The sequence below is a fragment of the Ranitomeya imitator genome, chromosome 6 (assembly GCF_032444005.1).
Source record: "Ranitomeya imitator isolate aRanImi1 chromosome 6, aRanImi1.pri, whole genome shotgun sequence".
NCBI lineage: Eukaryota > Metazoa > Chordata > Amphibia > Anura > Dendrobatidae > Ranitomeya > Ranitomeya imitator.
Window position 1 is genome coordinate 41,926,380 of NC_091287.1, and position 144,179 is coordinate 42,070,558.

The 144,179-nt window shown below is 44.8% G+C and overlaps 1 protein-coding gene across 1 annotated transcript; it reads right to left on the reverse strand.

The window, feature by feature from the left end:
* Positions 1–6,124: 6,124 nt before the first annotated feature.
* DNAJC1 (DnaJ heat shock protein family (Hsp40) member C1) lies at positions 6,125–108,566 on the reverse strand. Its single transcript, XM_069729549.1, has 12 exons — positions 108,300–108,566; positions 73,231–73,332; positions 72,968–73,014; positions 59,134–59,299; positions 54,969–55,066; positions 49,471–49,564; positions 44,853–44,943; positions 42,026–42,198; positions 22,193–22,312; positions 12,586–12,634; positions 10,829–11,262; positions 6,125–6,354 (listed from the first exon to the last, which is right to left on the reverse strand). The coding sequence occupies exons 1-12, from the start codon at positions 108,453–108,455 to the stop codon at positions 6,286–6,288; spliced, it is 1,599 nt and encodes a 532-aa protein (XP_069585650.1). The 5' UTR covers positions 108,456–108,566; the 3' UTR covers positions 6,125–6,285.
* Between the last annotated feature and the right edge of the window lie 35,613 nt (positions 108,567–144,179).

A 144,179-nucleotide genomic window follows, 5' to 3' on the forward strand; every position in this document is an offset into this window, starting at 1 on the left:
TCCTTGGGGGGTCTAGTTTCTAAAATGGGGTCACTTGTGGGGGGTTTCTACTGTTTAGGCACACCAGGGGCTCTGCAAACGCAACGTGACACCCGCAGACCATTCCATCAAAGTCTGCATTTCAAAAGTCACTACTTCCCTTCTGAGCCCCGACGTGTGCCCAAACAGTGGTTTACCCCCACATATGGGGTATCAGCGTACTCAGGAGAAACTGGACAACAACTTTTGGGGTCCAATTTCTCCTGTAACCCTTGGGAAAATAAAAAATTCTGGGCTAAATAATTATTTTTGAGGAAAGAAAACGTATTTATTATTTTCACGGCTCTGCATTATAAACTTCTATGAAGCACTTGGGGGTTCAAAGTGCTCACCACACATCTAGATAAGTTCCTTTCAGGGTCTAGTTTCCAAAATGGGGTCACTTGTGGGGGGTTTCTACTGTTTAGGCACATCAGGGGCTCTGCAAACGCAACGTGACGCCCGCAGAGCATTCCATCAAAGTCTGCATTTCAAAACGTCACTACTTCAATTCCGAGCCCCGGCATGTGCCCAAACAGTGATTTACCCCCACATATGGGGTATCACCGTACTCAGGAGAAACTGGACAACAACTTTTGGGGTCAAATTTCTCCTGTTACCCTTGGGAAAATAAAAAATTGCAGGCTAAAAGATCATTTTTGAGAAAATAATTTTTTTTTTTATTTTCATGGCTCTGCGTTATAAACTTCTGTGAAGCACTTGGGGGTTCAAAGTCCTCACCACACATCTAGATTAGTTCCTTTGGGGGTCTAGTTTCTAAAATGGTGTCATTTCTGGGGGATCTCCAATGTTTAGGCACACAGGGGCTCTCCAAACGTGACATGGTGTCCGCTAATGATTGGAGCTAATTTTCCATTTAAAAAGCCAAATGGCGTGCCATCCCTTCCGAGCCCTGCCGTGCGCCCAAACAGTGGTTTACCCCCACATATGGGGTATCGGCGTACTCAGGACAAACTGGACAACAATATTTGGGGTCCAATTTCTCCTATTATCCTTGGCAAAATAGGAAATTCCAGGCTAAAAAATCATTTTTGAGGAAAGAAAAATTATTTTTTATTTTCATGGCTCTGCGTTATAAACTTCTGTGAAGCACCTGGGGGTTTAAAGTGCTCAATATGCATCTAGATAAGTTCCTTGGGGGGTCTAGTTTCCAAAATGGGGTCACTTGTGGGGGAGCTCCAATGTTTAGGCACACAGGGGCTCTCCAAACGCGACATGGTGTCCGCTAACAATTGGAGCTAATTTTCCATTCAAAAAGTCAAATGGCGCGCCTTCTCTTCCGAGCCCTGCCGAGTGCCCAAACAGTGGTTTACCCCCACATATGAGGTATCGGCGTACTCGGGAGAAATTGCCCAACAAATTTTATGATCCATTTTATCCTACTGCCCATGTGAAAATGAAAAAATTGAGGCGAAAAGAATTTTTTTGTGAAAAAAAATTACTTTTTCATTTTTACAGATCAATTTGTGAAGCACCTGAGGGTTTAAAGTGCTCACTAGGCATCCAAATTAGTTCCTTGGGGGGTCTAGTTTCCAAAATGGGGTCACTTGTGGGGGAGCGCCAATGTTTAGGCACACAGGAGCTATCCAAACGCGACATGGTGTCCGCTAACGATGGAAATAATTTTTCATTCAAAAAGTCAAATGGCGCTCCTTCCCTTCCGAGCCTTACCATGTGCCCAAACAGTGGTTTACCTCCACATGTGAGGTATTGGTGTACTCAGGAGAAATTGCCCAACACATTTTAGGATCCATTTTATCCTGTTGCCCATGTGAAAATGAAAAAATTGAGGCTAAAAGAATTTTTTTGCGAAAAAAAAGTACTTTTTCATTTTTACGGATCAATTTGTGAAGCACCTGGGGGTTCAAAGTGCTCACTATGCATCTAGATAAGTTCCTTGGGGCGTCTAGTTTCCAAAATGGGGTCACTTGTGGGGGAGCTCCAATTTTTAGGCACACGGGGGCTCTCTAAACGTGACATGGTGTCCGCTAAAGAGTGGAGCCAATTTTTGATTCAAAAAGTCAAATGGCGCTCCTTCCCTTCCAAGCCCTGCCGTGCGCCAAAACAGTGGTTTACCCCCACATATGAGGTATCAGCGTACTCAGGACAAATTGGACAACAACTTTCGTGGTTCAGTTTCTCCTTTTACCATTGGGAAAATAAAAAAATTGTTGCTAAAAGATAATTTTTGTGACTAAAAAGTTAAATGTTCATTTTTTCCTTCCATGTTGCTTCTGCTTCTGTGAAGCACCTGAAGGGTTAATAAACTTCTGGAATGTGGTTTTGAGTACCTTGAGGGGTGCAGTTTTTAGAATGGTGTCACTTTTGGGTATTTTCAGCCATATAGACCCCTCAAACTGACTTCAAATGTGAGGTGGTCCCTAAAAAAATGGTTTTGTAAATTTCGTTGTAAAAATGACAAATCGCTGGTCGAATTTTAACCCTTATAACTTCCTAACAAAAAAAAATTTTGTTTCCAAAATTGTGTTGATGTAAAGTAAACATGTGGGAAATGTTATTTATTAACTATTTTGTGTCACATATCTCTCTGGTTTAACAGAATAAAAATTCAAAATGTGAAAATTGCGAAATTTTCAAAATTTTCGCCAAATTTCCGTGTTTATCACAAATAAATGCAGAATTTATTGACCTAAATTTACCACTAACATGAAGCCCAATATGTCACGAAAAAACAATCTCAGAACCGCTAGGATCCGTTGAAGCGTTCCTGAGTTATTACCTCATAAAGGGACACTGGTCAGAATTGCAAAAAACGGCAAGGTCTTTAAGGTCAAAATAGGCTGGGTCTTGAAGGGGTTAAAGTAATCTCTAGAAAAAAAAGCCCCAAATAGAAGTCTAATCTTGATAATGAGGAGAGGGTAGAAATAAAACAATTAGAAAAGCTTCCAGATGTAACAATAATACCGGCAGACAAGGGTGCAAACCTTGTCATTTGGCCAAACAAACTATGAGAGTCAGGCCCAAAAAATATTGCATGACAGGACATGTTATAAAAAGATGACCTTTAACCCTAAATAATTGTTATGCCTATGAGCTTATATCCACTTGGATTGATTTGACTATGAATATATAGACTTGCACTTGTCACTTTTGTTATTCCTGCTTGAATTTTTTAACATTGTTTTAATTGTTCAAATAAACATTGGTTATTTAAAAATTATCATTTGGTGGAATGGATCCTCTTTCCCTAAATTAAATTATTTGGGGAGGTGCAGATACTGTATGTTTTAGGGGACATATTCTCTAATTACATTGAACTAGTAGACTGTTTATCAATTTGTTGTATTTTATGTATAGAAGAGGACCAATGTACAATAAGTGCTGACAAAGACGGTTTAGTATTTGTGTGTTTCACACCCAATGATGAGGCAGGCGATGGTAAGTGGGGATCACTTGAAGGCCATGTTCACACGTTCAGTATTTGGTCATTGGTATTTGTAAGTAACAAGCAGTAATGGAACAAACATCGGAAAAGTATAATAGAAACACGTCACCTCTTCTGTATTTCTCACTCACTCTAGGTTTTGGCTTAGTAATCCCGAGGAGGAATACGGATGTAAAATACTGACCAAATACTGAACTTGTGAACGTGGCCTACAGAGGATTCTGTCAAGTTTTTCGCATTGAATATCTGATAACACATACTTGGACTGAACAAAAAGTTATCAGATATTCTTCACTTGAGGCATGTACTACTACTCCCTGTTTGAGGGTTACTTTCGCTGTGGATATTTAGGTACTGAAGGTCTTGCTCGGGAAAGGTTTCAATGGTGAGAATAGTGGGAACTCTTCGCCTGCATCTCACAAATCACTGGATGGAAAAAGACTCCTAGATTTTATAATAAAAGTGCACCATCAGGTTGTCTCCCAAATACTGGCCAACACACTGTCCCCGAGTGATGTCCATATACACGTGTGCTCCATCCTCCACTATTATCTCACAAGCCTGACAATATTTTACACCTTCCAACTCCACAGATCACAATCTACCAATGACAACGATTAAATGGAGGGGCAGAAATCCTTATGTTCCGCCATGTCTCTTCTCCAGAACATCGGTGCACACATCTGACTTTGTTCAGCTGCGTCTTTGAGGTTATTCCATCACACGTTTAGCAAGCTTATTTTTGTAACACTGATTTTTTTCCCTGTGTTAACCATTTATTTGCTAGTACACCATTGAGGTAGAACAAGAATTACTAATTAATCGTAAATAGACTTGGTGCTATTCATTTTGACGGGTGACATCACCTGACTACATCTCGGAGACATCACCCGTGCACTTGTAGCCTGCAGCGTCTCTAGTTTCTCAGTTTGCCTGGAAGCTATCAGCTATAATGGTTACAAATGTGGGCAGGAATGAGGATTTTTTTTTCACTGGGTTTGGACGTGTAACCATCTGCAAATTGGGGACATAGAGACACAAATGGCCGGAGCATAAACAGCATCTCTCCGGCACAAGATCAACTGTGACACCAGAATGACAGTCGTTCTCCGCGAGCCCTCACTGCTACAAGAACGAGACCCGGCTCAGATTCATTTTTACTCATTTAATCTGATCTTTATTACACACTGCTAATGTACCGGTATGTGGCACATGTAAGGGTACAAACCACAGCACGAGAACAGCACAAACACTCCTGTGCAGAACAATAAGGGACAATTTCTACAGTCACTGCATCCATCAGGAAACGCTCCTAGGTGCAAACATGTCCACAGACCCGTGTGGATGCCGTCGGCACGCTGAGCTCAGAGGTGACATGTACACCTGTATGGCATATAGAACACACTAAAGGTGGACATCAGGAGTATTTCCATACTTAAGGAGTAAGTACACTTAGTTTTTATAAACCAACATTACAAAAAGATGAGAAACTTTGTAATATACGAAAAATGCAGTTTGCCAACTTATCAGCCCCTTCTCTCCCTGCACTGATCAATTGCTCTAAAAAACTGCGCAAATCTGTGTACGCTTCTGTTTTTTGGTCAATGATGAAATTACACCTGCTGCTTATAGAAGTCTATGGAGAATTGGGAATCTGGAGAAAGGAACGGCAACGCACATAAAGAGGCTTCTAATGACTGGAGCCTGCAGCGGGCAAAACTGCAAATGCAGGATACCGTATATTGGCCAGAGTTGGGAAACCATTCTATGAACAACATGTGCAGGGAATACCACATATACATCGTGCATTCAATTTTTTTTGGAACACAAAGGTCTTTTTGCGGTAATGTTGTAGCCCGATGAGGTGCAGAATTTTTAAAGGGAACCTGTCATCAGATTCATGCTGCGGTATTTCAGAGTAAACATACGGCAGCGGGCGTCTGTGTGCCTCGGGTAACTAGGTCCATGGCAGCTTCTCTCCTCCTCGGTCCAGTTGAATGGCAGGCCTCACCCTGTACACACACATTGGGAGAGACCTGTCAGTCAAAGAGACCAGGGCGGGAAGAAGCCGGACAGGGACCTGCCTTGGACTAGTCATCCAGGCTGCAGCATTTCAGGACAGGGGCTCGTACAGACAAGTGTATTATCCGGGCGTTTGCTGTCCTTGTTAACAGCGCACGAACAACACTGACCAATCTCACGCAATAAGGTCATTCTCATGACTGATTATTTAAAGGGTAGAGTTGACCGTGTGAAAAAAAAAAAATCACAGCAAGCACTCTTCTCTTCCAAGTCAACCATTCAAATTATGGGTGTACAAACAAAAAACATATATCTCACACAGAACATCCATATTGCACCCGATTTTTATGGCTACATTGCCATTATTAATGTAGGGAACAGTATTTGATCATGTTCTTTTTTAAAATGTTGTTGTAGAAAAACAGATGTCACGTGGAAGTAAAATACGGCTGAAAATAGGACGATTTTTCATGCACCAGTCTGTCCCCGGGATAAAATATACCTGGTTATAATCAGGCAGCCGATGATAAATTCACGCTGTCTGTGGTTTGGGCAGCATGAGGCTGATGACAGCTTCCCTTTAATGTTCGTTTGGTGCAAAAAGACAAAACATTTAGTAACTCGCAAAAGAATAAAACAGTAAATCACAGTAAACCGTTTATGATACAAAAATATGTTTTACTCATCTGCAGATAAACACGGCATTTATTTTAAAATCCATATATTTAATCTAAGGCACGTGAACGTGAAAAAGAATACTGAGATCCAAGTAACCGCGTGTCCATCCGTCCTCTCCATGCCTCCTCCATTGTCCTGACTCAGCTTTTTGCCTGTTTCTTCTTTTGTATCAGCTCGACCAGCATCTTATACCGACATATACAGTCCTCCTGCAGGGAAAGAAGACATATCCATTACCGCCCGCACTAACCACCAGCAAAGCGATCGGAAGAAACAGGAGCAGCAACACTTCACGTTCTAGGTGGAGACGTCACCAGCACAGTCGGTATCTGCAGATCCTGGACACTAAATCTAGAGTTACGGAGTACGGCCGAATGCGCTCTGGATACAGCACAGTTTTCTGAAGTGGAAAGTTACTCCTCCTAATACAGGACTTTATCAAGATTTGCAGTGTCCCAGACTCCTCAGCACTGACAAAGGCAGATTGTAGGACTCAAAGGGAAAGAAGACAGAAAAATGATATGACTTAACGAAAAGTGTGATTGCACTAAAAGGGTCAGAGGAGTGAGGGCATCTGCACACTTAGGTGATTCGACCGCTAATAAAGTGCAGAAGAAAGAAAAAAAAAAAAACACCGACTGTGCCATAAAAAACACCGACTATACCATAAAAAAACACTGACGTATACCATAAAAAAACACGTATACCATAAAAAACACCGACTATACCATAAAAAAACAGACTATACCATAAAAAAACACCGACTATACCATAAAAAAACACACTGACTTATACCATACAAAAACACTGACTATACCATACAAAAACACTGATTATGCCATATATTGTATATATCACAATCACATTTTTCATCTGTATATTTTTTGATAAAAACAGGAAGAGATCCTATCAAGTCGCTCCCAAACATGCCAAATTGGCTTTTCCGCAGATCTCCAATTTCAGGAAGAACAAGATCTCCATCCACCATGTTGAAAATCTGGAGCATATTAGGAAGTCAAATTGAATAGACCAGCTTCTTCTTAATGTTTTCAAGTCCAGAAACTTGCAATCAAAACATATCGTAGTCTCCCTGAAAGCCGGTTTGATAGAAGCGTAGTATTTCATGGGCCATATACGGGCCGCAACGCTTAGACGGGCACTAGGTCTTCCATAGCGGAACACACATCCTCATTTGCATTTATGAGGCTGAGATCGGGTCGGGAGACCCGCGGCCAGACCGGGCTCTGAGGTCTGTATACGGCCCATGAAAATATGCATGTGCGAACTCTGCCTAAAGGCTATGATCATACACTGTAAAACGCAGCTAAGACAGTATTGCGCTTAGTTACCCGATGTTTACCCTGGTTACCGGCATCGTTGGTCGCTGGAGAGCGGTCTGTGTGACAGTTCTCCAGCGACCAAACAGCGACGCTGCAGCGATCCGGATCGTTGTCGGTATCGCTGCAGCGTCGCTTAATGTGAAGGGGCCTTTACCCACTAGACCCATGGCACCTTCCCTCTAGACAGCCATCACTGGTTGAGAACCAAGGGTGTAGAGTTTCCAGAATATAACTCCTGGTCCTTACGGCACAAGGAATTACAGATTCAGAATCATTATGAAGGTTATTCCAACCACGGACATCTATGGAGTATTCGTAACCTACATAATGAGTGGTATCTCGGACACTGGCATGGCTGTAGACTTTAGAGGGGTTGTCTTACAACAGACAACAACCCTTTGGTCCGATTGTCTAGAGTTTGGCTCCTGAGATACTTGACATTCGGTTGATTTTGCTGGGATACGTCTCTGTACGCTCATTGCCTTTGCAGCAGCTACATAGTGGAAAGGCCAAGGAAAGTCAGCGAGCGTTCCTCCTGAGGGACTCCCTCCAAGTCCTAATAAGGCACATGGACTCCGGACGTCCTCATCAGTCCCTTATGTAGGCGGAGAGCGGTCCACATATTTCTTCATTTTTTTTTTTTTTTCAAGATAATGATATGGCCGAGGGTGCTCCATCCAGTTCATGGAGGCCTAGAATGAACATGAAAGAGGTCTGTAATTTGGATACTTGTCCTTCTTGACAATGGGGCAGATGTTGGAGCCTGTGTTCGATAAGCGCACGTACCTTCCATTGTGGTGCGGGGAGCGTGCTAGTAACCATGGCCACGGTGATTATAGGGAACGGGGGAAGGAGAAGAAAGCAGGATGAGAAATGAGAAATTCTCAAAACTGCTTACAAAGAGCAAATATGGACGCCTGTCAAGTAGGACCAAGCACTTGAGGAGTGGACTCCAAGCCTGAATCAAACGTAAAGAGAAAACACATTGCGCCCTACACTCTACTGGAGATCAAAGCCTCCGCCTTGTGCGCTAATGGCTTTCATGGTGGCCCTCAGTTGGTCACCGAAACCTTTGTATTTTATATTGAATGAGACCTGTGAGTAGTATCAGTCCGGAGACGCTCCTTCAGGAGGAACGTGACATTGTTAGGTGGAAAATCCAGAAAATGTGTCCGTCACTACCTGGGGAACTAAATATCACCTGGATATGGCGACACCGCTCGGGTGTCAGCATCTCCTGTGCAACCTTTAACACCATGACGGCTACTTCTCTGCTGGACGAGACAAATAATAATGAGAAGATTCACTAGATGAAGCGATATAAAGGCTTTATCTGATGCGGCCAACGTCATCGTCAGGAGATGAGAGGAGCCGATGACACTGCGTCATCACATACCTGCCGATTGTGCACGCATCCCATTGAGCATCCTGTGCCGGCACCAATCAGTAGATCTCGGTTGGTATACGCAGACCCGACATCACCTTCCCATGAGGAGGTGAACGGCGTCGGGCAAACCATCAGGCTATGTTCACATGCAGCATTTTTTGGCTGGGCTTTTTTTTTACGCAAAATTTAAAAAAAAAAAAAAGCTGTTTTTTAAAGTAGCAGCAAAAGCTATGAGATTTCCGAAATCTCCTGCACACTTGTTTCTGTAACGCGACTACATGTGAAAACTGCACCGTTTTTTAAATCTGCACAATTAATAAAACGAATGAAATATGTACTATAAACAAAGCCCGAACGTAATCCGAACCCAAAAATACTGCAAAAAAACAAGACCGCAACACAGCAAACAGGTAAAAAAAAAAAAACACGCATATTGAAAGCAGCGATTATTTTGCCAAGAGAGCAGGTTTTAGCTGTAGAATAAAGGGCAGGAAAAAAGGCTGAGTGTGAACATAGCCTAAAAGAGTAACCATCTTAGTTTTTGCCCATAAAATAAAAACTACTATGAGCGAAAATGAGCAGCTTTATAAATCAATCTTAGTAGAGACATCTGCTCCTGAACTGATCGATAGGACAGTGGGTGGTCAAAATTCTATGAAGAAATGTAACTGGTGGTCTTTGGGTAAATTCACAAGTGGCAGTGGAAGTGAAAACTAAAACCAGTTCCATTCATGTAAACGGGGTTGGAAAAATCATGGACTTCTGCAATTTCCAATCACACGAGTCGGACCAGCTGCACGGTTTTCTGCACCATATTACCATAAACCGTGGCTTTCCAAAGTACTGCCCCTCCCGATGTTTTTTCTATTTTGCCACATTACAACCTGTGTTTATATTTTTTTTTAAATCTGATAGTCTAAGCTGGTGAAGTGAGAAAAATATAGGGCAAGGAAGGCATTAATCAGGGAGGGAGCACAGAGACCAAAGGTAACCCTGAAGGATCTGCAGAGTTCCCAAGCAGAGACTGGAGTATCTGTCCATACGGCCACAATAAGCCGTACACTCCATAGAGTGGGCAGAAAAAGCCTTTACTTACACACAAAAATTGTAAGGCTTGTTTTGAGTTTGCCAAAAGACACGTGGGAGACTCCACAAATGTATGGAGGAAGGTGCTGTGGTAAGATGAGACCAAAATTTAACTTTTTAGCTGCCAAGGTAAGCACTATAAACCAATACAGCTCATCACCTCAAGAACACCATCCCCACAGTGAAACGTGGTGGTGGCAGCATCATGCTGTGGGAATGTTTTTCATCAGTAGGGATAGGGAAAATGAATGGTGCAAAACACAGGGATATTCTTGAGAACAACCTGTTTCAGCCAGTCGGTGGTTTAAGGGAAAACATGTAAATGTTTTGGAGTAGCCTAGTCAAAGCCCAGATCTTAATCCAATTGAGAATGTGTGTTGAGAATGTGTGGTCAGACTTGAAGTTAGATGGTTTCCTCTGGTGAACAGCAAACGTGAAGGAGCTGGATCAGTTTTCCTTGAGGAATGGGCAAATATCCCAATGGCAAAATGTGGAAAGCTCTGAGACTTATCCAATGCGACTTGGAGCTGTAATTGCCACCAAAGGAGGCTCTACAAAGCGCAGACTTTAGGAGGGTGAATAGTTATACACACACTGAAGTTTTTAGAAATTTTGTCCTTTTTGTTGTTTGCTTCACAATAAAATGAAAAGCAAATGTTCCCCGGAACTGAAGCAGCAACACTATTTAACCAGTCAAGGCACAAAAGACAGAAATGGATCATCATATGTGAATTACCAGGAAAAAGTTACACTGTCAACCATAGCAAACAATCGCCGTTTTGTAATTCTTTTTTTTTCCCATATAGATTCTATAGAGGATTTCACCCAGTTTTCAGTGTGGGGCAATGTATAGCTACAGGTCCTGTTTACCTTGGATTTCCCCGGGACGCACTTGGCGATTTTATCCCATCGTTCCGCCGTGCCCTTTGGATACTGCTGCAGCGCCAGTTCCAGGAGCTTCTGTTGGGTTTGAGTCCATATCTCTTCTAATACTCGACTTCGCTCCTTTTTTCTGCCTTCGTCGTCGCTGTCCCCCATTATTTCGGCCTCCTGCTCTGTATCAAAGTCTCTCTGCCGCCTGCTCCTGACCCTTTCCTCTGCCTCCTCTTTGGCAGAGAGGGCAGGCTCTATTGTTTTCGTAGTCTTCCTTTTGCGGGCTCGTGCTGCTGTCGCGGGGGCCTCACCCTGACAAGCAGAGACATCCTCATAATCAGGATCATCTTCCTCCCGCTGAGTGATTAGGCTGTCCGGTAAAGCCACACTCATCTTCGCTGTGCATTTTAAATCAGATAACCTAACGGTGCCTAAAAGAGACGGAAAAAATCTGTATTATCTGCAAAGGTTTTATCACATCACAGACGTCAATATTTCCGACGATGTAAAGAATTTTTAGATTGTCAATACGCGTAAAATAAACCTCGGCCAATTTCTGATCACTTTTGTTGTACAAAAACGAAGTTAAAGGGAATCTAACTGCAAGTTTCTGCTATGTAATCTGACAGCAGTATGACGTAGGGACAGAGACCCTGATTCCAGCAACCAGTCACTAAGTTCACCGAGGGCAGCAGTTGTGATATAATATCTCTCTCCATAATTATAATATATAATCACTGTTTTCTCTGCTGCAGATTGCTGAGCCCTGTATAACTTCACCCACATAACGGATTGACAACTTTTTCTGTGTACACTGCGCATAGGCAGAAAGCTGCTTATCAGTGGTGGGATCAGGGTTGGACCAAGAAGCACGAGACACCTAATCCTGTAATAATAATCTCCTGCTGATAAAACACTGATTTTATTTAAATAGCAACACAGCCCAGTAAGTGACACTTCACTATAATCAGGGTCTCTGCCCCTACATCATGCTGGTCTCACATCACATAACAAAAACCTGCTAACATATTCTCTTTAAATCGATCAACTGTGACTATAGCCTGGTAATAATTAGGTCCGTCTGCAAATTTCTGGCCATGGTGGATCAAAAATATAAGTCTGTGTCATCATTAGCCACATTGCACAAGCCCAATATTTTTTTTTACTCCCTAATCTGCTATTTTGGTCTGCATATGTCGCTTGTAGAATCCTTCACATGATCGATTGCGGTGATCGCACACAATTGATTGGCCCAATTATTCTGACTGATGAAAACATGGCTGACGTACCGTAACATTATTATTATCCCATTTCTGCAAAATATTTTAGAAACTCTCAAAACCAGAAGCAAATGACAAAAAAAAAACCAAGAAGTTATTCCAGCACTTCTGTCGTTGGCGAATAGAATATTTCCAGATTACAGGCATCACATGATAACTCTCTGGACAAACACCATTATGTCCCATAATGAACCATCCTGCACTTTAACCTGTTCATCACCGTTTCCAGTCGGTGGATGTTCAGTAAAAGCTTTTTTTGCAAATAAAAGGATAATTAAACTTAATAATTCTTGTTACAAAGAGACCAATACCCGGACGTGGTCATATAAAAACAGAATCTTGGCTCGCTTGTCACTTTGGTGTTTGTATCTCATCATTTAACCCCCCAGACTGTGGATTTAATGGAAAGCATTTTAAGTCCCCCAATATCTTCCATAAAGAGCCCGATACCTTCTTGGTGCCGCTGATACGCACCTGGAGCGTGGGAGACAAAATCCTTTGCCTGTTTTGCCTTTGTTGTTACCTATAAAAGTAAATAAAGTTGATTTTATTACAGTAATAACACATTATGGGATCTTGCGCAGCACGGTGGCTCAGTGGTTAGCACCATATGGTGGCCCTGGGGTTGGCACGGTATGGTGGCTCAGTGGTTAGCACGGTGCGGTGGCCCAGGGGATAGCATTGTATGTGCTCAGTGGTTAGCACTGTATGGTGGCTCAGTGGTTAGCCCTGTATGGTGGCTCAGTGGTTAGCACTGTACGGTGGCTCAGTGATTAGCACTGTATGGTGGCTCAGTGGTTAGCACTGTATGGTGGCTCAGTGGTTAGCACCGTATGGTGGCTCAGTGGTTAGCACCGTATGGTGGCTCAGTGGTTAGCACCGTATGGTGGCTCAGTGGTTAGCATCGTATGGTGGCCCAGGGGTTGGCACGGTATGGTAGCCCAGGGGTTGGCACAGTAGTGTGGCTCAGTGGTTAGCACTGTATGGTGGCTCAATGGTTAGCACTATTGCTTTGCAGCGCTGGGGACCTGGGTTCAAATCCCCCCAATGACTGCATCTGCAAGGAGTTGGTATGTTCTCCCCGTGTCTGCAGGGGTTTCCTCCGGGTTCCTATCGTTAGCCCTGGATTGGGGTACATCACAGCTCCCTAGGACTTTGATTCGCCGTTATCCAGCCGCTGCCCCTTTAGAAGAAGTGTTGGGGGTGACCTCCGTCTCAGTAGTCACAGTAGTGCTGGCAGCGCGCCAAGCCCATTGTCGTGAAGGACGGGCAGATGTGAAAACCCAGGGTCAGCGGATTCTTGTGAAGACAAATAACTGTGTAAAGCAGCTCATGCCATGCTTCCACCAGCAGGCAGGAAAAAATAATAATGCATGTCAACGGCAACTCATAGAATTAATAGGGGGTAGGAGTGAAATCCTCCCTCTTGACGGATAGCCTTACCGTACTGAGTGCACGCGGGCAGCCCTAAAACAAAAGTTCGCCTCCATCTGCAGCGAGGCCGCGGGTGAGAAGAAGTGTCACTTACTGCTGCTTTCATTTCATTGCTCAGTTTGGTAAAGAGAATGGCCGCAAAAGATATATTCAGTCTGTGAGGCCATCGGAGAGGGAGGACCCCGGCCTCCATCACAGACAGACATAAAATAAAGGGGCGCAGGGCAACAATCACCCCTCGTTTTGCCCCAACATGATTAGCACCAGAAAAGATGACGCTTTGATGCTGTGCAGCGCATGGACCTATCAATCTAAAGTATCAGGGAAACATGGCTGCTTTCTGCCATAAATAGCGCCACATCTGCCCACGGGTTGTGTCCGGTATTGCAGCTGAACTTCACTGAAGTGCATGGGGCTGAGATATGACCCGTCAACAGGGACAGAAGTGTTCCTGCGATAAAGCAGCCATGTTTTTCTAATCCTGAACAATCCCCTTTAAGTGCTGGTCGCAATTACAGACATGGACTATTGCAATATTCCTGTACATAATAAAAAATCACCTATAAAATGTTCTCAGTCCAAATTCTTACACCTGGAAGCCCCTCAGCAGCAGAAAACTCCCTGACCGATCACTGATCATCCTGGACGACTTCTGGTGGCACCGACATCGCCAATGTCGGCTTGTAACATAAGCTAAAGACAATCACGGGGGTCTGACCCTACAGCCCACCCTTATATGTACCACCACTCACGGGAACAGTCACATACACAGACACCAGGTTACGTATCAGCCGGAAGGTTTCTTCTAGAACTCAGGAGCACTTGGCTGAAGGAGCAGTCCTGTGTACGGGGCAGTCCGACGAGGTGGCTGCCGACCAAATGATCAATCAGCCGACAGCCATCTAATGGGTATGGTGGGCTTAATTCATAGAAATCTCTGATGTTTTTATGCCCGAGTCCAGTGGGTGGTCCTACTAGTGATTGAAAGCCATCTCTGCATGTAGTCATACAGGAAAGACTGTCAATCACCGAGTAGGACCGCCCACTGGACTCCTACACATCCGAACACCAGATATTGCAATGAATAAAATGCAACAATTACTGAAACGTTACTGACCAGCTCCTCATGCTCTACAGCCTCCTATCTCCAGATCAGATATGCTCAACATGATGGGTTCCCTTTAATTCACTCACTAAATCCTGGTCACATATTGCATTAAAAAAAAAAACAGGAGCACAGAAACCAGGGGCAATATTTCTATAGAAAAGGGTAACCTCAAATTTCTGGACCCCAAGCAAAAATGTGCCATTTCTACCACTGGTGCTTTCCAAAACCCCTAGTGCCTGCAGCCCTGATAGTCACACCTCACATACAGCTCTGGCAAAAATTTAGAGACCGCTGCAAAATGTTCAGTTTGTCTGATTTTTCTCTTTATAGGTATATTTTTGAGTAAAATGTAAATTGTTCTTTTATTCTATAAACTTCTGACAACATGTGTCCGAATTTTCAAGCAATAAACTTAATTTTTTTCTGACAAAGAAAAATGGTCAAAATTAAAAAAAAAACAAAAAACAGTGCTTTCAGATCTCAAATAATGCAAAGAAAACAAGTTCTTAATCATTTAGAAACAACAATACTGATGTTTTAACTCAGGAAGAGTTCAGAAATCAATATTTTGTGGAATAACCATGATTTTTAATCACAGCTTTCATGCCTCTTGGCATGCTTTCCACCAGTCTTTCACACTGCTCCTGGTGCAAAAAAGTAAGCCGTTCTTCTTTGTGTGATGGCTTGTGACTGTCCATCATTTTCGGTGGGTTCAGGTCTGGAGATTGGGCTGCCCATGACGGGGTTTGTATGTGGTGTGGTGAGCTGTGTATATACCATGTTGTGCTTGATAATATGGTCCCAGTGCAGATTACTGAGATCCTAAATCTGGGTTTCTTCAACTTGGCTCTGGCAAAACACACAAACCATGAAGGTGCGAAGAAGGTGTGGACGTCACATCTCCCCGGATCCCCCTCCTATGTCCCCGGAATACAACATGCAGCCATTGTCTCCACCGGCTGCAGAGGAAAGTGGGGTAACAGACGTCATAACTAATGTAGAAAGCGTCTCGGAGGAGAAACACGATGCAAATGTCACATTTCCATCTAATGTGAACGCTTTGGCCGTCGCAGGGTTTAGTGTTGCTTAAATTAACTTCTACGATTTCTCTTTGGAGACAAGAGGCCCAATTTATCTGAGCACTTCTGCTCACATGGCCCGGCTGGCCGGTAATTAAGAAAGTCGTCTTAAATCTATCCACCTGTCTGTTGTTTTCCTGCCTACCTGAGCCCTTTTCCAGGTAGCAGGCAAATCCCCTATCAGTCTGCTATCGCAACCTGAATGCAGGAGATTAGTAACCACAGAGGACGGCAGAATCGGTTTACATCCTCTCGGCGAGGGAGGCGGACTACTTCACAAGTAGGAAACCCGAGAATTTGTGGCCTTTAATTTAAAAAACCTGCAGCTAATAATCACATTATGGCCTGTTTTGCATGCCAGACAGTTTGTGTTTCCTGTTATTTTTACAATTTAAGTGGCCTTTGTGGTTACAAAAAAATCATCTGGTGAAAGCTGTAAATTAACACTGTAAACATTTTACCCGTGCTAAGAGTGTGTGTGGCCACTGTACGGGGTGTAATGCGTCACATATTGTGCCTTCCATCAGCTCCGCGCTGCAAATGGGAGACTGAAGGGGGACGAGAATTTATAGTACATAACATGGCCAAGATCTAAGGTCCCAATCTGCGCAGGTCCGACTGCTCCGTGACGTACCGCCCACCGACTGCCCCATGACGTACCGCCCACCGACTGCCCCGTGACGTGCCGCCCACCCACTGCCCCTTGACGTGCCGCCTACCCACTGCCCTGTGACGTGCCGCCCACCCACTGCCCCGTGACGTGCCGCCTACCCACTGCCCTGTGACGTGCCGCCCACCCACTGCCCCGTGACGTGCCGCCCACCCACTGCCCCGTGACGTGCCGCCCACCCACTGCCCCTTGACGTGCCGCCCACCCACTGCCCTGTGACGTGCCGCCCACCCACTGCCCCGTGACGTGCCGCCTACCCACTGCCCCTTGACGTGCCGCCTACCCACTGCCCCGTGACGTGCCGCCCACCCACTGCCCTGTGACGTGCTGCCCACCCACTGCTCCGTGACGTGCCGCCCACCCACTGCTCTGCGTGTGATGGCTGCTCTATAATACCGATGGCCTAACCTTAGATTAAGCAATTCATGTATAATGTCTCTTACAATCGGAATAATTAAGAAGTCGAGGCACCACGGCAATCTGAGTTTTTACCTTATTGTGCCCATTAGATAGGTTTGCTGATTTATTGATATGAGCATCTCTTGTCTAGTACCAAAACTAGGACCATTTAAATTAGGACCAGAGAAAGCCTGCGAGTCCTGATCCCCCACCCACTCAGAGAAAGCCTGCGAGTCCTGCTCCCCCACCAATTCAGAGAAAGCCTGCAAGTCCTGATCCCCCACCCACTCAGAGAAAGCCTGCAAGTCCTGCTCCCTCACCCACTCAGAGAAAGCCTGGGAGTCCTGATCCCCCACCCACTCAGAGAAAGCCTGCGAGTCCTGCTCCCCCACCAATTCAGAGAAAGCCTGCGAGTCCTGCTCCCCCACCCACTCAGAGAAAGCCTGCAAGTCCTGCTCCCCCACCCACTCAGAGAAAGCCTGCAAGTCCTGATCCCCCACCCACTCAGAGAAAGCCTGCAAGTCCTGATCCCCCACCCACTCAGAGAAAGCCTGCGAGTCCTGCTCCCCCACCCATTCAGAGAAAGCCTGCGAGTCCTGATCCCCCACCCACTCAGAGAAAGCCTGCAAGTCCTGCTCCCTCACCCACTCAGAGAAAGCCTGGGAGTCCTGCTCCCCCACCAATTCAGAGAAAGCCTGCGAGTCCTGCTCCCCCACCCACTCAGAGAAAGCCTGCAAGTCCTGATCCCCCACCCACTCAGAGAAAGCCTGCAAGTCCTGCTCCCTCACCCACTCAGAGAAAGCCTGGGAGTCCTGCTCCCCCACCCATTCAGAGAAAGCCTGCGAGTCCTGCTCCCTCACCCACTCAGAGAAAGCCTGGGAGTCCTGCTCCCCCACCAATTCAGAGAAAGCCTGCGAGTCCTGCTCCCCCACCCACTCAGAGAAAGCCTGCAAGTCCTGATCCCCCACCCACTCAGAGAAAGCCTGCGAGTCCTGCTCCCCCACCCATTCAGAGAAAGCCTGGGAGTCCTGCTCCCCCACCCATTCAGAGAAAGCATGCGAGTCCTGCTCCCCCACCCATTCAGAGAAAGCCTGCGAGTCCTGCTCCCTCACCCACTCAGAGAAAGCCTGGGAGTCCTGCTCCCCCACCCATTCAGAGAAAGCCTGCGAGTCCTGCTCCCTCACCCACTCATAGACAAAGCCTGCGAGTCCTGCTCCCTCACCCACTCATAGACAAAGCCTGCAAGTCCTGATCCCTCACCCACTCATAGACAAAGCCTGCGAGTCCTGCTCCCTCACCCACTCAGAGAAAGCCTGGGAGTCCTGCTCCCCCACCCATTCAGAGAAAGCCTGCGAGTCCTGCTCCCCCACCCACTCAGAGAAAGCCTGCGAGTCCTGCTCCCTCACCCACTCATAGACAAAGCCTGCGAGTCCTGCTCCCTCACCCACTCAGACAAAGCCTGCGAGTCCTGCTCCCTCACCCACTCATAGACAAAGCCTGCGAGTCCTGCTCCCTCACCCACTCATAGACAAAGCCTGCGAGTCCTGCTCCCTCACCCACTCAGAGAAAGCATGTGGAGCGTGGACTCGTAGAAGCGCCGGTGTTGGCGTGAAACGGCTGTTGTCCTCTCCCCGCTCACCTCTTTTGATTTATGTCTCCCCCGTGCCGTGAAGACGGTTTCACTATTGCTTGAATAAAAGGAAAAGTCTGCTTCACAGGATTGGTGAGTGTTGCCACGTCTTTCTTGATCTTCTACCACTCATAGAGAAAGCCTGTGAGTCCTGCTCCCCCACCCACTCAGAGAAAGCCTGTGAGTCCTGCTCCCCCACCCACTCAGAGAAAGCCTGTGAGTCCTGCTCCCCCACCCACTCAGAGAAAGCCTGTGAGTCCTGCTCCCCCACCCACTCAGAGAAAGCCTGTGAGTCCTGCTCCCCCAACCACTCAGAGAAAGCCTGTGAGTCCTGCTCCCCCACCCACTCAGAGAAAGCCTGTGAGTCCTGCTCCCCCACCCACTCAGAGAAAGCCTGTGAGTCCTGCTCCCCCACCCACTCATAGAGAAAGCCTGTGAGTCCTGCTCCTCCAGCCACTCAGAGAAAGCCTGTGAGTCCTGCTCCCCCACCCACTCATAGAGAAAGCCTGTGAGTCCTGCTCCTCCAGCCACTCAGAGAAAGCCTGTGAGTCCTGCTCCCCCACCCACTCATAGAGAAAGCCTGTGAGTCCTGCTCCTCCACCCACTCAGAGAAAGCCTGTGAGTCCTGCTCCTCCACCCACTCAGAGAAAGCCTGTGAGTCCTGCTCCCCCACCCACTCAGAGAAAGCCTGTGAGTCCTGCTCCCCCACCCACTCATAGAGAAAGCCTGTGAGTCCTGCTCCTCCACCCACTCAGAGAAAGCCTGTGAGTCCTGCTCCTCCACCCACTCAGAGAAAGCCTGTGAGTCTTGCTCGCTCACCCACTCAGAAAAAGCCTGCAAGTCCTGCTCTGTGCACCCACTTTTTCTAAAGCCTGCGAGTCCTGCTCCCCAAAACCACACACCAAGAAATTCTGCGAGTTCTAGTCCTGCACCCATAAAAGATAATACCAGCAAGGTGTCTCAGAGGCCAGCCAGGGCTCAAATCGCTCTGAGGACATCTGCAAGGAGTCTGTATGTTCTCTCCATGTTTGCCTGGGTTTCCTCCCACACTCCACAGACCTCCTGATAAGGAATATAGATTGTGAGTCCCTATGGGCCCAGTAACGATGATGTCTGTACAGTGCTGTGGTATATGCTGGTGCTATAGAATCTTAATGTCCTGTTGGAATAATATAAGATGACAGAACTCACCTGCACCAAAGTCAGAAATGAAAAAAAAATTGTATTCCCCCCATTGTGCGCTCATGGAGCGTTTAAGGCAGCGAGCTCAGAGTGATTTGTGTAGAGACACTGGACGAAAAATAAACTGGTTGGATTATGCTCAGAAAAGGCAGTGGGTAGTGAGCCCGGGGCGACAGCCGAGCGCGGAAAATGGGTCAGGGAACAGATGTGAATTAGCTGATGGGCAGAGCGGGGCTACAGGTAACCAGGTCAGAGGAACTACCGATACAGCAAACGCAATCTGCACGATTCTCAGAATTTTGGCCAACAATTAACTCTTTCCGAAAATAAAACTGTATGAAATTATTGTTTGTCTGTATGAAGTGACAATAAATGATATGACCGGTGCACACAGACGACCGGCAGGTCAGCAAAGTGGAGGATGACTTATTGGTAGGATGAAACATCGGATCTTGAGGTTCAGAGAGAGAGATGGACAAACCAAGTCAATGCTAGCTCTACTGTCCATTCTGGAAAAAACAATGGAGAATATGGAGAAAATAAAAATATCTACAGTGGGGTCGGCCGGGTGCTGCGCACTTCAAGATCTGTGCTGTTAGCAGACTGAACACAATATAACACCCTCACACCAGCCGTACTCCACAGATACTGCTCCATGTGTTACCCAGGATCACTGCACTATATCTACAGCTGTCAATCACTGTGCATGGGAGCGGGAAGCAGGACTCACAAGCTCTATGTATGGGCAGAGGGAGCAAGCAAAGCAGGACTCACAGGCTTTCACCATTATTGGGCACAGGAGGCAGGACTCACAGGCTTATTCTATTACTGGGCACAAACAGCAGGACTCACAGGCTTATTCCATCAGTGGGCACATAAAGTAGTATTCACAGGCATATACTATTAGTGGGCACAGAAAGCAGGACTCACAGGCACTATGTATGAGCAGATGGAGGAGGACACTCAAGCAAAGCAGGACTGAGACTTTCACTATTAGTGGGCACAGAAAGCAGGACTCACAGTCTTATTCTACTACTGGGCACAAACAGCAGTATTCACATGCTTATTCTATTAGTGGGCACAGAAAGCAGGACTCACAGGCTCTGTGTATGAGCAGATGGAACAGGACACTCAAGCAAAGCAGGACTCACAGGCATTCACTATTAGTAGGCACAGAAAGCAGGACTCACAGGCTTATTCTACTACTGGGTACAAACAGCAGGACTCACAGGCTTATTCTTTTAGTGAGAACAGAAGGCAGGACTCACAGGCTATTACCATTAGTAGGCACAGAAAGCAGGACTCACAAGCTGTATGTATGGGCAGAGGGAGCAGGACTCACAAGCAAAGCAGGACTCACAGGCTTTCACTATTAGTGGACACAGAAAGCAGGACTCACAGGCTCTGTGTATGAGCAGATGGAACAGGACACTCAAGCAAAGCAGGACTCACAGGCATTCACTATTACTAGGCACAGAAAGCAGGACTCACAGGCTTATTCTACTACTGGGTACAAACAGCAGGACTCACAGGCTTATTCTTTTAGTGAGAACAGAAAGCAGGACTCACAGGCTATTACCATTAGTAGGCACAGAAAGCAGACTCACAAGCTGTATGTATGGGCAGAGGGAGCAGGACTCACAAGCAAAGCAGGACTCACAGACTTTCACTATTAGTGGGCACAGAAAGCAGGACTCACAGGCTCTATGTATATGCAGAGGGCACAGGACTCACATGAAAAGAGGTACTTGCAGGTTTGTGGTCAATGGATAGGGGAAACAAGACACTTAGACTTGCTCCATTGGTGGGCATGGGAACCTGGACTCAAGTTTTCTCGATTAGTTGTCCCAGAAGGCAGGACTCACAGGCTTTCTGTATTAGTGGGCACAGAAGCAGGACTCACAGGCTCTCAATATATGAGCAGACAAAGCAAGACTCACAAGCATAGCAGAATTTGCAGACTTTTGAGTGGGTAATGGAGGCAGGATTTACAAGCTTTTTTATTTGCTCGTTGGTAAATTAGGACTCACACATGATCGAAGTGAAATATTAGTGGTTTTCTAGGTAGACAATTTTTCCCATTATTTGGCGAATATTTCCTTCTATGATAGCGGATTACATGTCATGACTGCGATGTAAAATCAACAGGGACCAAATTAAGTCCCATCGTCGTTAAGACCAATAGAGCAAACCTGCATCTGCAGTTCCAGTAAGGGGCAGAGTTCACCATATGCTTTACTGAAAATTAAAGCGACATTGACGGAACCCTGGCGGTCCCTGAAGGGGTCACTCGGAGCAGTATAGATGGCACTGTTTTCCTGTGATCCGGTTACAGTAGCCTAACCCTGCAGCAGTGCAGTCCCCGGTACAGCTGATCAGTTACAGCTGTTAATGGTGGAGCGGGGGGACGCGCACACATCTGCTTCTCCCTGCAGTTAATGGTTCACTTCCAGGACCTAAAAGGCTCGTGGTCACTTTAAAAAGACAGTGTCGGGCTTCACTCCCGGCTGGTGGGTCGGCCGCCTCTGCCTGTCTGGTTGGGTTTGTCACTTGTGAGACATAAACTGAAATCAACTCACATCTGTCACCGATCGACCCAATTCGTGTGCAATCTTCTCCCATCGGCCAGGGGTCCCCCCTGGGAATTTGGCCATGCTTCTCGTCAGCAGGCTCAGATCATCTTCGGACCATTCAGGGGACTGCAAGAGAGACATTGTAGTACAGTTATTAACAGAAGGTCTGGTGTAGAAACATAGTAATGGTGGACAGACACACAGGGCACATATGATCAATATATAGCAGATATCTAGTATTTGTCAGCACCGAGTGCTCATCCCCCGGGTCAGGCAGTGGTGATCTCGGATTGCCAAGCTAGAGGCAGGACCGACATGGGCCCCAGCGTGGAAGGGCCCACATACATCTGAGCCACCTGTGCAAGTACTGATGTAACAGAGCTGACGTTTCAGGTAAAGGAGTTGTCCCATCAGTTACCTCCTCTTTTAATCCCCTTCATGACCGGAGGCATTCTCATTTTTCGCTCCCCTTCTTCCCAGAGCCATAACTTTTTTTTTTTTCGGTGAATATGGCCATGTGAGGGCTTGTTGTTTTGCGGGACGAGTTGTACTTTTGAATGACACCACTGATTTTAACATATCGTGTACTGGAAAATGAGAAAAAAAATTCCAAGCACGGTGAAATTGCAAAAAAAAAAAAAGTGCAATTCCACAATTCCTTTTTGTTTGGCTTTTTTTGTTTTGTTTACTATGCTCAGTAAATGCTAAAACTGACCGGCCATTATGATTCTCCAGGTCATTACGAATTTATAGAACCCAACTTTGTCTAGGTACTTTTTTTTTTTTTTACATAAGTTGTGAATAAAAATTCCAAATAACCATAGCGTCTCCATTTTTCGTGATCTGGGGTTGGGTGAGGGCTTATTATTTTGCCTGCCGAGCTGACGTTTTTTAATGATACCATTTTGGTGCAGATACGTTCTTTTGATCGCCTGTTATTGCATTTTAATGCAATGTTGGGGCGACCAAAAAAAAGTAATTCTGGGGTTTTGACTTTTTTTGCTATCCAGTTTACCAATCGGATTAATTATTTTTATAGCTTGATAGATCGGGTGATTCTGAACGCGGCGATACCAAATGTGTTTGATTTCTTTTATTGTTTTATTTTGAACGGGGCGAATGGGGGGTGATTTGAACTTTTATATTGTTTTATTTTTTTTAATATTTTTAAAAACTTTTCTTTTCCTTTGCCATGCTTCAATAATCTCCAAGGGAGACTAGAAGCTGCCATAACCCGATCGGCTCTGCTACATACAGGCGATGATCAAATTCCCTGTATGTAGCAGAATTGCTCCACCGGGCGGCACACATAGCAATCCGGCAGTGACAACTATAGAGGTCTGCTGGAGACCTCTGGTTGTCACGCCGACCCATCGGAGACCCTCGATCACATGACGGGGGTCACCGATGGGCGGAATTTCCGGAGCGCTTGCAGGAAGAGCGTTTTAAATGCTGCTGTCAGAGTTTGACAGCAGCATTTAACAGGTTAACAGCCACGGGAGGATAGTCATTCCTCCCTTGGCTGTTAGCTGTTTTGAGTAGCTGACATGTGCCACTGACATGTGCCGGAAAACCTGTGGGCTCACCGCCGGAGCTGACATCAAAGGGAGGGTGTCAGACATCGACATATAATTATGCCCGATGTCGGAAAGGGGTTAAAATGCGTCCACTGGGGCAAGTCAGGTGGACACCCCTGGTCCTGCTCTGGTACCTTCTGAAAAAAAAAAGAAACTGCACGGCTGCCAGGCAAAACACAGGTATTAAAATGAGGGGTTGTTTATTTAATTTCCCAAAGGAGCATTGCACGGCCTATAAGTCTCCTTACACTGGCATGTCACTCTCCACAAGGAGAGACTTTACCCCTTAGGGCCCAGTCAGTGGCCTCTCATACAGCCAATTCAGATCTGATGCTTTGAGAATCCAGTTTGGTTTTTATCCTAAATCATATGGCAAGGCTTGCTAAAAAGTCAATATTGACTTTTAGGATTGCTACTATGTGGAACCAGAGGTTCCCTTCCTTTATGAAGAGAGGACAATTTACCTTTTTTAATTTCCCAGAGGAGCATTCATTGCATGGCCTAGAAGTCTCCTTGCACTGGCATTTCAGGCACATCACTCTCCACAAGGACAGACATTACCCCCTCAGATCTCAAGCTTTGCACTGAGGAGGGGCAACGCCCCGGAACACAGTGTCTGCAAATTGAGATTCTGGTTTGGCTTTTATTCCAAGTCATATGGCAGAGCTAGTTATTGGGTCAATATTGACTTTTACAATTGCTACTAGGTGGCGCTATAGTTCCAAGTCCTCTTCCTCTCTGAAGAGGCGATTTACGTATTTATTTACTACGAGAATGGGGGCCACCCCTGCAGAGTACCCTGATGGAAGGGGGCAAGAACTGGGAGGTTGTCTTTATGGTCTGTCTTTATATAATGCAGCAATAAGTACCCGCACTCACATGTAATATGTCAACCATATCTATATATTTTCCCATTCATTTTCTTCCCGCATATGTGACCCCCATACATGTCAGCGAGGACGAGACCTATTGAAAAGCATAACCTTTACAGATAGACACCCCATCTAATCACCTTTCCTGATAATGAACAGCCATGCATCAAGCACTTTCATTACCAAGCCATCAGCACAGCAGTGAGAGGTGAGCGGCCCCAGGGGCCATGTCCCGAGCTGCAGCAAAGCTTCTCCCTGACACTAATCCTCCCTGTCATTCTCCCACTGCGCTCTGACTACGCCGCTGACATCCGCCTGCCGCACCGCAAGCTTAACCCGGCCCTTCCTGACTTCTTTCACCGTCTCCCCCAATCAACGGTCCAAGCGTGCTCTTTTCACCATGTCCAAATGGCAGCTTCACTCATAATCAAAGAGCGCTGCCCCCTGTTAAAGGGCTTCCCGAAAGGCTGGACCATTTGCATTCATTTGCAAAGCAAACTACTTTTATTCACTTTGTTCCGCTATCAGCGATGCTCCCTGAAGCCGGGGAATTAGCATAAGACGCAACCTGCCACTTAAGAGTCAGTAAATAATGGCCAATAGCAGCAATCATTGGGGTTCGGCTCCACGTCAGCCTTTGTTCGTTTTATTTAGAAAAAAAAAAACAAACTCAAATCTATTCAGTTATTGGTCTGCCGGCCTCATCGTTCACCTGCAGATCGCATCCACAGTGAGATCAATGGAGACCATATACATTATTTACACGCTGGATTTATCTGTATTCTATTTAGAGGATTGTTTATTAGTTTGCCATCTTGTAGCACTAAAGGCCCCTTCACATTAAGCGACGCTGCAGCGATACCGACAACGATGCCGAAGTCCCCGGGTAACCAGGGTAAACATCGGGTTACTAAGCGCAGGGCCGCGCTTAGTAACCCGATGTTTACCCTGGTTACCAGCGTAAAAGTAAAAAAAAAACAAACAGTACATACTTACATTCCGCTGTCTGTCCTCAGCGCTCTGCTTCTCTGGTCTGACTGTGAGCACAGCGGCCGGAAAGCACAGCGGTGACGTCACCGCTCTGCTTTCCGGCTGACCGACGCTCACAGCCAGTGCAGGAGGAGTGCAGAGCGCAGCGCTGGGGGACAGACAGCGGTAGGTAAGTATGTAGTGTTTGTTTTTTTTTAACTTTTACGCTGGTAACCAGGGTAAACATCGGGTTACTAAGCGCGGCCCTGCGCTTAGTTACCCGATGTTTACCCTGGTTACCAGTGAAGACATCGCTGAATCGGTGTCACACACGCCGATCCAGCGATGTCAGCAGGAGTCCAGCGACGAAACAAAGTTCTGGACTTTGTTCAGCGACCAACGATCTCCCAGCAGGGGCCTGATCGTTGGTCGCTGTCACACATAACGATTTCCTTAACGATATCGTTGCTACGTCACAAAAAGCAACGATATCGTTAACGATATCGTTATGTGTGAAGGTACCTTAAGGCAAGGTACACGCTGCACCAGTGCCCACTGCCGGGCGCGGGCACTCAAGAGGCATGCGCCCAACAGCAGGCATAGTCTAGATGGATAAAAAAAATAATAATAGCATTGTAAGCCTTTAGTGTGTGTGTATAGGTGTATGGACAACCTCCTTAAAGGGAAATCTGTTAGCAGATTTTTGCTATGTAATCTCAGAGCACCATGATGTAGGGGCAGAGCCCCTGATTCGAGTGATATATCACTTAACAGGACTTATCGCTGTACTGATGATAGAATCCCCATTTTCTCTGCGGCAGCTGTAGCAGTGCTATAAATGCTGAGCTGTGTATAACCCCACCCACGTCACTGATTGGCAGCTACATGTATACTCTGTTAGCAAACCTCCAATCAGTGGAGGGGGGTGGGATTATACACTGATAATCCTGACTTACTTCTATGCCACACAGTCCTGCAGTGATAATCTCCTGCTGATAAAACACCAATTGTATTGAAACTACAGCAAGCCGCTGACATCCTTGGAATCAGGCTTTCTGCCCTTATGTTATGCTGCTCTAAGATTATATAGCAAAACTCTGCTAACAGACTCCCTTTAATTTTGTGGTTAAAAAAATTTTTTTTTCATATATATATATATATATATATATATATATATATATATATATATATATATATATATATATATATATATATATATATATATATATATATATATATATATATATACACATACACACACACATACATACGGGGAATACAAATATTTACTAAACAAACAGTGTTACTTCAAGTACACCAATGTTTTAGTGTTTACTTGTCATATAAGGCCAGATACAAAGACAAATAACGAGACCTATTAATTAATCTACATCAAAAGAAAAGAATTTTGCAGACAAACCTTTATTGTTCTAAGAGTTATCACCTCTCCGGTGAATATCTGATAATTCCTTGTAACCGGAATACTCCACTAAGATCTCAAGAGGAACCAAGGGTCACCCTTTCCTATTTCACCCTCACCCCCCAGAGCGGCAGCACCCATTATATTTGGCAACCGCTCCTCAATTCATCAAGAGCAACATTTTTTGGAAGCGACATAATAGAACCCCACGGAAGTCTACGGACACGTGTTACATATCGCTATGCGGTTTAATTTTATACCTTGGCACTTGGAGATTTTTCCTATTAAAGTCGTCCTAAATAACACAAAAATAGCAAGAAAAAATTAAGAAAAAAATAAATAAAATATATATATATATATATATATATATATATATATATATATACACATACAATGCTCCATTGGATGCCATACACTAACAGTGCCTTGCAGAGACACTTTACCTACAGATCCGCATTTTTTTGCAGCGTCTCACTATAAATAGGAAATGGAATTTTAGTAAAAATTTATTAAAGATTAAATTCTATAAAAATATTCTTGCAAATTAGATGGCAGTCTCGAGGCAAAAAATGGCACGTGTGAAGACAGCCTTTACTGCAGGAGGAAAAAAATATAGAAAAAGCCGAGCAGCCAAAGCACTGGAGGATCTGGTTAACCCCAGCAGTGGTTAACGGTAACCTTAGTTAGGGCAGAGCCTACTGTGACGTGACCGGCGCTGGACCACGAGGGTGGCCCTGGTGTGAAGGTTGTAATATGGAGCCAACTGTAGCTGTAATTTCAATGAATGCATAATGCACATGGAAACATGTGCGGCCAATATTACTGAAACATTGGGAAAAGAAATCATCTGCACGGCGGTGCAATGGGGGACACCACATGGGGAGAGGACAGCTGTCGGAGCTTCGCCAGCATTCACATTCTGCATTAAAAAAAAATAGGGGGTCCAGCATTCAGGTCGACTCTCCAAGCTGAATGCTAAATGAAAGTTCAGCACGAAAAATAAAAAATTCATATCATGTCCCCGCTACAATTATAAAGAAAATAAAACACATAATGGACACTGTTTAAAGGGAGGAACATGGCTGGAACGGCGATTCCAAAATCAGCCACGTTTAATTGCCATCTGTTCAGGACTCGCCATTACCTGAGCTCGCCTTTGTCTGTGTGCGTGGGTGTATACAGCGGATATATTATAGGATCACCGCAAAAAAAAAAAAAAACACTGTAAGAACATTATAAAATTATATATAACATTTAATATAGACTATAAAAAAAAATAAAATCAATCAATAGGGCCGAGCTGCATTACCCACGCACAATCTATGGACAGGAGTGGGCAAAAAAATATTTTTTTTAAATTTTTTTTTGAAGGACAATGATAAATGATAATGATAAAATTGATGAAGCTCTACGGAGGCAATGCTCATCTCATCCAGCTTCTTCTCTAGTGCACTCCCCAGTCCGTACAGGTCAGGAAGTAATTATTAAGTGAAAGGGGGAGCCATCAGTGGGACACATGTGGGTCAGGAGAGCAGACTGTCGGTTATTACATGTCTCACACTGGTATTGCCACCTTTCATTTATAAGCAGCTTTGGAGGCAGATTCTCGGGGAGATCTATGTCGGGCCCATAGATCTTAACTGCTAATTTACATATTAAGAAAAATATGGATTTCTCTGGTATAACACATTCACCTTTTTATGACCTGCATGCTCATGATGGCTTAGGAGGGTTGATCCTACCGACAGGTTCCCTTTAAAGGCATAGAATACGCTAAAAATCTTTTAAGCAATCTGGTTTCATTAATATTTTTCCATCCTTTGGCTTTTACAGGCTTTGTTGTTTCCCCGCACATTGTTGGCTGCTTAATGAGTTAACTGAGATTCCATCAGTGAGCCGATTATGACAGGAGAGTTGGTAACTTTTTTTTTTGTTTATTTGGAAACAAATACTTTTTCTAACATATACATCCTAAGGAATGACATTTAAAGGGTTATTCCCATCTTGGACATCCCATAAGGATGGGATTCTGGTGCCGTCCTTCTTGAGAATGTGCCATTGACAATGCGCTATTGAAATCTGCTGTGTAAGCGTGCTGGGCAATTATTGGAATTTCCATGGAAATCAAGAGAACTGTGCAGCCACCAGCCCACTGCCTGCAGCGCAGAAAACTGTGCAGCCACCAGCCCACTGCTTGCAGCGCAGAGAACTGTGCAGCCACCAGCCCACTGCCTGCAGCGCAGAGAACTGTGCAGCCACCAGCCCACTGCCTGCAGCGCAGAGAACTGTGCAGCCACCAGCCCACTGCCTGCAGCGCAGAGAACTGTGCAGCCACCAGCCCACTGCCTGCAGCGCAGAGAACTGTGCAGCCACCAGCCCACTGCCTGCAGCGCAGAGAACTGTGCAGCCACCAGCCCACTGCCTGCAGCGCAGAGAACTGTGCAGCCACCAGCCCACTGCCTGCAGCGCAGAGAACTGTGCAGCCACCAGCCCACTGCCTGCAGCGCAGAGAACTGTGCAGCCACCAGCCCACTGCCTGCAGCGCAGAGAACTGTGCAGCCACCAGCCCACTGCCTGCAGCGCAGAGAACTGTGCAGCCACCAGCCCACTGCCTGCAGCGCAGAGAACTGTGCAGCCACCAGCCCACTGCCTGCAGCGCAGAGAACTGTGCAGCCACCTGCCCACTGCCTGCAGCACGTGCCCGAGCCCTGCTCTGCTATTCACAACGATGCAGGTCTCAGTACTGGGACCTACAACTAATGGACATTTTTGCCATATCCTATGGATGTGTCATAAGTATCTAAGATGGGATAACTCTTAGGCCTCATCCATTTTCCACCGAAAAATATATATATATATATATATATATTTTTTAATGCAAGTTAACTTATTCCTGCCGCTTTTGTGGTTCAGTTCACACTGAAGGAATCAGAACTATTGGCAACTGTTATCAGTGCTATACAATGTATGTTAAAGGGGTTTCGGAAACCCTCAGAGTGGGTGACATGCTGTGCAGACTAGGCCCATTGCACGAAAAGGTAAAAAGACCTGGAGTATTTGGCAGCTGTCAATGGGTTACAGACAGATTTGTAGTGCGATGGATCCGCGCAGGAAAAAAAAAGCACCAGACTCCGCGCAGGAAAAAAAAAGCACCAGACTCCGCGCAGGAAAAAAAAAGCACCAGACTCCGCGCAGGAAAAAAAAGCACCAGACGCCGCGCAGGAAAAAAAAGCACCAGACTCCGCGCAGGAAAAAAAAGCACCAGACTCCGCGCAGGAAAAAAAAAGCACCAGACTCCGCGCAGGAAAAAAAAAGCACCAGACTCCGCGCAGGAAAAAAAAGCACCAGACTCCGCAGAGGAAAAAAAAGCACCAGACTCCGCACAGGAAAAAAATGCACCAGACTCCGCACAGGAAAAAAATGCACCAGACTCCGCACAGGAAAAAAATGCACCAGACTCCGCACAGGAAAAAAATGCACCAGACTCCGCACAGGAAAAAAATGCACCAGACTCCGCACAGGAAAAAAATGCACCAGACTCCGCACAGGAAAAAAGCAGCAGATTCTGAGCAGGTGGATCAGGAGAGTCACACATTCCATAGAGTCCGAGTGCACAAACATTGCAGCATTCGCAGGCTGTAACCTTGGGCGCTGCAGAATAGCAGGACATATCCACATCTGTGTAGAAGGAGTGGAGGGACTTTATCACATACTTCTCTAAAAAAGAGCTCCAAGGCCACAAAATCCTTCAGATTTCAACATCTAATTCCTGGGACACACTTTGAAGGTTTTGTTCAAAGAGTATTTGATCTGGACTGTCTCACAGCTCACCATCATTAACCATTTACTCATCAGTCCCCGGGAGAAGTTAGGAGCAGCTTTAACTTATGAGGCGGCTATGGTTACAATGAAGAATGGGGTCGCTTCAGTCCCGGGAACAGGAGTTTTCATCGGAAAGACTTCATATTCTAGCAAATCCTTTATGAAATAGTATAAGAGGGAAAAAAACCACAAAACAGCCTGGAGAATACTGAGGGCAGATTCACACCGGCAGGATTTATACCCAAATGGGCACCGATCAGCAATATATGGTGACCAGCCGATCGGTGCAGATTTAGCATGCCCCATGCATGTACCGGGGAAAACGATCATTCGGTTCACGTATAATCCACAATATAAATACGTCCTGTTACTGCCAACGACGAGGACATTAAACTAGCAAAAAAAGGTTTGATCAGCTGACGGAGAAGCATCAGCCGATCGCTGCCATCTTTACATGGTGATTGGGGACGAAAAGTCTGCTCATCCGGCCGATCGGGTGACGAGTGCACTATATATGTATACATCTGAGCCTGACCTCGTAGGCTCGGACGCCGTATACACAGGCAAGTGACTGCAAAGAATCATGAGGGTGTCTGAAAGAACAAGTCTGTGATAAGTCACCGTACAGAAGCACTTTATGGGCCGCATTCATTAGTTTTTATTTGCACTTGTCCTTTGTCAAGTTTTTAGTGCTTTGCTTTTTTATTCTCTCTATATTTATCTTTCCATTTGAGCTTTTTTTTAAAGTTTATTTTACATTTTTCCATTATTTTTTATTTATTTATTTTTAAATGTATTTATTTATTTTTTAACTTGGGCAGAGTTTAGGTTTCCCAGACGTTTTGACCCCATTCGCAAAAAAAAAAATCCCACAATATTTGTTCCTATTGTACTCCTTCACCCTGGAGTGATTTTAAGTACGTCTAAATATTTTGAGCAAATCTTTGGGAACATTGCAAGTTTTTGATCTTAAAAGGATAGAGAAAATAAAAAAGGCATTTTTTATTTTGTGCAATATTCGAGAGCGCCATTTTTTTTTATGACATTAGCACAAAAACGGCAGCAAATAACACAAGACAAAAAAAAAGGACAAAAAAAAGCAAATGTTGAATTGAGCCCTTAAGCTACAAGTTTTTTAAAAATTAGATGAAGGAGGTTCTTTCAAGTTCGGAACAGAAGGTCTAAAATCCCCCAAAACACATTAAAGTGGGCCAAGCCGTTGCGTATGCGAGATCGATCGTGAGCCATTTCATTCTATAGCTGGGCTCATAAATGATCATGTTAATGAGGAATTTTATAACTATTCTGCTATGGATTTTCAAAGTAAACACATCAGTCTCATAAGGTCTAACAAATCTATTTAATATATGAAGTTTGTATTGGGAAAACTGGTGACAGATCTGCTTTAGGAATGAGTTGTAAGGATGAAGATGCCGCTGCGCTCCCCGGATTCTGCAGTGTGCGGTCAGTATGCGGTGAGCTCCGAGCTGGGACTCCCTGTAATGCACTTTTGCCATATGGCTTTAATAGCAAAACTACTGTGGATTTTTAATGGAAAGGGAAGTATATATTATATAACACAAGTCACTGCAACTGAACCATTTTACTACACACCCGAAAACAACCAAACTTTACAGTATCTAAAAAGTCCACAAGTGTGGCTGTGGAAATAGAATGAAATGCTACGGGGTTTTATATCTTTATAAATATCAAATTAAAATTGCATCAAAATTCAGAGATGAAAAAAAAAAAAATTCAGCAATTCTTTGCAGAATGTATTTTAAAGCAGTGGGAGCTGCTGTCTTATTATCATAGCCATGTAGAGGATTTGGACCTCTATATTAGTAAAAAAAAAAAAAAAAAAAATTCTGCTTTCTGCAGTCACCAGCAGAGGGCGCTCAGCGCACCATATACGGCTTTATTGAGTTTATGGGTATGTGCACACGTTGCGGATTTTGCTGCGGATCCGCAGCAGTTTTCCCTGACTTTACAGTACCATGTAAACCTATGGAAACAAAATCCGCAGTGCACATGCGGAAAAAAAAACGCGCGGAAAACGTAGCGTTGTTTATTCCGCAGCATGTCAATTCTTTGTGCGGATTCCGCAGCGGTTTACACCTGCTCCATAATAGGAATCCGCAGGTGGAATCCGCACAAAAAACGCATAAAAATGCGGTAAATCCGCCGTAATTCCGCAGTGCTGTTTACCTGTGGATTTACCAAAATCAGTAAGGAAAAATCCGCACAACTTCCGCAACGTGTGCACGTGGCCTAAAGGGAGCGCGTTAACAGAAAATGACCTATTTTTTTCAGATAATCGCACACACATTTAAAAATAAATGAAAAAAATTATATATCCCTATATACTCGAGTATAAGCCGACCTGAGTATAAGCCGACCCCCCTAATTTTGCCACAAAAAACTGGGAAAACTTATTGACTCGAGTATAAGCCTAGGGTGGGAAATGTAGCAGCTACTGGTAAATGTCAAAAATAAAAATACGGTAGATACCAATAAAAGTAAAACTAATTGAGACATCAGTAGGTTAAGTGTTTTTGATTATCCATATTGAATCAGGAGCCCCATATAATGCTCCATACAGTTCATGATGGGCCCCATACTGCTTAAAGGTTAATAAGGGCCCCATAAGATGCTCCATAGAGACAATTGCCCAATATAATGCTGCACAAACGATGATAATGGCCCCATACAGTGCTGCACAAACGTTGAATATGGCGCCATATAGTGCTGCACAAACGTTGTATATGGCCCCATATAGTGCTGCACAAATGTTGAATTCGGCCCCATAAGATGCTCCATAGAGATATTTGTCCCATATGCTGTTGTTACGATTAAAAAAAAAAAAAAAATGACATACTCCCCTCTCGTCGCTCAGGCCCCCGGCACTTGCAAGACTCACAGGTCCTCGTTCCGGCGCCACTCCGTCTTCCGCATCATGGGCTGAAAATTTCGGCTTATACTCGAGTATATACGGTACATATATAAAAATAATATATGGACATGCATACATATCAGTCAGCACAGCATATACATTTCCATTTGAACATGCGTGAGTGCACATTTTTCGCTCACCATACATGCTCCTGTACATCCAAAAAGCATAATATTCCTCAAATTACACAGAATATATTATAAAAAACTATCCGTGGTCCTAATATAATGATTATTGAAATCCGGTTTTTATTGTAAAACAAAAAAAAATTTTGATTAAAAAAATTGCAATTTCAACACTAGCAACTAAGCCTAATACCAGAATCCGTCTTTGTTCTGTAAAGAAGACTTTTCAGCAGTGTCATTACATCACAGACAGGATTACAATGAAAAGTACGGTAACACCTCTATATACAGAAGATAACAGCATCCATAATAAGCGATGTCACAGCTCACCTCCTCCTCCTGTACAATGACTGATACCTCTATACACAGTAGATAAAACAGGATCCACCATCCATAAGCGATGTCACAGCTCACCTCCTCCTCCTGTACAATGACAGATAACACCTCTATATACAGTAGATAACACAGGATCTACCATCCATAATAAGCGATGTCACAGCTCACCTCCTCCTCCTGTACAATGACCGATAACACCTCTATATACAGTAGATAACACAGGATCCTCCATTCACAATAGGTGATGTCACAGCTCACCTCCTCCTGTACAATCACCGATAACACCTCTATACACAGTAGATAACACAGCATCCACCATTCACAATAGGTGATGTCACAGCTCACCTCCTCCTCCTGTACAATGACCGATAACACCTCTGTATACAGTAGATAACACAGGATCCACCATTCACAATGGTGATGTCACAGCTCACCTCCTCCTCCTGTGCAATGACCGATAACACCTCTATATACAGTAGATAACACAGCATCCACCATTCACAATAGGTGATGTCACAGCTCACCTCCTCCTCCTCTACAATGACCGATAACACCTCTGTATACAGTGGATAACACAGGATCCACCATTCACAATGGTGATGTCACAGCTCACCTCCTCCTCCTGTGCAATGACCGATAACACCTCTATATACAGTAGATAACAGGATCCACCATTCACAATAGGTGATGTCACAGCTCACCTCCTCCCCCTCCTGTACAATGACTGATATCACCTCTATATACAGTAGGTAACAGGATCCACCATTCACAATAGGTGATGTCACAGCTCACCTCCTCCTCCTGTACAATGACTGATAACACCTCTATATACAGTAGATAACACAGGATCCACCATTCACAATAGGTGATGTCACAGCTCACCTCCTCCTCCTGTACAATGATTGATAATATCTCTATATACAGTAGGTAACACAGGATCCACCATTCACAATAGGTGATGTCACAGCTCACCTCCTCCTGTACAATGACTGATAACACCTCTATATACAGTAGATAACACAGGATCCACCATTCACAATAGGTGATGTCAGAGCTCACCTCCTCCTCCTGTACAATGACTGATAACACCTCTATATACAGTAGATAACACAGGATCCACCATTCACAATAGGTGATGTCACAGCTCACCTCCTCCTCCTGTACAATGACTGATAACACCTCTATATACAGTAGATAACACAGGATCCACCATTCACAATAGGTGATGTCACAGCTCACCTCCTCCTCCTGTACAATGACTGATAACACCTCTATATACAGTAGATAACACAGGATCCACCATTCACAATAGGTGATGTCACAGCTCACCTCCTCCTCCTGTACAATGATTGATAATATCTCTATATACAGTAGGTAACACAGGATCCACCATTCACAATAGGTGATGTCACAGCTCACCTCCTCCTGTACAATGACTGATAACACCTCTATATACAGTAGATAACACAGGATCCACCATTCACAATAGGTGATGTCAGAGCTCACCTCCTCCTCCTGTACAATGACTGATAACACCTCTATATACAGTAGATAACACAGGATCCACCATTCACAATAGGTGATGTCACAGCTCACCTCCTCCTCCTGTACAATGACTGATAACACCTCTATATACAGTAGATAACACAGGATCCACCATTCACAATAGGTGATGTCACAGCTCACCTCCTCCTCCTGTACAATGACTGATAACACCTCTATATACAGTAGGTAACACAGGATCCACCATTCACAATAGGTGATGTCACAGCTCACCTCCTCCTCCTGTACAATGACTGATAACACCTCTATATACAGTAGATAATACAGGATCCACCATTCACAATAGGTGATGTCACAGCTCACCTCCTCCTCCTGTACAATGACTGATAACACCTCTATATACAGTAAGCAGCACAGGATTTCACCATTCACTCATCCTTGCGCAGATTAAATCATGCCCAGAAAACACTTCTACTAATGTCAATAGGCCAGGAGCCATGACAAGCCAATCCTCTCCGTTGGAACAGGAAAAAGTGCCATCTTATCGTCTGTCACCTAATGGACTGAGACTTGTGATTGACAGCAGCGGTCAAGTGACTGGGTCAGATGTGCAGTTAAAGACAAGGAAACTTTTACTGGAGCTGAATAGCCCTTATAACACTTACCTGCCCCTTCACACGTTGCCTGTATAAAGCATGGCTGTGCTGACCTCATCCCCTACAACCAAGGTAAAACTGCTTTATGTGCACATACCAGCCTTATATGTCCAGGAACTACCACTGAATCTTGTGCTCTGTAACCTCACTAGAGTTGATGCAAATCGATTCATAGAGCCCCGGTCCATAGGGCATGTCTGTAATCCTGTCTCTTATCTGACGGCATCCCTGACGCCTCTTAATTAGCTGGCCTGGCGCAATGTTATGGCATGTGGCACATGTGATGTCATGCCAGGTCGGCTAATCAAATGCGGTTCTCAGGACTCCGATCCAGCGCACACAAATAACTGGACCTTGATTTGCACCCAAATCTACTTGTCACCCACGCTTTTTTGATTTTGTGATACTCTGCCAGCACTATAGGTGCTTGAACTTTCCTAAATTCCTAGCATGTATTGCTCCTGCAAGTGTCTACAGGCTTTCTGGTGTGAACTGAAGAAGCCTGGCTTTCTACTGTTCCTGTAGGTATTGTAGATGGGATTGTCCGAAAAGTTACAATATTTTATTTTAGGGAATGACCTTTGTCTTAAAAAGAAATGCTTTAAATACATTTGTAAAGCTGGAGTATCCGCTCTGTAATGTGCGCGTTCATCAGGGGAACCTGCTGATGACTGAGGTCCTCCGCACATGAGCCGGCATGTCTTACATATAAATAGTCATCATGTGGATTTACAAGTACGACTGTTATATAAACAGTAATAAGGAAAATTAAAAACAAAAAAAAAAAAGTGAACCCTCAGCAGAGGACATGCAGGAATTCGGCACAATCAGATAGTGATTGATGGAAGACAGAAGAGGGCTTGTATACGGTAAAGACGGTGCTGGAAGATCAAGGGAACAATCGGTAATATGAGCTTGACAAAAGGGCTAATCTTCAGAAAATAGTGAAAAAGAAGAGCAGGTTAGGGGGTCACTACAAAGCCGAAATTAAAGGAAGATGAGTGATATGCAAAAGGCCCCTTGTTTAAAGTCCTTATAGGAATGAAAATAATGACGCTAGACATTGGAAATCATCGCAAGACACCAAACAGATGAAAGCGTACAATAAAAGGGGCGATTCTGGGTCGCTGGGGGTTAACTTCATCGGGGAATGAAATCTGAACGTATTCACACACGCAGAATGAGACACAACCAGTTAGGAATAATGTCGGATTCAATTCCCTTTATTCAGGATCCAATAAACCAGAAATTGCATCTTTTTATTCCTTTAGTAGTAGTAAAAGGATCACCAAATCCAGAACAAAAAGTTCCCAGAAATTTCTCTATTCAAGGGGACATGTCGCCAGATCACAAGTGATCACTTTTTTTTTTTTTTTATTTCTGCTTCTCTCAAGTCATCAATTTTCTTTAAATCCGCCATATGGTTCCAGGTAAATGGGCTTTTTTTCATTTAAAGGTAATTTTTATGTGGCTCACAGGATCCTCTGGGGCGTGTCTTTAGGCTCCTCTGCATTATTACCCGTGAGAAACGTCCCTCCAGATAAAGGCCCATATCTCTGGAACCGTATGACAGACGGACAAAAAACAAAAAATACTCCGGAGCAGTGGGGATAAAATGAATAGCAAAAAAAAATGACCATCTTATGACACTTTTTTTTAATCACCTCTTTATCTCTTCTTACATTTAAGACTGAGCAATATATAAAGAATTATTTTTGGATTCAACGTGAAGAATTTCGGACTACAAAAAATGCGGATATTAAAAAAAAAAATAAATAAAAAAAAAAAAGGTGGCGATTCACTTTTAAGCCAACAAGATGGCTACAAATGTACGACGCTTCAGGTTTTAGTGTGAAAGATTAAGTAGTCCCGAAAAACAGAGAAAAAAAATGCAATTGGCATGGTAACCTGTCCTACCACAAAAGGAGATGAGCTCATTGTTAAAGTGATCCGTGCAATTAAGGAACCAAGCTCCTTCCTAAGGGAATAATAGAAATGTCTCAGCATAAGCCTTAATACGCCATCAGCGCAGAAGTGTCCCTCATCTCTCCTTCATTACAGAGAAGACTTAGGATTAAAAGTAAAGGGTTATTAAAGATGAAGAAAGTTTGCGGTGTCTGAATAAATTAGGGTCTTTCCCCAATTAGTGTGACCAGTCAAATATACCTGGAGAGGTTCTCTCTAATGTAGAGGTGAAACCGCCATTGAATAATAACTGCAATAATTACAGTTTGCAGAACTGGGACCTGAAAGTCGTGAGAAGTTGTTGGTATTTTAAATGTTTACAAGTTTGTAGATGAAAACATACAAAAGGGCAGAAGTAAGGCAGAGGCCAACGGAGCGGCCAGAGCGAGCGAGAGCCAACGGAGCGGCCAGAGCGAGCGAGAGCCAACGGGGCGGCCAGAGCGAGAGCCAACGGGGCGGCCAGAGCGAGCGAGAGCCAACGGGGCAGCCAGAGCGAGAGCCAACAGGGCGGCCAGAGCGAGCGAGAGCCAACGGGGCAGCCAGAGCGAGAGCCAACAGGGCGGCCAGAGCGAGCGAGAGCCAACGGGGCGGCCAGAGCGAGAGCCAACAGGGCGGCCAGAGCGAGCGAGAGCCAACGGAGCGGCCAGAGCGAGCGAGAGCCAACGGGGCGGCCAGAGAGAGAGAGCGAGAGCCAACGGGGCGGCCAGAGCGAGCGAGAGCCAACGGGGCGGCCAGAGCGAGAGAGAGCCAACGGGGCGGCCAGAGCGAGCGAGAGCCAACGGGGCGGCCAGAGCGAGAGCCAACAGGGCGGCCAGAGCGAGCGAGTGCCAACGGAGCGGCCAGAGCGAGCGAGAGCCAACAGGGCGGCCAGAGAGAGAGAGCGAGAGCCAACGGGGCGGCCAGAGCGAGCGAGAGCCAACGGGGCGGCCAGAGCGAGCGAGAGCCAACGGGGCGGCCAGAGCGAGCGAGAGCCAACGGGGCGGCCAGAGCGAGCGAGAGCCAACGGGGCGGCCAGAGCGAGCGAGAGCCAACGGGGCGGCCAGAGAGAGAGAGCGAGAGCCAACGGGGCGGCCAGAGAGAGAGAGCGAGAGCCAACGGGGCGGCCAGAGAGAGAGAGCGAGAGCCAACGGGGCGGCCAGAGAGAGAGAGCGAGAGCCAACGGGGCGGCCAGAGAGAGAGAGCGAGAGCCAACGGGGCGGCCAGAGAGAGAGAGCGAGAGCCAACGGGGCGGCCAGAGAGAGAGAGCGAGAGCCAACGGGGCGGCCAGAGAGAGAGAGCGAGAGCCAACGGGGCGGCCAGAGCGAGCGAGAGCCAACGGGGCGGCCAGAGCGAGCGAGAGCCAACGGGGCGGCCAGAGCGAGCGAGAGCCAACGGGGCGGCCAGAGCGAGCAAGAGCCAACGGGGCGGCCAGAGCGAGCAAGAGCCAACGGGGCGGCCAGAGCGAGCGAGAGCCAACGGGGCGGCCAGAGCGAGCGAGAGCCAACGGGGCGGCCAGAGCGAGCGAGAGCCAACGGGGCGGCCAGAGAGAGAGAGCGAGAGCCAACGGGGCGGCCAGAGAGAGAGAACGAGAGCCAACGGGGCGGCCAGAGAGAGAGAACGAGAGCCAACGGGCGGCCAGAGAGAGCGAGAGCCAACGGGGCGGCCAGAGAGAGAACGAGAGCCAACGGGGCTGTGCTCTGCTTTATGGCCGGCGCTGACACAGTCAGTGCGGGAAGCGGACGGCGGGGGATGTGACAGACATCGGAATGTAAGTATGTAGTGTTTTTTTTTTTTACTTTTACAATGGTAACCAGGGTAAATATCGGGTTACTAAGCGCGGCCCTGTGCTTAGTAACCCGATATTTACCCTGGTTACCCGGGGACTTCGGCATCGTTGAAGACAGTTTCAACGATACCGAAGTCTTTCCCCTGATCGTTGGTCGCTGGAGAGAGCTGTCTGTGTGACAGCTCCCCAGCGACCACACAACGACTTACCAACGATCACGGCCAGGTCGTATCGCTGGTCGTGATCGTTGGTAAGTCGTTTAGTGTAACGGTACCTTAAGTCTATAGAGACCAGCAGAGCAAAGTGTATGCATATAAATTGGGATCACCACATCAATATAGAAAATATACAAAAATATATTTATTTAAGGAACACCACACAAAAACATAAAAACATTTAAAACCCCCAATGTAACCTGGGGTGACGGGTCCATACAAATAACAGGTAAGTACCATAACAAAATGTGCAACACTGCACAGCAAATATACATAGAAATACATTGCAATAAGGGAGGACACAAACCCAATGTCCGTTACATATAGAGATAATGTACTATAGTATACTATGGCCCACAAACCTATACCCAAATAGATTAGCTCTGTGGGTAGCAAACAATATTTTTGCCCAATAAATGCAGCTCCACAAGGTGGTCTGCTCAAAAAATACCAAGCACCACTAATACACCAGGAGACGCATGCCCCAATCCTGTGATCTTACCCCATCTAGAAATTAGGCTTGCAGTAAGGCTTCTGGCAAAATGGGTTTGTGGGCTTAGTAAGCTGTGCGGTTGTAGAGACCCACACGTATCGACGCCTATAGCGTCGACCTTGAGGTTATTTGTAACGGACATTGGGTTTGTGTCCTCCCTTATTGCAATGTATTTCTATGTATATTTGCTGTGCAGTGTTGTACATTTTGTTATGGTACTTACCTGTTCTTTGTATGGACCAGTCACCCCAGGTTACATTGGGGGTTTTTAAATGTTTTTATGTTTTTGTGTGGTGTTCCTTAAATAAAGATATTTTTGTATATTTTCTATATTGATGTGGTGATCCCAATTTATATGCATACACTTTGCTCTGCTGGTCTCTATTGATTTACAGTATGCAGGTGGTGATCCCTTTAGGTTTCTTATACATGTAGATGGTGCCCACTCAGTGTTTTTCTGGATTGGTACCTTAAGTCTACAGCAAAGCCTGAGGAAATTTAAAGAACAATGGACAATAATGTGTCTTGCATTGTTCAACAAAACACTACATCAGCTTGTGTGCACTGGTTCCTTTTATTTACTAGGGCAGCACAGAAATACCCTGGGGTCTCCAACTAGCTACTTAAACATCAAGTAATATTTTAAAAACTCCCAGCTTCTTATAATCTGCAGTCAGGTGACAAATACACTTGATCGCTTCCTTAATGATCCGGGGAGAGCGATCATAAATCAGAAAGTGGCTGCACAGCTCTCCCTCCTCCCTGACATCCTGCAGTAGCAGACACTAACCGTGAGAGAACTGTGCAGCATCTCCTAACTACACATTTCTCCCTCTCAGCAATGATATGTAAGAGTGCTGCAGGAGAGGAAGCTGAACGCATTCTGGCAGGTGGAACTCTGTGATTTAGGCCTGAATGGCTTAAACGTGCAACCATGGCTGCAAGTCTCCAGACTTCCCTCCCATCAAGCAAATCTGGGATGTCATTTTTCAATAATTGCAAAGAGAGCTGCCAGCAGTGCATCTTGATTGCTTTGTGTAACAACTTCCCAGTTCCAATTCTAGATTTACTGCCACTCAGAGGAGGGATTACAAAAGTAGAGAGTTTCTTTTTATGTAGCCACATGTTATACACAGATTGTAACATTATGCCATTTAGTTTCTTGTACCTTCTTTTTCTGTGTTTTATTCCGATTTTCCAGCCAGTCGTCCATTTGCTCCTCAATGTCCTCAATGCTGACTCCCTGATCGTACGACGGAATGAAAGCACCAAAATTAGAATCGGTAGCTGAATACACAGGAAATTCAGATTTCGGCTTTTTCACTTTTGGTTTCTTCTCTTCTGCAAACGAAGCAAATGAAAGAAATCATTCAACTACTTCTATTTAAAGCACCGGTTTCACCTCAAAACAGACTCTACTGGACTCACATCTGCATTGTGGCTTCAGTTTTAAAGTTGAAAATTGCCATATTCGTATGTCGGACAATACCGACACCTGACAGATCCCAGGGAAGATTGGGGGAGACGGTTCTTACAATTATAGCACTTTTCTGTTGCACAAGTTTTGATAAATCTTCCGGTTAGAACCTATTTTTATAGTTCAAAGTTTAGAATTAGCGACTTGAATTATGTGAGCTATTAAAGGGGTTGTACGGAGTTTTGAAATGATCCCCAATTTATAAAATAGGGAATAACGTCCCCATTGCGGAGGTTATACTTGCTGGGACCTCACCAATGCAGAATGGGGCTGTTATTGATCACGCACAACTCCGCTCCAATCCATTTGTAACGGAAGTGCTGAAGACCAGCTGAAAGTTGCGCTTCTCCAGTGCTTCCATAAAGAATAAATGGAGCGAAGGTGGGCCGCATGATTGACAATGGAGTGAAGGTGTGCCGCATGATTGACAATAAAGCGAAGGTGTGCCGCATGATTGACAATGGAGCGCCCCATGACTGACAATGGAGCGAAGGAGCGTCGCATGATTGACAAAGGAGCGAAGGTGTGCCGCATGATTGACAATGGAGCGCCGCATGATTGACAATGGAGCGAAGGTGCGCCGCATGACTGACAATGGAGCGAAGGAGCGCCGCATGATTGACAATGGAGCGAAGGTGCGCCGCATGATTGACAATGGAGCAAAGGTGTGCCGCATGATCAGACAATGGAGCGAAGGTGTGCCGCATGATTGACAATGGAGTGAAGGTGTGCCGCATGATTGACAATGGAGCACCGCATGATTGACAATGGAGCGAAGGTGCGGCGCATGATTGACAATGGAGCGCCGCATGATTGACAATGGAGCGAAGGTGCGCCGCGTAATTGACAATGGAGCGAAGGTGCGCCGCATGATTGACAATGGAGCAAAGGTGTGCCGCATGATCAGACAATGGAGCAAAGGTGTGCCGCATGATTGACAATGGAGCGAAGGTGTGCCGCATGATTGACAATGGAGCGCCGCATGACTGACAATGGAGCGAAGGAGCGCCGCATGATTGACAAAGGAGCGAAGGTGTGCTGCATGATTGACAATGGAGCGAAGGTGGGCCGCATGATTGACAATGGAGTGAAGGAGCGCCGCATGATTGACAAAGGAGCGAAGGTGTGCCGCATGATTGACAATGGAGCGAAGGTGTGCCGCATGATTGACAAAGGAGCGAAGGTGTGCCGCATGATTAACAATGGAGTGAAGGTGTACCGCATGATTAACAATGGAGCGAAGGTGGGCCGCATGATTGACAATGGAGTGAAGGAGCGCGGCATGAATGACAAAGGAGCGAAGGTGTACCGCATGATTAACAATGGAGCGAAGGTGCGCCGCATGATTGACAATGGAGCGAAGGTGTGCCGCATGATTAACAATGGAGTGAAGGAGCGCGGCATGAATGACAAAGGAGCGAAGGTGTACCGCATGATTAACAATGGAGCGAAGGTGCGCCGCATGATTGACAATGGAGCGAAGGTGTGCCGCATGATTAACAATGGAGTGAAGGAGCGCCGCATGATTGACAATGGAGCGAAGGTGGGCCGCATGATTGACAATGGAGTGAAGGAGCGCGGCATGAATGACAAAGGAGCGAAGGTGTACCGCATGATTAACAATGGAGCGAAGGTGCGCCGCATGATTGACAATGGAGCGAAGGTGTGCCGCATGATTAACAATGGAGTGAAGGAGCGCCGCATGATTGACAATGGAGCGAAGGTGGGCCGCATGATTGACAATGGAGTGAAGGAGCGCGGCATGAATGACAAAGGAGCGAAGGTGTACCGCATGATTAACAATGGAGCGAAGGTGCGCCGCATGATTGACAATGGAGCGAAGGTGTGCCGCATGATTAACAATGGAGTGAAGGAGCGCCGCATGATTGACAATGGAGCGAAGGTGGGCCGCATGATTGACAATGGAGTGAAGGAGCGCGGCATGAATGACAAAGGAGCGAAGGTGGGCCGCATGATTAACAATGGAGCGAAGGTGCGCCGCATGATTGACAATGGAGCGAAGGTGTGCCGCATGACTGACAATGGAGCAGAAGTGTGCCGCATGATTGACAATGGGATGCAATACCATACACAGCCTGGAGAGGCGCCATTTTTTTTTAGAAGACAAAAGCAAAACTTTTTTTTTTGTCTTTTTTAATATTGGACAATACTATAAAGAAACTTGGAGTCAGTGTGAGGAGCATTAATCTGGCCATATAGATTAGGTATCAGACAGCAGTCTTCTCCTGATCCCCTCCATACATGCGTGCACTTGGTTGTTCCTACCGGGAACACACACAAATTCGGCTGAACAGAGTAAAGTCGCCCATTCACAAACTCGTCATCCAAACCTGCCGATCTTGGCCGACCATTTAATGTGCTTCCCGACACTTCCTGACAAATGATGGTCCTTTAGTTTGGCACGGAGATCAGTTGATGCCAGGGCGGTTCAGCCGGCAGCTCCCTCGGCCGTCGCTCCCATACCCATTATATATAACAATGCTGAGAACCTACTCACTTATAATGGATTCCAGCTCGGCTTGGGCTGCGGCCTCCTCTTTTTCCTGCCGTTTCTTCTCGTGGTACTCCAGATAAAACTGCTTGGCATCCTGTATAATTATTTGATTTAAAGTACATAAATATCAGAGTCTGGACACTTGGTAAAACGCCTTCCCTCCCTCTACTAACATCCCGAATATAATCCATTGCTCTTCTGATCAGGAACATTTCCCACTTCATAGTGACAGGGGGGAGAACGCACCTTTTTCAATATCTTTCAAGTAAGAAATTCGCATCCGCTTCGCTTACGGACACTTACAGCGAGGCCTGTAGACGTCTCCTGGCTGACTACGACCCTCAGTAGTGGTGTGCATGTCTGACTATCGCTCCCACTCACTTTTATGGGAGTGAAGAGGATGGCAGCCGCTCCATCAGTCTCATTTATGTATTTAGTGGTGATAGATTGGAAAGTTACTTGCACAATGGGAGAATCTAGACTGCAATTTTTGCTACGAAACGATGGCCAACGTATGCCTAAATCTGCACGTGTTTATCGCGGATTTTGTTACGGATTTGCTGCAGATTTCAACACTTTGCAATACAAAAAAAAAAAAAAACATGAAATGAGCCAAGGGTTTTACCCAATCACATATTATACACTATCCACTGGAGAGAGCATCACTTGATGATCCTTGGGACTCTCAGTGGTCCCGGGCTCAGAGCTTAAAACTGGGCGGCAAAAATGCCCTGCGGGAAAGGAGCGGTTGTGGTCATCCGTGCCATAAAGAATGAATGAAGCAGTAGCAATTCTGTCAGATTGCAATCATTTTCAGGAAGAAACTGAGTATTAACACAAATTCTTTGTTATTATTATCTTCATTTAATTGGTCTTACACTGTGTTCCAAATTATTATGCAAATTGGATTTAAGTGTCATAAAGATTTAATTGTTTTTTAAATAAACTTGTAGATGGTATTGTGTCTCAGGGCTCAATAGATAACTGAAATCAATCTTAAACACATGTGATAATTAGTTTTCCAGGTGATTCTAATTAAAGGAAAACTACTTAAAAATGATGTTCCACATTATTAAGCAGGCCAAAGGTTTCAAGCAATATGAGAAATAAAAAGGATCTCTCTGCTGCTGAAAAGCGTTAAATAGTGCAATGCCTTGGACAAGGTATGAAAAAATTAGATACTTCACAAAAACTTTGTGATCATCATACTGTGAAGAGATTTGTGACTGAAACAGAGCAGACAGAGTTCATGCAGATAAAGGCATAATGAGGAAGGTTTCTGCCAGACAAATTCATTGAATTAAGAGAGCAGCTGCCAAAATACCATTACAAAGCAGCAAACAGTTATTTGAAGCTGCAGGTACCTCTGGAGTCCCTTGAACCTCAAGGTGCATGATCCTTCAAAGGCTTGCTGTGGTGCATAAACCTAATATTCGACCATCCCTAAACAGTGTTCATGAGCAGAAACGGTTGCAGTGGGCCCAGACATACATGAAGACTAATTTTCAAACAGTCTTTTTTACTGATGGGTGTCGAGCAACCCTGGATGGTCCAGATGGATGGAGAAGTGGATGATTAGTGGATGGCCACCATGTCGCAACAAGGCTGCGACGTCAGCAAGGAGGTGGAGAAATCATGTTTTGGGCCGGAATCATGGGGAAACAGCTGGTAGGGCCCTTTAAGGTTCCTGAAGATGTGATAGTGACCTCTGTAAAGTAAATAGCGATTCTGACTGACAACTTTCTTCCATGGTCTAAAAGCAGAAACGTGCCTTCAGGAGCAAAATCATCTTCATGCTGACAATGCACCATCTCATGCTGCAAAGAAACCTCTGAGTCATTGGCTGCTATGGGCATAAAAGGAGATAAACTCATGGTGTGGCCACCATCTTCCCCTGACCTCAACCCTATAGAAAACCTTTGGAGTATCATCCAGCACAAGATCTATGAGGGTGGGAGGCAGCTCACATCAAAACAGCGGCTCTGGGAAGCTATTCTGACTTCAAGCAAAGACGTACAAGCAGAAACTCTCCAAAAACTCAAGAATGCAAGAATTGTGAAGGTGATATCAAAGAAAGATTCCTATGTTAACATGTAACTTGGCCTGTTAGGATGTTTTGGAGTTAAATAGCTTTTTTGTTCAGTGAATGTGACCTCCTAATGCTGCAAATTCCACAAATGAGCATTTTCAGTTCTTTAAATCATATCAAATGTTTAGAAATTCTACTGTGCCTAATAATTTGGAACAGTGCATTTTGAGTTTTTATTCATTTTGGAGATTATGCTGTTATCATTGGGAGGTTTCTTCAATAAAATTCGATGTATACTCTAACGGGTGATGACTTATTAGACTGACTGTCATTTGCACCGACCATTTAGGAAAATCCGAGAAAAATGTCATCTGCATAATAATTTGGAACATAGTGTAAATGAAAAAACACAAAAAGAATTGTCCTAAAGCCAAATTGGATATAATCCCACACCAAACATAAAAAAGGGGTGGACAAAAGTATTGGCACTGTTCGAAAAATAATGTGATGCTTCTCTTATTTGTGTAATTAACAGCACCTGTAACTCACCTGTGGCACCTAACAGGTTTTGGCAATAACTAAATCACACTTGCAGCCAGTTGACATGGATTAAAGTTGACTCAACCTCTGTCCTGTGTCCTTGTGTGTACCACATTGAGCACGGAGAAAAGAAAGACCAAAGAACTGTCTGATGACTTGAGAAACCAAATTGTGAGGAAGCATGAGCAATCTCGAGGCTACAAGTCCATCTCCAAAGACCTGAATGTTCCTGTGTCTACCGTGCACAGTGTCATCAAGAAGTTTAAAGCCCATGGCACTGTGGCTAACCTCCCTAGATGTGGACGGAAAAGAAAAATTGACAAGAGATTTCAACGCAAGATTGTGCGGATGATGGATAAAGAACCTCGACTAACATCCAAACAAGTTCAAGCTGCCCTGCAGTCCGAGGGTACAACAGTGTCAACCCGTACTATCCGTCGCCGTCTGAATGAAAAGGGACTGTATGGTAGGAGACCCAGGAAGACCCCACTTCTTACCCCGAGACATAAAAAAGCCAGGCTGGAGTTTGCCAAAACTTACCTGAAAAAGCCTAAAATGTTTTGGAAGAATGTTCTCTGGTCAGATGAGACAAAAGTAGAGCTTTTTGGGCAAAGGCATCAACAGAGTTTACAGGAGAAAAAAAGAGGCATTCAAAGAAAAGAACACGGTCCCTACAGTCAAACATGGCGGAGGTTTCCTGATGTTTTGGGGTTGCTTTGCTGCCTCTGGCACTGGACTGCTTGACCGTGTGCATGGCATTATGAAGTCTGAAAACTGCCAACAAATTTTGCAGCATAATGTAGGGCCCAGTGTGAGAAAGCTGGGTCTCCCTCAGAGGTCATGGGTCTTCCAAGCAGGACAATGACCCAAAACACACTTCACAAAGCACTAGAAAATGGTTTGAGAGAAAGCACTGGAGACTTCTAAGGTGGCCAGCAATGAGCCCAGACCTGAATCCCATAGAACACCTGTGGAGAGATCTAAAAATGGCAGTTTGGAGAAGGCATCCTTCAAATATCAGGGACCTGGAGCAGTTTGCCAAAGAAGAATGGTCTAAAATTCCAGCAGAGCATTGTAACAAACTCATTGATGGTTACCGGAAGCGGTTGGTCGCAGTTATTTTGGCTAAAGGTTGAGCAACCAAGTATTAGGCTGAGGGTGCCAATACTTTTGTCTGGCCCATTTTTGGAGTTTTGTGTGAAATGATCAATGTTTTGCTTCATTCTCTTTTGTGTTTTTTTATTTTTTTATTTAAGACAATTTAAATGAAGATAACACCAAAGAATTTATGATTGCAATCATTTTCAGGAAGAAAGTGAGTATTATCTGACTGAATTGCAGGGGTGTCAATACTTTTGGCCACAACTGTATATATCCAACAGGGGGCTTCATAGCCCCATTCTTGGGGTCAGTGGGGGTCCCAGTCCTATCCTATCAGAGTTCAATGCACACTTCTCTTTCCCAGATTTCATGCATAAACACCTCCAAGGGTGAAAAAAAAAAAAAAAAATGCAATAACTTATTAGATAAGTATTTGGACGCAAACACACATTGTGCGTAAAATTCCCATGTAACATGTGAAAGGATAGAAGGAGTTCTCTTCCATCCGTATGGTGACATTGCCGAGTGTCCGCCGTCAGCTCGATAGCAGACGCCTGCCTTTTCACATCAGGATCAGTGACGCTGGCATCAGCCGCCACTAACAGATCCCATCAGGAATAGCACGGCTGCTGTCTATATCTGGACAACCCGTCATTACCTGTATTATAGCACGGCATCATCGGTATTCCTGTATGAAGGATATAACTAGGAGGATGACACCTGCCAAACTGCCCGGAACGTAATGCATGTAATTCACAACAGAATTGGCGCTTTAGAAGATGGAAAAATGGATCTAGGAAACCCCGCGCTGGAAACATCAACCTCCAAGAACGCAAAATGGTAACGTGGACTAACGCCCACCCGAAATCAGCTTGTTCCACCTTCACATTAGAGAGGGTGTAAAGGCAGGCATTAGTGAGCGAGCACTCTCTGCACTGGAGGGACGCTTACCTGGAAGAGCTGAGGCAGTGATCTGACCGTCAGATAAAACCACAGTCCAAGCTTGAATGGAAGCAAATCCCGCCATTGAGGTTTTTCGAAAGATCTTTAAAGGGAAAAAGAAAACAAACAAACAAACTAAGAATTTGCAGCAATAAATAAGAAACAACAGGGCAGTAAAAACACCGACTACAAGTGTATGTTTGAGAAACCCCATCCTACTAGAATGGGCTCGCAACCTGGACCGTGTGTTTACAGGAGTTTTTTTTTTTTTTTTAAAGGAAATCAAAAGAACATCAGGGGGTGGTGTAGTAGTTATTTAATGGCTTTACCTAAGGGGGCGGCAGGCGACAGAGGGGAGGGGCGGGAAGGGACAGGCGACAGAGGGGAGGGAAGGGGCAGGCGACAGAGGGGAGGGAAGGGGCAGGCGACAGAGGGGAGGGGAGGTAAGGCTGGGTTCCCATTGCGTTATGGGACCGCGTTAAACGGACAGCGTTGTACGGCGAAATTAACGCCGTGCAACGCGGCCGTTAACGCGCCCATTCACGCTAATGGGAACGCGCTTCACTAGCGCGTGCCATGTTCGGCACGCGCTAGCGACGCGCCGGGGATTCCTGGCGCGCCGCGGACGCTGCATGCAGCGTCCGAGGCGCGCCAGCGGTCCGTTCCCCGCTCTCGCAGATCGGGGATCTGCGAGAGCGGGGACGTTACCGCAACCCCGACCGCAGCCCCATAAAAAAAATTGCGTTAGCGCAATCCGCTAGCGCTAAACGGATTGCACTAACGCAATGTGACCCTAGCCTAAGGGGCAGGCGACAGAGGGGAGGGGGAGGTAAGGGGCAGGCGACAGAGGGGAGGGGAGGGACAGGCGACAGAGGGGAGGGAAGGGACAGGCGACAGAGGGGAGGGAAGGGACAGGCGACAGAGGGGAGGGAAGGGACAGGCGACAGAGGGGAGGGAGGGGACAGGCGACAGAGGGGAGGGAAGGGACAGGGGACAGAGGGGAGGGAAGGGACAGGCGACAGAGGGGATGGAAGGGACAGGGGACAGAGGGGAGGGAAGGGACAGGCGACAGAGGGGAGGGAAGGGACAGGCGACAGAGGGGAGGGAAGGGACAGGCGACAGAGGGGAGGGAAGGGACAGGGGACAGAAGGGAGGGAAAGGAAGGGGCAGGCGACAGAAGGGAGGGGAGGGGCAGGCGACAGAGGGGAGGGAAGGGACAGGCGACAGAGTGGAGGGAAGGGACAGGCGACAGAAGGGACAGGCGACAGAGGGGAGAGAAGGGACAGGCGACAGAGAGGTGGGAAGGGACAGGCGACAGAGGGGAGGGAAGGGACAGGCGACAGAGGGGAGGGAAGGGACAGGCGACAGAGGGGAGGGATGGGGCAGGCGACAGAGGGGAGGGATGGGGCAGGCGACAGAGGGGAGGGAAGGGGCAGGCGACAGAGGGGAGGGAAGGGGCAGGTGAGCCCCATCAACCTTAACATGCATCATTATGGCTGTGACTATGTGGTATCTACTATATAATTGTCTAAGTGTCACTTCCGTCTGTCCTTCTGTCACGGTTATTCATTAGCTGATTGGTCTCACCAGCTGCCTGTCATGGCTACCGCGACTAATCAGCGACGGCCACAGTCCGGAAGAAAATGGCCGCTCCTTACTCCTCGCAGTCAGTGCCTGTCGCCCGCCTGCATACTCCCCTCCGGTCACCGCTAACACAGGGTTAATGCCGGTGGTAACGGATCGCGTTATGCCGCGGGTAACGCACTCTGTTACCGCCGCTATTAACCCTGTGTGTCCCCAACATTTTACTATTGACGCTGCCTATGTGGCATCAATAGTAAAAAATGTAATGTTAAAAATAATTTAAAAGAAACAAATAAACCTGCTATACTCACCCTCCAAAGTCCGCTGAGCCGCTCCCGCCGGCCGCCATCTTCCGCTGCAGTTTCCGGTGGCAAAGATGGTATGGCAGAAGGACCTGCCATGACGTCACGGTCATGTGACCGCGACGTCATCACAGGTCCTGTGCTCTGATACCAACCCTGGGACCGCAGGCTGCCGTGGACTACAAGGGGCCTTCGGAAAGGTGAGTATATGTTTATTTTTTATTTTTTCACCTGTGACAAACCTGACTGGGCAATATACTACGTGACTGGCCAATATACTACGTGGCTCTGTGCTGTATACTATGTCACTCGGCAATATACTACGTCACTGGGCAATATACTACGTGGCGCTGTGCGATATACTACGTCACTGGGCAATATACTACGTGGCTGCGCAATATATTACGTGGCTGGGCAATATACTACGTGGCTGGGCAATATACTACGTGGCTGGGCAATATACTACGTGGCTGGGCAATATACTACGTGGCTGGGCAATATACTACGTGGACTGTGCAATATACTACGTGGACATGCATATTCTAGAATACCCGATGCGTTAGAATCGGGCCACCATCTAGTTATACTATACATGTATAATACGTTATGGCTTCTGTCATTCCTGTCTGGTGTCCTTATCATGTAGACTTCCATTATTTCCTTTGATTCTTACAGACACTGGACAGAATAACAAACTGAATCCACAAAAGAAAAAAAACAAAACTCTAAGCACTAACCCAGTTGCTCCACTCAGACCTGGTTGGGGCAGCCAGCACACGTTTACATATAGGATGTTCTAACCAAAAGTCTCAACAAGTCATTATAGGAATGGCTTAAAATCAATACTGAAATAACTAGTTTGGAAAGCTGCACAAACAAGCCAATGTCTTAAAACAACATTAATGTCATCAGCAGTTCAGTGAAGCATTACAGGCTGATGTCACCAGAATAGAGAACAGGCAGGACGGCCTCTGATCTCCTCTTTCCATTGATCCAGCTCCTGCCCCTGCTGGGCCAACTATTCAAAAATGCTTTAATTCCCTTTAAGTCAATAGAAAAAAATGGTTTTATCTTTCAGGACATCGAATGCCATTACCCATCGAGCTCTACATCCGCCAAACACGGTTCTACAATCGCCAACTTTACAGGGTGAGGCTGGGAACAAAGTATAAATGTATCCAGAAGATCTTTCACTATAAACGTTCATTAGTGGTCCACCACAAAGTTTCCAGAAATCCATGTAGCTCCATTAGGGTCAATGATTCTCATGCTTAATACAGCATTAGTGTGCAGTATTACATAGGACAAGTCTCTAGACAAAAATATGGATTTTTTTGTTTTCACCTGATAATGTCCTCAATCGACATTTTTTTCTTGTTCCTGCACCTCTGGGTTCCAGAGGTTTGGCCCAGTACGTAAATCTAGTCTGGTCACATACAGGTGCAAAACAAATAATCTAGTCTGGTCACATACAGGTGCAAAAAAAATAATCTAGTCTTAGTCTTGTTACATACAGGTGCAAATATAATCTAGTCTTGTCACATACAGGTGCATAAAAAAAATCTAGTCTTGTCACATACAGGTGCAAAAAAGGAATTTTGCAGCATTGGAGAGGTGCAAAAACTATACCTACGCAGAATACTGACCGCCCTCGCTACTTACCACAGCACTGGATCTACCGGTTTGCGGATTCCTCATGAAAACAATGGAAGACGATGGCCACTTTATTAACTTACACGGCAGTACCCACATCTGCGATGATGATCATGATGGCGTTCAATGTGCACACAACTAGTAGAAAAATCTCTCGAGTCTGCACATGCGCCAAAAGTATTTAGCACCAGTGCAGATGAGGACACATCAGGGGAAACGGCCACTGGAGTAAATCATAGGATCACCGCCATCTTTGGCGCTATGAAAAGTTATCCAACAAGTTATGGTGCACAGCTCCTATACAAACGTTAGCGTTTCCCTGCTCTTACCATGTTAGCAGCTCAACAGTGCACACTTACCGCACAAAAAACATTGGAATGAGACATGTTAACCCCTCGGAGGCTCAGACACAGTTTTGGCTTTCGACTGACCATTTAGTTTTCCCATTTTTATTTATTGTCACATTTCAGGAACAATAACTTTTTTTTCGGCAAGAATCATATGAGGGTTTGTTTGTCAGGGATGAGTTGCACTTCTCTGTGGCATGATTTTCATGCATTTATACCTTATCAAACTTTTATTAACTCTTTACAGGATAAAATGGAAATAAAAGCAATTTTCGCATTTAAAATTGTACTGTATTTGCAGAGCAGCGCAATTATGGCAGCACCAAATTTATATTGTCTTATCACTTTTGTACAAAACAGCCATATTCTGAGAGCCAAAGTTTCACAGTCAAGCTTTATGATGGCTTCTTTACTTGCGGGACAAACTGTACTATTCATTGTCGCCATTTTGCGGTACATACAACCTTTTAATCACATCTTATTACACTTTTGGAGGAAAGATTTAAAAAAAAAAAAAAAACAGCAATTCTACATTGTTTATTTTTGTAAACACCATTCGGTATAACATTCTGCAGGTGCATATGATCGCCACAAAGCTATTTGATTTGCTACTTTTGCAAAATAATTTTTTTCCCACTCATCTAATTCTGATAACCAGGACGTTCTCATTTTTCCATAGATGGAGCGGTTATGAGGGCTTGTTATTTTGTAGGACAGGCTGACCTATTTACTGCTACCATTTTTGTGTACATACAACTTTTGGATCAGTTAATTTTTTTTTGTAGTAGACAAAACACATTAAATCTGTTAGTAAATTGTGCTCTTTTTTTTTTGTTTTCTTTAAATCCACTGTTTCATCATGCATTATAATTGACATGCTAGCTATATTCTACAGACCTACACAATTACAGCAGGACCCAGTTGATATCCATGTTCATGTTTTACTACTTTTTTCACAAGAAAAATCACAAAAACTTTTTTGGTCATCAAATTATAAAAACCCAAACGTTTTTATTTTTTGTATACGGAGCAGTATGAAGGCTTATTTTTTTATATAATGAGCAGTAGTGTTAATTGCTATCAAATTGAGATACAAAACTTTTTGTTTGCCTTTTCATTTTTTTGGAAGAGATTAACTTACGTTGTACAGTCTAACCTGTCATTGTTAAACTTATTAGGCCAAACCGTTAGCGGGGTCTAATAGGCTTAGGGTTGTAGCAGACAGATACCATTGTTAGTCCTCTTGCTGCCATCGTAACCCATCAACACCCCGCAATCGTCCTGTAGGGTGTGACGATGGGCTGACAGAGGGAGCTACCTCCCTCTGTCAAGCTCCTCACATGCCACCATCACCACTGATATTCTAGACAACCCAATCATAAAATAAACATGTATCCATTAGTGATGAGCGAACGTGCTCGGTTATGGCATTATGTCAAACAGCCGCGAGGACTCAAACGTATTATTCGAGCACGCCGGAGACACTCCGCACCCGAGCATGCTTGGAGAACGCCTTATCCGAGCACGTTCGCTCATCACTAGTATCCATAAGAATTCACCAGAGAGCTGCTGTGTTCGAATTCATGAAAAAAGTCTTTGCACAAGAAAGAACAAATCTTACCGGTCGTTTTTTTCTAGGAGATTCGTTTTCACTTCTTCCAAAGATTTTCCTCCAGCTTTCTTCTTCTTTTCCCTTTTCTTTTTGCTGAGCAGCTCATCCTAAAAACAAGCAGTTCTTCAGTATGGTGATCATTTGTTAAAAGTAGGGAATCTGTCGCCCCTTTGGACGTACCTAAGAGATTAATATGGGCATACAGGTTCCAGAATAATCATACCTGTATGCCTCATATCTGAGGTTTTTTTTAATCACAAATCATCTTTTAATCCTTTATGTTAATGCGTCCTTCCAGGCTCCGGGGTGTGCCGTGCCTGGAAGAAAACTCCTGTCTCTGGTCTTCATTTGCATGCCTATCACCTCCCATCAGCATCACAGGGCCCTGTGATGTCTAGTGGTTGTCCCGCGCCTGCGACGTCTAGTGGTGGTCCTGCGCTTGCAACGTCTAGTCGGGGTCCCGCGCTTGCGCCGTCTAGTGGTGGTCCCGCGCTTGCGTCGTCTAGTGGTGGTCCCGCGCTTGCGTCGTCTAGTGGTGGTCCCGCGCTTGCGTCGTCTAGTGGTGGTCCCGCGCTTGCGTCGTCTAGTGGTGGTCCCGCGCTTGCGTCGTCTAGTGGTGGTCCCGCGCTTGCGTCGTCTAGTGGTGGTCCCGCGCTTGCGTCGTCTAGTGGTGGTCCCGCGCTTGCGTCGTCTAGTGGTGGTCCCGCGCTTGCGTCGTCTAGTGGTGGTCCCGCGCTTGCGTCGTCTAGTGGTGGTCCCGCGCTTGCGTCGTCTAGTGGTGGTCCCGCGCTTGCGTCGTCTAGTGGTGGTCCCGCGCTTGCGTCGTCTAGTGGTGGTCCCGCGCTTGCGTCGTCTAGTGGTGGTCCCGCGCTTGCGTCGTCTAGTGGTGGTCCCGCGCTTGCGTCGTCTAGTGGTGGTCCCGCGCTTGCGTCGTCTAGTGGTGGTCCCGCGCTTGCGTCGTCTAGTGGTGGTCCCGCGCTTGCGTCGTCTAGTGGTGGTCCCGCGCTTGCGTCGTCTAGTGGTGGTCCCGCGCTTGCGTCGTCTAGTGGTGGTCCCGCGCTTGCGTCGTCTAGTGGTGGTCCCGCGCTTGCGTCGTCTAGTGGTGGTCCCGCGCTTGCGTCGTCTAGTGGTGGTCCCGCGCTTGCGTCGTCTAGTGGTGGTCCCGCGCTTGCGTCGTCTAGTGGTGGTCCCGCGCCTGCGACCTGCCATTGCGATATTTCGCCCTTCTCTGGGCATTGGAATCTTGTTTATTCTGCGCAGATGCCTTCTAGAACCTGTATGCCCATATTAATAGCTTAGGTATGCCCAAGAGGGAGGCAGATTCCTTTAAAAAGTGAATAGTGGAATATCGGAAGCCCAACAGCAGGTACAGACGCACTTGTGTACAGCAGCAGACCTCCAATTTAGCAACCAGTCATTCAGAAAAATATTTAGTCTGGTATAAATCTGCAGGAACCTCAAAAAACTAAGACCAGAAGCCTGAGCAGAGAGGGATAGAGATGATTGTGGCATATTAAACAAAATGGGAAAAAATATGAAAAACACATTAAAAGGGTTGTCTTATTTTATTGAATTCCCCTAGATCCCGGCTTCCTAGACTTCCTGGGGGTGGTGCGCTCCTGAAGGATGACCATTTGGGCCAATGATGCATCCATGCTGCTGGTCCTAACTATGCCGTCTTCAATGTTGGAAGTAGAGGCTGCTTTACCTTTGCCACATCGTCGGACCACTGAAGCAGGCCGGATGCAGCCAGCTTTAGAGCAGTGCTTAAAAGCTGTATAGTGAAGAGCTTGTAAGCATTGAGCTCCTCGCCAAGGTTACAACCACCATTGATAAACTGCAGAGGTGGCCGATAACCTAGGCAACGAGCAGTAACCAACAAAATGAATAATCCCACTGTTCTAAAACAAGTAAATTGCTAATTTTCTTGCTCTTAAAGGGAACCTGTCACAAGGTTTGGTCGATAAGAGATACCGCCATCACCTTTACAGGGCTGATATACGGAACTTTATAATGCTGTATATCTACCCCCAACCTGACCTGCAAGAGAAGAAAAATAACTTATTATACTGACCTGTGTGGCAGTCCAGTCAGATGGGTGTCGCTGGTCTTGGTCCAGCGCCTCCCATCTTCTTACGATCCCCTTCCTCCTGCTTGCTGTGTGTGGATGACAAGTCCCTTCGTCATCCACACAGTCTCCTCGGCTCCGTGCTCCTGCGCAGGCGTACTTCTCTGCCCTGTAGAGGGCAGAGTAAAGTACTGCAGTGCACATGCGCCGGGCTCTTTGACCTTTCCTGGCACCTGCGCACTGCAGTACTTTGCTCTGCTCTCTACCGTACAGAAGTACGCCTGTGCAGGAGCACGATGCCGAGGAGACATGTCATCCACGCGAAGCAAGGAGGACGGCAACGCAAGAAGAAGGGAGGCGCCGGACCAAGACCAGCGACGCCCATCGGAAGGACTGCCCCGCAGGTGAGTATAATAAAAGTTATTTTTCTTCTCTTGCAGGTCGGGTTGGGGGCAGATATACAGTATTATAGAAAGTTGTATATCAGCCCTGAAAGGTGATGGCCGTATCTCTTATTGGCCAAATCTGGTGACATGTTCCCTTTAAGTACACACTGCAAATTTTACCTATTTTAGATGATACAACCCCTTTTACGTATATTTCTTTAAACAAGTTCTAAGCAAAGCTCGTTAAAGGGTCGATATAGACTTTTAAAATTGCTACTTCTAATAGGTGGCACTAGAGTTCTTGTCCGCTTCCTCTCTGAAGAGGCAATTTGCATACTTAATTTCCCAGAGGAGCATTGCATGGTCTATAAGTCTCTTTACACAGTCATGTCACTTTCCAGAAGGACAACGTCACCTCTTAGACCCCAGCTATACTCCTAGATTATGGTGAGTCCAACCTCTAGCAACACCTCCTCGGATCAGCAGAATAGAGGAGGTCTGTCTCCGGTCACCTTCTCAAATCACCCAGCGGCAAGACTGAGACCAAGCGTTGAAGAGTGGAGCAGTAGTCAAGAGTGCGCCTTGCTGCTATAGTCAATGGCGCTGATGAAAACAGCTGAACATGGCCCTATGATCATTGGCAGGGCTGCAGACTTTAAATAGAGTGGCAGGGTGCATAGAGAACCCATGCTCTGTCGATTGTGGGTGAATTGTGGGAACCTGGTCCCCGTTCTGTCAATCGGTGGGGGTCCCTGGGATTGGACAAACCACAAAACAGTTAAAGGGGAATGTCTCATGTTTTTAAATTGGTAAAGATTGTAAAGACAAGTGACTTGGCAAATTTACCTTTTATTAAGATTTCTTTCTTTTCTCTGATTTTTAATTCTATAGTTCTCAGCTTGCTGCCAAGGTTACCGGCCAGCCCAGAGGTGGCTTGTTTCCTAGGCAAGGGGCGAGCACGTAACATTGTGAGCGCTGCTCTGAAACTGGCTGAATTGCTGATCCAACACTCCTCCGATGCTGTAGAGGAGAGGGCATAGATCGGGCTGGCAGCTCGGCCATGCCGGTTGCTTAAACTGTCGATCATCAGGAGGGCACAACTCTCTGGCATGAAGGAAGCAGGGTGCTTTCAAGACGATTGACAGGGAGGCAATGCCTTTAAGTAAAAGTAGAATTCCCGCATAACAGTTATGACCGAACCAGTGAATAAGTGATAGATTGTTTGGCCTAATAAGTCACCGGAGTACCCCTTTAAATTTTCATCACTGAAAACTCCTTCCATATTAAAGCAAACATTTGATTTTGACTATCTGACCTGATTTTCATTCTTAGCCTGAATTCATAAGGTTCATATCATTACAAACACACGCACCCACAGGTCCCTGTACACTCAGCACTGACCGGCAAAGCCAGGTGGCATAGCCAATTTTTTAAGATTTAGGCTAAAATTTAAGCAAACTCAAGTAATACACGTTTCTTCCATTACTCTAAATTAAAAAAAAAAATTCTATTTAAAAATTCTAAGAATAAAAAATTAAGTTGAAAAAGTCCAGGAATAATAACACAAAAGATCGAAATCTAGCCATGTGCCAAGGAACCCCAGTACAAAAGGCACATCACAAAACATTTTCCGGTGATAGATCCCCCCTAATGTAATAAAATGGAGAGACCGCTAGAAATAATGATTTCTTTTTAATTCCCATTTCTTATGAATACTCACCAGCTGCTTCTCCAGGTAGATGGACCAAACCACAGCATAATGGCCCACTGTGAAAATAATGAACAGGAGCAATGCTAGCTCGGCATTGCTCATCTTCCTCACCCGCCTGTAATAGAACACAGGCTGTCGCCAATCCGGGAGGCCATTAACAAGGATATCATCGTACCTAGGGCAACAAAACCATGGCAGCTTTCAGAATACAGCCAGGAAATAAACATCAATAATGCCAGGAGGGAAGAGAGTGTTAATCACATCTAAACAGGAGGAAATGCTATGAAATCTCGCAGAACGTTACAGGGAAATCTGATTTACTCATTTACGGAATTCAATATTCTTCAGGAATAGCCTCAGTATGTATGAACTATGGCCCTATGTGCTCAGCATAGCTGTGTGACCGAGCATGTACGCTGCGCACGTTCCCTACATTTCTGTATTATGTAGGATGGCCGTATAGACCGCCGGTGTCTTCCCAAGAAGGAGTTGCATTTTATTGCAGCCAGTCATTGTCCTCGCCATTGTTGCCCACATGGATGGCACAAGACCTCCAACACCGGCTACACATGTTTGGTGCACACAGTTGGCAAGTCATCCATGCGGGACAATTCATGGGAACCTGTTAGCCTGAATTCACCATCAAACTGTATATATGTACAAGTATCTCTGGTAAAGACAAGTCCACCGTTACTTCTTGCTAGCCATTCCATACCTCCGTTACCAAGAAATTATATGCAAATGAAGGTTTAAAGTACTATGGGCAGAAGAGCAAGGGAGGGCGGGCGAAAGGCAACCGAGCAAGGGAGGGCGGGCAAGAGGCAACCGAGCAAGGGAGGGCGGGAACCGAGCAAGGGAGGGCGGGCGAGAGGCAACCGAGCAAGGGAGGGCAGGCGAGGGGCAACCAAACAGGGAAGGGCAGGAGAGGGGACAGAGCAAGGGAGGGTGTGCGGGCGAGGGGCAACAAAGCAAGGGAGGGCGGGCAAGGGGCAACCGAGCAAGGGAATGCGGGTGAGAGGGGACAGAGAAAGGGAGGGCGGGCGAGGGGCTACCGAGCAAGGGAGGGCGGGTGAGAGGGGACAGAGAAAGGGAGGGCAGGCGAGGGGCAACCGAGCAAGGGAGGGCGGGCGAGAGGCAAACGAGCAAGGGAGGGCAGGCGAGGGGCAACCGAGCAATGGAGGGCAGGAGAGGGGACAGAGCAAGGGAGGGTGTGCGGGCGAGGGGCTACAAAGCAAGGGAGGGTGGGCGAGGGGCAACTGAGCAAGGGAAGGCGGGTGAGAGGGGACAGAGAAAGGGAGGGCGGGCGAGGGGCTACCGAGCAAGGGAGGGCGGGTGAGAGGGGACAGAGAAAGGGAGGGCAGGCGAGGGGCAACCGAGCAAGGGAAGGCGGACGAGAGGCAACCGAGCATGGGAGGGTGGGCGAGGGGCAACCGAGCAAGGGAGGGCGGGGGAGGGGACAGAGCAAGGGAGGGTGTACGGGCGAGGGGCAACAAAGCAAGGGAGGGCGGGCGAGGGGCAACAAAGCAAGGGAGGGCGGGCGAGGGGCAACCGAGCAAGGGAGGGCGGGCGAGAGGGGACAGAGAAAGGGAGGGCGGGCGAGAGGGGACAGAGAAAGGGAGGGCGGGCGAGAGGGGACAGAGAAAGGGAGGGCGGGCGAGAGGGGACAGAGAAAGGGAGGGCGGGCGAGGGGCAACAGAGCAAGGGAGGGCGGGCAAGGAGCAACAGAGCAAGGGAGGGCGGGCAAGGAGCAGCAGAGCAAGGGAGGGCGGGCAAGGGGCAGCAGAGCAAGGGAGGGCAGGCAAGGGGCAGCAGAGCAAGGGAGGGTGGACGAGAGGCAACAGAGAAAGGGAGGGAGGGCAAGAGGCAACAGAGCAAGGGAGGGCGGGCGAGAGGCAGCAGAGAAGGGAAGGAGGGCAAGGGGCAACAGAACAATGGAGGACGGGCAAGGGGCAACAGAGCAAGGGAGGGCGGGCATGGGGCTGCAGAGCAAGGGAGGGCGGGCATGGGGCTGCAGAGCAAGGGAGGGCGGGCAAGGGGCAACAGAGCAAGGGAGGGCGGGCCAGGGGCAACAAAGCAAGGGAGGGCGGGCGAGGGGCAACCGAGCAAGGGAGGGCGGGCAAGAGGGGACAGAGAAAGGGAGGGCGGGCGAGAGGGGACAGAGAAAGGGAGGGCGGGCGAGAGGGGACAGAGAAAGGGAGGGCGGGCGAGAGGGGACAGAGAAAGGGAGGGCGGGCGAGGGGCAACAGAGCAAAGGAGGGCGGGCAAGGGGCAACAGAGCAAGGGAGGGCGGGCAAGGAGCAGCAGAGCAAGGGAGGGCGGGCAAGGGTCAGCAGAGCAAGGGAGGGCAGGCAAGGGGCAGCAGAGCAAGGGAGGGTGGACGAGAGGCAACAGAGAAAGGGAGGGAGGGCAAGAGGCAACAGAGCAAGGGAGGGCGGGCGAGAGGCAGCAGAGAAGGGAAGGAGGGCAAGGGGCAACAGAGCAATGGAGGGCGGGCAAGGGGCAACAGAGCAAGGGAGGGCGGGCATGGGGCTGCAGAGCAAGGGAGGGCGGGCAAGGGGCAACAGAGCAAGGGAGGGCGGGCCAGGGGCAACAGAGCAAGGGAGGGAGGGCAAGGGGCAACAGAGGAAGGGAGGGCGGGCAAGGGGCAACTGAGCAAGGGAGGGTGGGCAAGGAGCAGCAGAGAACGGAAGGAGGGCAAGGCAACAGAGCAAGGGAGGGCGGGCGAGGGGCAACCAAGCAAGGGAGGGCGGGTGAGGGGCAACTGAGCAAGGGAGGGTGGGCAAGAGGCAACCCAGCGAGGGAGGGCGGGTGAGGGGCAATCGAGCGAGGGAGGGCGGGTGAGGGGAAACCGAGCGAGGGAAGGTGGATGAGAGGCAACTGAGAAAGGGAGGGAGGGCGAGAGGCAACAGAGCAAGGGAGGGAGGGCAAGAGGCAATAGAGCAATGGAGGGCGGGCAAGGGGCAACAGAGCAATGGAGGGTGGGCAAGGGGCAACAGAGAAGAGAAGGAGGGCAAGGGGCAACAGAGCAAGGGATGGAGGGCAAAGGGCAACAGAGCAAGGGAGGGCGGGCAAGAGGCAACAGAGAAGGGAAGGAGGGCAAGGGGCAGAAGCTGGAAACGTGGCAATTGCTTTGTTATGTTCAAAGCACTTCAAGCTTATCTGCATATTGAAATGGCAATTTCACAGTAACGGAGCAGAAACAGTTTGGCTAGCTAAAAAGGTAAGGGTGCACGTATGAATTACTCAGGGAGGGGGTACAATCAAGCTGACAGGTACCCTAATGAAGGCAACCTGGCATGTTGAAAATGTTAACTGATCTGTAGGCAGAATGTTCTAGAGGAGGAGAGCAGATTGATAGACATCTTTATAAGACAAAGTTATTGAAATCCCTGGTGTCTGTATGCATACAAGCCCACTGGGCGGCACGCCTCAGTAACTGACAGTCTTCCCTGTATGGCTGTGCATGTAGGTAGCTGTCAGTCACTGGACAGGACCACCCACAGGACTCCAACACATACAAACAAGTGATTTCAAAGAATAAATTACAACTTATATTGAATAATTTCCCACAAACGTACATATAATGCTATTCAGCTGCTCCTTCTCTATAACATGCTGTCCATAGAACTGACGTGACAGTTTCCCTTGAAAAGATCAGTGAAACCTCCAGCAGCGGGAATTTTACAGGCGTGCTTTTACTACATTCCTTTTTTTTTTAAATAACCTTTAATTTGTAACTCACTGTTGGAATAATTAGACTATTAACATTGGATCGCTAACTAAATACCGTAAATAATGGAACTATCATACACATGACTTCGAGTTAGGCTTCTTTCACACTAGCGTCGGAATCTCCCCGTCGCAATGCGTCGGGGAGAGATTCCGACGCTAGCGTTTGCTGCATTGCACAATGGGTGCAGCGGATGCATTTTTCTGGCGCATCCGCTGCCCCATTGTAAGGTGCGGGGAGGTGGGGGCGGAGTTCCGGCCGCGCATGCGCGGTCGGAAAAAGCGGTCCGTTGGGAGAAAAAAAACGTTACATGTAGGGTTTTTTTCTCCCGACGGTCCGCCAAAGCACGACGCATCCGTCGCAAGACGGATGCGAAGTGTGGCAATCCGTCGCAAATGCGTCGTCAATAGAAGTCTATGGGGAAAAAACGCATCCTGCAAGCACTTTTGCAGGATGCGTTTTTTCTGCAAAACGACGCATTGTGACGGATTAAAAAAAACGCTAGTGTGAAAGTAGCCTTAGTTGTCTGGATAACCTGGGATTACAGTTCACAGGCTACAATCTTGTCGTTCTCTTTGAGGTTCCGGTGTGGACACCAATTCCTGGAGGTCTCAGCGTTCCTCCTCTACAGAAGAGGCCACGTGTTGGAGACACTACTTTATCTTTCTACACCTTTATCTTTCTACAGGATATAGCATAGTCCTTTAAAATGTGGAAATTTTTCCCTCAAAATGCTTTCAGACCTGAAAGAACCTGGCCAAAAGCGCGAGTGCAGTAATTGCGGAAGGATGGCTCACAATTGTCACTGACTATTACAATCATTATCATCTACAAGGGGAATAAATGCTGCTGAAAGGAACTGCGCCAAGCTCCTCCGACCGGCTCCAACCGAACCTTGGCTACAGCCGAGCAGAAACGGAAGACATTATTACTCAAAGCAGATACACAATGAGATTATTGAATGGTTTGCAAAAAAAAAATAAAAAATTACCTTAATTTTTATATTAATTCTTTAGCATTTTCAAGATCTCTCTTTACTGCCATTGAACCCTTTGGCATATCACGGTCATTTTTGACCTTTAGAAGTAGTCAATTTTTTTTTTTTTTTAAATTTCCACCGAGACTCCTCCAAGGTATGCAAATATCTAATTTGGTATATAAACAGGAGATTTATTGAATGGACAAACCCTTTAAAAAGGAATTTGTTAGTGTCAGCTGAGATAGTAAGGACAGCGTGATCTCCGACTATGAATGAAGTAACGGTCAAGCCTACCACCAATCTACCCAAACAGGAGACATGGCACCCGTTTTTGTTTAGTTTTTTTTGTCATGGGTAGGATCCAATTGAAAGTTGACACTTTTTCCCGGAACGCTCGTTTCTCAATCAGGACGTGCTGCCGAGCATGACAGCCGCCTGTGCTGCCGAGCATAGCGTCCGCGAGTCTGCCTATCCAAACAGGTTTAGACGACAGTGTAATGCCGCCAATTGGCTGGTGTAAGTAAACCCTACATACGACTATGGCTGGTTTAGTAAAGTATTTGTCAAAATAGTTTGTACATAGAACATTAAGCGGAGTCTTAGTTTATCATTAAAAGATAAAAAGAAAAAATACTCTGTAAAAATGTTATAAGTTACATTTCTTTGTACAACCTGTTAACCTTAAATTCAGCAGCATTCATTTGGGATTCTGATCACACTTTGCCAGGAATTAAAATCAGCTTTGAAAGGCCTAATTTGGAGCAACACATTGACCAAAATATTTTAATTAAAAATATTCCGAGTTAGTGGCAAGCCTAATTACAGGAATAGAAATGGGGCCGATATTGTCATGCAGGTCACTGGGGCTCCGTAGTAGGTTTTTCTCAAGTAAATTGACCAATCCAGGAATAATAGCGCAGCTGCTAAACTGCCAGTCTTGACATGTAAATCAATTTAAAACCAACAAATGCAGTTGCTACTTCCATACTTATTATTAAATTGATACCTAGTGTTATTTGGAGAGAGCGAGAGAGAGGGAGAACAAACTTGTTAGAGAGGCGCGGGTGGGAAGCGGAGGTAGAAATAAAAAAATTTAAAAAAAGTGATATTTATGTATTTTAATTCTAAAGGTTTTGAGGGCAAAAAAAAAAAAAAAGGGAAAGTATATGAACACGATGGGAGTAGTAGGAAGCGAAAACAAAGTTCCATTATAAAAACATGTTGTGGGGATCGTCGGCATTCATCTGGTTTTATAATGCGTTCTAGCTATGCGGGGGTTAATGCGGTATACATTTAATGCATTAGATGCTTAAGAGAGCACTTTACTCAACAATGTCTGCTGCTCCGAGCAAACGTCTCCAAGGATTAATCCGTACGGTCAATTCCCCATTGATTTTATTATCAATGAACATCATGACTCCCACAACTGTCTATTTAAAAAAAAAAAAAAAAAAGTAGATAATTTCCATTAAAATCCACTTTTATAATAGAAAAAAATATATATGCCGTATATTAAAAAAAAAAAAAAGAGAGAAAAATGACCTCAGCCTGGTAATGTGTAAAATATGGTATAAAAACATGATTGTATTCCTTAGTAAGGAAAAAAAAGTCACTTTACAAAAAGATGTTTCAGGGTCGCCACATCTGTTTGTTTGTTTTTTTTTGTTTTTTTTTTCTATTTTTATTATAAATGTGTTTTAGCTATACAAATAATGCATTAGATGGTTAGGAAAACGCTTTACTCAACAAGGTCTTCCCTCCGAGCAATCATCTCCAAGGATTAATCCGTACGATCAATTCTCCATTGATTTTACTATCAATGTACATCATGGCTCGCACAACTGTCCATTTTAAAGGAACACCGCTTCCATTAAAACCCACTTTTGTTACAGAAAATAATAATAATAAAAAAAAACCTGGCAATGTAATGCGCAAGACAAGACAGAGTATCCTGGGTAAAAAAAATACAAAGGACGATATAATGTAACAAGATGTAACTGCATGTAATATCACAGGAATTGTCCATACTGTATGGCTGCGATTCTTCATTTGATCAACTAACTTCATTTGTCTCGTGGTATTCATTGGGGTTTTTTGGACCCCAAATTCATTCAAATGGGCAAGAGAGTAATGTATTTTGTGCAAAATCAACGATTTTCATCTTTTCTTTTTAAACCACGTGATTCTTTGAAATGTTGCACATTTGCTTTAAACTGTGCAAAAATAAAACATTCTGTATGCCACTAGATTACTGCAACACAACGGCACAAAAAGTCTGAAATATTATGAGCAGTCACAAATGATGAATTAAGTGAAAGCATTTGAATGAGGACAAACCTCTAGCCAACAAAAAAAAAAAAACAAAACCAAGTGAAAACTTCATAAAAAAAAGAGGTAAAAATTAACTAATGAATAAGGCACAAAGTCAGCATTGGAACTATTTTTGTCCAGAAAAAAGGCACAAAATAATAATGAATCGAGGGCCCGAGTCTTCACATGATAGAGCCAAAAAAGAAGGCAAGTTCTAATCCAGAAAAGCCTCTTTACATCTAGACTAATAGAGAGCGTAAAATTTAATTTTTCACTGAAGAAAAAAATGTGTCCCCTGACATAACTGATTATAAATTTGACAATTGTAGTCACTAAATTCTGCTCAAAAGAACAGAAATTATAAAGGTAATAAACGAGAGAACGTTATTTAAACAAAAACAAAAAAAATCTTTATACAAGTTTCAAAATTGCAAGAGTCTGTGGAAGCAGTATTATTACTTTTTATGAAACCTAAGCGGTCAGTGATCAATTTAAGGGATTGTCCAAGATCTTCATAAACAGGCAAAAAAAAAAGCTAAACACCACAACTAAAGAATGTAAGAAAAAAAAGCCTGTGTTCATTACATAGAGAAAGACTGCTAAAAAAAATTCCAGTACTTATTAAGGTTTCAAGAAAACTTTATTTGGCTTCTTGAAGTGACCATTCAGCGCACCAAACCAGTGCCCCATGATACAGATGGTGTGCACCTTGATGCTAGGGTGAACTTGGGTGCTTTGTTTTTTTTCCCCTTTTACACAGGGATCAACAATGTGACCCACATGCCCAGAAAAGGAGTAAAGCAGGATTCTTCACATTGTTAATTAACATGTGGAGTGGGGGGGGGGGGAAAGAAAGAAGAGAAGCAGCCAGTGTGTGCATTCAGAGTAAAGCAAGACTAATGAGCCCTCGCTGCTACACAGAACTGCGATACATGGCACTGCTGTACACAGGTTCTTCACCACACAAGAATGTGAAAGAACTGCCTCCAAAACGCAGCCCCGAGAGTCCTGCCGACTGGGGTGGTCAAAAACTCAGCCAGACACCAGCCTCAAAAATGACCGCAGAGGTTCTTCATCAACACTAAGTCAAAACTTGGTTATTTTCCTCATCTATTTTTACATTGTTTCCATCTAGTAAAGTTTCCAGTCCACCGATACAAACAAAGGAGGTTTTCATTCTGGATGACAAGATGGCATGTGTAAGTATAATGTTCAAGAGTTGATGGCAAATGTAAGATACCGGTTGCTTTCAATGACAGCAACAGAAATTTTGCTAACGTCAGATGCAAATTTTGGGGCACAAAATTGGTTTGATTGATCATGGTCAACAAAGCCTGTTTTTATGGGATTTTTGACCAATCGGGCAATAGGATTCCATGGACTTTAGTTGTGATCTACCCGACATGGAACATAAATGTCAGGAAGAGTTTTGCAGTGTACATGTTAAATGTCGACCATTTTGGCATCTGTCAGGGTAGCATACTGAGACTAAACTTTTTTCTCCAACTGTATAGGAAAGTGCTAAGGGCAACCATAAAAACATGCAATGTACGGTTTTACACTAGGGTGCAATGAGCAACGTATGCCGATATATGCCTATCGAGAACCATACAACAGCCTTCTATCGGAGGTATACAGTACCACCAAAAAAAGGGTCACTGATCGCCCAAATTTGTTGCCGATCAGTCTAAACCTGCTAGCTATCCAACGACAATGATCGTTTATCATTTGATTGCATCTGTGTTTGGAAATTATTGTTGGTTGCTGGTATATTCCTTCGTGTCGACAGGGGGTGTGCTGAGACAATGATGTTAAGTGCGTGACGCCAGGGGAGAACGATCAATCCTGACCATGTAAACAATTCATATATCGTCTAGTGGTGCTCATTGCAGGCAGTTCATCACCCCGTGTAGGATGACCTTCATCCAGCATTCGCGTGTTAACTGTAGCAGCACTACATTAGATACAAAATACCAGTGATGGTCCACCGTCTCTAACATTATATGTCCTCACTGTAACTAAAACTGATCTTTCCTCTACTAACGAAAAAGGACTGAAATTGCCATTTCTGCGTGTGGTTTTACCATCTCTCTCAAGCAGCACGCTCCCTGTCTTGGAGTTATATTTGACTCTGATCTTTCTTTCACTCCCTATATCGGATCGCTCATGTCACCTGCACCTCAACAATATCTCCAGAATCTGTTTTTTCTTACCTGTGATACCATTCATTTTTTTTAAAACTGTTGCTTTGATTCATTCTCAACAGCATTATTGTAACTCTCTACTAAACTCTCCCCTTCACAAGTTATCCTGAATGCAGCAACCAGCGTCATATTTCTGTCCAGCAGCTATAACGATGCCTCCGCCCTGTGCCAGTCATTGCACTGGTTATTCATCCACTACAGAATACAATATAAATGTATCACCCTCACACAAAGCTCTCCACAGTTCTGCACTGTCCTAACATCTCCTCGGTCTTTGTCTACCAGACCACCCATGCTCTCCATTCTGCTAATGATTGGAGAATAAAATCCTCCATAATCTGAATCTCACACTCCCATCTTCAAACCCTTCTCTCGTGCTGCACCAGTTCTATGGAATGCGCTACCCCGGACAATACAGTTAATTCCCAGTATCCACAATTTTCAACATACTACATATTCATTTTTTAGACTGCTTTATCACCTCACCTTATTAATCTAACTATTGCATGTTCTCCCTTCCAAATATTTCCTCACAATCTGGTTCCTTCTATCGTGTGTTTTCACACTTCCATTCACTCAGTAGCACTTTGTATCTGTACTTACAAGGATATTGGCTCATGACCAGTTCATACAACGTTATTTGAATGCCTCTATATATTATACTGAAGGCTGGACAATACACAACAAGAACTTTTTAACATTTAGGTCTCCCCTTATTTAATAATGCTTTGTAAGCAGAGCCCTCAATTCTTGTTTGAAATTGTGAATCATGTATCGCTGTGTAATTTCTTATATAGTCCGTCTGATTAGTAAAGTGCTACAGAATATGTTGGTGCTATAGAAATAAAATTAAATGTCATTATTATTATTAAATATCAATATATATATGAACAGAACACCTTCCTTTTCAAAACAAGATCTTTTCAGATTTGCCCCCACTTGCAGGCTTTATCTTATTACATCCAAGTCTCCAGCTGCCATCAGCAACCTTAATAATCTCTGTCGGATATTACAGTCCGTCCTCACATAGTGTCACTCCCTGTAGGATCACCTACAGCGGCACATCTTATATAGGGGCTAATACAATTCTTATATATCATTTTCAGTGGCTAAAATTTATCAGAGATAAAATGGAACCAACGTTCTTAACGTGATGTGCATCACCGGCTACACAAATTAATGTGCGTCGTTTTTTTACGCTTTCTACACTTTGCCCTGTCTCTTCCTCTTCGTTATTTGGATCCATCATAAATTAATATTAATTCATACTCATCCATCCAATTCTTTTAAGTAGTAGTTTCTACTAAGCCATAAGTAAGTCCATCTTTGTAGCATGCCAGTTATTGCAGTGTGGATGCCAGCAAACTGTCTAAATGAAAAAGGGGCCTCGAAAAATAATGTACTTAGAGACGGCGCTCGTGCAATCATTTCACAGTAAATGCAGCTAATGTGTATAGACATCTTTTATTTTATTTTTTGTGTTTGCCAATTAATAATTTGCAGGAAGGGGTTACTAGCAATACCCCATGGAGGCGGGGGGGGGGGGGAACTACAATTTGTTCGCTAAAATGTTGGTAATGTATGATTTTTGGGAGGGGAAAGATGAAGACAAGGAGGAAGAGCAGGGAGAAGGAGGAAGAAAGAAGAGAAGGAAGGAGGAAGAGAAGGGAGAAGGAGGAAGAGAAGGGAGGAGGAGGAAGAGGAGCAGGAGCAGGGAGGAGAAGGGAGAGCAGGGAGGAGGACGAAGAAAGAATGAAGAGAAGGAAGAAGGAGGAAGAGCAGGGAGGAGGAGAAAGAGAAGGGAGGAGGAGGAGGAAGAGCAGGGAAGAGGAAGAGCAGGGAGGAGGAGGAGGAAGAGCAGGGAGGAGGAGGAGGAAGAGCAGGGAGGAGGAGGAGGAAGAGCAGGGAGGAGGAGGAGGAAGAGCAGGGAGGAGGAGAAGGAAGAGCAGGGAGGAGGACGAAGAAAGAAAGAAGAGAAGGAGGAAGAGCAGGGAGGAGGAGGAACAGCAGGGAGGAGGAGGAACAGCAGGGAGGAGGAGGAACAGCAGGGAGGAGGAGGAACAGCAGGGAGGAGGAGGAACAGCAGGGAGGAGGAGGAACAGCAGGGAGGAGGAGGAAGAAAGAAAGAAGGGAGGAGGAGGAAGAGCAGGTAGGAGGAAGAAAAGGCACAAGGAGGAAGAGTAGGCAGAAGGAGGAAGAAAGAAAGAAGGGAGAAGGAGGAAGAGCAGAGAGAAGGAGGAGGAAGAGCAGAGAGGAGGAGGAGGAAGAGCAGAGAGGAGGAGGAGGAACAGCAGGGAGGAGGAGGTAGAGCAGGGAGAAGGAGGAATAAAGAAAGAAGAGCAGGGCGGAGGAGGAAGAGCAGGAAGAAGGAGGAGGAAGAGCAGGGAGGAGGAGGAAGAGCAGGGAGAAGGAGGAAGAGCAAAGAGAAGGAGGAAGAGCAGGGAGAAGGAGGAAGAGCAGGGAGAAGGAAGAAGAGAAGGGAGAAAAGAGAAAGAAAAGGAAGATGATTATCAGATCATTAATATATGGTCTGCTAAAATTTACAAACCGATACAGATTACCAGGTACAGTTTTGAATTTTATTCATTTTTAGATTTTTCTTTATAGACACATTTTTGCACTCAAGTTTTTGGAAACAAATGGAAGCAAGAATCTCATCAGTGACCCCTACGGAAGGGACTTATTACTCATTTTCATGCAAATGTCATATTGAGAAATGGAGACAAATGACATTACACGAGACTCCGCATGATCTCAATGTAATACGGCTCCAACTTAAAAATATACCACTTTTCTCTTGTACAAAACTTACTTTGACATTTAAGAAAATATCAAATTTGTGGTTTGAAATAAAGAGTAAAGGTGGGGATATCAGGAATTCAGAAGACGATGGTAACACTCTGAATGCCAAATGGACCAGAAACAGTGTGTATACCTTGGTGCTACGAGCTGTACCAATAAAATGCACGCTCAATTTCCTTTTCTATTATTCCTGACAGGTTTCATTAGTTGCCCTAAAAAGAAATCTGCTGGGTTTTTTTGCATTCGGATTCTCTGTTTGTACGCACTCTCAGGTTGGGACATTGCACCTTGTGTCAATACTAATCGCTCACTATGAGAAATGCCAGTTATAAATATGAAAGCTGTATAACAAACAGCACAAAGATGATGTAAAACCAGAACAGTTCGCCCAGCGGTATCTGCCCGATCGACCTCTTTACATTACCACACAATTGCTGCGTGCATAAAAAAAAAACATCAAAATTTGGCATTGGATTAAAAAGAAAGAAAGTGGTAATTGTCTGGTATTGTGTCTGGTGCGACATTAATTTTATTAATTATTAAATACCTCTTTTAGCAAAAAAAAAAAGGTTAAAACCCCAAAAATGGCTCTGATATTTATATTTATTTTATCTCAATTACTAAAACGGCCCAAAAGATTAAGTGTTTATTGGGGATTACTGCTTGCCTCCAGCGAAATCGAGGCACAAGGCCAAAAAAAAAAAAAAGAAAAAGTGGAGTATAATAAACCAATAAAGGGCAGCTGAAGTTGCATGGTGAAACAAAATGGGCGGAAGCTAGAGATGGGTTGTTGCTTGGTCTACGCCACCTACAAGTTATTCCCATATAAATAATATGTGATTTATCTCCATCCCGCCTAGATGTATAAAACGAAACATGTTGGCACCAGAAGATGCACCAATGTGAACACGTATTATATTTATCTCCACTGACCAAGTTTAGTAAACTAGCCAAATAAAGTGATGATTCGGGGACCTTGTATCAGGGGAACCCTCAAGTCCAGCCAAAGTTGCGGGATTTTTCTTACAAGTACAGTGGGATCTTCCCCAAATACTTTTTGACGTGGGGATTTCTATACTTTGCACAGAATGATGGATTGCACTTTGCAGCGCCTAGGACGGCCATTGTAACACTGACTGGACCGGCACAAAGATAAACGATCTGCCGGCTTGGCAAAAGCTTAAAGCGCACACTTCAGCTGGTTCTCCCTTTTGGGTTGTACGGTGGTTTTGGTGCCAGGCGTCATGGCCAAAAAGTGTGTCTAATGAAGTGTCTGAGATGAGTAAATAAGAAAATTAATGTTAGCAAACAGACGATATTAATGCAGAACCGATGAGTCTATGAAGGATTTGGTTAGTTGCCCATGCTTGCCGGTAGCAATGTACTGAGCCACAACTTTATGCCGATGGCACATGTTTGGAAAGAAAAAAAAAAAAAAGTACACTGGATACTGGTAAAAAGGACAGTGACATCACATCTGAAAAGCAGAGAGAAAATTGTATAGACCATGATCGCACCTTGGTGAAAGGAGTCAAAGACTGAAAAAGCAAACAAAATATAAAAAAAACAAAATAGAAAATAGGCAAAACTATAGCTAGGGCTTACGAACACATGCCATTTACAGATGAACTTAAGTCCATTAAATGTACAAAAAAACTAATTCATAGTTGTTAAAAAAAAAAAAATCAGTAAACACAAAACAGTTGTTAAAAAAAAAAATCAGTAAACACAAAACAGATTAAACAAATCAGAAATTAAAATTATGTAATAACACTAACAATTTATACTTATAAAAAAAAATGCAGTTAGGTTCCTTACCTTGCTCGTCGTTCTTCATCTTTCAGTACTTCATAGATTGCTACCAACTGTAACAGTATAATTTAATGAGGTTTAAGAATAAGTAAATCTAAAAGAAATATTTTAAAATGGTAAATATTTTTTAATTTGTGACTATCGCAGCATAACACGACTTAACAATAAAAAAAAGAAAAAGATATAAAAACACTGAACCCCAATAAAGAAATAATAATTTTAAAAAAATTAAAGAATATAAATGCTCCCAAGCTGTATTTTCCACTTACTTGTCTGAACTGAGTCTCCGCATTTTCCTCTTTATTCTTGTCTGGGTGCAGCGTTAAGGAGAGCTTGCGATAGGCTTTTCGGATGTCAGCAGCTGTAGCATCCTGCAAACAAGAAGAAGAGGTGGGAGGGAGGTTGAGGGGAGCACAAAGAAAAGTTTTGTAAAGAAGCTGAAATTCCCAGAGCCTCGTTAAGATGTAGAGATAGCCAACCAAGCACAGGACCTAAGGCCATGTAACTCGAGACATCAGGGAACAAGCTAGGGGAGACCCACATGAATGAACAATTATTCAGCCTAATTTTGCTTTCTTCCCAACTTCTCTGCGAATATCGTATCTTCCTCCTCGTAAAGTAGATAATATTTTCTTTACACTCGGAGACGTATTAACCTGCAAATCTTTCCAAGACTTACAGGCAAACTTCGGAATGTGAGGCTTTCATCCTCGGAAGACAAAGCAAAGAAGGGCTTCATATGCGAGGGGTCACATTCTACTTTACGCTCACGAGTCAGATTGGCTTGTGTTTCTTGAAACAAGAACATTAGTCAAATGCCACAAGAAACCCATATATGTTCTGTGCCTCCGAGAAATAGAAAAAATGGATATTTTGATATTTTGTGAGTACTTTGTACATGGCTAGTCAGTAAAAAAAAATAAATTATATTTATATTTAGAATTGAGAGTCCTCGGTGGTTGATACATGTATGTATATATATATATATATATACACATATATATATATATATATATATATATATATATATATATACATATACATACATACACAGATATATATTTTTTTCTTTTTATTCATTACAATGTATTATTTCTAGTTCGTACAGTTTCTTGAAAAATATTTTAGATCAACACTTAGTCTTTGTTCACACATTGCATTTTTTTTGTTTTTTTTCTCGGTAGAAAACAAGCCGCGTTTTACGGTTACCAGCAAAAGCAATAAAATCTCAAGTCTCAGGCACAGAACTTCCCCCCGCCCCCTCCAAATTTATGCACTGCAGCTTTTTTGAAAATTTTCAGTGTCAATTTTTGCGTTTTTAAGCGTTTGTTGTTTTTTTTTTACCCATTTAAAGTATTGAGATCTGCAAAAATGCTAAAAAGAAATAAAAATGCATTTTTTGCAGCTTTTTTTGGTGGACAAAACTAACATCTACGCATGCAATCTGTCTGAAAAGCGTGCCAAAAAAAAAAAGTCGCTTAGAAAACAGTTTTTTTTTTATTTTTACAGAGCTTTCTTAAGAGTGAAGATTTTCGCTGCAGAGAAAAAAAAAAACAGCAAAAAAGGTGCAATTTATACACAGTGTTTTTACTGCTTAGAATGAAGATTTGGGCTGCAGAAAAAAAAAAACTGCAAAAATGTCAAGTGTGAACATCGCCTTAGATTGCTTGTACATATTGGATATAAGATTCATTACTAACACTGTAAACATCGTTCTGTTTCAGAGGGTAGAAACAAGAGGCGCCTTCCAAAAACATTTAAAAAAAAAAAAAATTAACTACACATTTACCGTAATCACTCAGTATATAATAATTGGTTCACTGTCCGTTATAGCTCTGATTATAAATGGTAGTAAAAGTGGTCATGGGTTTACAATACAGCCCCCGCTGGGGGTAACACAATGTCAAAACCTCAAATTAAAATCTGATCAGATTATGGTCTATTTTGCATCCACTAATCCACCCAATACGTAAAGTGAATACAGTGTATCCAATATATAATCTTGCATTGCACACCAAGCTAAATAATAAAAGCAAAAAGTAGCGGTAAGCACTAATAAACCTCCATTAAAAACTCAGGTAGAAAAATAAAAAAATAAAAAAACAATTAGAAACGTTTAAAACCCAAAACACCACCAACGGTCAACTTTTTTCAGCATTTAGTGCAAAAATAAATAAAAAAAAAAAATCAAATAGAAAATAGATTACAAATTCAAAATTTAAAATTAATTCCAGGTGTCTGAATTTTTTCTTAAATTCAGTAAAAAAAATATGTCGTCATCCCATTAATGGGAGTCTTGGATCGTTAGATGTTGAATCTCTTCTGATTTCCATAAAATGGGGTCTACAGATTTGCAAATAGCATCCAACCTTCTTTAGTGTCACTCAATTCTTCACTAGATTACTACCAAAATCCTACTAAAATCTTATTAATTCAATTGGTTCTGTGCAGAGATTTCCGCAAAATAGAAAACAACATAAGGTTCTAAAAATAAAAGCGCCCGGGAAATAAATATTGTCATTGACAAATATCTTGTGACACGTTGGAGAAATAATTTGGGCTGAACTTCTCCTTGGCCAAAAACTACTTAAAATACACAAAAAAAAAAATATTGCAGAGCAGCTTTGTCATATATTATGATGCAATAATAAAATTTGTTTGCTAAAGCATAAAACAATTACAAATATAGTTAATGTAGAAGCAACAACAACAACAAAAATTCCTTTTCTCTGATCTTGGGAGTCTCAACACTTATAAACTACATACGACTATATCAAAATGAAAAGTACTAAAACAGAAATACCGTAATATTACAGCTTCCAACAGACCCAAACTTTATGTAGTGGTATCAGGAAATTGTATATTAATAGAATATAAAGAAAGGATCCAAACAGAATATCAGCCACGTTGTTAGAGAGGCAGACACCAATGTTACTTATAAGAACATACAAAAGAAAAAAAAAAAAGACTAAAAACCAAAAGCTAAAGACAAAAAAAAATGCAAAAATTAATAAACTGAGCAGATAATAGCAAACAAAACCTGATGTCCCAAGACACATTCAGATCAGTGGCTACAACTGAAAAAAGTGAAAGGTTAGTAATCCCCCCAAAAAATATTGTTCGGGGAAAAGCAGAGTTTTTACTATTTCTCCAATACAACAGTATCCATCAAGACAAGAAATCCCTACGCAAATGGACCCTTAAAATAATGAAGTATTATGATATTACCCACACCTGTTTTTATTATGTATCCCCCTCCTCACATGTAAAGTGCCATGGAATAAATGGCGCTATAATAAATAATAATAATAATAATAATAATAATGTGCCAAAATCTTAATGTATTCATCTAACCTTACGTGATTTTCTAATCTCATGAATTTTATTTTATTTATTTTTTGGCCAATGCTTGCCCCCTATGATAGGTCTTATCGCGCACGGCTCAAAAATGTACCTAAATTTACGTTAAAAAAAAAAAAGTCTAAAAAAATAACACGAAAATCTTTTTTTAATTTGACACATTGTTGGCTTTTATCTTATCACGTTACATTTTTGACACACTACAAAGATTTCTGCATTTACTTTTCATCCTCTCTGGTAATATAATGTTTACATGCTATAAAGGGAATGTGAAGACAGACAGACACGTAAGACTGAAGATAAAGAGATAAAGCCTATTTGTCGCTTTGAATAAATTACATTTTTTTTTTTTAAGTTGTACCACAAAACATACTAGTCTCATAGTAATCACATAAAAAGCTTTGCATGCATTTTTCCCTAAGACTAAAAATCTAAATAACGATTGAATTAAATTAAAATATCTGCATCTCTGGCTACTTTTGACAAAGGATGACAAAACCCTATGGAGAGCAGCGACTACCAGTTCCTAATAACAATCACTTAGGAATATCAAAACACTTATAAATCAGATTAGGCCACTAAATAAAAAAAATATAGCAGAAATCAAAACCGTAAACAAGCATCATCTATTATTATTTGTTTGGAAATGACTTCCAAAACTTAATCCTCATAATTTCTGCACTTTTCTACTGGAAAGTCTAAATTTAGGATTTCTTGTATATTTCCATAAATGATTTTAAAATGTCATGCAGTACAAAATATCACGGCAAATCTACCGTATTCCAAGTAATAATCATTTTCAATATTCAAATTATATTGATAAAAAAAAAAAAATTAAGGCATCTTCTAAAACATTTAGTATTAGGTTCCTGAAAGAGTTGAAATTACATCAAACTGAGAAAAATAAATAAAAAGCTCCAGATTATTCGGATTGACCATTTGGAAATTCTCCTTCCCCTCCCCCCCAATAATGAATTAAATTCTACAAAGGATGAATAAGAAAAAAAAAAAAAAATAGCACAAAAATAAATAAATAAAAATCTATATTTAATGCTATCTAAACATTTTATCATCAGACATAAATAATTGATTAAAAAAAAAAAAAAATCACAAGCTAAGAGCAGGCAGGCTTCATGCCACACAACAAGCTTTCGGCCCTGAATGAAGCCTGTAGGAGACGAGGTGCTAGAATGTTCGGAAGTGCTGAAGCTCCATCTAGAGGCCCTTACTTTTATAGAAATCATCCAACGCAAAATATTCAAAGTAAAATCACTGGGAAAATGGGAACATTTTACTAATCCGGCCCCTGTATACTTCAGAGTATATATAACACGCCGTACTCCAGACGTCTCGGATCATTGATACCTTGTTAATTAAAAAAGGTTTTACGTTAATGTAATTGCATTTTTTTGTGTGCAGTGCATCAAAAAGTCACTTTACCATAAGACCATGTGCAAAGGTTGAGCATTTGCAGATTTTTTTCTGTAGGAAAAACGCTGCATAAAATACACGCTTTTTATTTACGCTTTTTTTAATTTGTATGGGTGGGGAAAAAAAAGCAAAAATGAAAAAAAAATGATGAAAGAATTGAACATGCTGCAGATATAAAAAAAAATTCAAAAATGTAAGAAAAAAAATTTTGTGCACGAGATTTCAGAAATCTCAATCACTTTGCTGGTACTGTAAAAATGATGCTGCTTTTTTTTCCTGAAGCAAAAAAAAGTAGAGTGTGAACAAGCTCTATAGGAGTGAGCGCCATTCATGACACACTGAAAGTTCGGCAACAAAATGTGTAATATCTAAATATATACTTTACACTTTGGAACCAAGGCAGCAGCCATCACAGCTAATGTACCTGGTATCTGCCACACTTAGTGGATCGGCTCCCGTAATTACTGGTCCACCCTTACACCCATCGTCTTTGCCTGTCGAATGCACGGTCTTGTGGGTGATTATTGATAATCTTCCTGGTAGATTATCATCATCACGAGTTCCCAATCTAAGGATGAGGTTATTGGCTATTTTTCATATGATCCTTTTTTTTGTGCAAGGGAACATGGTGACTCAGTGGTTAGCCCTGTATGGTGGCTCAGTGGTTAGCCCTGTATGGTGGCTCAGTGGTTAGCACTGTATGGTGGCTCAGTGGTTAGCACTGTATGGTGGCTCAGTGGTTAGCACTGTATGGTGGCTCAGTGGTTAGCACTGTATGGTGGCTCAGTGGTTAGCACTGTATGGTGGCTCAGTGGTTAGCACTGTATGGTGGCTCAGTGGTTAGCACTGTATGGTGGCTCAGTGGTTAGCACTGTATGGTGGCTCAGTGGTTAGCACTGTATGGTGGCTCAGTGGTTAGCACTGTATGGTGGCTCAGTGGATAGCACTGTATGGTGGCTCAGTGGTTAGCACTGTATGGTGGCTCAGTGGTTAGCCCTGTATGGTGGCTCAGTGGTTAGCCCTGTATGGTGGCTCAGTGGTTAGCCCTGTATGGTGGCTCAGTGGTTAGCCCTGTATGGTGGCTCAGTGGTTAGCCCTGTATGGTGGCTCAGTGGTTAGCCCTGTATGGTGGCTCAGTGGTTAGCCCTGTATGGTGGCTCAGTGGTTAGCCCTGTATGGTGGCTCAGTGGTTAACCCTGTATGGTGGCTCAGTGGTTAGCACTGTATGGTGGCTCAGTGGTTAGCACTGTATGGTGGCTCAGTTGTTAGCACTGTATGGTGGCTCAGTGGTTAGCACTGTATGGTGGCTCAGTGGTTAGCACTGTATGGTGGCTCAGTGGTTAGCACTGTATGGTGACTCAGTGGTTAGCACTCTTGCTTTGCAGCGCTGGGGTACCGCCAAGAACAACATCTGCAAAGAGTTTGCATCTTCTCCCCGTGTTTACCGGGGTTTCCTCCCACATTTCAAAGACAGAGATAGGGAATGTAGATTGTGAGCCCCAATGGGGACTGTGATGTAAAGCGCTGTGGAATGGTGCTACATAATTGAGTAAAGTAAATTGATATTTGGTTTATTATAATTTGTACTATTTTACTTGCAATTTATATGATTTCTGTATTCAGACAATCAGACCCCAGGCATAGGACAAAGCTGTGTGCCGATCATACACGTCTTAGGCTAATGTGCACACGTTGTGGATTAGCCTCAGGAATTTTTGGTGCGGATTCTGCATCTCTTGGCGGATTTACTGTGGATTTTGTGAGGATTTCTTGGGTTTTTACCCCTGCGGATTTTCCATAATGGAATGGGTACAAAAACGCTGCAGATCCATAGGAAATCGTGTGCGCATAGCCTTATCGTTGTGCTCCCGTTCTCCATATCCTCCTCCTAGAAGCAATGTCGTGTCATTGTATACATTTATATGGCCCTCAGATATATTTGTGAAAATGAGGCGTTCGTCTACAAACAGCCATTTTTTTTTTTTTTAAATAATGAATTAAAATGACAATTTCTGGGCATGCTCTGAACATTGCACAGGAGGGAGAGGAGGTGAGCTGTGATATCTACTATTGTGAATGGTGGATCCTGTGTTATCTACTGTATATACAGGGTTCACCTGTCACTGTGATCCTGCCTCTGATGATAACGAGACTGCTGAAAAGTCTCTGTACATAACAGAAAAGAGGAGTCTAGTATAACGCCTAGTGGCCAGTGTGCTTAAGGCAAGATTCCAATGTTTTCTTTGTATACATAGTGATATGGAAAAATGTTCTTTTTTTTGTGAACATGTAAAAATGGACTGAAACAATAAGTCAATTTCTGATGGCTCATTCCATTTCCATCTTGTGTTCAGGATCTGCATCTCTTGTCTAAAGTAGAGCATGACCAACGTGCATCACCCACTTATGTATGGATAATAGCACAAAAAAAAAAAAATATATAAAAATAATGTAGTTTTATAAAAAAAAAAAATGTATAAAGGTAGAAAAGTAAGTGTGATATGTGAGGACTGGCAGAGACGCTGAGGAGTTGTGGGCTGCAGCAAGGCCTCCCGCACACCGCCAGCTCATTACTATGCTGCTTAAAGGGTTCTCCACTTTGAAGAAAAGGACTCCTTGACATTAAGCTGATCACAAGGTGTCCCCCTGCCGGACCCCCGAGATCAGCTGTCAGCTGTGCAGAAACCACATGGTAAGTGTTCAATTTGCCTGCAGCGCCACCGCAGGGGGAAGATCAGTATTACACAATGGCCATTCATAGCAAAGCAAGAAATTCTGTGTGATGGATCTCCACTGCACGACCTGCAAAACCCACCGACACTTACTACAAAGCGGAGTCTGCTTCTTACAAACAACTATCCTGCGCTAAAAAAAAAAAATGTTTAAAAAACCTCTCATGTATAGTCACAAAAACACTATTACATTAGAATAAACAAAAAAAGAAAAAATTAGGAACAGTAGTGTAGTCATCACGTGACTAGGAAAAAATCTGATATGTGGGTACTCCCATCTTGTAGCTTATAAATATATAATGTTTTATAAGGAAATTATTTATATATTTTTTATTATAATTTTTTTAAAAAAAATATTAAGTGTGGTCATTTATATCAACTACTGAAGAAATATAGTCTGTACAAAAAAATAAAAATAAAAATAATATATATAATATATATATATATATATATATATATATATATATATAACACACATCACACATACATATGCTACGCATATCAGACTTTTCCTTGTCCTGTTCTCCCACCATTGCTCTTCCCATGCATGTGTGCATGTATAATATATATATATATATATATATATATATATATATATATATATATATATATATAATTTCATTTTTTTAAGTGTATAGGTAATCACAATAGGTGATATCACAGTTCACCTCCTCCCTCTCCTGTACAATGATCGGAGCATGCCTAGAAAATATTTCTATAGACATCAATAAATAGGGTTTGACTTAATCCATTCCTGTTTATGTCCATGTGAAGAACAAAAAGGGAGAGTCTAATATTAGGCCCTAATTAATGGTTAATATAGAAATTGTAAGGGATTTTTAGGTTAGGTTTTTTTTTTATAAATAGTGATATAAAAAAAAATACATTGAACAAAAACTTGATTTATTATTATTCATTTTTGTAGCGCCATGGCGCTTTACATGTGAAAAAAGGGGGCAAAACAGGAATTTAAACAAAAAAAGGTCATTTTCTCATGACACCTTAACTTTACCTTCATTGTAGAGTGTTAACCCCTCATTTTCAGAAAAATATCTGAGGGACATATAAATGTATACAATGACACGACATTGCTTCTAGGAGGCTATAGAGAACAAGGATGCGACGACAATGATCGGCACACAGATTTGTCATATGCCTATGGCCTGGGGGTCTGATTATGAAAAAAATGTGAAAATTATAATGAACCAAATATGATCCGCTGTACAAAAAAAACAAAAAAAAAAAAAACAAATCATGTGAAAAATAGCCAATAAAGTCACCCTTAGATTGGGAACTCGTGAGAATAATATTCTAGCAGGAGGATTTGCCGACCATTAGTATTATTAATAATCACCCGCCATCCCGCGCATTGGCCAGGCACAGAGGATAGGTGCAAGGACGGACCAGGGCCGCTCCGTACAGTAATTACAGGGGCCGATCCTCCGAGAGTGGCAGATACAAGGTGCATTATCCGTGATGGCTGCTGCCTGCACTCATTTATCAGAAATGGTTCTCAAGTGTTCCCAATGACGGACGCATCCGCGGACATCACAAAGAACGGCCTTTTACCAAATCAGAAAAGGGGGAAGAAAAACCTGCAGAATTAAAAGAATCTGTGGCGCTTGGGCTCTGCTATATAATGTATCAGTCTGGTAAAAAAAAGGAGTCAATAAATTATACAGCTACCGAAATAGTGCAGAGCGCAGAGGCAGCCATTGTTTACACTTAATGGAGACAGGGCTGGAAGACGTGACTTCAGGCCATCATTTACATAACTCGCCCTTCCTAGAAGCTAAATGAATTACAGATTAACTTGTCAATGATGGAAGATGGAGAGGAAATGCGAGGATAAAAGACATGAAACGCACTGACACTGTCCAGAAGAGGGGGCATCCCGCTGAACTAAGCACACACGCACTGCAGATGGAAGGACGACCGCGCCACGCCGCACCATTCCGGGGATCAGGCAAGTGTATGAACATCACACACGGGTGCGTGTAAGGCCAAAATCACCTGGACAGCACTCGGACCAATGTTATTCAACGGGACATTTCTTTTCCGAATTTGTGCATAATGTTTTATTTTTTTTTTTTTAATTTGCAGCGGTCACTAGTAGTGTATTCCGTGTGTCAGATGAGACTCGCCCAATCGAGTCTTTAGGCATGCCAAAAATATATATATATATAAAAAAAAAGATCGGATTCCGTATCGAGTCATCGTCCAATTTTTACAGAGAGTGCAATTCTTTAACATAAGAAACTATTTAATTTTTAATAACTGCTGTTGTACAAAAACGGACTGCACGATGATGACAAATGAGAAATAAAAAAAATCTATTTTTTTTATTTTTTATTAACCCCTTCAAGTCGCGGCCCTTTTTCATTTTTGCGTTTTCGTTTTTCACTTCCCTCCTTCCCTGAGCCATAACTTTTTTATTTTTCCGTCAATATGGTCATGTGAGGGCTTATTTTTTGCGGGACAAGTTGTACTTTTGAACGACACCATTGGTTTTACCATGTATTTTACTAGAAAACGGGGAAAAAATTCCAAGTGCGGTGAAATTGCAAAAAAAGTGCAATCCCACACTTGTTTTTTGTTTGGCTTTTTTGCTAGGTTCACTAAATGCTAAAACTGAGCTGCCATTATGATTCTCCAGGTCATTACGAGTTCATAGACACCTAACATGACTAGGTTATTTTTTATCTAAGTGGTGAAAAAAAATTTCAAACTTTGCTAAAAAAAAAAAAAAAGGGCCATTTTCCGATACCCGTAGCGTCTCCATTTTTCGTGATCTGGGGTCGGGCGAGGGCTTATTTTTTGCGTGCCGAGCTGATGTTTTTAATGATACCATTTTTGCGCAGATACGTTCTTTTGATCGCCCGTTATTGCATTTTAATGCAATGTCGCGGCGACCAAAAAACGTAATTCTGGCGTTTCGGATTTTTTTCTCGCTACGCCGTTTAGCGATCAGGTTAATGCTTTTTTTTAATTGATAGATCGGGCGATTCTGAACACGGCGATACCAAATATGTGTATGTTTGATTTTTTTTTATTGTTTTATTTAGGATGGGGCGAAAGGGGGGTGATTTAAACTTTTATATTTTTTATATTTTTTTCATATTTTTAAAAACATTTTTTTTTTACTTTTGCCATGCTTCAATATCCTCCATGGGAGGCTAGAAGCTGGCACCACTTGATCGGCTCTGCTACATAGCAGCGATCATCAGATCGCTGCTATGTAGCAGAAATGCAGGTGTGCTGTGAGCGCCGACCACAGGGGGGCGCTCACAGCAGGCCTGCATCAGTGACCATAGAGGTCTCAAGGACCTCTATGGTTACCTTCCTGATGCATCGCCGACCCCCGATCATGTGACGGGGGTCGGCGATGACGTCATTTCCGGCCGCCCGGCCGGAAGCGGTAGTTAAATGCCGCTGTCTGTGTTTGACAGCGGCATTTAACCCCTTCCCGACCTTTGCCGCATACGCTGCGTCATGAAAGTCGGTGCCATTCCGACCCATGACGCAGCATATGCGTCATGGAAAGATCGCGTCCCTGCAGATCGGGTGAAAGGGTTAACTCCCATTTCACCCGATCTGCAGGGACAGGGGGAGTGGTAGTTTAGCCCAGGGGGGGTGGCTTCACCCCCCGTGGCTACGATCGCTCTGATTGGCTGTTGAAAGTGAAACTGCCAATCAGAGCGATTTGTAATATTTCACCTAAAAAACTGGTGAAATATTACAATCCAGCCATGGCCGATGCTGCAATATCATCGGCCATGGCTGGAAACACTTATGTGCCCCCACCCCACCGATCGCCCCCCCAGCCCCCCGATCTGTGGTCCGCTCCCCTCCGTTCTGTGCTCCGCTCCCCCGTCCTCCTGTCCGCTCCCCCCGTGCTCCAATCACACCCCCCGTGCTCCAATCAAACCCCCCCGCACTCCGATCCCCCCCGTACAGCGATCCCACCCCCGTGCTCCGATCCACCCCCCCCCCGCACAGCGATCCACCCGCCCGCACAGCGATCCCCCACCCCGTGTTAAGATCCACCCCCCCCATGCTCCGATCCACCCCCCCATGCTCCGATCCACCCCTCCGTGCTCCGACGCCCCCCCCCCCCACCCCCCCTTATACTTACCTCCCGGGGTCCGGCCGTCTTCTTTCCTGGGCGCCGCCATGTTCCAAAATAGCGGGCGCATGAGCAGTGCGCCCGCCGAATCTGCCGGCCGGCAGATTCGTTCCAAAGTGAGTTTTGATCACTGAGATATAACCTATCTCAGTGATCAAAATAAAAAAAATAGTAAATGTCCCCCCCTTTGTCACCCCCATAGGTAGGGACAATAAAAAAAAAGAAAGAATTTTTTTTTTCCACTAATGTTGGGGTAAGAACTAGGGGTAGGGTTAGGGTTAGGGGTAGGGTTAGGGGTAGGGGTAGGGTTAGGGGTAGGGTTAGGGGTAGGGTTAGGGGTAGGGTTAGGGTTAGGGTTCGGGATGTGCACACGTATTCTGGTCCTCTGCGGATTTTTCCGCAGAGGATTTGATAAATCCGCAGGGCTAAACCACTGTGGATTTACCGCGGTTTTTCTGCGCATTTCACTGCGGTTTTACAACTGCGATTTTCTATTGGAGCAGTTGTAAAACCGCTGCGGAATCTGCAGAAAGAAGTAACATGCTGCGGAATGTAAACCGCTGCGTTTCCGTGCAGTTTTTCCGCAGCATGTGTACAGCGATTTTTGTTTCCCATAGGTTTACATTGAACTGTAAACTCATGGGAAACTGCTGCGGATCCGCAGAGTTTTCCGCAGCGTGTGCACATACCTTTAGAATTAGGCTATGTGCACACGGTGCGGATTTGGCTGCGGATCCGCAGCAGTGTTCCATCAGGTTTACAGTACCATGTAAACCTATGGAAAACCAGATCCGCTGTGCCCATGGTGCGGAAAATACCACGCGGAAACGCTGCGTTGTATTTTCCGCAGCATGTCAATTCTTTGTGCGGATTCCGCAGCGTTTTACACCTGTTCCTCAATAGGAATCCACAGGTGAAATCCGCACAAAAAACACTGGCAATCCGCGGTAAATCTGCAGGTAAAACGCAGTGCTTTTTACCCGCGGATTTTTCAAAAATGGTGCTGAAAAATCTCACACGAATCCGCAACGTGGGCACATAGCCTTAGGGTTAGGGTTGGGTTGGAATTAGGGTTGTGGTTAGGGTTAGGGGTGTGTTGGGGTTACGGGTGTGTTGGGGTTAGGGTTGTGATTAGGGTTACGGCTACAGTTGGGATAAGGTTTAGGGGTGTGTTGGAGTTAGAATTGAGGGGTTTCCACTGTTTAGGCACATCAGGGGGTCTCCAAACGCAACATGGCGCCACCATTGATTCCAGCCAATCTTGTATTCAAAAAGTCAAATGGTGCTCCCTCACTTCCGAGCCCCGACGTGTGCCCAAACAGTGGTTTACCCCCACATATGGGGTACCAGCATACTCAGGACAAACTGTGCAACAATTACTGGGGTCCAATTTCTCCTGTTACCCTTGAGAAAATAAAAAATTGCTTGCTAAAACATCATTTTTGAGGAAAGAAAAATGATTTTTTATTTTCACGGCTCTGCGTTGTAAACGTCTGTGAAGCACTTGGGGGTTCAAAGTGCTCACCACTATCTAGATAAGTTCCTTGGGGGGTCTAGTTTCCAAAATGGGGTCACTTGTGGGGGGTTTCTACTGTTTAGGCACACCAGGGGCTCTGCAAACGCAACGTGACGCCCGCAGACCATTCCATCAAAGTCTGCATTTCAAAAGTCACTACTTCCCTTCTGAGCCCCGACGTGTGCCCAAACAGTGGTTTACCCCCACACATGGGGTATCAGCGAACTCAGGAGAAACTGGACAACAACTTTTGGGGTCCAATTTCTCCTGTAACCCTTGGGAAAATAAAAAATTCTGGGCTAAAATTTATTTTTGAGGAAAGAAAACGTATTTATTATTTTCACGGCTCTGCGTTATAAACTTCTGTAAAGCACTTGGGGGTTGAATGTGCTCACCACATATCTAGATAAGTTCCTTTGGGGGTCTAGTTTCCAAAATGGGGTTACTTGTGGGGGGTTTCTACTGTTTAGGCACACCAGGGGCTCTGCAAACGCAACGTGACGCCCGCAGACCATTCCATCAAAGTCTGCATTTCAAAAGTCACTACTTCCCTTCTGAGCCCCGACGTGTGCTTAAACAGTGGTTTACCCCCACATATGGGGTATCAGCGTACTCAGGAGAAACTGGACAACAAATATTGGGGTCAAATTTCTCCTGTTACCCTTGGGAAAATAAAAAATTGCGGGCTAAAAAATCATTTTTGAGAAAAGAATTTTTTTTTTTTTTTTTTCATGGCTCTGCGTTATAAACTTCTGTGAAGCACTTGAGGGTTCAAAGTGCTCACCACACATCTAGATTAGTTCCTTTGGGGGTCTAGTTTCCAAAATGGGGTCATTTGTGGGGGATCTCCAATGTTTAGGCACACAGGGGCTCTCCAAACGCGACATGGTGTCCGCTAATGATTGGAGCTAATGTTCCATTTAAAAAGCCAAATGGCGTGCCTTCCCTTCTGAGCCCTGCCGTGCGCCCAAACAGTGGTTTACCCCCACATATGGGGTATCTGCGTACTCAGGACAAACTGGACAACAACATTTGTGGTCCAATTTCTCCTATTACCATTGGCAAAATAGGAAATTCCAGGCTAAAAAATCATTTTTGAGAAAAGAAAAATTATTTTTTATTTTCATGGCTCTGCATTATAAACTTCTGTGAAGCACCTGGGGGTTTAAAGTGCTCAGTATGCATCTAGATAAGTTCCTTGGGGGGTCTAGTTTCCAAAATGGGGTCACGTGTGGGGGAGCTCCAATGCATAGGCACACAGGGGCTCTCCAAACGCGACATGGTGTCCGCTAACAATTGGAGCTAATTTTCCATTCAAAAAGTCAAAAGGCGCGCCTTCCCTTCCGAGCCCTGCCGTGTGCCCAAACAGTGGTTTACCCCCACATATGAGGTATCGGCGTACTCGAGAGAAATTGTTCAACAAATTTTACGATCTATTTTATCCTATTGCCCATGTGAAAATGAAAAAATTGAGGCGAAAAAAAAAATTTTGTGAAAAAAAGTACTTTTTCATTTTTACGGATCAATTTGTGAAGCACCTGAGGGTTTAAAGTGCTCACTAGGCATCTAGATAAGCTCCTTGGGGGGTCCAGTTTCCAAAATGGGGTCACTTGTGGGGGAGCTCCAATGTTTAGGCACACGGGGGCTCTCCAAACTTGACATGGTGTCCGCTAAAGAGTGCAGCCAATTTTTCATTCAAAAAGTCAAATGGCGCTCCTTCCCTTCCAAGCCCTGCCGTGCGCCCAAACAGTGGTTTACCCCCACATATGAGGTATCAGCGTACTCAGGACAAATTGGACAACAACTATCGTTGTTCAGTTTCTCCTTTTACCATTGGGAAAATAAAAAAATTGTTGCTGAAAAATAATTTTTGTTACTAAAAAGTTAAATGTTCATTTTTTCCTTCCATGTTGCTTCTGCTGCTGTGAAGCACCTGAAGGGTTAATAAACTTCTTGAATGTGGTTTTGTGCACCTTAAGGGGTGCAGTTTTTAGAATGGTGTCACTTTTGGGTATTTTCAGCCATATAGACCCCTCAAACTGACTTCAAATGTGAGGTGGTCCCTAAAAAAAATGGTTTTGTAAATTTCGTTGTAAAAATGAGAAATCGCTGGTCAAATTTTAACCCTTATAACTTCCTAGCAAAAAAAAATTTTGTTTCCAAAATTGTGCTGATGTAAAGTAGACGTGTGGGAAATGTTATTTATTAACTATTTTGTGTCACATAACTCTCTGGTTTAACAGAATAAAAATTCAAAATGTGAAAATTGCGAAATTTTCAAAATTTTCGCCAAATTTCCGTTTTTATCACAAATAAACGCAGAATTTATTGACCTAAATTTACCACTAACATGAAGCCCAATATGTCACGAAAAAACAATCTCAGAACCGCTAGGATCCATTGAAGCGTTCCTGAGTTATTACCTCATAAAGGGACACTGGTCAGAATTGCAAAAAACGGCAAGGTCTTTAAGATCAAAATAGGCTGGGTCATGAAGGGGTTAACAGGTTAATAGCGGAGGGTGAATAGCGATTTCACCCGCCGCTTTTGCGCGCACATGTCAGCTGTACAAAACAGCTGACATGTCGCGACTTTGATGTGGGCTCACCGCCGGAGCCCACATCAAAGGGGGTGGCACGGCATGCGCAGTACTAGTACGGCGCATGTCGTGAAGGGGTTAAGCACTTGTGAACCTTGCCTAAGGGTACCGTCACACAGTGGCACTTTGATCGCTACGACGGCACGATTCGTGACGTTCCAGCGATATATCCGTGACGTTCCAGCGATCTCGCAGTGTCTGACACGCTCCTGCGATCAGGGACCCCGCTGAGAATCGTACGTCGTAGCAGATCGTTTGAAACTTTCTTTCGTCGTCTAGTGTCCCGCTGTGGCGGCATGATCGCATGGTGTGACAAAGGTGTGCACGATATTGTATATGATGTGCGCATAGTAACCAACGGCTTCTACATCGCACATACGTCATGAAATTATCGCTCCAGCGTCGTACATTGCAAAGTGTGACAGCAGTCTACGACGCTGGAGCGATATTGTTACGATGCTGGAGCGTCACGGATCGTGCCGTCGTAGCGATCAAAATGCCACTGTGTGACGGTACCCCAAGGATGACAAATCCCTGTGATATACAAACCTTAACGTTATCCTTAAGGGCCCCATACACATTAGATGAAAGTTGTCTAAACACAGATTTCGGCAGACCCTCGGATGGGTATTGGGGCCTCCTCACTATCCCTCCCCACGTATGATGCTGGGGGAATTTCAGCGCCCATTCTTTTTATGTTTCCAGGTGGAGATAAGCCGATGTGGGGCGTCAGGCAGCGACTTTCTCCTCTTTCCCCACTGAAAAACTAACATTCAGCTGTCAGTTATCTCATATGTATAACCAGCCTTACAATAGGTGAACAATATTAGATTGGTGTGTGCCCGACAGCTGCTGGCAGCTACGGCGCTGAAGGGTTAAGTCATCAAGATCAAAAAGGCAGAAAACTTTTATGTTAAAACATAATTTAATATCTACTATGCAAAAAAAGTTCTTGCACCTATAGTGCTGGAAGAATGCACAAGGGGTCCTGTTGGATAAATATTTTTAGTGCACCATATAAACCATATTTATTCCAGTGCAGCATGTTACAGATTCTTCTACAGCATGCACTCCAAGTTGATGAATCTGCTGATTTTCTGCAATGCCAGACTGGAGCAGGAAAAAAAAAAAATAGTATGTTTCAGAGCTGTTCTTTTAAGGTGTTTTCCAAAATCACAACCTATTCCTTAACCCTGTGGTAGGAGCTATACTGGTCTGACCGCTGGGACTCTCATCAAAGACAAGGACCCTGATCTAGATCTTGAATAGAGCGGCGATTGCCATGCTAATGCTCCATTCCTAGAACAGCGCTCGTCTGTCCCATTGACAATGAATGGAGCGGAGGCCGAGCATGCACACCCTCTACTTCATTGCTGAGGGGGCCTTTCTATGGATTACGGGATAAATTCTGATTTTTGGAAAACTTTTAAGTAATGTGTAGTATGAAATATTCAACAGAGTTAGAAGATTCTCTTTACGTGGCTGGTTTCCTTTTGTCACGAACTTCTAGATACCAGGTGACATTATTGTTGAGCAATTCAGCCTGAAACGCGTTAACGTGAAATCTCTGGAGCCATTAACACTGGAATGTGTCTGCACTGAAAAACCAAAGTGTTAAAGAAAGCAGGATAATAAGTGTTGTCACGATCAACTTGTTCCATGCTAAATAAACAAATGTTAAGCGCTCCCCTTCTATAAGAGCAAGAAACGCGCCAGTCCACCAACATTCATCTTTCCGCAAAACACTATTGTGCCACTTGTTAACATCACATGCGTAAAGTGAAATGTCACCATCTCCTACAGCACAACCACTACTCTGTCACACAACCATATCAGGGGCTTGATGAAAACACCTTTCTACATCCCATCCAAACCCCATCTGCAAGGTACTGTGGGGAAAGGCACGGGGCGAAGATGTGCCGACACGCTACCTGTACATTGTGGCAATGTATACAGGAGCACATGAAACACCATTATCCCAACAAAGCAAAGACTACAAAAAAAAAAAACATCATTGTACTCGTCCTGCCGCAATCAATGGAAAGTTATAAAAAAAAAAAAATGTGATTTTTATAGGAGCTACGCCCCTTTAAGTAGCGGCTTACTAACCGAACCATCTAGAAACCAGGGTCCCGATTCATAAAAACTGGAGTAAAACGTTTTCAAAAGGCTGCAAAATTCGGAACAGATTTCAAATGTACACAGTCCCTACCCCCCTCTTCCATCTGCTCCAAATGACAGGACCCCTTTAAGCAAAGTAATGTCCAGTGAACGGCCTGGAAAGACATCAATGCTTTTTACTACGCGATATTGATTTTCAATTTGTTATGACAGCTACCACACTAAGCGTCGCTACTGCAGATGTAGAAAATGTCATCAATGGGGTCCAGACGAGAACGGATTTAGAAGCAGACTGGCAATAACTAAATAAAAGTGACTAATCCAAGTGTCAGCTGTACTGGGTAAACAAGGAAGACCTGTCGGAAGTCACGAGAGTAAATGGAAAAGATGCCGTAAAAAAAAAATAATTCTGAGAAGTCACCCATTTCTAAGTGTCCTCAATTCTGAGAAATACAGGTAAGACCCTTATCCGTCACGTAATAACATCAGGGATGGCATCTGGCTCCAAATTCATTCTGCAGCAAGAGAACGACCCCAAACATATAGTCAAAGTCATTAAGAACCTCAGCGTAAAGAGGAAAAAAAAAAAAAAAAAAAAGAGTCCTGGAAGTGATGATCCGGCCCCCGCAGAGCCCTGATCTCACATCATCCAGTCTGTCTGGCATTACATGAAGAGAGAGGAGGATTTGTCCAAGCGACATCTACAGAAGATCTGTGGTTAGTTCTCCAAGATGTTTGAAACAATCTCCTGCCGAGATCCTTCAAAAACTGTGTGCAAGTACCTGGAAGATCTGATGATGTTCTGAAGACAAAGGGCGGTCACGCCAAATAATGATTTAGATTTCTCTTGAATTCATTTATTTTGTATTTTGATCATGGATAAAAAAAAATAAACACTCATTTTTAAGGAGTTCTTACTAGGCAACATTTTTTGCACAGTACTAATTGTGAAAAGGAATGTAAAATTTAATAATTTTAATAATTAGATGTAAATTTGTAGAACAGAAATATTGGTGTCAATTTACTAAAATTACTCAAATTTTTTACAAAGTGTAAACTTTATGAGCATTTACACTGTACAATTACTGATAATGAGCATTCCTATAAAAGCCTGTTTCCTATTAATTGTGCTGTGTGAGGGTATGTGCACACGTAGAATGGTCCACTGCGGATTTTTCCACAGCGAATTTGATAAATCTGCAGGGCAAAAACACTGCGTTTTTCCTGTGGATTTACCGCAGTTTTTGTGCTGATTCCACTGCGGTTTTACACCTGCAGTTTTCTATTATGGAGCAGGTGTAAACCAATGCGGATTCCGCACAAAGAATTGACATGCTGCGGAATGTAAACCGCTGCGTTTCTGCGCGTGTTTTTCCGCAGCATGGGCACAGCATTTTCGGTTTCCCATAGGTTTACACTGTACTGTAAACTCATGGGAAACCGCTGCGGATCCGCAGCAAAATCCGCATCATGTGCACATAGCCTAAACAGGCTGACAATCACCAGAAGATCGAGTAAAACACTTCCTCTTTTCAGCAGTACCATTATCATCACAGACAGGATTACAATCAAAGTGAACATGACTATAAAACAAGATAACACAGAATCCTCCATTCACAATGTGATGTCACAGCTCACTTCCTCCCCCTTCCTGTACAATGATTTTTTTTCCTGAATCAGTCCAGTAGCCAGTATGAAAATTGAAATGCTTCTGATTTTTATTAAATACAGATTGTGATATGATTGACAGCTCGGGCACAAAAGACGACTGAGCCACTGATGTGAACTGAATGCTCTCCCGTGCTGCACTGAATGTGGCCAGATCCAGCGATCCGGGTCAGATTCAGAGCAGCGTTTGCAAGCTCTATAGCAAATAGCTTGCAAGCTCTATAGCTCCTTGCCTAAGAAACCTGTTGCCTCTGAAATATGGCAGAGGTGGCCAATATGGTGGTGAGCTGCAGACTATAAAATTAACAATCCATTCCTGAAAAGCTAGAGGATTTCTTTTTATTAAGTGGCAAATTGCAAAGTTTCTTGCCTTTACAATTACTTTTAATTTTTACCCACTTAATAAGGAGAGACAATACCTTTAATCAAATACGAAAAAGCACAACCAATAAGCTACATGATCTTTTGCCCAAATGTTGTTTCCATTTACCAAAAGAAAGGAAAACATAAAAACTAAGTGAAAGCTCTGTAACAAACAGTAAATATGCTTTATACAAAGACTGGAACAATCCATAATTCTGGTAATATGATAAAGATGAGGATTTCCATTTCTCTGTTGCTTGCTTGTAAATTATTGCAGCTCCAGACACATTACACTCTGGGGCTGATTTATTGATGTGACAAAATGACGGCTTTATTTGCACTTAAAAATTGTGTTTCGTGTTTTTCACCATATTTATTTCAGGGTTTTTTTTTTGCATGCACAACAAAAGAGCGTGGTCAATCAGAAATCTGGACACGTGGCCTGAATTGTGATCCTGTGCACCATAGATTCATAGTTATGCCACAGTTTGGCATCAATATAAGGGAACCTGTCACATTACGTATCTAGCATATATATAAGCTAAATATGTAGGCTTGCCGTTTTCACGCTGGAAATTTTTTTTTTTTTTTTTTTAGAGTCATACGTTGTCTTTTCAAGCTTAACTTGGAATTTTCAGCAGGCTCGTTATCAATGACCGGTAACTGCTCAATACACATCTGATAACACAAGATCCACCCAATCCCAATGGGCAATGTCACCGCTGACCCTGCTCCAAGTCACAGCTACTTTTGCGCACGCTCATTAGACACTAACACAAAAGATATGGTCCGACAAAACTCCCTGAAGGAACAGGAATTAGGAATAGAAAAATTATTGATTTCAGTAATATGTCATTTTCAGATGACAAATTCACTTTAAAATCAGACAGCTTTAGTACATTTGCACCACTGACTCTTAGGCTAATGAGTTTTTGGTTAGTTTTTTTTAAGCTGTGTATTATCGAAAAAATGAGTTACCTATTTTACTTAATAGGTGCAGAAAATCTGCAATATCAAAAACTCACCAAAAGCTCATAGTGGGAATGCAGACTTAAGTAGGCAGGGCTGGACTGGCCATCTGATATTTCTGGAAAATGCCAGATGGGCCGGCAGTGGTGCGCATTGTCAGCTGCATTGTTAACAGCATTGGTTTCATCACGACGCCCATACTGTTAACTAAATGCCGGTTTCCTCGCCTTTTCAAATTCTTTTGCCCCACTTCCATCTTTTCTACATCCTCCTCCTCATCGTGTGTCCCGTTAGTGCCTCACTTAAGCCTCCTCCTCCTGGCCCCTCTTCGCCGCCTCCTCCTGGCCCCTCTTCCGTCCCGGACAGCATACTCCCTCTGTCACCCTTCTGGTCTAATACAGTCACCACATGACGTCATCTCTGGCACTGGCGGTCTATCCAAACCAGGCATCTTCCGCAGCAGCAGATGGATGTCTGTCTCCCCGGCCTGGTAAGCGCTTGCGTCGCCTCCTCCCTCTGCTCGTTTAGTTGTCTGTCGTGTAGACACCTCTCTTTTGCAGAGTATTTCTATCACCACCATCATTGCTGTCCACATTTCTCCCAGCTCACTTCTCCCGTTTGCCTTCATTTTCTATCATGATTTTTTGCTGCATTTTAGCCTGAGCTCTCCATTTTATTGCTGGCTTTTTTGTCCTTCTCTTTTATCATCTTTACCTTTATTTACCCCTCATGGTATATAATTACTTGATCCCCCTTTTTTCCCCCACTCACTTTCTATATCTGGTCCCTTCCGTTGTCTTTCTCATCTACTTTAATCCTTATATGCCTCAAATTACTATTCTCCTCACCTTTACAGTAATTCCATGTCAATTTTAGTCCTTATCTTATTTCTTCCCACACAAGAAGAAACAGGAGTATCCTTTTTTTTTTTGTTTGTTTTTCCGTCCCCTTTTCTTTATCTATTTTTTCCTGCAATTTTTACTTAGCTTTTTCTTTATGGCTTGTTTCCATGTATTTACTGATAAGTGGCTATTGTGCATGTGTATGCTTATTGATAACCCTCATGTGTTTATGCATTTTTGTATATATTAATTACATTTTTATTTTATATTTGTTTTACATTATGAATGTATCCGAAACATTGGCCAAAAATCTTGTACAGACATGTTTTTGCTGAACCAATAAAATGACGTCTTTTTCATTGGAATATATATCTGTGCTGCGGTATTTCATGTCAAATCAAGTTTATTGTACCTCGGAGCACGAAATCTACGGACCGTCTGTGTCCCCACCACATCATTCTCTACTCTCTCCATACTGGTAACCATGGCCGGCCTTGGCTATGTACGATCGTACAGGGCGCCGGACGCAGACTGCAGTGGGGGCGACTTCCCCACCCTCTGGGCTCCCGCACACTCTGCTGTCAGACCACTTATAACCCAAGAGAGGGACCTGCACGGCACTAAGGAGGCGGAATGGTGCCGTGTCCACCACCCCATCTCATCCTCTGCACTCACGAGCCCTCTGGCTGTTCAGTTGTAGCTCCAGAGGAGAAAGGAGACGTGAATGAAGCCAGCACTGACTGGCCGAACATTGACAAGTCAGGGCCAAAGGGCCCGGCTTCCTTTCTGCTGTAGCCCTGGAACTCAGCTGTCCATCCTACTCACATGAGGAGGAGTCCCGGTCAGGAACTTGTGCTGCACATGATGTTACCGGTGGGTGAGGTGGAGAGGAGGCACAGGGCAGCTAAGCAGCAGGTACTTATATCTGAGCCAAGTGTGTTTATATCTAACTAGATGGTGGCCCGATTCTAACGCATCGGGTATTCTAATCTTTTATTTTATTTTTATATAGCGCTAACATATTCCGCAGCGCTTTACAGTTTTTGCACACATTATCATCACTGTCCCCGTTGGGGCTCACAATCTAAATGAGAGAATATATATGTATATAGCAGCCACATAGTATATAGCACAGGCCAGCCCACCACATATTCTTGAATACCCGATGCATTAATACAGGCCACGCAGTTTATAACAGTGGCCACGCAGTATATAACACAGCCCAAACAGTATATAACACAGCCCACGCAGTATATAACATTGCCCACATAGTATATAACACTGGCCACGTAGTATATAGCAGCCATATAGTATATAACGCAGCCCACACAGTATATAACACTGCCCACGTAGTATACAGAAGCCATGTATGATATAACGCAGCCCACGCAGTATATAACATTGCCCACATAGTATATAACACTGCCCACGTAGTACATAGCAGTTATGTAGTATATAACGCAGCCCACGCAGTATGTAACACAGCCCACGTAGTATATAGCAATGTGGGCACTATATGCGTGGTTAAAAAAAGACTTAAAATAAAAACATATACTCACCTTCTGAAGGCCAATTGAAGTCCTGTCGCCTGTGTGCGGTGCACGCGGCAGCTTCCGGTCCCAGGGTTGATATGAGCGCAGGACCTGTGATGACGTCGTGGTCACATGACCGTGATGTCATGGAAAGTCCTTCTCGCACAGCATCCTTGGCACCGGAACCTGCCGCTGGCACTGCCGAGGACAGCGGGCACGTCAGAGGGTGAGAATAACCTTTTTTTTATATTATTATTTGTAACATTAGATCTTTTTACTATTGATGCTGGATACGTGTCATCAATAGCAAAAAGTTGGTCACACAGGGTTAATAGCTGCGTTAATGGAGTGCATTACACCGCGGCATAACGCGGTCCATTAACGCTGCCATTAAACCTGTGTGAGGGCTGACTGGAGGGGAGTATGGAGCGGGCATTGACTGCAGGGAGGAAGGAGCGGCCATTTTGCCGCCGGACTGTGCCCGTCGCTGATTGGTCGTGGCTGTTTTGCGGCGACCAATCAGCGACTTGGATTTCCATGACAGACAGAGGCCACGACCAATGAACATCCGTGACAGACAGAAGGACAGACAGAAAGACGGATGTGACCCTTAGACAATTATATAGTAGATATATACCATATACAGTATCTAATGTATTAGTGACTTCAATGTACAACAGGTGCGGTATATGTCCAGTATGTGAATGCCAACTGCTGTACATGGTCAGGGTTAGGGCTCTGTAAGGTATAGAGTATGTCCAGTGCCTGTGTGCAATATACAGCCATTGTGGGTTTGGGCTGTGAGGTGGACCATCATACCGTAAAGGGCGTGTTTTGGGGAACCATGGGGGGCCATCATACTGTGTGGGGACTACCATACGGTGTAAGGCGGTCATGGTCCATAATGCATAATTACAGTTGGATCCTATCTGCCCATTAAATTTGTAGGCATTTAGCCCAGGAGAGGCATTTTAGGTTAGAGTCCCATCAAAGGGGTATGCCTTGTCGTGGCTAATGGCATCTCATGAATTGGCCAATTTGTGGGCTAAGTACCTTAATTTTTAAGCATATTTTCTATAGCAGTAATGCAGTTCCAATTTCATATATTCAATGTTTTCATATTACAGCATTTCAGAGTGCAGCTGTATTATCTTGGTTTTATTATTATAAGGAGGTACTGGGTAATTATAAGGGCTCAGGGGAGATTATTATTAAAGGAGGCACAAGGGAATTATAAGGCAGCACAAAGGGACATTATTACTGTAAATCCGTAAGGAGGCATGGCGAAGCATTATCATAAGGAGGCACAGGGATATTTTTATAGGGTGCTATATAATTAAGGAGCCAAGTGTGAGCATTATTCCTATTAGAAAATACAGAAGAAACATTGAAACTGTAGGGGCACTCATAGGGCGCTGTTATTGTGTGTGACAATAGGAGGGTGGTATTACTATATAGGGCAAAGAAGGGGCATTATTACTATCTGGAGCACGGTTACTAGCACTATATGGTTTGTGTACAGGTGGCAGAATGTGAGGAGGTCATGGAACAGCAGTAAAGATGTGTGTGTGTGTTATATTTTACAGGGACAAGTCACAGATGGAAGAAGAGGACATGGTGGTCTGGGCCAAATGAAAGGAAAAGGGAAAATGACAGCAATCAGTGAGAATATCACTGGTAAAAGAGAACCTGTACATTATAGATACATATATACTGCAGAGCACTGGGGTAGACCTGATATCATTATACAGTCACTGTATTGCGGTGATAGAGGTTTTGGTTAAATGGGCGGTCCATGATTGAAGTTGAGAGTGATATATATACACTGCTCAAAAAAAATAAAGGGAACATTTAAACAACAGAATATAACCAAGTAAATCCAACTTCTGTGAAATTAAACTGTCCACTTAGAAAGCAACACTGATTGACAATCAATTTCACATGCTGCTGTGCAAATGGAATAGACAACAGATAGAAATTATTGACAATTATCAAAACGCACTCAAAGGCGTGGTTCTGCAGGTGGGGACCACATCTCAGTACCAATGCTTTCTGGCTGATGTTTTGGTCACTTTTGAATGTTGGTTGTGCTTTCACACTCGTGGTAGCATGACACGGACTCTACAACCCACACGAGTGGCTCAGGTAGTGCAGCTCATCCAGAATGGCACATCAATGCGAGCTGTGGCAAGAATGTTTGCTGTGTCTGTCAGCATAGTGTCCAGAGGCTGGAGACGCTACCAGTTGACAGGCCAGTACACCAGGAGACATGGAAGGGGCCATAGGAGGGCAACAACCCAGCAGCAGAACTGCTACCTCAGCCTTTATGCAAGGAGGAACAGGAGGAGCACTGCCAGAGCCCTGCAAAATGACCTCCAGCAGGCCACAAATGTGCATGTGTCTGCCCAAACGGTTAGAAACAGACTCCATGAGGATGGTCTGAGTGTCCGACATCCACAGATGAGGGTTGTGCTCACAGCCCAACACTGTGCGGGACGCTTGGCATTTGCCACAGAACAGGATTGGTAAATTCACCACTGGTGCCCTGTGCTCTTCACAGAAGAAAGCAGGTTCACACTGAGCACATGTGACAGACATGACAGAGTGTTGAGACGCCGTGGAGAGCGATCTGCTGCCTGCAACATCCTTCTGCACAACCGGTTTGACAGTGGGTCAGTAATCGTGTGGGGTGGCATTTCTTTGGAGGGCCACACAGCCCTCCATGTGATCGCCAGAGGTAGCCTGACTGCCATTAGGTACCGAGATGAGATCCTCAAACCCCTTGTGAGACCATAGGCTGGTGCGGCTGGCCCTGGGTTCCTCCTAATGCAGGACAATGCCAGACCTCAAGTGGCTGGAGTGTGTCAGAAGTTCTTGCAAGATGAAGGCATTGTAGCTATGGACTGGCCCGCCCGTCACCCAGACCTGAATACGATTGAGCACATCTGGGACATTATGTCTCGCTCCATCCACCAACGTCACGTTGCACCACAGACTGTCCATGAGTTGGTGAATGCTTTAGTCCAGGTCTGGGAGTTCCCTCAGGAGACCATCCGCCGCCTCATCAGGAGCATGCCCAGGCATTGTAGGGAGGTCATACAGGCACGTGGAGGCCACACACACTACTGAGCATCTTTTCCTTGCCATGAGGCATTTCCACTTAAGTTGGATCAGCCTGTAAATTGATTTTCCACTTTGATTTTGAGTATCATTCCAAATCCAGACCTCCATGGGATATTCATTTTAAAAGGAACCTGTCACCTGAATTTGGCGGGACTGGTTTTGGGTCATATGGGCGGAGTTTTCGGGTGTTTGATTCACCCTTTCCTTACCCGCTGGCTGCATGCTGGCTGCAATATTGGATTGAAGTTCATTCTATGTCCTCCGTAGTACACGCCTGCACAAGGCAAGATTGCTTTGCGCAGGCGTGTACTATGGAGGACAGAGAATGAACTTCAATCCAATATTGCAGCCAGCATGCAGCCAGTGGGTAAGGAAAGGGTGAATCAAACACCCGAAAACTCCGCCCATATGACCCAAAACCAGTCCCGCCAAATTCAGGTGACAGAGTCCCTTTAATTTACATTGATAACTGTTATGTTTTATTGTTCTGAACACATTCCACTATGCAATGAATAAAAATTTGCAACTGGAATATTTCATTCAGAGATATGTAGGATGTGGGATTTTACTGTTCCCTTTATTTTTTTGAGAATATATATACAGTACAGACCAAAAGTTTGGACACACCTTCACATTTAAAGATTTAAGGCTATTTAACCAAGAAGGAGAGTGATGGGGTGCTATGCCAGATGACCTGAGCTCCACAGTCACCAGAGCTGAACCCAATCGAGATGGTTTGGGGTGAGCTGGACCACAGAGTGAAGGCAAAAGGGCCAACAAGTACTAAGCATCTCTGGGAACTCCTTCAAGATTGTTGGAAGACCATTCCCGATGACTACCTCTTGAAGCTCATCAAGAGACTGCCAAGAGTGTGCAAAGCAGTCATCAAAGGAAAAGGTGGCTACTTTGAAGAACCTAGAATATAAGACATATTTTCAGTTGTTTCACATTTTTTTGTTAAGTATATAATTCCACATGTGTTAATTCATAGTTTTGATGCCTTCAGTGTGAATGTACAATTTTCAGAGTCATGAAAATACAGAAAAATCTTTAAATGAGAAGGTGTGTCCAAACTTTTGGTCTGTACTGTATATATATTCTCAAAAAAATAAAGGGAACAGTAAAATCCCACATCCTACATATCTCTGAATGAAATATTCCAGTTGCAAATTTTTATTCATTGCATAGTGGAATGTGTTCAGAACAATAAAACATAACAGTTATCCATGTAAATCAAAATGAATATCCCATGGAAGTCTGGATTTGGAATGATACTCAAAATCAAAGTAGAAAATCAAATTACAGGCTGATCCAACTTCAGTGGAAATGCCTCATGACAAGGAAAAGTTGCTCAGTAGTGTGTATGACCTCCCTACAATGCCTGGGCATGCTCCTGATGAGGCGGCGGATGGTCTCCTGAGGGAACTCTCAGACCTGGACTAAAGCATCCGCCAACTCCTGGACAGTCTGTGGTGCAACGTGACGTTGGTGGATGGAGCGAGACATGATGTCCCAGATGTTCTCAATTGGATTCAGGTCTTGGGAATGGGCAAGCGAGTCTACAGCATTAATGCCTTCGTCATGTACAACTGCTGACACAGTTCACCCACGAGGTCTAGCATTGTCATGAATCAGAAGGAACCCAGCACCCACTGCATCTGTATATGGTCTCACAATGGGTCTGAGGATCTCATCCCTAAGGTTAGCACATGGAGGGCTGTGCGGCCCTCCAAGAAAATGCCTCCCCAAACCATTAAACTTTTGGTCTGTAAATATATATATATATATATATATATATATATATACATACATACACACACACCGGTATATATACTAGCTGAAGAGCCCTGCGTTGCATGGGCATAGTAAATAGCACCTCACTTCTCTTATTTTCCCATCACGCCTCTCATTTTCCCCCTCACATCTCTCATTTTCTCCCTTACACCTCTCATTTTCCCCCTCATTCCTCTTATTTTCCCCCTAACACTTGTCATTTCGACCTCACATCTGTCATTTTCCGATCACTCCACTATTTTCCCTCACTCCTCATTTTGCACTCACACCCCTCATTTTCACCTCAGTATATACATGTTTGTCATCTCCCTTATATATAGTCTACACCTGTATGTCATCTCCTGTATATAGTATATACCTGTATGTCATCTCCCCTGTAAATAGTATATACCTGTGTCATCTCATCCTGTATATAGTATATACCGGTGTGTCATCTCCTCCTGTATATCTATATACATAATTGTCTAAGGGGTACTTCCGTCTGTCCTTCTGTCACGATCATTCGTTCGCTGATTGGTCTCGGCAGCTGCCTGTCATGGCTGCCGCGACCAATCAGTGATGGCCACAGTCCGATTAGTCCCTCCCCTACTCCCCTGCACTCACTGCCCGGCGCCCGCTCCGTAATCCCCTCTGCTCACCGCTCACACAGGGTTAATGGCAGCGGTAACGACCCGCGGTGTAAAGCACTCCGTTACCGCTGCTATTAACCCTGTGTGTCCCCAACTATTTACTATTGATGCTGCCTATGCATCATCAATAGTAAAAATAGGTCATGTTAAAAATAATTTAAAAAAAAAAAAAAAACTGCTATACTCACCATCCGCCGCCTTTCTCGCTCCTCGCCACGCTCCCGGGACCGCTCCATTGCAAGCGGCAGCTTCCGGTCCGGTCCCAGGGCTGGTGTGCGACAAGGACCTGCCGTGACGTTACGGTCATGTGACCGCGACGTCATCATAGATCCTGCTCACACCAGCCCTGGGACGGGACCGGAAGCTGCCGCTTGCAATGGAGCGGTCCCGGGAGCGAGAAAGGCGGCGGATGGTGAGTATAGCAGGACTTCCAACGGGCTATAGCTGAGTATATGTTTATTTTTTTTTTTTTTAAGTCTCTATACTACGTGGCTCTGTGCTGGGCAATATACTACGTGACTGGGCAATATACTACGTGACTGGGCAATATGGATTATCGGCAACTATTCAGGTTGGTCATTGCCCTGAAGCAACATGGCGGAATTGCCGGTTCCGGTCGTGGGCTGCGCATGCGCACGGCTGCCGCCTCCCGTCTCATAAGGCGTCTCTGTGAGTGATGCAGTCAATGGTAGCTATGGGAACTCTTTCCCATAGTGCATCGCATCCTGACGCCGAGTGTGACGATGGGGGAGTGTTTGGCCCCACCCACATGCACTCCAGTAACACGGCTACAGGCAACTTCCTGATATGGGCTTCACCTGTTTCCTAGTGCTCAGCGGGATATTTAAAGGTCCGGGTTTGGCACATTTACACACTGCCCCCCGAAGAAGCAGCAGCGAAACGCGCGTTGGGGTATCTGCGTGGTGACTTATTATCCCATGGGTAAGATATATTCTGGCTGCACATGCACAGCACTTTAACCCCTTCCCCTATGGATGTACGGACTAAATTAATTTTACATTTAGGTCATTTACTTGATCATGATATAGCATGATAGTACTTCCCTAGGGAAGGTGCATCTTACGGTTTTCTTGCCCATTTCTAAATATTTTACCCTGGCTTTCCATTACCTTTAGTGAGTATACCTTTGCTACATTGTTGGTGTAGCCGGTAGCTATATGGATAATCAGTCACCACCTGTATGCATCATCATAGTTTAACTTGTCCAGTGATCCTGTTTTTATCTTTGCACTAATTAATTGCCTGTGTTGTATTACAAATAAAGTTGTATTTATACTTTTTCAAAAACGAACCACATGGCATTAGTGATTATTTGTATACGATTTTGTCACATTTGGGAATTTAAGCTCTTGTTTTTTTTCGTATGATTTTTATGTGACTGGGCAATATACCGTACTACGTGGCTCTGGGCAATACACTACGTGGCTCTGGGCAATACACTACGTGGCTCTGGGCAATACACTACGTGGCTCTGGGCAATACACTACGTGGCTCTGGGCAATACACTACGTGGCTCTGGGCAATACACTACGTGGCTCTGGGCAATACACTACGTGGCTCTGGGCAATACACTACGTGGCTCTGGGCAATACACTACGTGGCTCTGGGCAATACACGACGTGGCTCTGGGCAATACACGACGTGGCTCTGGGCAATACACTACGTGGCTCTGGGCAATACACTACGTGGCTGGGCAATATACTACGTGGACATGCATATTCTAGAATACCCGATGCGTTAGAAACGGGCCACCATCATATATACACACACACAAAAGGTTCCTCCTGGTTCCGAGTCATTTCTCGAAGCAGTCCACAGTTTTATAGGTCAGTGTGGTCACTGATCCCCAGTTATTTATACACTGCTAAAAAAATAAATAAAGGGAACACTAAAATACCACATCCTAGAAATATCACTGAGTGAAATATTCCAGTTATAAATCTTTATTCCTTACATAGTGGAATGTGTTAACGATAAAACATAAAAATGATTAATGTAAATCAAAATTAATATCCAATGGAGGTCTGGATTTGGAATGATACTCAAAATCAAAGTAGAAAATCAAATTACAGTCTGATCCAACTTCAGTGGAAATGCCCCAAGGCAAGGAAATGATGCTCAGTAGTGTGTGTGGCCTCCTCGTGCCTATATAACATCCCTACAAAGCTTGGGCATGTGCCTGATAAGGCGGCAGATGATCTCCTGCAGAACCACTCTTTCATAGGGGTTGTCTTGCTAATTTCCTATCATTTCTACCTGTTGTCTGTTCCATTTGCACAACAGCAGGAGGAATTGATTCATAATCTGTGTTGATTCATAACTGGACAGGTTGATTTCACAGAAATGTGATTTGGAGTTACATTGTGTTTAATGTTCTGTGTATTTTTTGAGCAGTGTATATATACACACACTGGGGAAAATAAGTAGAAAATAAGTATTTGATACATTGCCGCTTTTGCAAGTTCGCCCACCTACAAAGAATGGAGAGGTCTGTAATTTTTATCGTAGGTACGCTAACTGTGAGAAACAGATTTAAAAAAAAATCCAGAAAATCACATTGTATGACTTTTACATAATTAATTTTCAATTTACTGCATGAAATAAGTATTTGATACAATAGAAAAACAGAAGTTAATATTTGGTTTGGAAACCTTTGCTTGCAATTACAGATGTCACAAGTTTCCTGTAGTTCTGGACCAAGTTTGCACACACTGCAGCAGGGATTTTGGCCCACTCCTCCATACAGATCTTCTCCAGATCTTTCAGGTTTCGGGGCGGTCGCTGGGCAACATTGAGTTTCTGCTTCCTCCAAATATTTTCTATTAGGTCCAGGTCTGGAGACTGGCTAGGCCACTCCAGGACCTTGAAATGCTTCTCTCCTTAGTTGTCCTGGTTCGGGTCATTGTCAGGCTGGAAGACCCAGCCACGACCCATCTTCAATGCTCTTACTGAGGGAAAGAGGTTGTTGGTCAAAATCCCATGATACATGACCCCATCCATCCTCTCTTCAATACCGTGCAGTCCGTCCTGTTGCCTGTGCAGAAAATCTCCCCCAGTATGATGTCCCCCCCACCATAATTCACTGTTGGGATGGTGTTCTTGGGGTTTAACCCATCCTCTTCTTCCTCCAAAGATGGAGAGTTGATACCAAAAAGTTTATTTTACTCTCATCTGACCACATGACCTTCTCCCATGCCTCCCGTGGATCATCCAGATGGTTATTGGCGGACTTAAACGGCCTGGACATGTGCTGGTGTGAGCAGGATAATAATAATAATTTTTATTTATATAGCGCCAACATATTCCGCAGCGCTTTACAAATTATAGAGGGGACTGATGACATTGCGTGCCCTGAAGGATTTTAACACATGACGGCGTAGTGTCGCTAATTGTAATGTTTGAGATTGTGGTCCCAGCTCTCTTCAGGTCACGGTATATTGTCACGTTCCCAAGTTATTATTATTATTAATTTATATAGCACCATTGATTCCATGGTGCTGTACATGAGAAGGGGTTACATACAAGTTACAAATATCACATACAGTAAACAAACTAACAATGACGGACTGATACAGAGGGGCGAGGACCCTGCCCTTCCGGGTTTACATTCTACAGCATTATGGGGAAGGAGACAGTAGGTTGAGGGTTGCAGGAGCTCCGGTGTTGGTGAGGCGGTAGCTCCGGTGTTGGTGAGGCGGTAGCTCCGGTGTTGGTGAGGCGGTAGCTCCGGTGTTGGTGAGGCGGTAGCTCCGGTGTTGGTGAGGCGGTAGCTCCGGTGTTGGTGAGGCGGTAGCTCCGGTGTTGGTGAGGCGGTAGCTCCGGTGTTGGTGAGGCGGTAGCTCCGGTGTTGGTGAGGCGGTAGCTCCGGTGTTGGTGAGGCGGTAGCTCCGGTGTTGGTGAGGCGGTAGCTCCGGTGTTGGTGAGGCGGTAGCTCCGGTGTTGGTGAGGCGGTAGCTCCGGTGTTGGTGAGGCGGTAGCTCCGGTGTTGGTGAGGCGGTAGCTCCGGTGTTGGTGAGGCGGTAGCTCCGGTGTTGGTGAGGCGGTAGCTCCGGTGTTGGTGAGGCGGTAGCTCCGGTGTTGGTGAGGCGGTAGCTCCGGTGTTGGTGAGGCGGTAGCTCCGGTGTTGGTGAGGCGGTAGCTCCGGTGTTGGTGAGGCGGTAGCTCCGGTGTTGGTGAGGCGGTAGCTCCGGTGTTGGTGAGGCGGTAGCTCCGGTGTTGGTGAGGCGGTAGCTCCGGTGTTGGTGAGGCGGTAGCTCCGGTGTTGGTGAGGCGGTAGCTCCGGTGTTGGTGAGGCGGTAGCTCCGGTGTTGGTGAGGCGGTAGCTCCGGTGTTGGTGAGGCGGTAGCTCCGGTGTTGGTGAGGCGGTAGCTCCGGTGTTGGTGAGGCGGTAGCTCCGGTGTTGGTGAGGCGGTAGCTCCGGTGTTGGTGAGGCGGTAGCTCCGGTGTTGGTGAGGCGGTAGCTCCGGTGTTGGTGAGGCGGTAGCTCCGGTGTTGGTGAGGCGGTAGCTCCGGTGTTGGTGAGGCGGTAGCTCCGGTGTTGGTGAGGCGGTAGCTCCGGTGTTGGTGAGGCGGTAGCTCCGGTGTTGGTGAGGCGGTAGCTCCGGTGTTGGTGAGGCGGTAGCTCCGGTGTTGGTGAGGCGGTAGCTCCGGTGTTGGTGAGGCGGTAGCTCCGGTGTTGGTGAGGCGGTAGCTCCGGTGTTGGTGAGGCGGTAGCTCCGGTGTTGGTGAGGCGGTAGCTCCGGTGTTGGTGAGGCGGTAGCTCCGGTGTTGGTGAGGCGGTAGCTCCGGTGTTGGTGAGGCGGTAGCTCCGGTGTTGGTGAGGCGGTAGCTCCGGTGTTGGTGAGGCGGTAGCTCCGGTGTTGGTGAGGCGGTAGCTCCGGTGTTGGTGAGGCGGTAGCTCCGGTGTTGGTGAGGCGGTAGCTCCGGTGTTGGTGAGGCGGTAGCTCCGGTGTTGGTGAGGCGGTAGCTCCGGTGTTGGTGAGGCGGTAGCTCCGGTGTTGGTGAGGCGGTAGCTCCGGTGTTGGTGAGGCGGTAGCTCCGGTGTTGGTGAGGCGGTAGCTCCGGTGTTGGTGAGGCGGTAGCTCCGGTGTTGGTGAGGCGGTAGCTCCGGTGTTGGTGAGGCGGTAGCTCCGGTGTTGGTGAGGCGGTAGCTCCGGTGTTGGTGAGGCGGTAGCTCCGGTGTTGGTGAGGCGGTAGCTCCGGTGTTGGTGAGGCGGTAGCTCCGGTGTTGGTGAGGCGGTAGCTCCGGTGTTGGTGAGGCGGTAGCTCCGGTGTTGGTGAGGCGGTAGCTCCGGTGTTGGTGAGGCGGTAGCTCCGGTGTTGGTGAGGCGGTAGCTCCGGTGTTGGTGAGGCGGTAGCTCCGGTGTTGGTGAGGCGGTAGCTCCGGTGTTGGTGAGGCGGTAGCTCCGGTGTTGGTGAGGCGGTAGCTCCGGTGTTGGTGAGGCGGTAGCTCCGGTGTTGGTGAGGCGGTAGCTCCTGTGTTGGTGAGGCGGTAGCTCCGGTGTTGGTGAGGCGGTAGCTCCGGGCAGCAGTTATACATCGGCGCCGTCCTTGGGTCCCCAGTTACTATACATCGGCACCGTCACTGGGTCCCCAGTTACTACACATCAGTGCGGTCCTTGGGTCCTCAGTTATTATATATTGGCGCCGTCCTTGGGTCCCCAGTTACTATACATCGGCACGGTCATTGAGTCCCTAGTTATTATACATCGGCACGGTCCTTGGTTCCCCCCCAGTTATTATACTTTGGCGCGGTCCTTGGGTCCTCTGTTATTACACATCGGCGCCGTCCTTGGGTTCTCTGTTATTATACATCGGCATGGTCCTTGGGTCCTAAGTTATAATACATCGGCACCGTCCTTGGGTCCTGTTATTACACATCGGCGCGGTGCTTGTGTCCTAAGTTATTATACATCAGCGCAGTCCTTAGGTCCCCAATTATACATCGGCGCCGTCCTTGGGTCCTCAGTTATTATATATCGGCGCCGTCCTTGGGTCCCCAGTTATTTATATGGGCACAGTCACGAGTTACTTACATTGGTGCAGTCTTTGGTTATATAGATTGGCGTGGTCCCCGGATATATTCTGGTGTGGTCACTGTGTGTAATATATATATTATATACATAGGCACGGTCCCTGGTCCCTGAGTGTGTGTGTGTGTGTGTGTGTGTGTGTGTGTGTGTGTGTGTGTGTGTGTGTGTGTGTGTGTATATATATATATCTATCTCATGTGGTCCCCAGTTATATACATTGGCACGGTGTGTGTGTGTGTATATAGATATATAGATAGATATATATATATCTCTATCTCTATCATGCTGTCCCCAGTTATATACATCGGCACGGTCCCTGAGTGTGTGTGTATACATATATATATATAATGCGGTCCCCAGTTATATACACGGACACGGTCCCCGGTTATGATGTCACCTCCAGGTATGCAGCTGCAGTGACATCACGGTGACGGTATAACCTGCTATCCATCACTCTCCCCGTCCCACCATCACCATTACCTGCTCCACTCCCAGGAACTGGTAGAAGTTTTGCTGAATCTCCTCCACCAAGTCAAAAAGCTCCAAATCCCCGTTGTCCCAGGCTGAGGCGGGCAGCAGCTGCCAGCAGCACAGGAGCAGCAGCAGGCGGCGGCAGCGCGGCCCGGGCCCCCACATCCTGCAGCACCGCACACAGGCCGGCAGCCGCGCCGTCCTCCCTCCGCACAGCAGACGTGGCCGCAGTCCCGGCCTCACAGCCGCTCACTGCCTCAGCCGCAGCACTCAGCGTGGGGGGCGGGGCTAACGACGTCACACGAGTCGTGGGAGCCGGCAGAGCGCGGACACCACGGGCCTGCGCCTGGAAGCTGCGGTGACGCGCACGTCACGTGGTAATACGGCTGATGAAGAGACTGCTCTGCTATTCCCTCCGTATACTGGGAGGATTGTAGGGATGTACTGGAGGGAAGGAACTGGGAGGACTGGAGGGAGTTTGCTGAAAGGACTGATGGGAAGCGTGCTGGGAGGACTGGAGGAAGTGTGCTGGGAGGACTGGAGGAAGCGTGCTGGGAGGACTGGAGGGAAGCGTGCTGGGAGGACTGGAGGGAAGCGTGCTGGGAGGACTGGAGGGAAGCGTGCTGGGAGGACTGGAGGGAAGCGTGCTGGGAGGACTGGAGGGAAGCGTGCTGGGAGGACTGGAGGGAAGCGTGCTGGGAGGACTGGAGGAAGTGTGCTGGGAGGACTGGAGGAAGCGTGCTGGGAGGACTGGAGGGAAGCGTGCTGGGAGGACTGATGGGAAGTGTGCTGGGAGGACTGGAGGGAAGCGTGCTGGGAGGACTGGAGGGAAGCGTGCTGGGAGGACTGGAGGGAAGCGTGCTGGGAGGACTGGAGGGAAGCGTGCTGGGAGGACTGGAGGGAAGCGTGCTGGGAGGACTGATGGGAAGCGTGCTGGGAGGACTGGAGGAAGCGTGCTGGGAGGACTGGAGGAAGCGTGCTGGGAGGACTGGAGGAAGCGTGCTGGGAGGACTGGAGGGAAGCGTGCTGGGAGGACTGGAGGAAGCGTGCTGGGAGGACTGGAGGGAAGCGTGCTGGGAGGACTGATGGGAAGTGTGCTGGGAGGACTGGAGGGAAGCGTGCTGGGAGGACTGGAGGGAAGCGTGCTGGGAGGACTGGAGGGAAGCGTGCTGGGAGGACTGATGGGAAGCGTGCTGGGAGGACTGGAGGAAGCGTGCTGGGAGGACTGGAGGAAGCGTGCTGGGAGGACTGGAGGAAGCGTGCTGGGAGGACTGGAGGAAGCGTGCTGGGAGGACTGGAGGGAAGCGTGCTGGGAGGACTGGAGGAAGCGTGCTGGGAGGACTGGAGGAAGCGTGCTGGGAGGACTGGAGGGAAGCGTGCTGGGAGGACTGGAGGGAAGCGTGCTGGGAGGACTGATGGGAAGTGTACTGGGAGGACTGGAGGTGGTGTACTGGAGGTAAGTGTGCTGGGAGGACTGGAGGGGGTGTCCTGGGATGATTGTAGGGGTGTACTGGAGGTAAGTGTGCTGGGAGGACTGGAGGTGGTGTACTGGGATGATTGTAAGGGTATACTGGAGGGAAGCGTGCTGGGAGGACTGGAGGGAAGCGTGCTGGGAGGACTGATGGGAAGTGTGCTGGGAGGACTGGAGGAAGTGTACTGGGAGGACTGGAGGTGGTGTACTGGGATGATTGTAGGGGTGTACTGGAGGTAAGTGTGCTGGGAGGACTGATGGGAAGCGTGCTGGGAGGACTGGAGGAAGTGTACTGGGAGGACTGGAGGTGGTGTACTGGGATGATTGTAGGGGTGTACTGGAGGTAAGTGTGCTGGGAGGACTGGAGGGGGTGTCCTGGGAGGAGTTTCATTCTTTTCAGCATCCGAACCTGTTGATTTGAACCCAGTGAGAGCATTTCAGAGCCTGCCAGCCGATGAACTGTGATAACCTGACTGATGTCAGCGCTCGTCACAGCCGCTGCATTGACATTCTACTCTCAGAGTGTTCCGGAGGCCGTGCTGAGCGGACGGATTACTGAGGTCACCGCTCAGCACTGCCTCTGTATGTAGCAGAGTCAGAGATCATCGTGAGACCTTCTTGTAATGGATTTACGGCGGACTTCTATGGATTATTTGATTTTTTTATTGGTTTTAAATGGGTAAAGAGGGTCACCAGTGCTTTTTACAATTAAAGGATCTTGTGTGTGTTTATTTCTTTTTACTACGGGGTTAGTATTGTGGGTGTCTGATCTGCCGCTCCATTACTAAGCCCTGGGCATGACTTCAGCGGGCATTACACAGCTGACAGCAACCCCAAAACCATTATCCCTATTTCCAACGCACAAACGGGAAGAACCGAGGCTAAGATCCAGAACTGCTGTATCTAATGCATGTGCTATTTCTGGGGTGGCTGAGGGCTCGTGTTAGTCTGGGAGGGGGCCAATATACATGGCCCCTTTGCAGCCTATTAATATCAGCCCACAGCTGTCTGTTTAGCCTTTGCTGGTTAATAAAAATAGGGGGACCCTACGTCATTTTCTTCGGAGGGGGGTCCCCCCCTTTTTTAATAACCAGTAAAGGCTAAGTAGCCAGCTGTAAATTGATATTAATAACCTGGAAAGATCCATGTTTATTCCCCATTTCTCAGAATAACAAGCCCCCAGTTGTCTGCTTTGCCTCAGCTGGTTATTAAAAATAGGGGGACCCTGCACCATTTCTTCATTTGATTTTATATTAGCTAAATACGTGAATATTAAACTACATACGCACTGCACTAGTTAGTAGATATCTCACTGCAGGGGCGGATTATAATAGGGTCAATCTGGGTGGAAGCCCAGGGCCCAGTGATGTGGGGGGGTCCTGGGCTACCGCTCAGATTCCCCGCCGCCATCAGGGCATTACTGCCCTGACTGGCGTATTGGCCCGGTGGGCAGAGGGGGCCCACATCGGGCCCCGTCTCATCTGCTCACTGAGCCCCTACCGGCGCTGCGGCAGTTTCACCTATTGAAACGCGCGCCCGCATGTCAATAGTTAACAACAGCCGCCAGCCAATTGGAGGCTGACAGCTGAAGTTGGCCGCAGGCGCAGCGCACATGTCGCCGGCGTTTGACGTCATTGTCAGTCGCCGGCGAGTCCGCGCATCTGGAGGAAGCTCGCCACTGGAGCATCGGTCAGGTGAGGAAAACTTGTTTTTTTTTGTTAACAGCAATCCGGGGGGCCCGGGTCAATATGCTGGACACACTGGGAGCAATGCTGGAGACACTGGGGCAGATTGGACACACTGGGGGCAAAAAGCTGGAGACACAGGGGGCAACATGCTGGACACACTGGGGCAGAATGCTGGACACACTGGGGGCAATAAGCTGGAGACACTGGGGGCAGGATGCTGGACACATTGGGGGCAGAGATGCTGGACACATTGGGGGCAGAGATGCTGGACACTGGGAGCAGAGATGCTGGACACTGGGAGCAGAGATGCTGGACACACTGGGGGCAGGACTGGAGACATGGGCAGAATGTAGATACGGGGCATGATTGGAGACACGGGCAGAATGAAAAACATGGGGCAGGATTGGAGACAGATCGTGCAGGATCATGGGCCAGGATGGATACGATAAAAAATAATATACCAACAATATACATACCTTCCGAGGATCTGTAACATCCCACGTTGTAAATCCATCTGAAGGGGTTAATTTTTTTTACAGCCAGGAGCTCTGCTATAATGCAGCTATGCTCCTGACTGTAAAACCCCAGCGAGTGAATGGAAACTAGGTCAATGACCTGTAGTTACCTTCATTCGCGGTGAGGCGCCCACCGCCACAGCGTCCATGCACCAGCAGGCCGGACGGCCTGTTACCCCACAGCACCCATGCTGCAAGATTGTGCCAAATAGGAAGAGTGCTGGTCCAAGAAGAAGACTAGAACATGCTTTGCAAAAAAGAAAAAAAAAAGCATGAACCGCACATCCCAAAATCATACGTTGATCTAAAGCCGCTAGGCAAAAATAATAAGCATGTTCTAGTCTTCTTCTTGGACCAGCACTCCTCCCATTTGGCACAGGTGATTTTAATTGGCAGGAGACTGCAAAGTTAGGGGTCTAGCCCATTTTGGCTCTCACTGAAGAGCTGGAGGAAGGTGAGTTTAAGTGCTCCTTTCATTTTGGTGTTGGTGCTGTGTGGTGGCCATTGTTGCAGTGGCTTTGTGCTGGTGGGGCGGTGCGGTCTGGAGTCATGGGGACTCAGTCTTGCAGCATGGGTGCTGTGGGGCAACAGGCCGTCTGCCCTGCTGGTGCATTGCCGCTGTGGCGGTGGGCGCCGCACGACTCCGCTCCGTTAAGGCGATAGGACCCACTACGAGGTTTGCCGTGAAGTGGCAGTGGGCTTCATACAGTCTGATCAGAATGTTAAACTGAAAACCTCATATTCAGTTATATTAATTTTTGCCTAGCGGCTTTAGATCAACGTATGATTTTGGGATGTGCGGTTCATGCTCTTCTTTTATTTCTTTTTTGCAAAATATATATATATATATATACCTATTCTATGTGTAGACATTTATTCCACCTATTCTATTGTAAGCTGTCAGTGTGATTTTACTGTACACCGCACTGAATTGCCGGCTTTTCTCGCTAACACCGCTGCGTATTTCTCGCAAGTCACACTGCTGGTCCATGTGTAATCCGTATTTTTCAGGCCCCCATAGACTTGCATTGGCGATTTTTTTTTGCGCAATACGGTGACAAACGCAGCATGCTGCGATTTTCTGCGGCCGTAGAAAGCCGTATAATACGGATCAGTAAAATACGGCAGATAGGAGCTGGGGCATAGAGAATAATTGGGCCGTGTGGAATGCGTGTTTTACGGACGTATTTAATGCGCTCATACGTCCGTAAAACTCGCTAGTGTGAGGCCGGCCTAAGGGTGAGTGCAGCAGATGCTGCTATATCCCTTATGTGTATAGGAGATCACATATTTATAATGGCATTTCTCCACAGAAGATATGGAGAACAGGAATGAGGAGACGGGGGTAAGTGCGCAGAGTACATATATATACGCCTACACACACACTGAGCCGTTCTTGTCCTTATTCTTATATTTAGGATAAAGAGGCCAGTCAGACTCCCCTCCCTCAGACTAAAAAGTCTGGCAAGGTGTTAACAAAATCTAAGAGGTGCTCTATATGTAATGTGAAGCTTTCAGATACATAAAAGAAAGCTCTCTGCAGCTCTTGTATTAAGAAGATTGTCAGAGATGAACAACCATCAATGTTATCGGAGATGAGGAGTATAATCCGGGAGGAGGTCCAGAATTCCTTGGCCTCAATGTCTCAACGGGAAGTGTACAGTCCGGGCCCGGCTCGTAAGAGACCAAGAAGGGATCCAGAACAAGAGGATCAGGATGGTTCATCAGAAGCGGAATAAGAATTCTCCCACCCCCTGCAGACTGTGAGCCCTCGCGGGCAGGGTCTTCCCTCCTTATGTACTCGTGTGCCTTGTTATCTGCTCATGTTTAATGTATTTGTCTATATTTGCCCCGTATTCACATGTAAAGCGCCATGGAATAAATGGCGCTATAAAAATGTATAATAATAATAAGAAGAAGAATACAGAGGTTCTGATCAAGAAGAAGGAGAATTGCCAATGGAAGAACAGGAAGGGAAAAGGTATTACTTTCCAGTCGAAGAGACAGAAGAGCTGGTCCAGGCGGTCAGACGTACTATGCAAATGAAAGAAGATCCACGTTTGAGATCTAGACAAGACCAGATGTTTGGAGGGCTCACATATCAGGAACGGACTGTGTTCCCGGTGAGTGAGCATATACGTCAGATGATTTCACAAGAATGGAAAGATGCGGAACAAAGATTGGTGATGTCCAGAGAGTTTAAAAACCGTCTCCCGTTCGATCCAGAAGAGATCAAGACATGGGAAGAAATTCCTAAAGTGGATGTCCCTATAGCCAAGGTGGCAAAGAAAACATCCATACCTTTTGAGGATTCATCTAGTCTCAAGGATGCAATGGATCGCAAGGCGAGACATGGTTAGATGAAAGCTATGACTGGGCAGTTAACTTACAGGGTTACAGTCTGTTTAGAAAGGATCGTAAAAATCGGAGAGGAGGAGGGGTTTGTCTCTATGTAAAGTCTTGTCTAAAGTCCACTTTAAGGGAGGATATTAGCGAAGGGAATGAGGATGTCGAGTCCATATGGGTTGAAATTCATGGAGGGAAAAATGGTAACAAAATTCTCATTGGGGTCTGTTACAAACCCCCAAATATAACAGAAAGCATGGAAAGTCTACTTCTAAAGCAGATAGATGAAGCTGCAACCCATAATGAGGTCCTGGTTATGGGGGACTTTAACTACCCGGATATTAACTGGGAAACAGAAACCTGTGAAACCCATAAAGGCAACAGGTTTCTGCTAATAACCAAGAAAAATTATCTTTCACAATTGGTGCAGAATCCAACCAGAGGAGCAGCACTTTTAGACCTAATACTATCTAATAGACCTGACAGAATAACAAATCTGCAGGTGGTTGGGCATTTAGGAAATAGCGACCACAATATTGTGCAGTTTCACCTGTCTTTCACTAGGGGGACTTGTCAGGGAGTCACAAAAACATTGAACTTTAGGAAGGCAAAGTTTGAACAGCTTAGAGATGCCCTTAATCTGGTAGACTGGGACAATATCCTCAGAAATGAGAATACAGATAATAAATGGGAAATGTTTAAGAACATCCTAAATAGGCAGTGTAAGCGGTTTATACCTTTTGGGAATAAAAGGACTAGAAATAGGAAAAACCCAATGTGGCTAAACAAAGAAGTAAGACAGGCAATTAACAGTAAAAAGAAAGCATTTGCACTATTAAAGCAGGATGGCACCATTGAAGCTCTAAAAAACTATAGGGAGAAAAATACTTTATCTAAAAAACTAATTAAAGCTGCCAAAAAGGAAACAGAGAAGCACATTGCTAAGGAGAGTAAAACTAATCCCAAACTGTTCTTCAACTATATCAATAGTAAAAGAATAAAAACTGAAAATGTAGGCCCCTTAAAAAATAGTGAGGAAAGAATGGTTGTAGATGACGAGGAAAAAGCTAACATATTAAACACCTTCTTCTCCACGGTATTCACGGTGGAAAATGAAATGCTAGGTGAAATCCCAAGAAACAATGAAAACCCTATATTAAGGGTCACCAATCTAACCCAAGAGGAGGTGCGAAACCGGCTAAATAAGATTAAAATAGATAAATCTCCGGGTCCGGATGGCATACACCCACGAGTACTAAGAGAACTAAGTAATGTAATAGATAAACCATTATTTCTTATTTTTAGGGACTCTATAGAGACAGGGTCTGTTCCGCAGGATTGGCGCATAGCAAATGTGGTGCCAATATTCAAAAAGGGCTCTAAAAGTGAACCTGGAAATTATAGGCCAGTAAGTCTAACCTCTATTGTTGGTAAAATATTTGAAGGGTTTCTGAGGGATGTTATTCTGGATTATCTCAATGAGAATAACTGTTTAACTCCATATCAGCATGGGTTTATGAGAAATCGCTCCTGTCAAACCAATCTAATCAGTTTTTATGAAGAGGTAAGCTATAGACTGGACCACGGTGAGTCATTGGACGTGGTATATCTCGATTTTTCCAAAGCGTTTGATACCGTGCCGCACAAGAGGTTGGTACACAAAATGAGAATGCTTGGTCTGGGGGAAAATGTGTGTAAATGGGTTAGTAACTGGCTTAGTGATAGAAAGCAGAGGGTGGTTATAAATGGTATAGTCTCTAACTGGGTCGCTGTGACCAGTGGGGTACCGCAGGGGTCAGTATTGGGACCTGTTCTCTTCAACATATTCATTAATGATCTGGTAGAAGGTTTACACAGTAAAATATCGATATTTGCAGATGATACAAAACTATGTAAAGCAGTTAATACAAGAGAAGATAGTATTCTGCTACAGATGGATCTGGATAAGTTGGAAACTTGGGCTGAAAGGTGGCAGATGAGGTTTAACAATGATAAATGTAAGGTTATACACATGGGAAGAGGGAATCAATATCACCATTACACACTGAACGGGAAACCACTGGGTAAATCTGGCAGGGAGAAGGACTTGGGGATCCTAGTTAATGATAAACTTACCTGGAGCAGCCAGTGCCAGGCAGCAGCTGCCAAGGCAAACAGGATCATGGGGTGCATTAAAAGAGGTCTGGATACACATGATGAGAGCATTATACTGCCTCTGTACAAATCCCTAGTTAGACCGCACATGGAGTACTGTGTCCAGTTTTGGGCACCGGTTTTCAGGAAGGATATAATGGAACTAGAGAGAGTACAAAGGAGGGCAACAAAATTAATAAAGGGGATGGGAGAACTACAATACCCAGATAGATTAGCGAAATTAGGATTATTTAGTCTAGAAAAAAGACGACTGAGGGGCGATCTAATAACCATGTATAAGTATATAAGGGGACAATACAAATATCTCGCTGAGGATCTGTTTATACCAAGGAAGGTGACGGGCACAAGGGGGCATTCTTTGCGTCTGGAGGAGAGAAGGTTTTTCCACCAACATAGAAGAGGATTCTTTACTGTTAGGGCAGTGAGAATCTGGAATTGCTTGCCTGAGGAGGTGGTGATGGCGAACTCAGTCGAGGGGTTCAAGAGAGGCCTGGATGTCTTCCTGGAGCAGAACAATATTGTATCATACAATTATTAGGTTCTGTAGAAGGACGTAGATCTGGGTATTTATTATGATGGAATATAGGCTGAACTGGATGGACAAATGTCTTTTTTCGGCCTTACTAACTATGTTACTATGTTACTATATCCTTTTACGTCGAGCCTGGGAGACTTCAGCAGCTTTAATAAAGACTAACATCGCAGCCACGTCCGTAGCAAGATCCATGTTCCTGTGGATGGAACAATTGGAAGAACATTTAATTAATAAAACTCCACGGGCGGATATAATTGCTTCTCTGCCTATCATTAAGTCAGCCACGGCCTTTATGGCGGACACATCGGCTGAATCTGTTAGATTTGTGGCTAGGAATAGCTCCTTGTCCAATGCAACCCGAAGGGCTATTTGGCTTAGATCTTGGTCGGGGGATAATGCATCCAAAAATAAATTATGTGCCATTCCATTAACAGGTCCCAGAATATTTGGTCAGGCTTTAGATGACATTCTAGAGTCAGCAGCTGACAGTAAAAAAGGGTTCCCCGAGGATAAACCCAGGAAATTTCAGCCCTTTCGGAGGAGGCCTCTCCCTCCCCTCTCCCCCCCCCCCCTACCGCAGGCAACCGGAGTATAGAGAGCAATGGAGAACAGGTAGAGGATCCTTCAGGGGTTCCTATGCTCAGAACAGAAGGGGAAGAAATTCCTTGTTCGGTTCTGGCTATAGACCAAGAAGACAATGACGCCATAGGTATAGGCGGGAGACTAAGCCTCTTTCTAAAACACTGGAGTCGGATCTCAGACAACTGTTATGTCCTCAGAGGGTTACAGAATAGAGTTAATTTCCTGCGTACCGCAAAGGTGTATCGCACCAACAGTGGTAGCTACAAATTCCCCTATGTTCTCAGACCTACAAAATCTGTTCGACTCCGGGGTCATAGTTCGGGTTCCTACTCCAGAAATAGGCACAGGTCACTATTCCTCACTATTTTCAATTCCAAAACCGTCAGGGGAATCCCGTACAATGATAAATTTAAAACCTCTGAACGTATACGTCAAATACAAACGATTCAGAATGGAGTCGATCAGGTCAACCATTCTCCTGCACTCTCGATCTGAAGAGTGCGTATTATCAGGTTCCGATACATCCCTCATCTCAGGAGCTACTGAGATTCTCGGTGAGATTCCCGGACCAAACCTGCCACTTCCAATTTCAATGCCTCCCCATTCAGTCTAGCATCTGCCCCAAGAATCCTTCTTACCAAGAGACAAACGAACTTCAATAAAGAAGATGATTTTAGAGTTCCAAAGAAGTCCAGTTACGATAAGAACAGCCATGAAAGTCTTGGGGAAGATGACAGCTTGCATCCCGTGTGTCAGATGGGCTCAGGCTCACTCAAGACCATTACAAGAACAAGTACTCACGGTATGGGATCGGCGTCGTTCGTCATTAGACAAGAAGCTACAGCTATCAATGAAGGCAAGAAGATCACTACGATGGTGGACCGAGGACTACAGTCTTAAAAAGGGCGTCCCTTGGATATCAACCCCTTGTGTGGTAATCACCACAGACGCAAGTCAGTGGGGATGGGGAGCGCACTTGGGGGGAAGTTTCTTTCAGGACAAATGGCCCGAAGAGATCAGTCAGATGTCATCAAATTACAGAGAATTATACGCAGTTTGAGAGACTCTCAGAAGAAACCGTTCACGCCTAAAGGACAAACATGTAAAAGTCCTATCCGACAATGTGACAGCGGTATCCTTTTTGAGACATCAGGGAGGTTCCAGACACAAAGCGCTTCAGGGTCTAGCGCAGAGAATATTTGCCTGGGCAGAAGACGTGGTCCTGTCTATAACAGCAGTGCATCTAGAAGGATCACAGAACATACTAGCCAACTATCTAAGCAGAAGAAAAGTTTGTCCAACCGAATGGGAACTAAATCAAGAAATGTTCCAAATACTTTGCCACCGTTGGGGAACTCCCAGGATAGACTTATTTGCCACAAGGAAAAATTCAAAGGTGCCCAGATTTTATTCCCTCAACCCTTTAGACATGCCGGAAGCAGTCGACGCCTTAAGTCAAACATGGAACGAGCCTCTGTCTTATGCGTTTCCACCAATAGCACTTATTCTAGTAGTGCTCAGGAAGATTCAAGAAGACCAGGCAACAGTACTGACGATTGTATTATTTTGGCCAAAGAGAAGTTGGTTTCCATTGTTGGGAGCCATGACGATGGAAGACCCTATCAAATTCCCGTTATGGAAGGATATCATCCATCAGGGGCCCGTTCTACACCAAGACCCGGAGAGATTACATCTATCAGCATGGATCCTGAGAGGGACATCTTGAAATCCAGAGGTCTTTCAGATGAAGTAATTACAACCATCCAGGCTAGTAGAAAACCTGTGACATCAGCCATCTACCACAAGATCTGGAAAAAATTTTGTATGGAAAGTGGCAGGTCGGCCGTGATTCCGGGAGCCTTAGATGTTCCTAGAGTCTTAAATTTTTCACAGGTGGGCTTTAACTTGGGGCTCAGGCCAAGTACGATTAAAGTCCAAATCTCGGCCCTCAGTACTTTCTTTGATTATCCATTGGCCTCCCACCCCTGGATAATTAGATTTGTAAAAGCCATCCAGAGATTAAGACCTACTTTAAGACAGTTAGCTCCTACATGGGACTTAAATCTGGTCCTTAGGGCTCTATGTAAAGATCCTTATACTCTTGAGGAAGACATGCCCATTTCAATACGTACCTGGAAGACGGCCTTCTTAGTAGCGATTACAACAGCTTAAGGCGTAGAGGAAATTCAGGCCCTATCAATTAAGGATCCATATCTTCAGGTTCGAGAGGACCATATAATTCTAAAATTAGATCCAGCTTTTATCCCTAAAATAGCCTCAGCTAAAAATCGAGATCAGGAAATAATTTTACCTTCCTTTTGTGAGAACCCTTCTAATGAAAAAGAACAGGCTTTACACTCCCTGGATGTTAGACAGGCAGTATTAAACTATCTAGAGGCCACTAGCTCCTGGAGGAAAGATTCTAATCTTTTTATTCTATTTGGGGGTAAGAATAAAGGTAAAAAAGCTTCCAAGGCCTCAATAGCTAGATGGATCACGACTATAATTTCAAAAGCCTAATCAGAAGGGATAGCTTGCCCAACAGGGATTAAAGCACACTCTACTAGGGCTGTTTCAGCATCATGGGCTGAACGAGCAGGAGCATCCCTAGATCAGATTTGCAAGGCCGCAACTTGGGCCAGGGTAAACACGTTCTGTAAGCACTATAAACTAAACGTAGTAGCAGCTCAGCAGACGTCTTATGGGAGAAAGTTTTCCAAGCAGTTGTCCCACCCTAAACAAGGTTTTTTTCTTTGGTATTCTCCAATGTGCTGTCAGGGGGACGTCCTGGAAAATGGGTATTATATCTACCAATAATTCGGTTTCCAGGAGTCCATCCTGACAGCACCGTTATTTCCCCCCCTCCCCCCCTATGTATGCCAGTTCATATGCTGTAATATGTTTGGTTAATAAAGTTTTCAAAAGTATATCTATCCATGGTGTGGTACTTGTCAAAACACTGAGGAAAAGGGGGTGGAGTGGGACCTTTTAACCTCTCATGTTGTATTTCCTGTCCTTGCAAGGAGGAGGAAGACGTCCTCCAATGTGCTGTCAGGATGGACTCCTGGAAACCGAATTATCGGTAAGTATAATACCCATTTTCTTCATGTGGTGTAATGTAGAAGTTGGGAAAAATTAAGTAATGTGTTTTGCAAGCGGAGCTCGAGATAACTTTGTTATGTCCTGCAGAGACGAGTCCTGGCTGGATGAAGTGATGGCGGTCTGTGCTGGATGAAAGATGAAGGACTTCACCTAGAGACGTCACTGGGGAGTCAGTGTTACCTATTCACTGACACTATACACTGTATACTATATACTGAACTGAAGGGTAAATTGACTAGATCAATGGATGTTTGACAGGTTATAGTTTCACACAGCAACTATTTTTCTGGAATAATCTGGTTCAGGTATATGATGACCCCGTCACGACCCCATCACATGACCGGGGGGCACTGAACAGCCCGGTGCCCTGGCTACCGTTAATCCACCCTTGTCTCACTGACATCTTTATATTTATCCTGACGGTTCACGCTGTGAATTTACTGTACTTGGCTGATGTCAAGTTTCCTATGAGATGGGTGTGTAAAAATCTGAAAAATCCGTGTGCCATTCAATTATTTTTTCTTGCACCCATTGACTTGCATTGGTGAGTCTTGTCCGATATACTCGGCCAATCCCAGCATGCTGCAATTTTTTTCTCAGTCTGATCTGAGCTGAGAGAAAAAATTGAGGGGAATAGCATTAGTCTGCGTACAATTCAATTTTTATCATATTGCACTCCTTCGATTTATACGCAGATGAGTATGAGCCCTAACACAATCCGGATTTTTTAGCGTGTCATACGTCTTATTCCGTATGTCAGGAGAGTGTGATATTTTTGTGACCTAGTATCCGTATGACATTTGTATGCAATTCGATTTTAACATCTTTTACATACTATAATGCTCTGTGTACCTTGAAAATGGCTTACAAGACTAATAAAGCGAATAGATGTATTACGGATAAATAATAAATAGATTTCCTGCAGATATATAGTCACAAACCCCCCCAAGTATTATAAACTTGTACCCTTTAGTGGCTTCACTGTGGCAATGAAGGGTGTTTAACCTAATAAATAAATACCGGTACATGAAAAAAGTTCATGTTGTCACCCCCTGAAGTTAAGCAGACAGCTGCGAGCTGATATTATCAGGCTTTGCATTCGGTGGACTAAGTTGGACCTGCACAGGTTTGGTTTTATTTTTTGTAATAAATTGATGAACCACGGAACGTATGTGATAGTATTTATTCAAATAAACTATTTTTGTAGGTGTTTTTATTTTTTATTATTGGGTTAGCAATGGGGGTGTCTCATAGACAACTCTCCATTCTTAACCCCATGGCTTGACAAATCACAGCTGACATCATCCCTGTTATGAACAGGTAATTCAGAACCACAATGGACCTTGAAGTTCAGAGCACACAAAGTGACCTGACAATTACCAAAAACATAGGACGAGCTCCTGACCAGTCCTATGCGCCTCGAGCACAGCCTGAGAAACTAGCTAGCCCTAAGAAAGAAAAATAAGCCTACCTTGCCTCAGAGAAATACCCCAAAGGAAAAGGCAGCCCCCCACATATAATGACTGTGAGTTGAGATGAAAATACAAACGCAGAGATGAAATAGATTTAGCAAAGTGAGGCCCAACTTACTGAACAGACCGAAGATAGGAAAGATTGCTTTGCGGTCAACACAAAACCCTACAAACAACCACGCAGAGGGGGCAAAAAGACCCTCCGCACCGACTAACGGTACGGAGGTGCTCCCTCTGCGTCCCAGAGCTTCCAGCAAGCAAGAAAAACCAATATAGCAAGCTGGACAGAAAAAATAGCAAACAAAAATAACACAAGCAAAACTTAGCTTATGCAGGATAGACAGGCCACAGGAACGATCCAGGAGAAAGCAAGACCAATACTAGAACATTGACTGGAGGCCAGGATCAAAGCACTAGGTGGAGTTAAATAGAGCAGCACCTAACGACTTAACCTCATCACCTGAGGAAGGAAACTCAGAAGCCGCAGTACCACTCTCATCCACCAAAGGAAGCTCATAGACAGAACCAGCCGAAGTACCACTCACGACCACAGGAGGGAGCTTGGCCACAGAATTCACAACAGTACCCCCCCTTGAGGAGGGGTCACCGAACCCTCACCAGAGCCCCCAGGCCGACCAGGATGAGCCACATGAAAGGCACGAACCAGATCGGCAGCATGGACATCAGAGGCAAAGACCCAGGAATTATCTTCCTGACCATAACCTTTCCACTTAACCAGATACTGGAGTTTCCGTCTCGAAATACGAGAATCCAAAATCTTCTCCACTATATACTCCAACTCCCCTTCAACCAAAACCGGAGCAGGAGGATCAATAGATGGAACCACAGGTGCCACGTATCTCCGCAACAATGACCTATGGAACACGTTATGGATGGAAAAAGAAGCTGGAAGGGTCAAACGAAAAGACACAGGATTAAGAACCTCAGAAATCCTATATGGACCAATGAAACTAGGCTTAAACTTAGGAGAGGAAACCTTCATAGGAATATAACGAGATGACAACCAAACCAAATCCCCAACACGAAGTCGGGGACCCACACAGCGCCTGCGGTTAGCGAAACGTTGAGCCTTCTCCTGGGACAAAGTCAAATTGTCCACTACATGAGTCCAAATCTGCTGCAACCTATCCACCACCCTGAAGAGAAACGAGGGTGGAACCCAGAATTGCAGAAAAACGGCGAAATCAAAGTAGCCGAGCTGGCCCGATTATTAAGGGCGAACTCAGCCAAAGGCAAAAAGGACACCCAATCATCCTGATCAGCAGAAACAAAACATCTCAGATATGTTTCCAAGGTCTGATTGGTTCGTTCAGTCTGGCCATTTGTCTGAGGATGGAAAGCCGAGGAAAAAGACAAATCAATGCCTATCCTAGCACAAAAGGCTCGCCAAAACCTCGAAACAAACTGGGAACCTCTGTCAGAAACGATGTTCTCTGGAATGCCATGTAAACGAACCACATGCTGGAAAAACAATGGCACCAAATCAGAGGAGGAAGGCAATTTAGACAAGGGCACCAAATGCCCCAAAGGAAATTCTGCAGACTCTTCAGAGATGTTGGCTGAGTCCAATCATAAATGGCCTGAACTTTAACAGGGTCCATCTCGATAGTAGAAGGAGAAAAAATGAACCCCAACACGACCACATCATGCAGATTATGCAACACCACAAAGCGAATATCCTCCTGGTGCGCAGGAGCCATGCACATGGTCAGCTGGGTCCAATACTGAGGCTTATTCTTGGCCAAAGGCGTAGCATCAATTCCTCTCAATGGAATAGGACACTGCAAGGGCTCCAAGACAAACCCACAGCGCCTAGCAAACTCCAAGTCCATCAAATTCAGGGCAGCGCCTGAATCCACAAATGCCATGACAGAATAGGAAGACAAAGAGCAGATCAAAGTAACGGACAAAAGAAATTTCGACTGTACCGTATCAATGGTGGCAGACCTAGCGAACCGCTTAGTGCACTTAGGACAATCGGAGATAGCATGAGTGGAATCACCACAGTAGAAACACAGTCCATTCTGACGTCTGTGTTCTTGCCTTTCAGCTCTGGTCAAAGTCCTATCGCACTGCATAGGCTCAGGTTTATGCTCAGATAATACCGCCAAATGGTGCACAGATTTACGCTAACGCAAGCGTCGACCGATCTGAATGGCCAAAGACTCATTCAGACCAGCAGGCATAGGAAATCCCACCATGACATCCTTAAGGGCTTCAGAGAGACCCTTTCTGAAAATAGCTGCCAGCGCACATTCATTCCATTGAGTGAGCACGGACCACTTTCTAAACTTCTGACAATAAATCTCTATCTCATCCTGACCCTGACACAGAGCCAGCAAATTTTTCTCTGCCTGATCCACTGAATTAGGTTCATCGTACAGCAATCCGAGCGCCAGAAAAAACGCATCAAAATTACATAATGCAGGATCTCCTGGCGCAAGGGAAAATGCCCAGTCTTGAGGGTCGCCACGTAATAAAGAAATAATGATCTTAACTTGTTGAACTGGGTCACCAGAGGAGCGGGGTTTCAAAGCCAGAAATAGTTTACAATTATTTTTAAAATTACGTGGCGACCCTCAAGACTGGGCATTTTCCCAACTACTCAAAAATGGAAAAACTTCTGAAATGGAAAAGAGATGGCACCCAAATGAGGGCAATGCTGTAGGCTGCTGAGCATGAGGTCTGGAGGCTCAATAAGTCAGCACGTGGTAAAAAAAAATGAGGACACTAAAAATTACAGCACTGCGTTTCAACCACCCACCGTGGTCTTCATCAGTCTTATCAGATGATGTGTTTTTGTCTACTTATGTAGTGATATGTACAACCCATAGAGTTCCAAGAAGGTGTATATAGTTTGTGTCATTAATGTGTTTTTACATCTATTATTCTCATCAAAATAAATGATGCCCCTATAAATTTTATTTGAAGCCATCTCAGTTGTCCTCTTTTTGTGAAGAGTGATGTTTTTCACTCTATGTAGTATTGTACTGTCTTAGGCTATGTGCACACGTTGCAGATTTGCCTCTGGAATTTTCTGTGCGGATTCTGCATCCCTTGGCAGAAAACGCAGGTGCAGATTTTATGCGTTTTTCTTGCAGATTTTTTACTGTGGATTCTGTGCGGATTTCATGCGTTTTACCCCCGCGGATTTCTATAATGGAATGGGTACAAAAACCATGCAGATCTGCACATAAGAAGTGACATGCTCCTTTTTTGAGTCTGCTGCGTTTTCCGTACAGATTTTTCCGCACCATTAGCACAGCATTTTTTTTTTTTTGCCATTGATTTACATTGTACTGTAAAATGTAAACTGTAAATCACTTGCAGATCTGCAGCGTTTCTGCATGGGAAAAAAAACGCTGCGGTTCTGCAGGAAATCTGTAACGTCTGCACATAGCCTTACACTTGTACATATAGTTATTATTTATATTTATTCCATACATCCAAGAGTACGATATATATTTATCATATTACATATAGTCACTTTTTTCTGCCATGTTTTTAAAAGCACAGTGAGTTTATCTATGGAATCCAGTCACCTGCCCTGAAACTTTATTTATTTTTTCTATAATAGTTTTTCCTATAATGTTTTTTTTTTTTTCACATTTTTTACATTTCTCCGAGTATTTTTTTTTATCTTCTTCATGTGAAATGATATCACTGTGGTGTCAGATGTTAGAGCTTATAATAAATGGGCAATCAATGAGAAGCGCTTTATATTTTTCTCATTGACTGAATAGTGTGGCCTTAATAATATATCACACCGTCCATTTATAGGATTATTCTTAAGTAGGGTCCATAGCCAGCAACCCATCGAGCTGCATGGTCATTTAATGGGATCTCTTGAGTGCGGAGATGGATGTTATATACTTTGTCTCGCACTCTTGAGACACTATAGGGGGGGTGGCGCTTGCCTTTTGGCGGATGCGTTTCTTTATAGTGTGACAGATGTGTAAATTAGATGAGTTATGGCACCTTGGCATTCTATTTAATGTTGCCCTTCCTTACATTTGCAGTGCAATTATTTAATATTAATTTTATTAATAAATAATAACATCACTTTCCCTGCTTGTCATGCATATCAACTATCTCAATATGGGCATTTACTCTTTACAAATAAGACCATGTAAGTGGTATGACATCCTTGGATGCATGCTTCTTATTTTTTTTTTAGAGGTTTAAACAATAGGGGGCCCTCATATACTTGTGATGTACACTTTTATGAGTGTTGTTGACCCATATATTCTGGGGTACGTCCTATACCTTTTGGGGTTAGATGCCCTTATCTGATATGCCGTTTTAACTTTCTGTTATCTAACGTGTCGACTGGTCCCTGAATTCTGCACATTACAGGTACGTCATGAACATAAGACCTAGACACATAGAAGAAGTGTCCTGGAGTGACTTACATGCTGATATTTGGTGATGTACTTATGTGGTAAGTAGTGATGGGCAAGTGTGCCCGCCACTGCTCGATCAAGCATTTAGGTCCTCTCTCTCTCTCAAAAGTTTTAGGCAGGTGTGGAGAAAATGCTGCAGAGTAAGAACATTTTAAAAAGTAGTTTATTTTCTATCAATTAAGAAAGTGATTGAACAAAAGAGAAATCTAAATCACATCAATATTTGGAGTGATTGTCGTTCTCCTTCAAAATAGCATCAATTCTTACAGTTACACTTGTTTACAGGCTTCCAAACATCCTGGAGAATTAACCACACATCTTCTGTCTCTTCATCTAATCCCAAGAGATGTAATAAATGTTAAGATCCCCTGCTCTGTGGAGCCGTATTGTCATTTCCCGGTCTACTTGTTTCCTCTTTACACTGAAGATAGTTCTTAATGACATTGGCTGCATGTTTGGGGGTTGTTGTCCTTCTGCAGAATAAATTTGGAGCTAGACTCTTCTGTGATGGTGTAACGTATGAGGATGGTGGACCCACCGCTTCCACAGACCTTGGAGAGCCTGGAGGAGCATAACTGTTATGGACTGACCTGGGTTGGAGTAGTGGTACTGTTTACAGGTTTTGAAGGAAATGGGCATAAAGACTGTTCCAAACATCCTGGAGAATCAACCACAAATCTTTTGTCTCTTCATCTAACTCCAAGAGACGTAATAAATGTTAAGATTAGAGCTCTGTGGAGCCGTATTGTCATTTCCAGGGCTACTTGTTTCTTCTTTACACTGGAGATAGTTCTTAATGACATTGGCTGTATGTTTGGGGTTGTTGTCCTTCTGCAGAATAAATTTCGAGCCAGACTCTTCTGTGATGGTGTAACGTATGAGGATGGTGGACCCACTGCTCCACGGACCTGGGAGAGCCTGGAGGAGTGTAACTGTTATGGACTGACCTAGGTTGGAGTAGTGGTACTACAACCACTGGGGCAGCAGCGGCAGGTAGTCAGGGATAGCCAAGAAGTCGATATACAAGAGCAGCAACGTAGTTTAAAGGAGCTGCATGTAGCGTAGTCAGAAATAGCCATGAAGTCTGTACACAGGAGCAGCAATGTAATCTTAGAATGAAGGAGCAGATGAAAGGAAGCTTGACTAGAGGCTGGTAGCTCAATAGTCTTGCAAGGAAGGAAGTGCAGTGCCAGGTTTAAGTAGGGTGTTCAATCGGGAGATCACAGGGTTGTGCCAATCAGGAACTCGGGATGGAGATAATCATGAACAGCACAGGTATCTGGTTTAGCAAGGAACTATCCAGCGAGCTGAATAGCCCAAAGGGAAGAACTGCCACCTGGTGCACAAGAGCTGCTGGGTTCTGGTCCCGACAGTAATTAAGTGACCACCTGGGTTTTCACTACAGCCCCCCACATGGTGTGGTTAGTCTTAAGTCACAGGTGGATGCCAGGTTCTACTCGAGGATAGATCATGGTACCACTGCAGCTGACCCCAAGGATAAGGACAGAAGACATGGGCTCGGACACCAAGATGGGACTGGATACTATTGCTAGTACAGACGAGACAAGGTTTCAGGCTCAGGTACTGCAGGTGCGGTTTTGAGTTCATCTACCGATGGAGCTGTTTCAGGTGCAGGTACCCCGGAGCGGTTTCGAGTTAACATACCGCCAGAGCAGTTTGAGGTTCAGGTACCGCAGGTGTGGTTTTTAGGTTCATGTACTGCCACAGCGGATTCAGGTACCACCAGAGCGGTTTCAAGTTCACGTACCGCTGGAGAAGCTTCAGGGTTCAGGTACCCCAAATGCAGCTGCAGGCTCAGGTAACTCAGGCTGTGCAGATTCAGGAAGATAGAACTGTTCAGCTACAGAGTACACAGGAACAGGGACTTGACAATAAACTAGCAGATTACTAACTAACAAAACACTAATGTTGCTCAGGCAGCTCCCAGCAGATGGAGGTGCCTTAAGTACTAAGTGCCAGCTATTGGCTGAGAACACATTAGGAGTGTGCACGCTGTCTTTTGCAGAATCAGGAAGCGGGTGGGCGACCTAAACACGCTGTCAGGAGACCTGTGTGGAGTGCGCAGACTCTGGGATGCCAGAGCAGAGGACATGGCAGAGTATGTGAGAGTAGCCCTGCAAGGACGCAGGTATTACAGATGGTGTTGCATGATGGATAAGTATCTGCCTGTATTGAGGACACCATTTTTGAAACTGCAATAACTCTTACTGTTGCTCGTATTCATTCTCATCTGAACTACTGCAACTTTCTATTAACCAGTCTTCTTTTTACCACACTTCCTCCTCTCTAATCCATCCTAAAGGCAGCAGCAAGGATCGTATTTATGACCAGCAGCTTCACCCATGCCACTACCTTGTGCCAGTCTTTGCACTCGTTACCCATCCAATAGAGAGAACAATATAAACGACTTATCTAAGACTAACATCCTCTGTAGTCTGAACCTCCAAGACTTCTCTCATGCTGCGCCTGTTTTCTGGAATGTTCTCCCTTTCTAAATTTTCCTCCAAATCAGCTCCCTCCTATTCATCTGTGTCCACATCCTCAATGCACCTAATAGCACTTGCTAACTGCACTTAGACAGATACTGGCTGAAGACAGGTTCTTGCAGTTTTATGTGAAAACCCGTATGTATTATTTAGATCAGAGGTCCCCAACTCCAGTCCTCAAGGCCCACCAACAGGTCATGTTTTCAGGATTTCCTTTGCATTGCACAGGTGATGCAATTATTACCTGGGCAAGACTAAGGAAATCCTGAAAACATGACATGTTGGTGGGCCTTGAGGACTGGAGTTGGGGACCTCTGATTTAGATGACTGGACCATACATGACCAGCACTTTATATCTATTGTGTTCCTCCTATTTCCTTAGAGATTGTAAGCTTGCGAGCAGGGCACTCACTCCTCCTGTAACTGTTGAACTATGTGTTCAAAGACTCGGTAATGTCTTTATTGTATGTCCATGTCCCCACTTAATTGTAAAGTGCTGTGGAATATGTTGGTGCTATAGAAATGCAATTATTATTATTTTTAATTCTGACCAAATTGCCACCTCCATTTTTCTCCATTCTCCATTTTTGTGACACCAGGACGAGTTCTTCCATTTAGTAAGAATGAAGAGAAAAAAAAATGTATGCTTATAGAAAACAGCAAAGGGAAGCAAAATATACAAGTTATACAAAACTCTTTGGCCATGATTTATCAAAGCGATTACGCCATTCTTTTAAAAAGACAAAGACACTTTGCTACTTCTGGTGTTTTCATGCCAATTTTTGCGATGAGGACGTGACGCCACGGCTTTTCAAATTTATGATGAGCTATGATCCTCCTTATGCCATAAATCTTACTCCAGTCTCTGAGTGGAGTAAATTAGTGATGAGGCATATGCCACTTGTTAGACTTATGCACCCCTTGAATGAATCAGGAGCGTCTGACTCCATCATGCCCCCTCATCAAGACTGATGGAACATCGCCGGTCTTGATGAATCGGAGCGAAAATGTCTTCACTACATCTATATCTTCAGCTGCTTAAATAGGGGGTTGGGGTTTTTCTTTTACCTATAGTAAAGCAGTCCCAGTGTTCCTGCACTTTAGATTAATTTAGTAAGTGAATAAACTTTTATGATTAAAAAAAAGAAAGAAAAGGTTCCCAGAAAAACCCTTAAATTAACAATGGAGGGAAGTAGAAATGTGGCATTTCACCTCTTCGGATCCATTCTTTTTAGAACTGTGAAGTCAACTGGCCCTTTACTTAAGTACACTTGTAAATCCTTGCAATGCCAAGGGCAGCTAAAAAGAATGCAGGAATAATGAAGGAAGTTTCATTACAATGGTATAAGGTTTAACATAGAAGCAGCGAAGGATGGAAGAGAAGGGAAGTGAAAACTGCAAAAGAGAACAACCGCAGAGAGCAAAGATGGAGGGTATTTCCTACATAAAGATCTTTTATCAAAGCCTGACAATTGCAAGAAGAAAAAAAAAAGATTCAAGTAGTTTTAGGCCCAAGAACTACAGTTCAAGAATTAATTAACCAGATAAATGTGAAAATAAAAAAAAATAAACCTATAAAGTTAGGTCTAGAATTATTTGGACAGTGACACAAGTTTTGGCATTTATCAAAATGTATTCAAGATATCGTTATATAATCAACATGAGTTTTAGTTTAACCCCTTTGAGACTAAGCCTGTTTTCACCTAAATGACCGGGCCAATTTTTACAATTCTGACCACTGTCACTTTGTGAAGTTATGACTCTGAAACGCTTCAATGGATCCCAGTGATTCTGAAATTGTTTTCTCGTGACATATTGTACTTTATGTTAGTGGTAAAATTTCTTCGATATGACTTACGTTTATTGGTGAAAAAAAAACGGAAATTTGGGGAAAAATTCACAATTTTAAAACTTTTAGCTTTTATGCCCTTAAATTAGAGAGTGGTGTCACATAAAATAGTTAATAAATAACATTTCCCACATATCTGCTTTACATCACCACAATTTTAGAAACATATTTTTTTTTTTTGTTAGGACGTTATAAGGGTTAAAAGTTGACCAGCGATTTCTCATTTTTACAACAAAATTTGCAAAACCATTTTTTTTAGGGACCATCTCACATTTGAAGTCACTTTGAGGGGCCTACATGACAGAAAATGCCCAAAAGTGACACCATTCTAAAAACTGCACCCCTCAAGGTGCTCAAAACCACATTCAAGAAGTTTATTAACCCTTCAGGTGCTTCACAGGAATTTTTGGAATGTTTAAAAAAAATGACATTTAACTTTTTTTCACAAAAAAATAACTTCAGATCCAATTTGTTTTGTTTTACTAAGGCTAACAGGAGAAATTAAACCCCAAAAGTTGTTGTACAATTTTTTCCTGAGAACGCTGATACTCCATATGTGGGGGTAAACCACTGTTTGGGTGCATGGCAGAGCTCGGAAGGGAAGGAGCGCCGTTTGACTTTTCAATGCAAAATTGGCTGGAATTGAGATCAGACACCATGTCGCGTTTGGAGAGCCCCTGATGTGCCTAAACATTGAAACCCCCCACAAGTGACACCATTTTAGAAAGCCCTAAGGAACTTATCTAGATGTGTGGTGAGCACTTTGAACCCCCAAGTGCTTCACAGAAGTTTATAATGTAGAGCCGTAAAAATCAAAATCATATTTTTTTCAAAAAATGATCTCTTCGCCCCCAAATTTTTATTTTCCCAATAGTAATAGGAGAAATTGGACCCCAAAAGTTGTTTTGCGATTTGTCCTGAGTACGCTGATACTCCATATGTGGGGGTAAACCACTGTTTGTGTGCATGGCAGAGCTCGGAAGGGAAGTAGCGCCGTTTGACTTTTCAATGCAAAATTGGCTGGAATTGAGATCGGACGCGATGTCGCGTTGGGAGAACCCCTGATGTGCCTAAACAGTGGAAACCCCCCAATTCTAACTCTAACCATAAGCTAAACACACCCCTATCCTTAATCCCAACCCTAACCACACTCCTAACCCCAACACACCCCTAACCCTAATCCCAACCATAATTCTGACACACCCCTAATCCCAACTCTAACAACAACCGTAAACATAACCCAAACCCTAACTCCAACTCTAACCCTAACTTTAGCCCCAACCCTAACCCTAATCGGAAAATGGAAATAAATACATTTTTTTATTTTATTATTTTTCCCTAACTAAGGGGGTGATAAAGGGGGGTTTGATTTACTATTTATGGCGGGTTATTCTAGTGGATTTTTATGATTGGCAGCTGTCACACACTAAAAGACACTTTTTATTGCAAAAAATAGTTTTTGCATCACCACATTTTGAGAGCTATAATTTTTTTATATTTTGGTCCACAGAGTCATGTTAGGTCTTGTTTTTTGCGGGCGAGTTGACGTTTCTATTGGTACCATTTTCGGGCACAAGACATTTTTTTATCACTTTTTATTCAGATTTTTGGGAGGCAGAATGAATAAAAACCAGCAATTCCTGAATTTCTTTTGGGGGGAGCGTTTACACTGTTCCGCTTGTGGTAAAATTGATAAACAGTTTTATTCTTCGGGTCAGTACAATTACAGCGATACCTCATTTATATAATTTTTTTATGTTTTGGTGCTATTACACAATAAAAACTTTTATAGAAAAAATAATTAGTTTTGCATCGCTTTATTCTGAGAGCTATAACTTTTTTATTTTGCGGCTCACGGAGCTGTCTGGTGGCTTTTTTTTTTGCGGGACAAGATGATGTTTTCAGCGGTACCATTTTTATTTACACCTGTCTTTTTTATCGCATTTTATTGCACTTTTTGTTCAGCGCTATGATGATACAGCATTGTTTTTTGCCTAGTTTTTTTATGGTGTTCACTCAAGAGGTTAAGTAGTGGGACAGTTTTATAGAGCGGATTGTTACCGACGCAGCAATACCAAATATGTGTACTTTTATCGTTTTTTTTTAATTTACATAAATAAATGGATTTATTGGAAAAATATATATTTTTTTTTATGTGGGGATTTAAAAAAATATATATTTTTACACATTCTAATTTTTTTTTCTGACTTTATAACATTGTCCCAGGTTGGGACATCACTATATTACATCAGATCGCTGATCTGACACTTTGCTCGCAAGCCACCTCACTGCAGGACCCGGAAGGACCCCGCGGCCATCTTGGATCCGGGGGTCTCCATGGAGACCATGAGAATAACACGATCACGTAGTGACAGCGACATAGAGGGGCATCATACAGGGACGGAGGCTGTCACTTCTGACAGCGGCATCAGAGGAGTTAAATGCCCTCGATTGGTGCTAGCACCGGTCGTGGGTATTGCTGACACCCGCATGCGATCGCCGCGGCACTCGCCGTGAGACCGTGGTGATTGTGCCGCCGTACTAGTACGGCGGCTGGAACAAATGCAGTTCCCGCAGCGCAGTACTAGTAATGCGCATGTTGCGAAGGGGTTAAGTGTGTTCACATCCTAATTGGAGAAAGGGTTTAGCAACGACAGCTCTTTAATCCCTTCACGACATCCGCCGTACATGTACGACGCAAATTGGAAGTGGGTGAATGGAGCGGGCTTACAGTGTAAGCCCCCCCAATATGCAAGAGGTAATGGTTGTGTTTTACAGCCAGAACCTGCCTTTAACAATCGTGGCTGGAACAAAGCTAAGCCCGCAATTGTTATCCTGTTAAATGCCGCTGTTAAATTCTGGCAGTAGGATGGTGGTGCTCCATTCCATTTTCCCAAGGGCGTGCCTGTGATGTGATCGTGGATCGCCGATGGATTGCTATGACAGGTGGGGGTCTGCTGAAGACACTGCCTGTAGCTGTGCTTCAAGGAGAACATGATTTTCACTATACAGTGGCTTGTGTAACTATTCACACACCCACGTGGCATTTTTCGTGTTTTTCTACCTCACAACCTGCTGCCCCCTGGTGGTAGCTTCACTGCAGCACTGCAGGTCTGCCCTTGCAAACTTGTTACTTTCCTTCCACTCTGTTGCCATCTGGTGGAACTTGCAGTTACCTGTAAGGGCAGACCCGCAGTGCTGCAGCGAAGTTACCACCAGATGGCAGCAGAATAGTCAAACAAGCCGAGTCAAAACCTAGACCATCACGCAGTACAAGGGGAAAAAACAATAACAGAGACAGTGGAAAGCCAAAGGGTCAAATACCAGACATGAGGCAGAAGTACCAGGGACCAGAGGCAAAGTCAAGTCAGAGTCAAAGCCGAGTCAAACACAGAAATCCAAAAGCAATCAGGAAACACTAAGAACTAGACAGGCAGGGAAGGAGGAATAGACATGGGCAAGGTCAGAAAGCACAGCAGGACAAATCAGGGTACTACTGGAGTCAGGTACTCACGCCGAAGGCAGAAAATATAACTGACACCGCCTGCAGGATGCAACAGAGCTAAATAGCAAACCTGAACCCAGAATGAGGCAGAGCAAAGTTAACCCTTGACATGATCAGCCCGGGAAAAGGGTAGACAGGACTCAAAACACGAACCGGATCATGACAGGTTCTTAGTTTAACATTCTGATCAGGCTGTGTCTGCCATGTCACAGTGAATCTCTCAGTGGGTCCTATCATCTATCACCTTAAAGGAGCCACGTTGTGCACAAACCACAATTGCAGCTACAATGCACTAGCAGGACGGGTGGCCTGGTGCATTACAGCGCCCATGCTGCAAGACTGAGTCCCCATGTCTCCAGACAGCACCACCCCTCAAGAACAAAACCTGTTATGATCTGGTGGCCTAGGAGCAGCATGAGACGTACTCTGGAGAAGGTGGTACCTGTACTGACCGCAGACCCTGAACTTAGCACCGCAACTAGAAGTAGCCGTGGGATGTACCTAACACTCCCTAGACACCTCAACACAGCCTAAGAACTAACTTCCCCTAAAGATAGAAACGGGAAAACTATCTTGCCTCAGAGAAAATCCCCAAAGATTAGACAGCCCCCCACAAATATTGACTGTGAGAGGAGAGGGAAATGACATACGCAGACTGAAATCAGGATTTAACAAAGGAGGCCATTCTAGCTAAAAAGAAAGAATAGGACAGAGTACTATGCGGTCAGTATTAAAACACTAGAAAATATCCACCACAGAAAATACAAATCTCCACATCTGACTAAAGACATGGAGGGTATATCTGCATCTCCAGAGACACAGCTTGGCTGCAAAAATCCTTCACAGACAAAGCTGGACAAGACAAAACATGAAAATGCACTTAACTATAAGGTCCACAGCATGTGGACAGCAAAAACAAAGCCAGAACTTATCTTTGTTGAAATGAACAGCAAAACAGGAGAGACCAGGTATGGATGTGAATCCTCCAAAAACAATGGACAACTGGCACTGACTAAAGGATAAAGCAAGACTAAATAGCCCAGTCCAAATTGCAATAAGTGGACACAACTGATAAATGCTGCGATCCAAAGACAGCAGCACTACCACTCATAACCACCGGAGGGAGCCCAAGAGCAGAATTCACAACAAAAGCCATAGCAACAATGGCCAACACACAGCATCAACACTAAGTGAATGGAGCCAAGAAATTCACCTTCCTTAAAAATAGAAAGAACAGATTTGACTTTGCCAAAAAACATCTAAAGAAACCAGCCAAGTTCTGGAAAGGTTTTTTTGGACAGATTAAACTGAGATCTGTTGTGAATTCTGTGGCAGAGTTCACTCCTGTGGTCACAAGTGGTACTTCGGCTGATTCTCTCTGGGAGCTTCCGTTTGTGGAGGAAAGTGGTACTGCAGCTTCTGAGTTTCCTCCCTCAGGTGATCTGGTGAGGTCGTTAGCTGCTTCTCTACTTAACTCCACCTGATGCTTTGATCCATGCTTCCTGTCAATGTTCCAGTGTTGGACTTGTGTTTCTCTGGATCATTCCTGTGGCCTGCTGCTCTGCATAGCTAAGTGCTTCTTTGCTATTTGTTGCTATTTTTTCTGTCCAGCTTGTCTATTTGTTTTGCTGGAAGCTCTGTGACGCAAAGGGTGTACCTCCGTGCCGTTAGTTCGGTACGGAGGGTCTTTTTGCCCCCTTTGCGTGGTTTTCTTTAGGGTTTTGTGTAGACCGCAAAGTTATCTTTCCTATCCTCGTTCTGTCTAGAATATCGGGCCTCACTTTGCTGAATCTATTTCATCCCTACGTTTGCCTTTTCATCTTACTCACAGTCATTATATGTGGGGGGCTGCCTTTTCCTTTGGGGTATTTCTCTGAGGCAAGGTAGGCTTATTTTTCTATCTTCAGGCTAGTTAGTTTCTCAGGCTGTGCCGAGTTGCATAGGGAGCGTTAGGCGCAATCCACAGCTGCCTCTAGTTGTGTTTGGAGAGGATCAGGAATTGCGGTCTACAGAGTTTCCACGTCTCAGAGCTCGTTCTATTATTTTGGGTTATTGTCAGATCACTGTATGTGCTCTGATCGCTATGTACATTGTGTTACTGAATTGCCTATCATAACAGTACAGGAAGCCAAAAGTACTAATGATTCTCAATAGAAGGAAAAAAGAAGTTCTGAGACCATTTTTTTTCCTTTGCATTGTGATTTGTCTTTTTTTTCCCCTAGACATTTGGGTGGTTCAGGACACAGGTGTTACAATGGACAGTAAAGGTCTGTCTTCATGTGTAGATCAGCTCACGGCAAGAGTTCAAGATATTCAAAATTTTGTGGTTCAGAATTCTTTGTTAGAACCGAGAATTCCTATTCCAGATTTGTTTTTTGGAGATAGAACTAAATTTCTGAGTTTCAAGAATAATTGTAAACTGTTTCTGGCTTTGAAACCTCGCTCCTCTGTTGACCCAGCGCAACAGGTGAGGATCGTCATTTCTTTTTTGCGTGGCGACCCTCAGGACTGGGCATTTTCTCTTGCGTCAGGAGATCCTGCATTGAGTGATATCGATGCGTTTTTCCTGGCGCTTGGATTGCTGTACGATGAGCCTAATTCAGTAGATCAGGCAGAAAAAAATTTGCTGGCTCTTTGTCAGGCTCAGGATGAGATAGAGCTATATTGCCAGAAATTTAGAAAATGGTCCGTGCTCACTCAATGGAATGAATCTGCGCTTGCAGCCATTTTCAGAAAGGGTCTCTCTGAAGCCATTAAGGATGTCATGGTGGGATTTCCTATGCCCGCTGGTTTGAATGAGTCTATGTCTTTGGCCATTCAGATCGGTCGACGCTTGCGTGAGCGTAAATCTGTGTACCATTTGGCGGTATTACCTGAGATTAAACCTGAGCCTATGCAGTGCGATAGGACTATGACCAGAGTTGAACGGCAAGAACACAGACGTCTGAATGGGCTGTGTTTCTACTGTGGTGATTCCACTCATGCTATCTCTGATTGTCCTAAGCGCACTAAGCGGTTCGCTAGGTCTGCCGCCATTGGTACTGTACAGTCAAAATTTCTTCTGTCCGTTACCTTGATATGCTCCTTGTCGTCGTATTCTGTCATGGCGTTTGTGGATTCAGGCGCTGCCCTGAATTTGATGGACTTGGATTATGCTAAACGTTGTGGGGTTTTTTTGGAGCCCTTGCAGTGTCCTATTCCATTGAGAGGAATTGATGCTACACCTTTGGCCAAGAATAAGCCTCAATACTGGACCCAGCTGACCATGTGCATGGCTCCTGCACATCAGGAGGTTATTCGCTTTCTGGTGTTGCATAATCTGCATGATGTGGTCGTGTTGGGGTTGCCATGGCTACAAGCCCATAATCCAGTATTGGATTGGAATTCCATGTTGGTGTCCAGCTGGGGTTGTCAGGGGGTACATGGTGATGTTCCATTTCTGTCAATTTCGTCATCCACCCCTTCTGAGGTTCCAGAGTTCTTGTCTGATTACCGGGATGTATTTGATGAGCCCAAGTCCGATGCCCTGCCTCCGCATAGGGATTGTGATTGTGCTATCAATTTGATTCCTGGTAGTAAATTCCCAAAAGGTCGACTGTTTAATTTATCCGTGCCTGAGCACACCGCTATGCGCAGTTATGTGAAGGAATCCCTGGAGAAGGGGCATATTCGCCCGTCATTGTCGCCATTAGGAGCAGGGTTCTTTTTTGTAGCCAAGAAGGATGGTTCGCTGAGACCGTGTATAGATTACCGCCTTCTTAATAAGATCACTGTTAAATTTCAGTACCCCTTGCCATTGTTATCTGATTTGTTTGCTCGGATTAAGGGGGCTAGTTGGTTCACTAAGATAGATCTTCGTGGTGCGTATAATCTGGTGAGAATCAGGCAAGGCGATGAATGGAAAACTGCATTTAATACGCCCGAGGGTCATTTTGAGTATCTAGTGATGCCGTTCGGACTTGCCAATGCTCCATCAGTGTTTCAATCCTTTATGCATGACATCTTCCGTGAGTACCTGGATAAATTCCTGATTGTGTACTTGGATGACATTTTGATCTTCTCGGATGATTGGGAGTCTCATGTGAAGCAGGTCAGAACGGTTTTTCAGGTCCTGCGTGCTAATTCTTTGTTTGTGAAGGGATCAAAGTGTCTCTTTGGTGTGCAGAAGGTTTCATTTTTGGGGTTCATCTTTTCCCCTTCTACTATCGAGATGGATCCTGTTAAGGTCCAAGCCATCCATGATTGGACTCAGCCGACATCTCTGAAAAGTCTGCAAAAGTTCCTGGGCTTTGCTAATTTTTATCGTCGCTTCATCTGCAATTTTTCTAGTGTTGCCAAACCATTGACCGATTTGAACAAGAAGGGTGCTGATTTGGTCAATTGGTCATCTGCTGCTGTGGAAGCTTTTCAAGAGTTGAAGCGTCGTTTTTCTTCTGCCCCTGTGTTGTGTCAACCAGATGTTTCTCTTCCGTTCCAGGTCGAGGTTGATGCTTCTGAGATTGGAGCAGGGGATGTTTTGTCACAGAGGTTCTGGTTGCTCAGTGATGAAACCATGCGCTTTCTTTTCCAGGAAGTTTTCGCCTGCTGAGCGAAATTATGATGTGGGCAACCGAGAGTTGCTCGCCATGAAGTGGGCATTCGAGGAGTGGCGTCATTGGCTTGAAGGAGCTAAGCATCGCGTGGTGGTATTGACTGATCATAAGTACTTGACTTATCTCGAGTCTGCCAAGCGCTTGAATCCTAGACAAGCTCGTTGGTCGTTGTTTTTTGCCCGTTTTGACTTTGTGATTTCATACCTTCCGGGCTCTAAAAATGTGAAGGCGGATGCTCTGTCTAGGAGTTTTGTGCCCGACTCTCCGGGTTTATCTGAGCCGGCGGGTATCCTCAAGGAAGGAGTAATTGTGTCTGCCATCTCCCCTGATTTGCGGCGGGTGCTCAAAAATTTCAGGCTAATAAACCTGATCGTTGCCCAGCGGAGAAACTGTTTGTCCCTGATAGGTGGACGAATAGAGTTATCTCTGAACTTCATTGTTCGGTGTTGGCTGGTCATCCTGGAATCTTTGGTACCAGAGAGTTAGTGGCTAGATCCTTTTGGTGGCCCTGTCTGTCGCGGGATGTGCGTACTTTTGTGCAGTCCTGTGGGATTTGTGCTCGGGCTAAGCCCTGCTGTTCTTGTGCCAGTGGGTTGCTTTTGCCCTTGCCGGTCCCGAAGAGGCCTTGGACACATATCTCTATGGATTTTATTTCTGACCTTCCCGTTTCTCAAAAGATGTCAGTCATTTGGGTGGTCTGTGATCGCTTTTCTAAGATGGTCCATCTGGTACCCTTGTCTAAATTGCCTTCCTCCTCTGATTTGGTGCCTTTGTTCTTCCAGCATGTGGTTCGTTTGCATGGCATTCCAGAGAATATTGTTTCTGACAGAGGTTCCCAGTTTGTTTCGAGGTTTTGGCGAGCCTTTTGTGGTAGGATGGGCATTGACTTGTCTTTTTCCTCGGCTTTCCATCCTCAGACTAATGGCCAGACCGAACGAACCAATCAGACCTTGGAAACATATCTGAGATGCTTTGTTTCTGCTGATCAGGATGACTGGGTGTCCTTTTTGCCTTTGGCTGAGTTCGCCCTTAATAATCGGGCCAGCTCGGCTACCTTGGTTTCGCCGTTTTTCTGCAATTCTGGGTTCCATCCTCGTTTCTCTTCGGGACAGGTTGAGTCTTCGGACTGTCCTGGTGTGGATACTGTGGTGGACAGGTTGCAGCAGATTTGGACTCAGGTAGTGGACAATTTGACCTTGTCCCAGGAGAAGGCTCAACTTTTCGCTAATCGCAGACGCCGTGTGGGTCCCCGACTTCGTGTTGGGGATCTGGTTTGGTTATCTTCTCGTCATATTCCTATGAAGGTTTCCTCTCCTAAGTTTAAACCTCGTTTTATTGGTCCGTATAGGATTTCTGAGGTTCTTAATCCTGTGTCTTTTCGTCTGACCCTTCCAGATTCTTTTTCCATACATAACGTATTCCATAGGTTATTGTTGCGGAGATACGTGGCACCTATGGTCCCATCTGTTGAGCCTCCTGCCCCGGTTTTGGTGGAGGGGGAATTGGAGTATATTGTGGAGAAGATTTTGGATTCTCGTGTTTCAAGACGGAAACTCCAGTATCTGGTTAAATGGAAGGGTTATGCTCAGGAAGATAATTCCTGGGTTTTTGCCTCTGATGTCCATGCTCCCGATCTTGTTCGTGCCTTTCATGTGGCTCATCCGGGTCGGCCTGGGGGCTCTGGTGAGGGTTCGGTGACCCCTCCTCAAGGGGGGGGTACTGTTGTGAATTCTGTGGCAGAGTTCACTCCTGTGGTCACAAGTGGTACTTCGGCTGATTCTCTCTGGGAGCTTCCGTTTGTGGAGGAAAGTGGTACTGCAGCTTCTGAGTTTCCTCCCTCAGGTGATCTGGTGAGGTCGTTAGCTGCTTCTTTACTTAACTCCACCTGATGCTTTGATCCATGCTTCCTGTCAATGTTCCAGTGTTGGACTTGTGTTTCTCTGGATCATTCCTGTGGCCTGCTGCTCTGCATAGCTAAGTGCTTCTTTGCTATTTGTTGCTATTTTTTCTGTCCAGCTTGTCTATTTGTTTTGCTGGAAGCTCTGTGACGCAAAGGGTGTACCTCCGTGCCGTTAGTTCGGTACGGAGGGTCTTTTTGCCCCCTTTGCGTGGTTTTCTTTAGGGTTTTGTGTAGACCGCAAAGTTATCTTTCCTATCCTCGTTCTGTCTAGAATATCGGGCCTCACTTTGCTGAATCTATTTCATCCCTACGTTTGTCTTTTCATCTTACTCACAGTCATTATATGTGGGGGGCTGCCTTTTCCTTTGGGGTATTTCTCTGAGGCAAGGTAGGCTTATTTTTCTATCTTCAGGCTAGTTAGTATCTCAGGCTGTGCCGAGTTGCATAGGGAGCGTTAGGCGCAATCCACAGCTGCCTCTAGTTGTGTTTGGAGAGGATCAGGAATTGCGGTCTACAGAGTTTCCACGTCTCAGAGCTCGTTCTATTATTTTGGGTTATTGTCAGATCACTGTATGTGCTCTGATCGCTATGTACATTGTGTTACTGAATTGCCTATCATAACAGAGATCAATCAGTGCCAGAATGAAGGGCATAAGAAAGTATGGAGAAGGCTTGGAATGGCTCATGATCTAAAGCACACCGAACCCTCTGTAAACATGGTGGAGGCAGTGTGATGGCGCGGGCATGCATGGCTTCCAATCACCGGGGCACTAATATTTATTGATGATGCGACTGAAGCCAGAAACAGCCAGATGAAATGAATGCAGCAAGGTATATTGGATGACGCTTCACAATACAGATGAATAATGACCCAAAACATAATACGAAAACAACCCAGGAGTGTGTTAAGGCAAAGAAGTGGAATAGTCTGCAGTGGCCGAGACAAACTCCAGATCTCAACCCCATTGCGTAGCATTTCACATGCTTAAGACAAAACTTTAGGCAGAAACACGCTCAAAAAAGCAACAACTGAAATCAGCTACAGCAAAAGCCTGGCAAAGGAGGAAATCCGGAGTTTGGTGACGTCCATGGTTTACAGGCTTCAGGCCGTCATTGCTGCAAAGGATTATCTATAAAGTATTTTAAAAATGAACATTTTATTTGTTGTTAAAGTTAATTTGTCCAATTAATTATAAGCCCCAGAAATGAGGAGACTTTTTACAAAAATTATTGTAATTCCTAAACGTTTCACGGAATATTTTTGTTCAACCCCTATAATTAAACCTGAAAGTCTACACTTCAATTGCATTTCAGTTGTATCATTTTATATATAAACTAGTGTCATGCAGAGTCCAAATAACGAAGATTCGGTCACTGTCCAAATATTTCTGGACCTAATTAAGTGCCAGGTCAATGCTGTTCCTGCTAATGATGTTTCATTACAGGAGTTTTACAGGTTCTCCAACTGGACTTGTTGCTGCCGCTCTCCTGTTCTCAAAATTGCTACTGATGGAGGCGTATGTGACCAGTCCTCAGCTTTAGCCACCTCCAGTAGAAACGTGGCTTTCACATGTACAGTGCTTCTCAGTTGGGAGAGGCCAATGGACAGGACTGGTCACATTCCCTATTTTAATAAAAGAAGAGCTGCGCTGTCTGGAGCAATGCGCTAACAAGTGCAGGAAGAGAATCTGTAATAGATATTATTAAATGGCAAAAAATCATGTTCCTATCGCACTTGTTAAAACAAAGAATGGACAACCCCTTTAATTGAACTTTTTTTTTAGATCTGGATGACCTGTCATGTATTTACAGTAGTGTATTATAATAAGAGTAACTAACCATACCAATCCCTCTCTACCTCTGTCCCCACACCTCATAAGTCCCCACTGGTCTCTACTATCTGCTCCATCTGGATGAACTTGGGACCGCTGCAGTCAATTACTGGCCGCAGTGGTCACATGTCCCTTGCATTTTTCTTTACGCCCAGGACAAACACCGCAATCAAGCAGTGGGTACAGTGATTGGCTGATACGGTCACGTGTTTGTTCTGATGAAGCAGGAAGTGTTGGAGAAGGCATGTGACTACTGTGGTCAGTAATTGTCTGCAGTGGTCACATATCCATCCAGATGGTGCAAGTAATACAGAGACCAGATGGAGACCTGGGAAGTACGGAGGGAATTGCTAAGATTTACTTATGTTTTGTTTTTTAATTAAATGTTCTCTGTGGTGTGAAATCACAATTTTTATTAACGAGTAACAGTAATTGTACAGCATGTACAGATATTGTAACCCTATGCTCCGAACTTTGTGGTAACCATTTGGAGAAAAGCATTTATATATACAGGTCCTTCTCAAAAAATGAGCATATAGTGTTAAATTTCATTATTTACCATAATGTAATGATTACAATTAAACTTTCATATATTATAGATTCATTATCCACCAACTGAAATTTGTCAGGTCTTTTATTGTTTTAATACTGATGATTTTGGCATACAACTCCTGATAACCCAAAAAACCTGTCTCAATAAATTAGCATATTTCACCCATCCAATCAAATAAAAGTGTTTTTTAACAAACAAAAAACCAACAAATAATAATGTTCAGTTATGCACTCAATACTTGGTCGGGAATCCTTTGGCAGAAATGACTGCTTCAATGCGGCGTGGCATGGAGGCAATCAGCCTGTGACACTGCTGAGATGTTATGGAGGCCCAGGATGCTTCAATAGCGGCCTTAAGCTCATCCAGAGTGTTGGGTCTTGCGTCTCTCAACTTTCTCTTCACAATATCCCACAGATTCTCTATGGGGTTCAGGTCAGGAGAGTTGGCAGGCCAATTGAGCACAGTAATACCATGGTCAGTAAACCATTTACCAGTGGTTGTGGCACTGTGAGCAGGTGCCAGGTCGTGCTGAAAAATGAAATCTTCATCTCCATAAAGCATTTCAGCCGATGGAAGCATGAAGTGCTCCAAAATCTCCTGATAGCTAGCTGCATTGACCCTGCCCTTGATGAAACACAGTGGACCAACACCAGCAGCTGACATGGCACCCCACACCATCACTGACTGTGGGTACTTGACACTGGACTTCAGGCATTTTGGCATTTCCTTCTCCCCAGTCTTCCTCCAGACTCTGGCTCCTTGATTTCCGAATGACATGCAAAATTTGCTTTCATCAGAAAAAAGTACTTGGGACCACTTAGCAACAGTCCAGTGCTGCTTCTCTGTAGCCCAGGTCAGGCGC

Bases quoted from the DNA above. Each gene is read 5' to 3' on its own strand.
- DNAJC1 (XM_069729549.1), bottom strand. From the start codon at position 108,455: ATGTGGGGGCCCGGGCCGCGCTGCCGCCGCCTGCTGCTGCTCCTGTGC. The intron at 73,015-73,230 runs GTAAGTGGAAAA...ATACTGTTACAG, and splicing joins CGGAGACTCAGTTCAGACAA to TTGGTAGCAATCTATGAAGT. The intron at 55,067-59,133 runs GTGAGTATTCAT...GCTTGTTTTTAG, and splicing joins TCTACCTGGAGAAGCAGCTG to GATGAGCTGCTCAGCAAAAA.